Raw genomic sequence first — 142,878 nt, 5'->3', positions numbered from 1 at the left:
GTTCCACTGCTGAATAGCACTCAGTGTCCTTCCTTCCTTCCTTCCTTCCTTCCTTCCTTCCTTCCTTCCTTCCTTCCTTCCTTCCTTCCTTCCTTCCTTCCCCTTTTTATCACAGTAAGGACAACAAAAGCAACTCTATTAGCATGTTGGTCACCATTCTGCATCCTATAGCAATAAGCTGGTCCTAGTATCAGTCTGGGATGGAGGGTATAAAAATTATTTATTTATTTATTATTAAACTTGTATGCCGCCCATCTCCCCCAATGGGTGACTCTTATCCCCCAAAGTTGATTAACAAATCTTGAACATTATTCTGTTCAAAGTAAATTGTTTAATTCCAACTCTTGAAAAAAACTGTAGTGGAGGTTTGTTGGAGAAAAATCTGTTGGAAGGAACTTGTTGTTGTTTAGTCGTTAAGTCGTGTCCGACTCTTCGTGACCCCATGAACCATATTGCGCCAGGCCTTCCTGTCCTTCACTGCCTCCCTGAGTTTGCTCAGTTTCATGCTCATTGCTTCAGTGATGCTATCTAACCATCTCATCCTCTGCCGTCCTCTTCTCCTTTTGCCTTCAATCTTTCCCAGCATCAGGGTCTTCTCCAAAGAGATCTCTCTTTGCATTAGGTGACCAAAGTATCTGAGCTTGAGCTTCATTATCGATCCTTCCAATGAGCAATCAGGGTTGATTTCCTTTAAGATTGACTGGTTTGACCTCCTAGCAGTCCAGGGGACTCTCAAGAGTCTTCTCCAGCACCACAGTTCAAAGGCATCAATTCTTCGGCGCTCGGCCTTTTTATGGTCCAGCTCTCACAGCCATACATTACTACTGGAAAAACCATAGCTTTGACTATGCAGATCTTTGTCGGCAAGGTGACGTCTCTGCTTTTTAATATGCTATCTAGGCTTGCCATAGCTTTCCTCCCAAGGAGCAAGCGTCTTTTAATTTCATGGCTGCAGTCTCCATCTGCGGTGATCTTGGAGCCCAAATAAATGAAGTCTGTTACTGCTTCCATTTCTACCCCTTCTATTTGCCAGGAATTGATGGGTCCAGATGCCATGATCTTAGTTTTTTTAATGTTGAGTTTCAAGCCAGCTTTTGCACTCTCCTCTTTCACCCTCATCAAGAGGCTCTTTAGTTCTTCTTCACTTTCTGCCATTAGGGTGGTATCGTCCGCATATCTGAGGTTGTTGATGATTCTCCCTGCAATCTTAATTCCGGCTTGTGATTCTTCCAGCCTGGCATTTCTCATGATGTACTCTGCATATAGGTTAAATAAGCAGGGTGACAGTATACAGCCTTGTCGTACACCTTTCCCTATTTTGAACCAATGGAAGGAACTTCTCAACTTACAATTTTTCTATCCCTTCTCAAGATGAAGTTTGTTTGGTCTACCCAAGCAGGACAACAGAGTAATTCAGCCTCCAAACATTTTATGTTGGGTTTGCAAAGCCAGGCCAAGCACCCATGGACAGGTTCAGCAACATTCCATGGGCAAGACCCCAAAACAAAGGCATTAGGCTATATTTATAATTAAACAAGAAACTACAGGTGTGTAAGAAAATGATTGGTTACCCAGAAAACCTAAAGACAAAGGTAAGTGAATCATACTTCCATCGGGCAACAGCAAAACTTTCTACTAGCTGTAACAGCCAAACTCACCTCCTCTCGCATCTAATTCTAACAATCTAATGCAGTGTTTCTTAAAGTGTGGTCTGAGGACCTCTGGGAGTCCCCCAAGACCCTTTCATGGGTCTGCAGAATTAAATTTATTTGCCAGATATTGAAGATATTTGCAAAAATGTAAAACAATGTCACTCTTCTCATTATTATTTTTATTTGTTAAAAAATATAGGGTTTTTCATGAAAAATATTTATGTTAACATCTAATGGATTTAATATTGTTATTTTTATATGATTCAATAAATTAATATCCTACAAATGGGTCAATTTTAATTTTTAATATGGTAAATATCAATAAATATATCCCATACAACAAAAGCTCTTTTGGGGTCTTCCATAATTTTTAAAAGTGGGAAGGGGTCCTGAGAGCAAAAAGTTTAAGAAACGCTGGTCTAATACATTGAAGAGACGACTTCCTCTTGAAGTCTACCTGCTAGCTGAATATTTGGTACTATAGTTTATACTCTCGCCGTGCTCAGGAGCTCCATACTAAAACACATATTAATATTGAAATTGCTTACATTCTTTCACAGTTAAGGTCTAATTTTTGGCTACCTAATTTTTTGTTACTGCCTCTGAAGCTTCCCTCTCTCGTGGGGGGAGATTGGATGGATAATTTTCTCTTTTCCCTGCAGGAGTTCAGTAAAAGCACCACTGTTTGGTACAAGTTCATGTGCTATACAAGCTGTTTTGTTAACATGAACCGGCGTTCCATTTTAACCATCATTACACTGGAGTCTCCACGGTCAGTACCTATTCCTGGTATTCTTCTTCAAAGTATGGCAGTGCTCAGCTTGGGGAACATGGGAGCCAAAACCTCTAATTTCTCATGTGTGACAAATGGGGTGTTGAGGGTTGAAAAGAGCTGTGCTATGAACCAGGGCTTCTGGATTCTCTGAAAAATAAGTGGTACAGGAGTCCCCAGCAGCTGGGCCACAAGTTTTCAGCTATTAAAGCTTCTACTTATTTTCTGCCTACCCATTTTTTTTCTCCCACAGAGGACAGGTTCTTGGACGACGGTGCTTTGAAGTTGAAATATACCCTAAAGATGAGCTGCCTTGCCCAAAATTCGAGGAAACTTTCACAATTAATACTTCCAGCCAGGAAGAAAAGATCCATCACTTGAAGCAGGAAGAGTTTGAAGAATTGGGTAATTTTAGAATCATGCACTGTTAGGGAGAAGTAGTAGAAATGATCAGAGGGCTGGGGAGGCCACAAATGGGGAGATATGAAAAAAACTGGATGGGAAGGAAGTTCCTTATTTCAGCCTTGGGGCTGCTCTACTTTCCCTCTTTTTTGGAGGTGTGCCCACGTGTAAAGAAAAGGGGGACTTTGATCACGTGGTTGCAGCTGCCATCTTAACTCCCCACCACCACCGCCACAGATGACCCTGGCTATCAGGATCACTTTGGCACCAGCTCCTAACCCAGGTGCTCAGCAGACCTAATCAGGTGGGGCAATTTGCTAAGTCTGACCAAACATTCAGAAAGCCACTAAGTGACAACAAAAAGAGTTTTCCGTATCTCTTCTGCTGCCATGCCTAGAGGTCATCAGAATGTTTGTAGCTCAAGCCCAAATAGAAGCCTTAGCAAAAAAAAAAAAAAAAGAAAGCGGTGCAGAAAGAAGAAGAGAACCAGCGAGGGAAGAACCACTGAGGGTGCTGCTACCCCCACTGCCTCTTCCACTGCTCCTCCTAAATGAGTTGTTGCCTTTTATAGGCCTTGGAGGTCCTGTAGCTTCCCGGCAATCTCTGCTGGCCACTTTCCTCCAGTTCTTGCTGTTCTCCTCCTTCCTGCTCATGAAGGAATAGAGAGAGAGAAAATAAGCGTACACTGCCTTGTCGTGGTGAAGGGGCTTACGTAACTCAGTGAAGCCATGAGCTATACCGTGCAGGGCCACCCAAGACAGACAGGTCATGACAGAGAGTTCTGACAAAATGTGGTCCACTGGAGAAGGAAATGGCAACCCACTCCAGTATCCTTGCCAAGAAAACCCCATGGACAATGTTAAAAGGCTAAAAGATATGACGCTGGAAGATGAGCCCCTCAGGTCGGAAGGTGTCCAATATGCTACTGGGGAAGAGCAGAGGGCAATTCCAAGTAGCTCCAGAAAGGGTGAAGCGGCTGGGCCAAAGCCGAAAGGACGTTCTGCTGTGGATGTATCTGGAAGCGAAAAGAAGGTCCAATGCTGTAAAGAACAATATTGTATAGGTACCTGGAATGTAAGATCTATGAACCAAGGCAAGCTGGATGTGGTCAAACATGAGATGACAAGATTGAACATCGACATCTTGGGAATCAGCGAACTGAAATGGACGGGAATGGGTGAATTTAATTCGGGTGACCATTATATCTGCTACTGTGGGCAAGAAACCCTTAGAAGAAATGGAGTAGCACTCATAGTCAATAAGAGAGTGGGAAAGGCAGTAATGGGGTACAACCTCAAAAACGACAGAATGATCTCAGTGCGTATCCAAGGCAAACCATTCAATATCACAGTATCCAAGTCTATGCCCCAATCACTGATGCTGAAGAAGCTGAAGTTGACCGCTTCTATGAAGACCTACAACACCTTCTAGAACTAGCACCAAAAAGATGTCCTTTTCATCATAGGGGATTGGAATGCTAAAGTAGGAAGTCAAGGAGTAATCGGAATAACAGGCAAGTTTGGCCTTGGAGTACAAAATGAAGCAGGGCAAAGGCTAATAGAGTTCTGTCAAGAGAACAAGCTAGTCATAGCAAACACTCTTTTCCAACAACACAGGAGACGACTCTACACATGGAGATCACCAGATGGTCAATACCGAAACCAGATTGATTATATACTTTGCAGCCAAAGATGGAGAAGCTGTATACAGACAGCAAAAACAAGACCAGGAGCTGACTGTGGCTCAGATCATGAGCTTCTTACTGCAAAATTTAGGCTTAAATTGAAGAATGTAGGGAAAACCACTAGACCACTCAGGTATGACTTAGATCATATTCCTTGTGAGTACACAGTGAAGGTGATGAATAGATTTAGAGGATTAGATTTGGTAGACAGAGTGCCTGAAGAACTATGGACGGAGGTCCGTAACATTGTACAGGAGGCAGCAACTAAAACCATCCCAAAGAAAAAGAAATGCAAGAAAGCAAAATGGCTGTCTGATGAGGCTTTACAAATAGCTGTGGAAAGAAGGAATGTGAAAAGCAAGGGTGAAAGGGAAAGATATAAGCAACTGAATGCAGATTTCCAGAGAATAGCAAGGAGAGATAAGAAGGCCTTCTTAAATGAACAATGCAAAGAAATCGAGGAAAACAATAGAATGGGGAAGACTCGAGATCTCTACAAGAAAATTGGAGATATGAAAGGAACATTTAGTGCAAAGATGGGCATGATAAAGGACAAAAAAGGCAGGGACCTAACAGAAGCAGAAGAGATTAAGAAGAGGTGGTAAGAATACACAGAAGAACTATACAAGAAAGATCCTAATGTCCCTGATGTCCACGCTGGTGTGATCACTGACCTTGAGCCAGACATCCTAGAGAGTGAAGTCAAGTGGGCCTTAGGAAGCATTGCTAACAACAAAGCTAGTGGAGAAGACAGTATTCCAGCTGAGTTCTTTAAAATACTAAAAGTTGATGGTATTAAAGTGCTGCACTCAATATGCCAGCAAGTTTGGAAAACGCAACAGTGGCCACGGGATTGGAAAAGGTCAGTTTATGTTCCAATTCCAAAGAAGGGCAATGCCAAAGAATGCTCAAACTATCGCACAATTGCACTCATTTCACATGCTAGCAAGGTTATGCTCAAAATCCTACAAGCTAGGCTTCAGCAATACATGAACCGAGAACTACCGGATGTACAAGCTGGGTTTCGAAGAGGCAGAGGAAATAGAGATCAAATCGCCAACATTTGCTGGATCATGGAGAAAGCACGAGAGTTCCAGAAAAATATCTACTTCTGCTTCATTGACTATGCAAAAGCCTTTGATTGTGTGGATCACAACAAACTGTGGCAAATTCTTAAAGAGATGGGAGTACCAGACCACCTTACCTGTCTCCTGAGAAATCTGTATGCGGGCCAAGAAGCAACAGTTAGAACCGGTCATGGAACAACCGATTGGTTCAAAATAGGGAAAGGTGTACGACAAGGCTGTATACTGTCACCCTGCTTATTTAACCTATATGCAGAGTACATCATGAGAAATGCCAGGCTGGAAGAATCACAAGCCGGAATTAAGATTGCAGGGAGAATCATCAACAACCTCAGATATGCGGACGATACCACCCTAATGGCAGAAAGTGAAGAAGAACTAAAGAGCCTCTTGATGAGGGTGAAAGAGGAGAGTGCAAAAGCTGGCTTGAAACTCAACATTAAAAAAACTAAGATCATGGCATCTGGACCCATCAATTCCTGGCAAATAGAAGGGGTAGAAATGGAAGCAGTAACAGACTTCATTTATTTGGGCTCCAAGATCACCGCAGATGGAGACTGCAGCCATGAAATTAAAAGACGCTTGTTCCTTGGGAGGAAAGCTATGGCAAGCCTAGATAGCATATTAAAAAGCAGAGACATCACCTTGCCGACAAAGATCCGCATAGTCAAAGCTATGGTTTTTCCAGTAGTAATGTATGGCTGTAAGAGCTGGACCATAAAGAAGGCTGAGCGCCGAAGAATTGATGCCTTTGAACTGTGGTGCTGGAGAAGACTCTTGAGAATCCCCTGGACTGCTAGGAGGTCAAACCAGTCAATCTTAAAGGAAATCAACCCTGATTGCTCATTGGAAGGATCGATAATGAAGCTCAAGCTCAGATACTTTGGTCACCTAATGCGAAGAGAGATCTCTTTGGAGAAGACCCTGATGCTGGGAAAGATTGAAGGCAAAAGGAGAAGAGGACAGCAGAGGATGAGATGGTTAGATAGCATCACTGAAGCAATGAGCATGAAACTGAGCAAACTCAGGGAGGCAGTGAAGGACAGGAAGGCCTGGCACAATATGGTTCATGGGGTCACGAAGAGTCGGACACAACTTAACGACTAAACAACATTGGGTGCAGCAACTCGGATGACCATTAGATGGCAGGAAAGAGGCACAGAATATTCTTCACTCTTTGCTCTCACCTTGAGATCATGCAGGGGTGTGTGTGTGGGGGGGAGGCAAATATTGTGGGCCTATTCTTTCTGGCAACTGAATGGGAAGATCTTCTGGAGGGAGGGCGCATGAGTGCTGTGCGTATCCATGGCTAAATTCTAAATGGGAAGGGAAGTTGATTATTCCATGGTTGGTTTTTTTTTTCTGATTGACTCTGCTTATTGAGGGGGAGATTGATTCTCGAGGAGAGCCCAGGGTAAAAGTTGAAGGCATACACTCTGCACCCAATCGCCTCCCAATCTTTAATGTGAGCTGCTGAAGGTACTGTAGCTATCCAGTTATTCTAGGGCTGTCAGAAATAGTAACATAATATAATTAATAATATCCTATCCTTTAATACCTTCAGGACTGCCTACTCCAACCATATTTTACCGGTCTGACATGCTTTTCTCAGCTCCTAGTAGTATTGGCTTCTCAATGGTGACTAGTGATGGAGGCCAAGTTGAAAAGGGGTGGATTTCGCCACCTCTGTCCTGTTTTGGCCAGTTGGGTCCCTGGACAGGTAAGACTGGCTCTATCAATAACAGCCTTCTAATAACTCTGCACTCAATCGCCTCCCAATCTTTAATGTGAACTGCTGAAGGTACTGTAGCTATGCAGTTATTCTAGGACCGTCAGAAATAGTAACATAATATAATTAATAATATCCCATCATTTAATACCTCCAGAACTGTCTGCTCCAACCATATTTAAACTGTTTGACATGATTTTCCCAGCTCCTAGTTTGGTCCCAATACCATATATTTCAACGACAACGCAGATAAAACCTAGAAGGCAACGGATGATGCCATCTGAGTCCAGTTCTGCCCAGTTGGATCCCAGGAAAGGTGAGATTGGCTCTATCAATAACAGCCTTCTGGTTAAAACGGATTTATTCCAGAGGGTTTTGGAGTGAATTGTGACATCAACAGGGTTGTGTTCTATGATTTTAATTTTTAATATTAATTTATAGTGAATGCCTTATTCCCTGTAAGTCTTTTCACATTGCTGTGCCATTTAAATTGCCTTTTGAAATTGCTGTGAATTGCCAATAATTGCAAGAGGTGGAGGTATATAAATGGAATAAAACAATAAATTACAATACAATACAATATAAAGCTGAGCAAAGTACAGATATGATCTAAAAATTTGGCATTAGATAAAACAGTTTAACAAATAAAAGAAATGGATAAATATTACATAGAATATTTCAGACTTATTAATGTATTAGTAAAGACCTTGTTTTTATAGCCATAATTAAAATTACTTTCCAGATGTGGCACCAGCCAACCACCCAGGTTAAGGGCGGTGGAGGGAATCATCCGAGATACTTGGCAGGCATTCAGGGGCACTGCTCCTCAGATTGCCGGGTGTGAGACCCTATTTTTTAAGTTGGGCACTAAGAGGGATTAGTTGGGAGTGTTGCTATTGTATCAGCCTCCCTGCCGAATAGTAATCTCCCTGCCTGAGCATCTTGACTCCATGACCAGGTTGGCGGTAGAGTTCCCGAGGCTCATGATCTTCAGGGGTTTCAACTTGCTTTCTCTGGGCATGGGGTCTGAGGTAGGTTGGGAGTTCATGGCCACCATGACAGCCATGGGCCTGTCCCAAGTCATCCAGAGCCCGATGCATAATAGTGGTCATATGCCTGACCTGCTTTTTCTCTCGGAGCAGGGGCAAGGTGTTCTGGAATTGGGGGAAGTTACTGGTTTCTCCCCTGTCATGGACAGATGACTCCCTGGTGAGCCTCCAATTCTCTGGCGCCACCCCCCTCTGCAGGGAGGCTGGGCCTATTAGATCGGCCTGCCCCAAGCGATTAATGGACCTAGTGGGTTTCAGAGGGAGCTTGGGGTTGTTCTGGGAAGTCTGCTACATGGTCTGACTGAAGCCTTGGTGGCTGCATGGAATGGGAGAGTGGCTGCGGGCTTGGATTGGATCGGGCTTGGATTGGATCGCGCCTGAGCAACCTCCTCATGCCCATTGTTCCTGTAGCTCTCCATGGTATACAGAAGAATTGAGAGGGCTAAACAGGCCTAAGAGATGCCTAGAGTGCCACTGGCGGAAGACAGGGAGCAAAGATGATCAAACATGATCCAGAGCCGCTCTTAGAGCCTACCTCATGGCAGTAAGGATGGCAAAACATGATTATTTCTCTGCCCTTATTCCATCTGCAGATAGTCACCCAGCGGCCCTATTCTGGCTGACCCGATCCCTCCTCACAGGGAGTAATTCTGGGTTTCACCTACAGGATCACTGTGAGGACTATGCTGCGCATCTAACAAATAAAGTCACTCACATCCGCTCTACGTTGGACTCCAGCTTTAAGGCAGTGCCAATGGAGGCTACGGGGGCTAAGTCTGGCTTAGTTATCTGGGGGGGGGAGTTTGATCCTGTTGCACCTCAGGAGGTGGACAGGGGTCTTCCAGCTGCTAGCTCAGCACCTTTATGTTAAATCCATGTCCCTCCTGGCTGGTTAAGACTGTCCGGAAGGGGGCACATGATTGGGTCTGGGCGGTAGTTAATAATTCCTTGAGGGATGGGGTGGTCCTGTCAACTCTTAAGGAGGTGGTGGTGTAGCCTCTCCTCAAGAGGCCATTGCTCGACTTTAGTCTGGACAGCTTTCATCCAGTTTCCAACCTCTTCTTTTTAGGGAAGGTTGTTGAAAAGGTGGCTGCATGGCAGCTGCAGAAGGCCCTGGATAAAGTGGATTATTTGGACCCCTTTCAGTCAGAGTTCAGGACGGGTTAAAGGATTGAGATGGCATTGATCGTGCTCTTAGATTACCTCTGTCAGGAGCGGGATAGAGGCAGTGCGACCATCCTTTTTCTTCTTAACCTCTCAGCATCCTTCAATACCATTGATCTTGCTATCTTTCTGGACCAGCTTCAAGAGTTGTGGGTGGGTGGCACTGTGTTATGCAGGTTCTCCTCCTTCCTCTGGGGTCAGTTCCAGTTGGTGTTGATGGGGGGGAAGATCCGGCATGCACCCCCTACTTTGTGGGGTGCCTCAGGACTTGATTCTCTCTCCTATCCTATTTAAAATCTACATTAGGCCGCTGGGTGAGGTGATCTGACAGTTTGGGGTGAGGTATCATCAATATGCTGATGATACCCAGCTTTAAATGTCCACCCCAAGCCACCTGAGTGAAGCTGTGGATGTCCTGCCCTAGTGCCTGGAGGCCCTAAGGGTCTGGATTGGGTGCAATGTGCTTCAACTCAACCCAAGCAAGACTGAGTGGCTTTGGGTATTTGGACATCCAGTGACAAGATTCTTCCACCATTGGTCCTGGATGGGATGGTACTGCCCCAGACGGACCCAGTGCATAATTTGGGGGTCTTCTTGGATTCACGGCTCCTGCTAGAAGAGCAGGTGGCAGTTGTGGCTAGGAAAGCCTGTGCACACTTTGGGTTGTGCTCCAGTTGTGCCTGTTCCTGGACCGCAAGGCTTGCTCACAGTCACTCATGCCATTGTGACTTCTCGTATGGATTACTGCAATGGACTCTACATGGGGCTGCCCTTGAAGAGCATTTAGAAGCTTCAGCTGGTGCAAAATGAGGTGGATTGGTACTGATGCAGAATGATAAATGGTATTGGATATTCGACACGTGACACCACTGCTAGGTGAGTTGCATTGGCTGCCAGTATGCTTCCAGATGCAATTCAAGGTGGTGGTTGTCACCTTTAAAGCCCTTCATGACTTGGGACTGGGTTACCTAAGGGACTGTCTTTTCCCAGTTGTTTCTATCTGTCCAATTTGGTCCGGCAGGTTGGGCATGTTACAGGTTCTGTCAACCAAGAAATGTCAGCTGGCAGGGACTAGAAGACATGCCTTCTCTGCCGTAGCCCCTGCCCTCTGGAACATTCTCCCTTCAGAGATTAGGATGACCCTGACCCTTTTGGCCTTCTGTAAAGGCATGAAGACATGGTTATGTGACTGGGCCTGGTGCCCCAAGTGTGTTAAGGGCCTTGTTTCTTGGCTATATTAATATCTATGGCAATACAGGTAGTCCCTGCTTAATGATCACAATAGAGACTGGAAAATTGGTCATTAAGTGGGGAGTCATTAAGCAAGTCACCACATGACTGGACCTGATTTTATGACCATTTTTACGATGGTTGTAAAGCAAATCACTGCAGTTGTTAAACGAATCACATGTTCATTAAGCGAATTCCGGCAAAAAATTCCATTGGGGAAGCTGAATTTGTAATCACAATCACATAACTGCAGGGGTGGTGCGACAGTTTGCAATGGTCGTAAGTGCGAGTACAGGTTGTAGAGCACTTTTTCCGAGGCCGTTGTGACTTCAAACCATTGTTAAACAAATGGTTGTTAAGTGAGAACTATCTGTAGTTTTACTCTGCAACCATATATATTTACTTTGTATTGTTTTTTTTTTTTAATTTTTTTTTTATTTTTACAACAAACACAAAACATACATGAACAAACAAAAACATAGAAAGGCATAAAAAAAGCATCTTCCATTTTATAACGTGTGTCAACCAGTTACCAACTCGTTGGTGCCCCTTTCATAATCTTAAATTCTCATATCATCTATTCAAAATATACTTGTATACTTATCAATTAACAATTATTAATCATTCATAGCTAATCTATAGAATCATTTATTACAAGAAATTTTAACTTTCAATAGGATTAGTAATACATTTTCATCTATCAATTATATGTGTATATATATAATAATTAATATCAAATTTCTATTATAAAATTTCCTAATCCATTACATTACTATATTTTCTCAGTGTCATATAAAATTACTTATCTTCTTACTCTAATTTCAAATCTCAATTTAACTCATCTCTGCACATTCCATAATTTTCAATAACTTCCTCCTGCATAAGTACTTTTTAATTTTTCCAATTCTTAAAAGTTACAGTTCTAACCAGTATCAGTTACAATATTAGTTACAGTTCTAACCGGGTTACAGTTCTAACCAGATTCTTCACTACATGTTTCAACAAAAATGTCTCTAGTTTAAAGTCTATATGTTACTATATTCAACCATGTATAAATTTTAGTCTAATCTCTTGAAACATTTACAATCAAATACAATTTTTAACTATATATCTCAAATTTATACTTTATTCCAGCGCTTGCATAATTTTGAGTTCACCCTTTTCATTCAATATCCCAAAATATCTAGCTGTTTATTCCTTTTTCTATATTATTGGATAAGAGAAAGCAATAATAAATGTCCTTTCAAACATTCTGCTTTTTGAAGCTTCTGTCAGTTCCATCATTGTTGTATTCCCCTCGTTTTTTCTTTAAACATCTGAAGTAGTTTCTTTCAATATTATTTTACTTCTTCTTTTTGTGCATTCTCTTAATACGATTTTCCATTATAATCTTGTATAATCTTTTTCTCACCCTCAGTGCCAAGAACAAGTCTGTCCCTCTTCATTTATCAGTTGATTAACCCTTTTAATTCTCAGTTTATAAGCCTCGCAATAATTCTGTTTAATGTTTCTGATTTCTTGTACTATTTCTTCCTTTTCCATTGATCCCGTTTTATGTTTAATTAAGTCCATTTTAGCTTTAATATCTTTTTTTCTCTTTTTTTTGCGGGAATTTCTGCAGCTCTTCTTCCAGTTTTTTATAGTCATCCTCAATAGTTTAAAGATCTTTTTCTGCATTGTGTTTCTCGTATAGTTTATTATCTTGATAGACCTTCATTGAGTCAAAGGATTCTTTATCTTTATTCTTGCCAAAAATAAGAAAAAAAAAAGCAAGAGGAGAAAAAAAAGAAAAAAAGAAGAAGAAGAGGAGGGAAAAGACTAAGTCTCTTTAAAAAAAATCCAACTGAGGGGGGAATGGAGAGCAAAGCAGAGCTTCTAGCAGAAAGAAGAGCTACTGCCACTAATCAGGGCTCTTGTGACTAGCTCAAACTTTCCATCTTGATATTTTCAAAATCGCTTTCAACTCCACTTTCTTGTTCATAGTTACGGATGGCACCTGTATAAACATGCACATCCCACTATCTTTTTAGAAAGCACAGGGTCCGTGAGCATGCGTCACAATAGAAGAAAAAAAGCACTATGTCGAGCCTCTAGATGGCAGTGCAACTTTCTTTCATTTACTTTCTCTTAACTCCACTTTCCCCATTTCAAAATCAAAAAGTATAAATTTCTTATAACAATAAAGAAATCTTAGAAAAAAGGCTTAAGATAAAGAGTTATTGAGTATTAAAAAGAAAAAGCCAATCCAGTTAAAAATATATTTTTTTAAGAGAAAAACATCTTACCAATTCCACTAAAAAGGGAAAGTTGAAAAGAAAAAAAAATTTTCCCCCCTTTTTTTATAAGGCTCAATCTCGCCGCTTAATCCACTTTTCTTCACTTTTAAAAATCTCTTTAAGTTACTTAAGGTGTTCTCTAAGAATAGTTGGATAGTAAAAGTCCATCTCACCCAGTTGACACCCCTCTCTTCCTTCTTCCTTTGGAGCTGTCCCGGCTTTCGCAGCCATTTTGGCTGCCTCTCCTCCGCCGGCTTCAAGAGCTTCTCCCGGGATCAATCTGGGACTTGCGGCGTCCCTGAGATCCGCGGGACGCGCCCTTTGCGATCGCCATCTCTACGGGACGGCTTAGGTCCATCAGGACCGTCCAGGGGAGGAGATATCGACTGAGATCCTGGGAGCCCAGGATCGCCCGCCGTATCGCCGCGATGCCAGCTCCGCCCTCATACTTTGTATTGTTTTTATTGTTTTAATTGTTTGTGTTTTTATGATGGCACACCACCCAGAGTCACTTGTTGAGATGGGCAACTATAGAAATCAAATAAATAAATAAATATTTGGTTGTTGACACTGTAATTTCAGGATTTTTATCTGTAAAATTTTATCATATTCAGAAACATTACTTCCTGGCCTTGATTTTAATATAGGCACAAATCCTGCTCAAAACTCTTGTAAAACTAACAAGGCAATAAAAACATAATCCACAATTTCAAGGTCAATGCCATTACAGGGATAACATTTTTGAGAGATGGGAATCTTTTGAAATCTACCATATAGCATAGTTGATGGGAATACATTTAATCTGGCTTTTGAATAGGCAATTACTTAAATGTAAACTACTAAGGTATATAGCTAGCTGAAAATTATACTTGTAGTTCATTCCAAAAATCACATGGAACTTTGACTTTTGCCATTAATTTCTATACTGAGTTATTCCATAATCTTTGTTTAACAAAGAGGCCAGCACCCCCTCAGTCACCTGATTATGATCTGGGTGCTTGGCAAACAGTCACGTGATTGCAATTTGTGACCTTCCCTGTCAACTTCTCACAAAGCGTGGGAGCCGGCAGGGAAGGTTGCAAGTTGCTTGGGAAAGTCTCCCCCACCCACACACCCTCCCCCAGAGCCTCTGTGCTCATGCCATGCCTCACCAGCCATCTGCGCATCCTCAGGCACTCTCCCCGACCCTCACTGTGCTCGTGCCATGACTCCCCTGCCACTTGAGCACCCTTTCCTACCCAATAGCAGCTACAAGCCCTGCCACACTTGTACACCCTCCCCGAGCCTCGCATTCGCACCTCCCCCACCACTTGCGCAGCCTCACACACCCTCTCCGACCCAGCAGCAGCTATCCCAAGCCCCACCACACTTGCACTTCCCCCACCAGTGCACTCCCTCGCTCCCTATTCTACCCGGCAGCAGCCACTTACCTGCCCACGGGCCTGCTTGCGAGCCACCTGGGATGTGCAACTTCCTGCTGGCTTCTCCACTGACTTTGGTTGTTGGAAGCCGGCAGGAAGTTGCAAGGAGGTGCTCGCTTAACAATCCACAATCCTTGCTTAACGACGGCAACGGGGACTGCAAGGATTGCCATTGCCAAGTGATGTCATCACATGACATTGCGCTTTACAACTCCATCAGCAATGGAAATTCCAGTCCCAATTGCCGTCATAACTTGAGGACTACCTGTAATCAGGATCAATACCAATTTAAGCAGTCCTTTGGGTCACTTGTCTAAACCATGTATCTACATAAGAATCATTTGGAATTTCACATAGCAATCCTTCCTTGTTTTTGAAAACCTATATTTGAAACCAAAATTTAATAGTACTTATCCAAATGTTTGTTTTCAAAGGGCATTCCCCTGTTTCCAGGAGAACAACAAAGTTTTAAAACAACTTGGAACATTTAAGAGAGTTCTTAAAAATTTCACCTGCTGTTGGGTTATGTTATTGTTCTTTTTTAATGTATCATTTTTATTTTATTCAGTTAAAAAACAAACAAAACAAACAAAAAACCAAAAAAGGAGATAAACGAATACTATACATATATATAAATGCATACATAGCATTCTAACTGATCTGTATTGTGATTTATCTTGTTGTTGTTGTTAATATTATTTTTGCTTTGCCTAAGCTTTCCACTAAGGTGAAAGTTGAAGTGAAAATTCAAAAAATGAGATGTAATATAATGCTTTTTTAAAAATTAAGAAGAAAAAAGGGTGGGAAAACATTACAATCCCTCCCCCTGTTCTTTTTTCTCCTGATTGTTAGCTGCCACTTAAATATTTTTATACTAAATTTCTATGATTATTGCTTATTTCTGCTGAAATGGGTTTTAAAGCAATTTCTATTTTGCTTCAAAAACCATGTTGTAAGTGTCTTAACTTGCTTTCCTATGTGGTAAGTTGTATATAAGGAAGACATTTCTGCTTGAGTTTAGTTAGATTTCTGTTATGAATATATACAGTCAATGTTTCCATTGCTGCATATTCTCCGATTTTTGTCTTCCAATCTTGTATTGTTGGCAAAAAAAATTTTTAATGTGTTGTGCCACACTGATTCTTGCTGCTGTCAGCATATATCTTAATAAATTGTGATGCTTTTCATTTGTGTTCTGTGGGGTCATAGCTAATAAATGGTCCCGTCTGCTAAAGAGTTTCATCTGACAGGACTCAGATGGTGTGCCTTTTCTGCCGTGACTCCTGCCCTCTGGAACATCATTTCCCCCTCAAGGCCCCCATACCCCCAACCCCCTGCCCACTGCATCCCAAAACAGGGATCACCTCCCTACAATCATACATTGTATGAAGAAATGTACATGAAATCGTAGGAGAAGAATGATGTAAGAAATGAAGAGGGGAAATGAGTTCCCTGGACACTGTAGCTCATGCTGTCAGTGGCACAAGGAACTCAAGATCTACCTTCCTTCCACAGACTAGCATTCAGGGCCTCCTCCCAACAGCTATTCTCACCAAGCTGGCCACGGATTGCCTCCCATCTGCACACACCAATTCTTGTATTGTGGATATGTATGCTTTATGTTCCACAGTTGCTGTGAGTCTAATTGGATCTGGCAGCATATAAACCCCCTACATACCTATTGGACTTTGCAAGATGAAGTTGTCTCTCTGCCATTGCCTTTCAGAACATTTTCTTCAGGAACACAGGGAGGAGCTTACTCGACGTGTTTTCGGAGTGCATGTTATATTGGATGCTCTGAAGATAAATGGCATAATAACAGAAAAACAAATTTCTGAAATCAGAGGCACCAATCAACGGAAGATGAGGGAATTGTATAGATGGGTGCCAAGCTGGAGCACAGAAAGCAAGACTGAAATGCTGGACATCCTCAGGAAAACCAACAGGCGACTTCTCTTTCAGCTTCAAGGTAAGAGAATGTTGTGGGAATGTGCAGACTGTCACACAAACAGTCATTTGGAAAGGAAAACAGCCACTAGATCTACCAAAGTAGCAATTCACCCACTTCATTTATCATCTGTGTCTGTGAAGTTGGAATTAGTGGGGAATATTTCAACCACTTGCACAGTTCCAGCTATACATGGAAAATATACGGGATGCCCAACTGCAAGTGTCAGTATCAACTGACAGGAAGAAATGGGCAGAGTGGTAGTCCTGAAAGCCAGCAGTGGGCTGACTGTTAAATCTATCGACAATCTTCAGCTTAACTAATACACAGGGAAGCTACCCACTATGAGCATTAATATGTCCACAGCAATTCCTCTGAGCCTGTTATCTCCCTGTTGTCCTAATGTTTTAGATTTTCTTGATTAAAAAGAAAATAAGAAAAGCATGGGAAGGTGGTATGCCAGAAAGCAGAATACCAGCCTGCAACATCATTTATTTCCAAGTGTGTCTCTTAGGCCTGCTTGGAAAATAAAAAGTGCACGTGCTGCAGCCAAGTGCTCTTTTTGAAAGTCCAGAAAATTGGAGAAAAAATTGTATTCTTATCACATTCTCCGGAAGCCTTGCTAAAGTTCTGTGTGCAGTTCTTAAAAAATAATAAAATGAAATATACACTTAGACAAAAATGCAACATAAACCTGAGAACCCGCTTTCCACATCTCTTTCCAGGGGGCCATTTTGTGGACAGACATAAAGAAGAACTGATTGAACAAGTGACAGAGTTCCCTTTGAATAAGCTTCATCGCTACATACGAAATGAGAAGCAATATAAGTCTCTCCTTCATTGTGCCACAGTGAAGACGAAAATGAAAAGATTGTTCCAGATAGTTCAGCAGTGGGACGGGAGGCAGAAAGATTATCTGTACCGGGCACTGGCAAAAACCAATAGACCCATTATTGAAATGCTTGAAGGTAATTCGGGAAACTCCCTACATGTTCAGAGATCCTCTTATTGAAAAAATTACTGAAAAAATTAAAAGGACATCTTCTGAATAATATACTCTCTTCCTATTTTAATTATTGGAATCTATTTATTCATTTTTATTTGTTCAAATATCTACCTTGTCTTTTTACCATAGTGGTCAAGACAAATTTAGTTTTTTGTATTTTATACATAATGTTTTATTGTAAAGTAATCACATTGTTTTAGCAATGAGACCTCAATATTTTGCTCTTAATAATTTTTCTAATGTTCCATTAGAGCATTAATTCCTCATGGGATGTGACTAACTGAATAATTTATTAGAATTATAGGCATTTCTCTGGAAACATTGTTCACCTAATCTGTGTTCATGATGCTCCCTGTGCCTGGCCAGCCCTAACGAAAATCTGAGTGGGTTGGAGCCCACACCCCTTACTCTTGACCATGCTGGCTGGAACTGCTGGGACTTGTAGTTCAGCAACATCTGGAGGACTACATATGTATCCATATAATTAAGTTCCTTCTGACTAGGAGGGATAGTTGTGAGAAGAGTATTCTTAAGGTGGAAGAAACAGATTCTAACAAGCATGCTGTAATCATTGTATGAATTCCATATTATTCTAACACTTAAGAACACAGTTCCTGAAGTTCTAATTGTTTCTTGGCAGAGGAGCATTTTATTGAAAAGCACCAGGAGGAGCTGATTGACCAAGTCTCTGGGATTGATGAAGTGCTATGCCGCCTCCAGTATCAAGAGTCCCCTGTGTTCAAGGATTTATCAGATAGATGTAAAATGAGAGAGTTATACACGTTGGTATTGAAATGGAACAGGAAGCAAAAGGACCATCTCTACATAGTGCTGAAGGAAACAAATGGGCCCCTTGTTGCAGAACTTCATGGTAAGTTGCTGGCATTAACAAAAAAGATCAAAACAGAGCTTCGACCTCAGAACAAACTTCTGTCTAATTCAAAGGAACTAGGCCTGATCTTCCTGCCTGCTTGTACCCGGCTTTAATCTGCCTAATTTGAAAAGAAGTCAGAGTTGATCAACTTTAGAATGCATGTGATGGAGAAGAGCTGATCTTGAAAGAACTCCTTTCCATTCAGTTAGGATTATGAATTATTTGTAATAAAAGCTGAGTAACGCTGCTTGCTTTTTGTGCTACTTCTATCCAAGCATACAATCCTAAGAGCTATTCGGATTAACATCTCCTTATTCCTGCCCCAACTGCTTTTAGATTCTTTTAATTAAAGCATAAATAGGAAGCTTGTAACTGGCAGCTCCAAAGCAAAGCTCCAACCTCCAGCATCATCTTTATTTTCTAGTTGATCTCTGTGCAGCAAGTAGGCCCTCTGGGCAGAAAATGAAGGAGTGGGTGGCTGCGATCCAGTGCTTTGCTTGGAGTTCTGCCAATCTGCTCACTAAATGCATAAGTTCAAATATAACATAGAAACCCCCCCTGGAGTAGTAGAGCCCACCTAACTTGTTTCCGTTCCGCCAAGTGTTTTGAGTAACCATTCCCATCAAGGTAGCAATTCTGTGAACAGATAAATCTCAGCTCCCCTGACAGCTGCACTGTGAAAACTTCCACAAGGTGTTGCCTCAATTTCAAATACACCCACTGGCTCCAAATATATTGCCTTCCTATGTTCCATGTCCTTGGCTGTGTCTCTTCTCAACCCTGAATTACTATAGTAATCTACAAGTATCGTGATAAGTGTGGATTTCTGAGAAGAGTGCAAAGGATTTTAAGGTTGCAGTGGTTTAATCATGTGAATTTTAGCTGATCAATTAATCTAATTGAATCTGCACATAGCACACACAGGTAAAAATAATATTTCTGAAGCAAGAAGCTTATTAATTGTTTTATATGGTGCACCTATGTCATGGCAGGGAGCATCCTGAAAATAGCATTTCCTTATTATTTTGTGAAAAAATAAGAGTTGTGCTCTGCAATTCCTGTAAGCAATAGATATAGTGGACAGGTGTTATTTAGATTAAATATTCTCAGTGAAACTAAATGTTGCTTTTTATTAAATGTTGGGGCTACCATTCCCTTCTCTCCGATGTATGTACCACTTTCACTTTTCCCCCCTGCTCTCTTCCCTATTTCCACTATCTTATCATCTATCTTTTTTTCTACCCTTTTTTCCCCATGTCTGCTTTTTTGTTTCAAACAAAACCCTGCCAAAAAAGAAAGTGTTGTCCCTGTTGCAAAGCAATAAAAGAAGTCAATTTTAAATGTCTCGCCAATGTTGTTCACCTGAAAAGCAGAAAGAAGGAAAGAAGGGGAAAAAATGTAAAAAGAGTTCTGCAGGGTAAGGTGGGGAAGTGGTATAAGTGTCTGAAATACTAGCCTTGAAATGTTTTCCCATAATTATGCTTGCTGTGTTCTACATAAAATCATAGGTTGTCCCATACAAGCAGCCTTTCCATCTCCCAACTCTTCAATCCAGCTTAAAACTCATCAGAGATTAAGATTGTGATTTGGCTACTTATTTATAAGTTTGAAGTCAAGAGCTTGCCAAAAACTGTTAGCCAATCAGTGCTCACTTGTCAGCCAGTAACAAGTACCTTGTCCCTCTGCCATAGGTACATGACCAATGCATATTCTTTCCACCATTGCAGAAAAATAAAAAAAGAATAAATTGTTCTATTCTTTCTGTCCTCACCACAGTGACAAATCTCCATTGCCTTCCAAATTCCTAACCCTATGCAGTCACAACTGAACATTTTAATTACTTTTATGGAATTGCAGCACAGCGCTAGGAACTGGGAGGTGGGAGGAGTCAAGAACCCAGTTGAATGGGTGCAGCAGATTGCCCCTTCAAAACAAAACCGTGATATTTCTGAAGAGGTTGTTACGGACATATATCAACATTCTGACGAATGCAAGCCCCCAGCTACTGTAGGTCATAATTTGGTCATCTGAGGGGGCTTCTTTTGCTCCGTTACCAGAGCTGAACCTTCATCTCAAAGTCTCTGGTTTTGATAGAACATTATTATTCTGTGAACACATTCCTCACATTTCTCTTTTCTTAGAGGGCCATTTTGTTGAGAGATACAAGGAAGAGTTGATCCAAAGAGTCATTGGGGCAAAAGATGTTGCAACTTCACTGCTTCACTTTACAATCTGCACTCACCAACTTGATAATATTATTCGGAAAGAGACAGACAAGGAACAAATGGAGACCCTTTACAAGATGGTGCCTGGCTGGAACGGAGACTGGAAGGACCATCTCTATGAAGCTTTGAAGGAAACAAATAGGGACCTGATCAAAGAACTTATGGGTACAGTAATGCTATTGAATTTCCACTCTCTGCTATGTGTGAATTGTTTGTTCACTTGCACAAGAAGCGCAGAAAAAGTAACTTGAGGTACATCTACTTTCCTTAGAAACTTAGGGCAAAATCTGTTAGGAACAGAAATGCCAACATGTTTAGGTGTCATGCAAAATGTTATCCACTCCACAGAGAGGAGCAAAGTCTGCGCTAGAATAGCTCTAAGATCTGCCATCAGAACCAGTAGACATAATCACTTCTCTACTCTTTTACAATGTTTACTTGTATCCATACCGAACTCTGCCAGCTGCCCTACTGGATTTGCACCACGTTCCCATGTGCTTTATTGTTTCAGCATCCTTCCCCTGGTTTGTACTCACGTTGTATGCTTTTAGAGTTTTACCCCTGGGCTGTGAAAAAATAGCTGGGAGGCAGGAGATGGGGTCTAAATGTGAACTTCCGGTTTTCTTGGGGATAGGAAATGATTTATCAAGTAGGAAAAGATAATTCTAGTTTACTTTTCTTTGTGCAGAAAGAAAGAGAAGCAGCATACAGGGCCTGACCCCTTACCCTTTTGCAAAGGAGAAATGCTTGTGTGTAAGAGAAAAGGTACGAACCTTCACTTCCACATACAGGAAGTAGAGCCTGGAGCAAGAAAGCAAAGGAATTGACAAATGCTTGACAATATACAGTATAGTATTATCCTGATGTGGTGGTGACCAAAGAATTATTAATCCCACCATGGCCACCTGGATTAAGAATGCTGCATAGCTCTTCTGACCCTTCCAGTGAAATCTCTCAAAAAGTGAAATGGAAGAGCTTTGTTAAATGTGAACCTCAAGAGAAAGGGTCTAAATGTGTTCCATGCCACATAGGATTTTATCTCAGAAAGGAGGCTAAACTAACAATGGGCTGGGGAAATAGGTTTTCATTTCAAAATACTGGGGTGATTGATGTTTACATCTCAGAGAAGAAGCATCCATTCCTATCCTGAGAAGAATTTATAAACTAGGAAGCAACTATACCCAGATCCCTTTCTTTTTTTTCTTTGTAAAGCCAACAAATTAAGAGCCAGTTTTTTAGGGTGATAGTCTTCAGCTTTTAGAGCTATGGTCCAGAACATCCAAATGATATGTCTTCATTCCCACTCTTCCTTCCACAGATCTTTCTTATTTTACCACTCACTTTTATCCTCCTCACTGTTTACCATGCTGTGATGGACCCATTTTTAACACAATATTGTTTTCTAGGATTGTTCAGAAATACAACCAACTCTTGTTCTAGATGCTAACAGGACTCTGAAGACATACAGGTAAGGATTTGGAATAATCATTACAGATCAACTTTCCCTTTCTCTTGACCTCTGAACCATATTACAGCGAGCCTGGATTCCCATCCCACCTTCTCCCAATTACTTTTGTTTTAGATAATATCCATATTATTGTTCTTGGTATACGAGCAATATTTGTCAGCTTGAAAATGTAACTCTGTTTCAGCAGCCATCTTTTATGATGTCATTTTTAAAATCCCTGTATGCAGCATATTGCTTGAGAATGATTAACAGTATGTTTTACAATGAAATTAAGCATAAGAATAGAAGCGCCCTGCTGGATTCAGCCAATGACCTACTTAGCCCAGCATTCAGTGTCACAAAGTGGCTAACCAGATGCTTTTTCTCACAAATAGCGAGAGGCGATATTCTTCTTCCCTGATTGCTTCATAGCAGCTGGAATTCAAGTCATGCTGCCTACGTTTCTGAAGGTAGCAACAACCATTGACGTCATTAGCTACTGATAGCCTGATTCTCCATGAATATGTCCATTCCCCATTGGCAGCTGTCACCCCATTTGATGGCAGTAAATTTTACAATTTAACAATGTGTTGTTTAAAGCATTTTCTTTTATTTGTCCCAAATTCCTCTTAATTTAGTTTTAGCGAATGAACTAAGGAATGCAGTGAAAGATTAATTTGTAACAGTTATGTATGATTATCATTATGATCATGTCCTAATTAGTTATGTCCCATAAATCCTGTCAGTTGCATCCTGATATGTTTTTGCCTTATCACTGAGGAATATAAACAACAGCCCTCAAATTATATGTAGCGCCCTCCACCCCCCATCCCAGCCTTGGGTGCAGCCCTCACAACAGCTGCTAACGAACTGTGACATTTAATGTGACATAAGAGGAAAATTAAAAAATGAACAGTTATCATATTACTTCTATTTAATTATCTTTGTTTAAAAAATAAACTAGAGTTAGCCTCTGCCCTGGCTCTGCCACTTCTCTTAGTCCTAGCCACCTTTTAGACTATTGCTTCTGTTCTGTCATTCAAGTGTTTTTCAGCCCCCAAAACACTTATAAACCTTTGCCTTAGTAGAAGTGTTCTACTCACATGTTAGAACACACAATTTGCTTTGATCTTATGTATTTAAGCCTCCCATTCCCTGTAAAACCATTGGTCTGCAGGTTTGGGGTTCCTCTGGAACAAAATATTATAGCACAGGAAGTAGGGGTTTGGCAAAATGTTCATTTTCTGATCTATGAAAGTGGAAACCATAATGGAATCTATAGGAGATCTCTAGCATATAGAAGTAATGTTTATTTTGCTTCCTTAATTAATATGGAAAGTTTCTGCCTGAAATTCCCTATTAATTTCTCTTTAGATTTTGAGATTCTTGTTAATGCCTTAAAGGAGCTCTGCAGTCTTCCACTGCTCAGATGTTGAGCTCCAGACTTTGTCTGGGAAAACTGTGTTGCTGCGGTTTTGAGAAAGCATCTTTAAAACACACACACACACACACATCATCAATTCTGTCTGTGAATGCATATTTCACCTAGAAACTGATTGCATTTTCCCTCCTTTGTCTTTGTCATACAAAGAATCCACATCCCTGAGGCAGGCACTTTTCTGTGCTCTGTCACTGATCTCAAATTTGAGGTGAGAGCAGCTGTGACCGTTGAATACACTTACAGCTCCTGGAGCCAACACCTTTCTGAATTTGTGGAGCCGGACTGGATAGTGGCCGGTCCAGTGTTCGACATCCATGCCGATCCAGCTGAAGTTGCAGCTGTTCACCTCCCTCATTTTATATGCCTTCAAGGTAAGGCTACTTTGAACTGGTGGAGAAGTAGACACTTTCCTTCAATCCTTTCTTTTGAATGGATTAGTTCCTTGGTTCTGTAGTTGATGGTCATACGCATTTCTCTTCTCTGATTGTTTTCTATCCAGTCTTTCTTTCAGTCAAATAGTTCTTCTTTGTAGCTTTTTGTTCTAAACAAATTCCAGCCATTCATTTCCTTTATGCGTTTCTCTCTTTGCTACTTTCTTCGGTCACTTCTTCATCCATCTCCTATGTCTAGAGAATGATTTGAACAGAATGAAACTTTCTTATGCCTGAATGTCTTTCTTTGTAAATTATTTGAATAGGAAACAGCTTAGAACCCATCCGGAGCAATTCAGGAGGAATAATGACAAGGTCTGAGAGTAATAGCAGCTTGAACCACCGCTTCCTCTGCTCTGCATTCCCTTGCACCTGATTTATCTTCCTGTGGGATCTGAACAGATTAGCTAGAGGCGGCCAGAAAGCTACCAGCTTCCCACTCTTCTCTGGGGTACTAAGGCAGGTCCATCTATGCTGTAATTTCCTTTAGTCAGTGACTTGATACCACCAAATATCCTTTTATGCATCATGACAGAACAGTTCCCTAACTTAAGAATCTGTCTTTTGGAGTTAAAAATAATAAACTAAGTTAGGAAATCAGAAAATAGTGAAGGACTGAGGTAGTTAATTAAGAAAGAGAGTGAGCAATTTGCATCTTCTGTTGTCTCCAGTTTTCATTGAACCTGTCATACCATGACCTTGCTTGCAGAAGAAAACAGTCTGCCCGTAGTTCATCCTAATCTCACTTCTTCACCATTTCTTTCTTAAATATCAGAATAGACACAATGTAATCTTGCTTTGTGGGTATATACAGTACTTCTGATAATGACTTGCTTTTTTAAGTAGTAGTAAGTGATTATTCTATAAATTTTAGGTGGCAGTGCTGATACCTCTCGGATGAAAATAGGCCATATTGTTGATGCGGGAATAATGCTGGAGAAGCCATCTCATATCAGTCCATTTCATGCAGTGTTGAAGAATCCCAGTTTCTCTTTGCTGGGTGTGCTGATTAACCCTATCTACAATAAGTTTTTCCCCGTCCATTCTGTGGTGCAGCTTTATAAGATATGCAAGAAGACGACAACTCTCCATCTCTATCTCATTCCCAATGATGGGTCTTTGATACAGGTAAGTGAGAATTTACAAGAGTTGATGAGGAAAGACTAGGAAGGGTAATTCATTGCCGAGGAACAGAGGGAAGACAATAGGAATAGAAATGAGGACTTGAGGGTTTTACTATATGCCGGCATTCGCATATAGATCCCTTTGGAGAGTTCATATAAGTTTCTTCCTGACTCACAAAACTCCTGAGGGTGGGTAAGATTTGGGGCATTCGGAAAGATCAAGGTCCCCCAAACACTTTGTTCATCAGTGCTGCAACTCTTCTGAAAATCAGTTTTGGGAACTGAAATGAATTATGATTCAGTATAGCAACTCAGAAGTGACTCAGGGCTGATTTACAAACTTCGTTATAATGTTCGTGAAAACATTTGTGAGAGAGAAAACGTTTTGTTCTCTTTTAAATGGACCCATCTAGTACAGTTTCCAAACATAACGATGTCATGTTCACACATCAAATTCATTTTAAAAATATAGTTACTAAACTAAAGATGAAGAATATAAAGCAGAGTCCCCATCTTTCTGAGTTGGTGGACATTTGGAATTTACAAGTATGTTGTAGTGCTATTACACATCTGCCATGGCAGTGAGTGGCACCATTAATCACACCCATTTACAAGAAGACCAGTTGGCTGTTGCTCTACCCCACCAGGTTTTTCAAACAAAACTCTGGGTGGCAGCCAGCCACCCTTATTTTCTAATGATGCTTCAGGGATCTAGGTGGGGTTCAGAGGTGTTATTGAAAGTACAGATCATGCTGAAGGCTGGTACTTTGCAACATGCACATGTCTCATTTACTAACTGAAGGAATAAAAACATCTAGTGGTACAGGAAATATGGTGGGTAGCAAGAAAGGTGTGACTAGGCATTAGAGCTTCTAGTGCCATGTTTGGGATCCAGGGGAATAAAGTACATACAGTTGCTGCAAAAGCTGCTTATTTGCAAGCCTGTTGCCTGATGTCGCTATTTATCCCTGCCACCATTAGCTACTTGTCAATTCATGTGGCACCTGGCTAAGCACAAAAAACAACTTAACTCGAAGGATGGTTGTGAAGAAAAAAAGAGGAGATATCCCTGGTATAATACCTTAAGCTCCCAGAGAAAAATGGGATATAAATGCAGAAAATTAAAAAAATAAAATAAAAAAAAATTGCATCCGGGGCAATGAACATTCTCCTTCCAAATGGTAACAGCTTTCAGAGAGAAAGAAGAAACCAACAGGCTTTCAAGAGGGACATAAAACTGAGTTACTTTGAGGAAGGAATTAATTTTTGCTACAGCAATTTACTGTAATATACTTTCTGGCTCTTCTGAAGAAGATCCGCAAGATGTTACTTGCAGAGTAACCCTTCTGATAAAGCACTATGTGAAGCCTCATTCATGCACTACCTTTGTATGTAAAAGCATCATTTGAGGAGCACTGAGCAGCCACACCTTCTGTGACAACACAGCTGTGTTCAGTGACATCCCTGAAGAGTCTCCATGCTTATAGCCTGATTGCTTGCCACAGAGAGCCTCCACTGACACCAGCTCGTGTACGCGTGAAGTGGACCTTCCACTATCAGTCACACAGCGCTAGGCTTCTTGCTGCAGACAGTTCCACTCATGGAGACATCTCCTATATTTCTAGGGGAATAGGAAAGGACCGGGGCTGGCTGCTCACTTAACCGTAAGTGTGGATTTCAGCACAGGGGTGTAATACTAAAACAGGCTCCAGTCCAGCTATGTTACTGAATTTAAAAGGAGCCTTTTCTGTCTCCTTTTCGTAGTCCTCCTTATTTATTCCCATGCATGGTTGAGATCAAATCCCTTCATCCAAAGTTTGCCAGCTGAATAAAAGAGGTCCTGTTCAGGAATCTGAGAACATAATTATCCAGCCCTGGAATAAATAAAGCTAAAATCCACTAAAACAAATTTCCTTCCCCTTTTCATTCAGGCCCAAAATTTTATGGGCAAGGGCCCCATTCCCACTTGCCATTTACCATGGCAGCAGCATGCCCTGTCAAGCCCAATCTTCCTCTTTGTTCCACGTCATCCTCATCTTCTCCCACATCATGAGTGAAACAGCCTTAAGTCATTATTAAATGCACCAGAATAAAAGCAGAATTTTTCCCCTTCAACCAACATTATCCCACAACTTCAAGATTTAAAACTCTTAATATCCTTAGTTATCTATTAATTTAGATGTGAGTTCAAATGATATGACCAGATTTGTTGGGAGTGGGGACAACACTAACCAGTTTCTGCTACAGACATTTCTCTCTCAGCATTTACCTACCAATTGGCATTATGTTCCCTGAGTTCTTATCCTACCTGTCACCTTTGCTATTTTTTAAGCTACCGTCTCTCCGGATTTCCAACAAGGGAAGAGAAGAGACGAGATTTCACTATTTCAGCTAAGGAAGAAAAGAGATTCCTCCTTAAAGAAAAAAGAAAAAAAAAGGTCTGAATTAACCAGGCCTCTATTATTTTATTTGGGGAAGGAAATATATTTGTGCAATTCTGTACTACAGCATTCTGAAATGACAGCAGTGGGGATCTATGTGTTCAGATGCAGCAGCCTCTCTTTTCCTCTTTGCAGTATGTATCCAGAAAATGAGGGGTGTTGAACTGGTTTTGTTGTTGTTGATTTGTTAGTTTCAATCATTCTGTCCCCACACCTCAAGTAAGAGAAGTGGTTGTCTAGCAGTTCATTTTAGTTCCTCCACCCTGCAGAACCTAACCAGCTGCAGAATCATGGCAGACTCTGTTTTCTTCTTCTGAGGGGTTATTCCTCCTTTGGGGTCTTCCCATGAACTTCTTATTACTCATAATTTTAACTTGAGAGATGTTCAAATGGGACATGGAAGAAGAGCACACAAACCATCTTACTGGAAGACCAAGCAGAATCCTGAAGCTACAGCCTCCCGTTCCTGCTACTAGGCCCTGATGGGTGAATGTTTTCCTTGGTGGCTGGTGACGTGCTGAAAGGGTGTGGCACCAAAGCCAAAAAAGAAGGAAATCATCTTCCATATAACAGCTGGCACACTCACAAATCAGCAGATCATCACTACTCAGCAAATGCAACTAAGGCAAGATTAGGATTAGCAGTGGGGGCAGCATATTTTATACCAGCATTGTTTTCTGACAATTCAGGGAAGGGAATAGTGTTTTAACTTAGTCACTTTTGTTTTGTAGAGCGAGAAAAAAACTACGGATTCTAAACTATAGATTTTTCCCTTTGCATAGGCCATCAAAGAAGAAGAGGAGAAATACAATTCAATACTTGTACGGAAACACCCTCAGACAAATAAACCACTGTACTTTGGCTCTCACTATCATATATCCAGCTCAATAAACCTCACAGTGAATCCCAAGGTCAGAAGATGTGTAATTTTAGTTTTGTAGAAACGTTTCAGTCCTAACCTTCCTGACCCTACAGAGAAGTGGTATAGAGATGATGAGTAGACTGATTGGATAACCCATTATTAGATAGCATATTTTTTTCTCCCTCTTTTAAACATGGGCAAAATGTTCCATGCATGGATCAAGTAATATCAGGGGGTGCATACCTGCACTAACACACAGTTTCAAGATGTCAGTGAGACATAATCTTGTTATAAAGCCACTGCTGAAGCTGAGACCCTCCTTAGTGTTTGTATCTCAAAACTGCTGCCAGTTTATAGAAAGGGAAAGTGTGCAGGCTTTATGGCTGTTGTAAGACTTGCAGTGTTGGGTCCCCCCCACCCCAATGTGACAGTTTAATATAGCAACATCAAGAAGACATGCCTTGCTCTGTGATGATCATGAATCTGATTTTATATTAACACATTGTGTAAGGGTTCAGTTATTGACAGCCAATGTGTAGTAATTGTGATTAAAATCTTGGATTGAGATTGAGGATATCTAAATTTTAATTCCCATCTGATCCTGGGATCTACTTATTATCTCACCTTGTCCTTGTCCCTTACAGGGCACTGTGTGAGAATAAAATGAGGGAAGACCTCCATGTATGCTACTTTTAGAGGAAAGGAGGGATATTAGTATAATTAGAAATAACACAGATTCCAAAGGGTACTGCAGGAAATGGGGGAAACTGCTGCAGGATTATTTTTGATTTGATTTGATTTGATTTGATTTGTATGGCTGCCCATCTCATCTAAGTGACTCTGGGCAGCTGACAACAGGTAAAAACAATCCAATAAAAACAAGTTAAAAAGCAATATACAAACATATAAAAACTGCCCATTCCTCGCTCTATGTCCTTCCTTAAGAGCTCAATGTCTATGCTCTTCTCCTCTAAGCTCTAATGGAAATTCAGGGTTGAATTAAAGCATGCTGATGCTCTAATTGGGGTGTAGTGATGAAGGTATTGGACTAGGAGCAGGGAGAACCAAGTTTAAATCTATCCTTAGCCCTGGAAAGGAAGTGGATGACTTAGAGCCAGTTACACTTTCTCAGCCCAACCTATCTCAAAGGGTTGCTGTTCCAGGATAAGATGAAGGGAGGTTCCCTTTGAAGCAACCTTCAGTTCTTGGAGGAAAGGGGGGATGTTGGAATTCAGATTTTTGGCAGTTGGTTTGATCAGAAAGGTTATTTAAACCCACAGTTTCAACTGTAATAAATGTTAGTTATCCCCTATGTATTCATAACATGAAGCTCAAAACCATGGCCCACTTAACTTGTACCTAAATCTGACACTGTGGAAATTAGCAAATGTGGAGATATAGGGCTTATTGTCCTGTCTCATTAACCATAGCACAAAGATGCCCCTCTAACTTTTTTTTAGAGCACATGGCTGTGCTTGCTATTGTTTTATTATTTCAGTATGTGATGTCATTTTTTCTACTCCGACATCATTTTGCATCCTTCATGGGATATACCTGGTGCTACCAGTCACAACCTCTTGCTGGCGGCTTACCAGTTTAGGACATTTGGGAGCTGGAGTGAAGTTTACAAGGGTTCTGCCAGCTTCCCCTTCTAGCCCAAGTGACAGAAGACCAGTATACGTGTTTCCAAAGATAGCTTGGCTTGGCTGACTAGTTGCTGAGGTGGAGGACAGGCTTGGAAGAAAGCGGGATATGTTATGTCAGTTTCTTCATGCTTCGCCACACATCCTTCCTCCATGCCTTCCAACCTTGACAGCCTGGCTATTTCTGGACATAAGTCTACCAGTATTCTTTCTTGTTGAGCTTCTTTCTATGAGTGTAACAGAATCAGAGAAATCACAAGAACATTCCAACCTCATGCCAATAGCATAATCAAATCAAATCTTTATTACGGTCAAGGACCAGCATAGAAGGGTCAACTCAGTGTATTCCCTATAATGATATACGTATAGACAGAAGAGATGGACTTTGTGCAAGAGTGAAAGGAAGAAAATTAACTCCTTTGAGCTATGATGCTGGAGACATTTGCTTCACATTCCTTGAACAGCCAAGAGAACCAACTGTTCATAGAATCATAGAAACATAGGGTTGGAAGGGACCTTGGAGGTCTTCTAGACCATCCCCCTGCCCAAGGCAGGAATCCTCACACCATTTTGGACAAATGGTTGTTCAGACTTTTCTTGAAAACCTCCACCGATGGAGCACCCACAACTCTGGGAGGCAAGCTATTCCACTTCTTAATAGTTCTCACTGTCAGGAAATTCCTCCTTATTTCCAGGTTGGATCTCCCTCTGACAAGCTTCCACCCATTGCTTTTCATCCTACCCTCAGGTGCTATGGAGAATAAATCGACACCCTCTTCCCTGTGACAGCCCTTCAAGTACTAGAAGACTGCTATCATGACTCCCCTCAGTCTTCTCTTCATTAAGCTAAACATACCTAGTTCCTTTAGCCATTCTTCATAGGATTTAGCCTCCAGACCCCTTATCATCTTCAGCAAAGAGAAGAGGAACACTCTTTCTAGGGCCTCAGCATCTTTACTGTATTGTGGTGACCAGAAGTGAATGCAGTATTCCAAATGTGGCCTCACCAGTGCGGTGTAGTGTGGTACTATCACTTCCCTTAATCTTGATATTATCCATCTGTTGATGCAGCCCAGGATTGCATTGGCTTTTTTGGCAGCTGCAGCACACTGCTGATTCATCCTTAAGCAGTAGTCCACCAGGACACCTAGATCCCTCTCATAGCCACTACTGCTGAGTCAGGTATTGCCTATCCTGTACCTGCGCATCTGGTTTTTCCAGCCTAAGTGCGGGACCTTACTTTTCTCTCCACTGAACTGTATCTTGTTGGATCAGGCCCAGTGCTTAAGTCTGTCAAGATCCTTCTGAATCTTGAATCTATCTTCTGAAGTGTTAGCAATCCCCACCCCCTGCAAGCTTTGTGTCATCTGCAAATCTGATGAGGACCCTTTCAACCCCCTCATCTAAGTCATTTGTGAAGATGTTGAAGAGCACTGGGCCCAAGACAGAACCTTGAGGTACCCCACTGCATACTTCCCTCCATGTAGATGTAGTTCCATTAAGGACCACACGCTGAGTGCAGTTGGTCAGCCAACTGTTAAATACTGAAAGGAGTCAAGCCAGAATGTTCACTGGAAGCAAGGACCATGAAACAAAAAATATAATTTGGGTGCATCAGGAGGACTGATACATCTATGGAAAAGATGATAAGGTTTGGCAAGAGGGACAGAAGGAGAAAAAGGCTGACAGCAATGAGGTGGATACTTAGTGTACTGGAAGTCACAAAAATGCACTTGCAAGAGTTGCTTGATGCAATGAGACAGAACAGTTTGGATAGCTTTTATCCATACTACCAGTATATCAAAAGACTAGTAGACCTGTGTTCAGAAACAGCTGAAGTGATAGGATATCGTTATGGAGCATCTCTGCACCACCACCCTGTCATTTGGCAACTTGAAGGTGACTAAGGCCTCTGTCCCAGGCACTCACTCATACTTGCCCGTGCTTTTAAGAAGAGCAGCTGGTGGCATTTTTTCCTGTCAGGTGGTGGTGCTGGGTGGATGGGAAAATCCACCATTTCCTGCTTTTAAACTGTCCCACAATAATGCTCTAAGGATAGGGCCACCTGAAATCTCCTTACTGAGACAGATTAGAACTGAGCTGCCAGGGAGCACAAATGATGCTGGTATATGTTTCTTCCAGTTTAAGGATTGGAGGAATGCATATTAACCGGGTCATCAGGAAGAACCCAGAAATAGCACATTGACAATGATAACCAAAACCTTACCCAATACTGAACGTCTATCCTGAAAAGGATACTCTATGGATTGCTCTCACATAATTTTTATAATTACTAGCAAGATGGAGAAAAATAAGGGAGAGTCCAGATTAAGAAGGAAAGGGTGTAACTAAAACTGTAGCGCATATATGTGTTTTTGTTTGTGTGTGTATGTGTGTTCATTCAGTTGTGTATGTTGCAGAATCAAATCTTTCTGGATGTGTAATTTGGTCAATTGTTTTTCAAAGCAAAGACAAATATACTGCTTTTTATAAATCTCTTCACTGAATCAAGATTATATCCCCTAGAGTTCATAATGTTTTTCATTTCTGGTCTAATAGCTGGAAGTATCCTTTTTCTAACATGATCTTGTACCTACTCACCTTTTTCCAGGAACTGGAGTTTTCCTATAAGAGGCCAGAACAGCTACAATCGTTTTTGGAAATCTACATAAAAAATTGCAGGAGAATGCATCTTAGTTTAAAAAATAAAGACAACCGTGTTTGGGATGCTTGGTTGGAACAAGGTACATACTACTAATAGTGTATGTTTATGGATATGCAATAAATAATAAGAATTTTAAAAAGCATTTTATCAACTATTTATTCTTTATTAAAAGGAATATTTTTTTCATCAAGATATATACCTAGGTTTTGTTATGTTGAATTGGAAAGACAGATCTAGTGGTTGGTCCAGGTTACTGGTTTGCATTGTGGTGGTCTGGAATTTCATAGCCTTTCCCTCAATTGTTGTAGCATGCTGGTTGGAATAATACTGGCCAAAGATTTGGTGGCTGGATATCTGGATTTTTCCCCATGCCATATCAAACTGTGAACTGTATAACCTATAAAGTTCTTGGAGATGTTCATGACATGCTACATCAAACAGCCTGATTATAGGAATGTGCATGCTGCCATCTTACATCACACATGGCCGTTTAACAAAGTTGGAATTTTATCTAAGCAAATCACTGCAAAGCTGGAGGAACAAATTCATTTCTATTTAGTGCTAACCTGAAATTGGAACACAGATCAGGAAGTTCTTATTTGTTATTGACTAACATATGAAAACGTTTTAGCTAAATTATTGGGGTTGAAAAACTTCTATTAAATAAATCTATCATGGGAGAAAATTCTCAAAATTACTTCATCGGTATTGATGAACATTTAGCCATCTGACTTTCACATGCTTTCACGTGTCTTTTGTTTAAGTTAAGGTTAAGGTAAGGTAATAAATATGAACCAAAGATACTTAGACTGTATAGGCAGTCCTCACTAAAAATGCAATGTGTGACCGTCCACTTAGTGCCGGCAGTTCCAGCAGTCCCTGGTTGCCATTGTTAAGTGAATTACCACGGGTCATTAAGCGAGGACTTCATATGACCACGACTTCCAACTTCCTGCTGGCTTCCCAACTGACTTTGCTTGTGGGAAGCCAGCAGGGAAGGTTGCAAATCACCATCACATGAACATGGGATGCTACAACATTTGGAAATGCGGGCTGATTACCGAGTGTCCAAATCACAATCAGGTGACCACGGGGTTGCTGCAACGGACAGAACTTCGAAGACCAGTCATAAATTCCCCTTGTTCAGCGCTGTCATAACTTTGAACGGTTGCTGAATGAGTGGTCATTAAGCGAGGACTACCTCTAGAATTTTTAAGGAAACTGAAAATACCTGATCATCTTCATGTGGCTATTCTTTGCTACAGTTGATTAGGGAATTTATTGTAATTTATTGCTTAGCAGTTACTTTTCTTAATAGTAATTTTATTTAAAAATTACACTTACAAAAATAAAAACTAATACAAACTAAAAGAAAAAAGAAAAAGAAAAAAGAAATAGAAAGAAAAGAAATAGAAAGAAAAATAGAAAAGAAGGAAAAAATAAGAATATAGTAAAGAAAAAGAAAAGAAATATATATAAGAAATGACTTCTCCCTTCATCACAACAAATATAAACAATTTTAATAACTTATCACCTTCTCTTAAAATGCAGCAAATGATCTCATCTTCCCATATTCCATTTCTTATCTATAAGCAAATCCTTAAAGCCTCATTGTTTCAGTCCTGATCAGCAAAAGTCCATTAAGGGTTACCAGAGATAACAACATATCTATTTTAACCTTGAACAAATAAACCAACTTTATATTCCTTCCTTTTATTTTTACCAAACCTGATTTTTAGTCCGTCCAAAAAATGTCCTAGAACTTGATTTTCTTTTCATTTTTTCTTTGCCTCTTCTCACAAAATTCTTCAAAGCTTTAACAAGCTTCTTTTGTAAATCCAATATAGGAAAATTATCCAGGTCATTCTCTTGGCTTGTATATCCCTTTTAATTATTAAGATATCAGCCGGTTTCTTTTGTATGTCCAGAGTAGCATCGTTTTCCATATCATTCTTGTAGCCTGTCATGTTTAAATTCACTTTCAGATCAATCTCAATCTTGTCAGGTAAAACTTGTTTCTGTTTCATAACATCTTTTAAACACAGTCTATCAATAGAGGCAGACACTCTTAAAATTAATTTCTGGATCCATTGTTCAAAAACATCCTTCAATATGTCCAATGTTAAACTATTTTGCTTCATTCCGTACTAGTAAATCAAATTGAATGTTCGTCTCCTTTAATTGTAATCCTTAGGTCCTTCTGGTTCCCACTAATGTCCAACATTTAAAGTCTCATCCTAATCATGTTTTTTTAAGAGAATTTTCCCATGGAAAGGATTCTTATAATTAATTCCAAAATCTTATTTCAAATCTATCTGGACCCTTAGTCCACTTGTAACTTTCCAAAATCAAAGTTCTAATCACCCTTTTGTTGTTTATTCCAAAAAAAATGTTTTAAGTCCTTAAACTTTAAATAAGTATTTAAAACTTATTTTGCTAAGGATTGAAGGAAACTCACCCAGTGTTTTCAGACTTGTCGATCCAAAGGTTCCTAATACTAAAAAGCAGTTAGCAAGCAATTTCCAAAAGCCATTAGAAAAGGTGAACCCACTGTCCTCAAAGGCGCCGACTGTGGTTTGAGCAAGATGGCTATTCCCTCATCTCCCAGAGCTTTAAACCTGATGGAGACCACTGTCTTGAAGTCTCCTCATGAGGAGCAACTGTATGGAGCACTTGAGGGTGATCTCAAGTCCTCTCCTTATCCAGAGAGGATTTACAAAGAGCTGGTCTACTCACCGGCTCTTCATTCCGCTGTGGTCATCAGCTCTGCTTTTAGCAGAGCCATCTTCAGTCCACCATTTCTTCCTCATAAGTCCACTTAGCAGTTATAGGTAGTCCTCATATAACAACTGGAAAATTTATTGTTAAGTGGGGGAGTTGTTAAGTGAATCAGACCCTATTTTACAACCTTTTTTGCAGCGGTTGTTAAGTGAACAACTGTAGTCATTAAGCAAATCACCATGGTCATTAAGTGAATCATGCGGTTCCCCATTGATTTTGCTTGCCAGAACCTGGCTGGGAATATCACAATTAGCAATCACGTGACCCCTGGACACTGCAACCATCATAAGTGCAAGCTGGTTGCCAAGCGCCCGGATCACGATCACATGACCACAGGGGTGATGGGACGGTCGTAACTTTGGGCACTGGTCGTAAGTCACTTTTTTAGCACTGTTGTAACTTTTTGGTCACTAAACGCATGGTTGTTAAGCGAGGACTACCTGTACAGATTATATAATATGAGATGCACATTTATTGCCACCCAAGTCAAAGTGCACACAACCACAAAAACAAAGTAAGACTAAAACCATCTTGACCTTAATTGGTCAAACAAGCAAACCATGGTATACTAAAGCTTTGCCTGACCAGGAAATTCATAGCATTCAGTAGAAATGTAGAACTCATGGAGATATATTCATACCTTAGAACAAAGTAGTCAGTATCAACTCCCAAGAGTTAATGGGACTATCCAAGGGGTTGATAAATGTCTAGGGGTCAAAAGGGAGTCAGTAAATGTCTAGGTGTCAATAGGTGGTCGATAAATGATGGAAAGTCAATTGGGGTTAATTAATCTTTTGGGGTCTCTATACAGCTCCACACCAATCCCTAGTCCTAAAGGTGAGGTGGCTAGAGGTGAGACAGTGTTACGCAGGGTTGGATGATCAGCTGCCAGTGAGAGTGACCTAAGAGTTATCTATTATTATTATTATTCATAGTACTTTTAGTTAAAATAGTTTTTATTGTATTATTTTCATATAATAAATGTTTGGGGGTCGATGAACAATCTGAAACTTCATGAAGGGGTTGATGAACTGAAGAGTTTGGGGACCCCTGCCTTAGAATGTAGAATGTATCCTTTTAAAGAGGGGAGAGCAACTTCATAGCAAGGTTCATGTAACTTTTATTGGGTATATTCAGGATTATGCATTGTTGTATTTTTTTTATACCTCTTAATAACCAGATACTCATTTGTTCCTGGGAAATAATATGTAATCTATGTCTGTGTCACATATAGAGTACACTCAGTGAAACCCATGGTACTAAATTGGTTGTGACAACCATCTGTGGGACTTACTGTTTTGACTTATACATTGCCTTCCCCTAAAAGGAGAAAATACCGTATTAAACAGAAAAGTGTTGATTCATGTTTTCATTTTTCTTTCCTTTTGTTTTAGAGGATTTGCAGAATCTAACAGAAACCACAGCCAAAAAACAAAGGACTCAGCAGGCATCTCGTGCTTCTGGCACACAACATCAAGAAAAAGGTACTGTGATTAGTGTCTTCCCACTGTGTACAAATCTGCCAAACTATGCAAACCATGGATCCTCCACTGTTGTATCATCTTGCCCATCATCCTTAAGGAGCTTGGCTGCTATAGCCTGACATACTATATCTGGGCAGATGGGCACTAGGCTTAGAAGGCTACATTAGATATACACACTCAATATCAGATAATAGGTTTATTAGGATCACAGCATGGTAAGGCTAACTTCCATCCTCCTGCACCATGATTTCAAATCTGGTCAAATCTACCCATGAAAAGCTACTATTTATCTCCAGAAGCACAAAGCGGAGCTGATAATTGTGGCTAAGAACAAAGAGCCGACAAGTACATTGGCTCCTTTGACCCTCTCTGGACAAAGAGAGGACACAAAATTGCCCAAGCAGGGCTCCATATGATTGCTCCTTATGAGGAGACTGCAAGGTTTTGGCTATAGAAAGTTTTAAATGGATTAAGGGCTCAGAAAATGTTGGAATATTTGATTTGGAATATTAAGACCCTTAAATAAATTTTAAAGAATAAATGTATTTTCGTGAGAAAGAAAATTTATTTTCGACATTGGAGACCTAGCAAGATAAGCAACTTATAATTGCATGTAAAGATATTGTGGAGTGGGTCTTTGAATCAATAGTGTCAAATATGTTGTGTGTTTTTATGAACATCCTGTTCCCAGAAGAAGCTATTCTACCAGAAGAAACTGTTACAGAAAAAGATTTGGATTTAAACTTATCTGAAGCAATTATGGAGAATAACATAAGCAAAAATCTATCACTGGATATATGTAAAAAAATTGGATAAGGCTCTAAAAATTAAGAAGGAAATAAAAATGCCAATTCGAGAGAGTAAATGGAATAATTTCTTCTTGCTGGACTTACAAAAAGGCTTGTTAAAGTTTTGAAGAAATTTGAGACATGGGATAATCATCATCAGAATGGATTAAAGAGCAAGATTGTTTTATGTAAAGGAAAGGACTATAAAGTTGGCTTATTTGATCAGGGTTAAAATGGGATATGTTGCTACTCTGGGGGGTGTTCTTTCTGGACTTGTTGGCATCTGGACTGGAAAACATACAGTGTGTATTGGATTTGCTTAGAGTGAACTGAGGTATGGAAAGATGAGTTTTCTATTTGCTAACTAATGTTATTATTTTAGGGCTTTATTTGGATTTTTTGCAGACACTTGGATTAGAAAAGACACCGTTTATTGGATTTGCCTATAGTTAATAGTTGAGTTATGGGATGAAGAGTTTTCTATCTGTTAATTGTTAATTAAGAGAAGGTGACGAGATAGTGAAATTGCTTATACTTGTCTTGATGAGGGTGGGAAGTCACTTTCTTAGGTTTTTTTTCTCTCTCTTTTTTCTCTCTCTTTTTTCTCTTTTGCACTTTTTATTCTTTCTATTTTCCTTCTTTTTAGATTGTACTATCTTTTATTATTGTACTTAAAACTTTTAATAACATTTTATATATAAAAAAGAAAAGCTGCTATTTACAACGGATGAAATAGTAATTCAAAATAAATGGTGTACATAACTCCACATATGAAGAATATATCTGTATCTTAAGGAATGCAGCACAACAAGAAAGAGTACTTTCTGTATCCATACCAGCTGTATGGATATCTACTGTATCCATACCAGCTGCTGCCTTAACCGTTTCTTGGTCCTGCAAGTCATCAGAGATGAGTCTTTCCATTCTGGCTCTCCTGGACTTGGACAGCAATCAAGGCCTAATCATCCTAATCATCAAATTTCATCCTTAAAGTGACAGAGTCATTGTTTCTGACCCTGTGGTGAGGTTTTGCTAGTGAGCTTGGCCTACCACCTTGAGGCTTGGGAAACCATTATCTTTGATCCTTAGGTCCCAACTATGATATGCATAAGCCATGCAATAGAGTTTGATCTCTCTGTGTTGCTAAGACTTCTGTGTCACTCCCTGCACTTTGTCTTCTCCTCTGCGCTTTGTTTCAAGGTTCCGTAGCTCCTAAAGAAATGCATGATTGAAGTACAGTACCTTCTGCAATTTGGCAGCCATTCTACTCACTGTATCACCTTGGCTTTGCATCAAACTCATGTAGTCCAAACTGCACTTAACAGCATCCTTCCCATTTAGAGAGGCCCCTTGGATTCCCTGTTTCACAGCATTCTTCATTCAAGACAAGGCTCAAGCCCTGTTGTGACTTGCAGCAGGTATTAGGACTATCCCTCTGTCTTGGTATTTCATACTCAGAAATTTTTAGTGCTCATGGCTGTGATCAAGATAAAAACACCATTAGTCAGATTCTACATGAAGATTTAGTATAGTGTCTCTTTTCATCTGCACATATTCCATATTCATGCCTACTCCTCATCCAGGCAGTGAGGCAATGTCTTCAGTGATACACAGTCCTAAGAAGGCCTCCTTCTGTACTTCTCACTATCAGTGCATCAACAACCAGTGGGGCACACACACAATCATCTCCTTTCTCTCTCCATTTTTACCATATGAATCAACTAGAACTTCTTACAATTTACTATATCGTAATGGCCTTTGATCCTGTTCTTTGCAACAGAATATTTCGGATTGCCTTCAGTGCTATCCCTGATCTTTTTTTTATCTCAAGAAACAGGAATGGGGCACATTCTATCTCCTAGAATTCACCATCCGATTCTGAGATTTGTACATTCACCTATCAGCATTCATGTTTGGATGTGAACAACAAGGTGGGTAATCTCAGCCATTCAGTAAGTGCAACAGATAAATGGAAGCTGAATCATAGTTCCACAGTGGAATCTGCTTGCAGCTGATCTCTTCACAGCAGGAGAGAATACTCAACGTCATTTGTTCTGAAGCAGGTCAGGCATTTAAGAAGCATTCCTCCTTCCTGCCGGTTCTCTTTCTCACTGGAGTTCATCACAAAGTATCTCAGGGTGCATCTCCCCACATTCTGCATTGGACTTTACGGAACTTAATTTTCCATAGCAGGCAAATCTCCTGAGTTGGAATTAAGGTAGTACCTACCATCCTCTTTGTCTTATTCATTACCATTTCTTTGTCTTACTTTCTTTCTGCAGGAAAGCCTGAAAAGAATCGATGCATCACTCTTGCTCAGCTAATTGTTTACTCCATGTTTCTTCCATCTTTGAATTAGCTTGCTTCCCCACCCACCCCCTATTTTATTTTATTTTATTTTATTTTATTTATTTTTGCTGTAGCTTTATTCCAAAGGCTCTCTCAGCTCTGTGCTTCCTTCGCTGGCATTTCAAATTCTCACATTCAGATGGAACATTACCCTGTTTTCTCATATCCTTGAGCTAAGACTTTTCTTAATAGTGTCTTCAGTTTGGTCCCCTGGTTAAACTTCCTGTTCCAACTTGGGGTCTTTTGTTTACTTTCAGAAACAAATCTTTTATTATTTTATTTTGCAAATCTTTTGAACATATAGCTATAGTAGCCGTAAACCTCCTGATTTTTAAACTCAATGTCCTGATAATGGTCTCTTCTGCTCACAGAGCTGGTAAACTATGCATCTTCAGAGCAAATTCTCTACACCTATCCATAGCAACAAGGTTGCTTTGAGATCAGATAGCACCTTTCTTCTTCCTAAGGTAGTTTCTATTTTCCATATGAACTTACTGTGTTGCTGTTCACCCAGCCTTTTCTACTGAATTAGAGCATTCTGTAGATGCTCACAGGGCTCTGGCATTCTACTTGGACCACACTGCACAATTCTGTTGCACCAAAGATCTCTTCCTTTGCTAACGGAATAAGAAAAAAGGTGTGCCAGTTTCACCATGTTGTGTGTGTGTGAGCCTCTGAGTCAGTTTTTGACTCTGCGATTGCCTGGACAAGTCCCTGCAGTTTTCTTGGCAAGCTTTTTGGAAGTGGCTTCCCATTTCTTCCTGCCTAGGGCTGAGAGAGAATGACTGGCCCAAAGTCACCCAGCTGGCTTTGTGCCTAAGGCAGGACAAGAACTCACAGTCCCTCAGTTTCTAGCCTGATGCCTTAAGCACTACATCAAACTGGCTCCATAGTTTCACCACAGCACTATGCTAAGTGGATCACTGCTACCATTTCACTGGTACCCCTTAGCAAAAGAAAAATTTTCCTCTTACAGCAAATCCCACTTCACTACACCTGCTACTACCTCAGCCACCTTATATGTCAACATTCCTTTTGCAATGTCATATAGGAAGGTTGTAACCTGAGTGCAGCCCTCAGTGTTCCTATGCCATTACTATTTCGATTTCAGATTAGCACAGAATGCCTCATTTAGCCTGTTCTTGGCTAAATGGCCTGTTCTTAAATGATTAGGCATGTAACCCACCTCCTTCCAGGTAAGCATGCTACTCATATGTGTGATGCACAGAGTCCATAGAGGAGAAAAACTTGCTGTTTGCACAGATGAACAGTTGGAAAACCACAGTTACAAGTAAGGAAGCTGCTATTCTGGCTTCGTTTGTATATTCCTGCCTTTCACAAGTGCAAAAAGCAGCTCATCTAAGGATCCTCTTCATCCAATGCAGATAATTAATGTTTTGTACAGTAGCAAATAAGCTTCCTCAAAACATTTCAATCTTTTCTCTTTCACTTCCGGTTAGAGTTACATTTCATTGAGGTCCATCGGGAAGCACTGATCCAGCGGACTGTCAATGTGGAAGGAATTATGGATATGCTATATGGAGCTCGTATTCTTGATTTAGAACAATACCAAAAAGTCTTATCAAGGGGAACCAACCAGGAAAAGATGAGAGAACTCTACCAGTTTGTGCCCAGCTGGAACTATTCTTGCAAGGATCAGTGTTATGAAGCCCTGAAGATGAAGAACAGGTTTCTCATTGAAGACCTTGAAGAGAAAGACTAGAGGACATCAAGTTGGAGTTGTTTACTATAAACCAGGGGTAGCAATTTTGGGGTAGCAATTTTGACCATACTTAACTCTTGGTGGGGACTGAGGAGATAAATTAAGTATAGTCACATATTGCACTGGGTGGAATTGGGAGGGACGTTTTGAAGGGTTGCTTTGCTTTATAACTGTGATGTGCCTATTTTAAGGTGAACACTTCCCCCACATAGTAGGAAACCTATGTACCATAGGTTTTCAGCAACCATGGTCAGAGGAGTGTTTGAGGTCTGCAAAAGGGACCTTGATATGTGTCCCTCAGATAGAGTTGCCCACCCCTGCTGTAGATTCCTTATCTTTTAAAAATTCAGTTTACTTTTAAAATGTGCATGTAACTTCCACTTGGCTTGGACTGGCTCAATAGAATATCCACACCAGGGCTGCCTTTGTGAGTCTCTTACAGCAAAGCCATAAAAGAATGATTTGGTATTTTAAAAAACAGAACCAGCCCCATCAATTTTTCTGTCTGACTGGGACAAGATGGTGCCCAACTGCAAGTTGTCCCTTGTAGAAAACCCCAAATGGCAGCCAACTGAACTTTCTATGCTGATGGTAAGGTGGGATTTTCCACTTCACCTAACAACTGCATAGCTTCAAGGGCACAGGACAAGTTGCAGGGCACAACCAGTTCCACCTCAACACTTCACTGCCATTCCTAGTGGGTAGCCTCATTCCATCCAGTTATACAGCTGCTTTTGGCAAGGGCCACATAATAAAGTGTGGCATAAGTATTCATGGTCTCTTCGCTGCTTCTCCCATGAATGTGTTTTGACATCATCTAGGGCTAAGATGCGTAGGGCCTCTGAGTCCCTCAGCATCACCTGTGCTTCCTGGTGGTGTCTCCCAAACATTCAGTCCCAGCTTGTAATTACCAAGACATTGACAGAAATAATAAATTTCCAATAAATCTGGCGGTGGGCATCAGTCATAGCTCTTAAAGCAGAGTAGGGCACCGTTACGTGCCCCAAACTGGCAGTATATGAACAGGAGACCTTTCATGCCACCAAACTACTGTATGTATCATCACACAGTAGCATTTCACTTTAGCCCTCTTCAGTGTCTTGCCCTCTGCAAAATTGGAGGGAAGATACAATAATACCCTTTTCGCAGAATGACTTTGCCCCTCTGCATTGGAAGAACTGGATTTCCTAGCCAAGGTGTTCCTTCAGTGCCCTTTCTGCAGTAACCTAAGCTTTATGCTTTTACGCATATGGCCATCAATAGACATCCCTTTGCCAGAGGACATCTGTTCCTAATACTACCAGGAGAGTCACAACATTTCTTTCAGCTGCTATTTCCCTACATAGGAAATTATTTTCTTAATCCTCTGATTCTATTAATGTATAATTTCATTATGTTCATTTAACTCTCTTACACTGCATCTAGGTTTTATTTTTCCTGTTATATTTCTCATTGGCCAATATATGATTTTACTTATACAGCATACATTATATTCACATACTGTAAGTTTGAGAATTAAGCATAAGAGAAGTTATATTGAGTTAAGAGAATTACATTGAGAGACTGGAAAGGTACTACTAATACAAACATCAAGGACTGGATTTAAAAAAAGTGTAATTGATTGATTTTTGAAAAAGCAAAAAAGACCTTTTTTCAACCAAAAAGTGACCAAATATTTTCCCTTTTGACATAGTTTTATAATATTTTACAGGGATACACCATTTTATGGGTAATTTGATGTTTTGATATGTGGAGTATATTTAGTTGATTTATATCATTTTAATATGTTAATTCTTAGGGGGTTTTGTACTTTTTAAAATTTGTTTTGGTAGTAGAATTTAAAAATTAAATCTGGTAAAATGTTTTTTACTAATTAAAAATTACCATTTTAAAAAAGTTATGTTTATTGTTTTTTCTGGGTTTTTGTTGTTTTCTATATACAATAAAAAAAAATTAATCATTCCCAACTTGTACATTTGTAAAATAAAAATTATTTTTAGAGGAGCTACATAAGTCTCTAGTTCTTTCTTTTCCTCCTCCAAAGCAAACTGGTCTTGTAAAGGCTGCCCTGAACTATGTGGATTCATAGTAACTGCTCTGATCAATAAGACATTGTGAGAACTGCAATACTACATGGACATCATTGGCCTTTTCTGTTGGACATCTCCAGATGTGCCAAGACATTAAGATAGCTCTCCTTCCATGAGAATGGGCAGCAATTTTTTTCCTTCGCAGGGATGCACTTCATTTTAGAAAAAAGGCCTTTAAAAAAAGGCAGTGATGTTAGCTGGGGCACAACTTTCAGCCTTTTTTTGGAGAGAGGTTGAGTATTCTACAAGACAACACACTCATCTTGCCTCTTATTTCAGCCAAAAGAAAGCGAGTTTTCAGGGGGGCACTCTAAGATGCTCTGGGCCCACAAAATGGGGGTTGGATGGAATTCACATGTGCTACAGGTTGTCCATTCCTGCCTAATGTGGGAAATGTTTACCTTAATTATTAAGGACAAGCCAGGTAAGGAGTAAAAAAATATAAGTTGCAAGCTCATTATGTTATTTCTAAAACTAGGTCACTTATTGTGGATTTGTCTCTAACAGCAATGCTGGGTCTTACTTTAGGACTGGGGAAAAAAAGGAGTTTAAGAATTCTGTTCAACAGTAACAGAAGTGGAAATGAAATGGAAGAGTTCTGTGTTGAGTGAGAGAGAATAATCATGATGGCAAGCGTGCTTCTAGAATTCAGTTCCAGCGGCAGCAAGTCTTGGGAACGACAAAAGTAAGTTAATAGATGGGTAGCATCTAGATGGATGGTTATCTTTCTCAGTGTAGCATAGGGATTTCCTGGAAGACTTTGTCCTGTGTAAATCAGCTGAACTTCACTGTGTTATTTAGAATTAAAAGTTCCATTTAAATCTCTATTTGGGGGAGGGGGAAAGGACTAATTCCGGATTGAGTGGAAGTGGGAAATTCAAATAATTTCAGCACAAGTAATAAATGGCCTGAACATGTATAAGCTGGGTGATAATGAACTGTAAATAGTGATGGTAAGATCCCATTGTCTTGTATCAAATTTATAAAAACCATGGCTTGTTGCGTTGATAAGACTCCAAGGAGTGCCCAGCCAACACAGCCCCTTTTGCAGAGGGACCTGGATCTCTTCTTGCATTGAATGGTAAAGGTGTTTAATAAAATCTACTTTTTCCTCTTATTTAGGTGTGTCTGAGGTCTTGGAATTGTTAGCTTACCAGGTTCGTCTCCGAGCCGGGAATAAACACGCAGGCGGTTGCTTGAAGGAGAGAGAAGACTTTATTTCCGAGAGCCAGATACACAAAAGGATCAGCTGTCGGCCTGCGCTCGGGGTTTCCCCAGGAGTTCCTTTTATAGGGAAGATCCTATTGCTCTTTGAAAGGTGCAGGAATGCCCGCCCTCTAGGAATTCTTAGAAAAGGTAATTAACCAGAATTCCAAGAAAGCGGCTCTCCGGTGAAATTGACTAGAGCTTTAGAAGGGAGTGACCTAAGGTCAGGCACCCTATTGAGCGGGGGTTTCCTGTGTTTGCCTTATCTGGTATTGTCTAAGTGGAATGTAGATCCCTTCAGGGAACAAATCGTTTTATGATTCGATTACGGCTTCAAGGAATGTTGGCCCTTCCTGCTAGGTCTTTAGTTGTTTAATTTTGCGCTGGGCTGGAGGACTCTGGATTCTTCCTGCTCCGTTTGTAACCTTTTTAGGTGAGCCCCTTCTTACTCTAATTTAGTCATATACCTGGATTGCTGTTAAGATAAACAATGGTAGAGTGAGACAAATGGGAAGCTTTGATTTCCTGCTGAGGTGGGGGGGGGGATTTTATTTCCTTCTCACAGAATCTTCCAACGTAGCTAAGAATTCCATTGTGTTACAGCATCTTCTAGCCCTGTATTTTTGTAGCTTTCCCTTCAAGGGCTTGTTACACTCACAAAGGGAAAATCTACTCTATTTCTACATGGACTTTTTTATAATAATATAATAATTTAATATATTGTTCCAACCTATGTTATAATATACAGTTAATCACAGATGCAATAAACAATAATAAAATTTAAAATTATATAAGATCAGCTTGCTCTCCCACAAAGTCTTAGGTGAAGATTTCATTCCTGGGGACTTAAAGATAATCCAGGATGGTGAAAACTACTTTAGCCAAAATATGTATCTATGTCAATTCTATGGGCCATCTCCCAAAAGGCTGGAATTTAAGCATTATTATTCCAATTTTTAAGAAGAGCATTCTAAATTCTCCAGCTAATTATTTATCTGACTTCTGCCAAGTTCACCCCAGCTTCAGATAATGTTAAAGCATTTTTTATCTCTTTCCACTGTTGTAACTATCATCTGTTGTGAAACTTGCATGTTTATAACTACTTAAGGGCAGGATCACACGCATACCCAAATGGAAACCACAAAACAGACAATAAGAAAGTTCTCACCCTGTCCAACGGGTCAACAAAATTGAGGCAGGCTGAAGCTTGTTTCACAGTGCTGTCCCTCACCATTGAATAATGGAAATAAATGGCAAATTCAGATTTCACTTCTGCTTTTCTTTCTTGCCATTCTGACTTAGTGCCCTTTTGGGGCTAGAGTTAGTGGGTACTTTCACTGAAGGAGAGTGATGGCACCAGTGACCGTTTGCTGGATGCATTAGAGGACTTGGGGGACCATGAATTTAAGAATTTCAAGGGCAAACTCAATGAGTTCACTGTCAAGAAGGCAACATTGCCAAAGGGGTGAGGCGACAGACAGGAGATAAGCAACCTTTTGCTTGACTACTACAAAGAAAATAGGTTCTGAAAGCGACAGCTGCAGTTCTATAACCTGTCAACTGCAAGTATAAGAGAAGCTTCTCAAGGCCATCAGGAATAGTAAGAAACAGGGAATTGGAACAATAGAAGAGAATATATGTAGCTCTGGGTTGAACTGTGAAGTTCTTGGTGCTCTCTGAGCTCCGTTATTTGCTTGCAGATGTTGTTAGGACTTTCTCATGGGAAGAAATGGATCTCGCTGTCTTCAAAATATTGTTTAGGCTAGAAAAGCAAGACATGTGCAAATTATTATTATTAGTGTGCACTTATACTGCTATTTACTGCCACCTATTGGTGTCTGTATGCTAGTTACTCAAGGGGTGGCAATAAAACGGGAGGATTCCATGCCCAGCTGCTCAGTAGAATTTTAACCATCATGTAATCAGTTTTATGGGTTATGTAATAGTAACTAATAACTAAGTAGTGTATCTCTTCTCTGAGAGTTTTTGACTAGAGACTTTGTTAAACTTGTGTAGTGGATAAGTCTTGGATGCCACATATATGAGAAGTGATTTTTTTCTATGTTTTTGCATGAAAACTTGTATTTTATGTAGTTTTGCATTTTTCTCAATAAACAACCAGATATTTTATATTTTCTGGCTGGATTTCTTTGGAGAACAAGATAAGGACATTGCATTCTTTAAATCTCTCTAACGCTGGTGTGTATTTTTGGCATGACCTGTGATTATAGCTGCACTCTGCATAACAGATGTTTCATTCCCCAACTAGGTAATATCATCAGTGTGAGTATGGAGTTTTCTGCCTGTTTATATATAGTTGCTTGCCCTGCCAGTTTTGGTTAGCTGGTGGTTTCCTTCTTGGTAGTTCCCTAATTAGAGGATTGTTTTCTGCCTGATTGTCTGATTGTGTTGATCCCTGCTTATCTGAGTGTTGGCTGCTGGAGGGAATGTGATCTAGTCTTTTTCTTTGCTTCCTAAGTTTTTTACTGTGTCTTTTGAATGGTGTGCAAATGTGGTTTGTGGTTTAATTAAATGTGTCTACTGATGGCTGATTTGTCTGAATGCCAAGCTTCCAGGAATTCCCTAGCATTTTTGGATTTGGCTTTATCTAAGATGCTAACAGGATCCCAGTTGAAACTGCGTTGGGTCATAATTTCTGGGAAGGGACAGCTAGCTCTTTCCAGAGCCCTGAATGAATAACTTGCAAAGGGTTTTGGAACTAAGGGAAGAGTTGCACAAGATTAAGCAAGGACCATCTGGAGCTCTAAGAATGAAGATTGCCCTCCCATGCTATATGTTAACCATGTTACTGTCTCTCTGTGGACTCATCATCTTCCTGCTCTTTGTTTTCTGCCTTTGCCTTCCTTCACATTTCCTTCTATACATGGAAGGTGGCATGGCTTTTATGAGATGAGGAGGCAGAACTAGTGCTTTCCAGATCATCTCCTTGTTATCCGCAAACAGGATGGAGGAGCTAGAAAGGTTTTCTCATGTTAGAAAGCTTCCTGAATATTAAGAATTAAATTAAATTAAAAATTTTGTAATGAATTGCCCAAAGTACCTTGATGTTCCAAGCTGTTGGTGCTTTTAAGTTTCACATAAAGAATGAGGGTCCATTAAAGCTTCTTTATCCAGTTGGGTATCCCACAGATGTATCAAACTACATCTCTTATCCCCTCCTATATGGCCAGGAAGGAAGAGTATTTGTTTGTTTGTTTATTAACATTTACAGACAGACCCAGTTTGCACTTCTCTGTTGCAGCCCCACACATCTGAAGATGCAATGCGATGCCAAACAAGTGCTAATGTTAACTACTTGCTCACTTGCCTCTCAGTCCCTGAAGAATTCAGGTGTTGCCAAAAGTGCACGTCTGAATCCGTAACTCTACGAGACCCTCCGGAAACCTCCAGAGTCCTGGCAGCTGTAGACAAAGCTACTTAGCCACCTGAAGGTGTCTTTCGCGGGAGCAAGAAGCGAAAAGCGAAAGTAACGCCGAACCCACGTTGGGCAAGCAATCGACTCCCAAGTCCTCCCACTTGCAAACGTTTTCCGCTTTGCGCCTTTTTGTCTTCTCCATCTTTTTCTGTCGAAGTTCAGCCTTCCGTTTCTGCGGAAGAAGCGCGATGGCGAAGAATGTCCGCTGCTACCTCCGAGAAGCCTTGGAGGACTTGACGGAGGACGAGCTCCGAAAGTTCAAGGCGAACCTCAACGAATTCCAGGTCAGGCCGGGCTACAACAATGTCCCCAAAGGGCGGCTGCAGAAGGCGGACGCGTTGGATCTGAGCGACCTCCTGATCAGTTACTACGGCGAGGATTACGCCCTGGAGGTGACGGCCGCCGTGCTGTCAGACAGCAACTGCAAGCCGCAAGCGCGGAAGCTTCTCAAAGCCACTGAGAAAGGTAGCTCATGGGATGGGCGATTTCTGCAGCGGAAAAGGGAACAGGGCTGACCCAGGTTCTTCTCTAACCTAGTAATCCCCAGATGTGTTGGATCTTAGTTCCCAGCCCAAGCTCTTTTGGGGAGATGAAGTTCGGTGCACCTGGAGAACCACAGCTGTGGGGAGGTTGAGCCAGTTCATGTCCTTACCTGACCAGCCAATGAGGAGAAAAACCTTTCAAGTTGCACAGAAATTCTTCATTAGAATTTTGATTTATCTTTCCAAAAGTTGGTTATGAAATAGGTCTACTCCCTTTCTCATATTTTATAACATCCGTATGGAAACCAAACCCAATTTTATACATGGTTATCTACTGATTATTAAATCAGTACAACTATTTATATTTATTTACTTAGTTATTTAAAGCATGTTTATAATGCTTCTGATTTAAAAAAAAAAACTTGCACAGCCATAAATTTCAAACAATGAAAGCAGTAGGTTAAAACAACTCATAAAATAATACATTAAAAGGCCATATATAATATACAAAATGCAATAAATAGTAACAAAGAGTAAAAACAGCACTAAAAAGCTAAAAATATCAGAGCACCATTAACTTATTATTAAGAGGCCTGGAAGAAAAAAGTCTTTCTCTGATGCTACAAAAACAATAAAGACCACTTCAGGTGTTTCTTGCTGGCAGGAAGCTATATTAAAGGGAACTGCTTTCAGGTAGCCATTTACAATATCTCAGCATAGGAGGGTGTCCCATAGGGGGATGGGGTGCCCAGAGCTTTGAAGATTGTTATGACAGAGGTAGGAACAGAAAGGAAGATTAATTTTCTTCAGATACTGTAATCTCAAGCCATGAAGGGTTTTATAGTTTGATAGTACAAATTGAATTGTGTCTGAAAATAAATGGAGACCTAATGAAGATCATAATGAATTGGTGTGATGTGTTCATATAATCCAGCTCTAGTGACTATTTTTGCCCCAGAAATTGTGCTAACTGAAGTTTGCAAGCCAGCTTTGGGGCAGAGCCAGGTATAAATTACATTGCAGTGATTTAAACTATAAATTATCAGGACATAATTTAACAGAGCAAGATTATTCTTATCCAGGTAGGGCTGTAGCTGGTGTCTCAGTGCACCATCCTGAGCTGATGAAAGGTGCTTTGTGCCACAAAGGCCACCTGTGCATCTAATGTCAGACATGGTCCAGAAGCAATCCCAAGTTACAAATCTGTTATTTAAGGGGGAGTGCAACCCCATCCAGAACAGGTTGTACACCACTCATCTGGATACATAAATCATCCTGTAATAGCATCTGTCTTGTATAGTTTGAGATTAGTTTGTTGACCCTCCTCCAGCCCATTACAGCCCTGTACTGATTCAGCATTTCCAATGCCTCTTCTGGATCTGATGAAAAGAAGAGATAACACTTTATTCTAAAGTCCAGATCATCAATGGTTTCATGAGTGACAAAACTGAGACTTGTGAAACCCTCCAGCCATGAAATCAAACAGAAGTCTCTCAGCGCTGCTTGCTGGAGACAGACATCAAAAAATGGGCAGAACGACATCAAGGCTGTTTCACCCACACCTAACTTGGACAACCTTTCCAAAATACCCTGGTCAACAGTATTAAAAGGCACTGAGAGGTCCAGTAAATTCAACAGAGTTACATTCCTTTTGTCTCTCCCATCAAAGATCATTAAAGAGGATGACTAAGGCAGTTTCAGTGCCAAAACTAGAGCTAACCCTAAACCTAGATGTTGACCACTAATAATTGTTTGAATCGCCTACGTCCAATATTTTGTTTTCAGGGGTAGTCTCCTGGATCCATCTGAACTCCCCCTTCTACTAGTGATAAGCCATGAGAGGCAAGAATCAAGTAAATATCTGACTGGTCAAATTTGACTAAGCATCTTGTCCACATAATCCGGCCTTAAAAAGTAATCCCAAAAAAATCTGACCAGGCAGATCCCCTGAATACTTTACAGATTGAACTGCTGGAACTATAATATAAATAATGAAAAATTTAATTGATTCTGTTCTCAAAATGTTCTATATGCTCTCTAGAAGGTCCAGATCATCAAAGGGCTCAGACAACCCAGAAAAAAAACTCTGAAAATGTAAATCCCTCACTTTCAAACCACTGTCCTTTTGCCAAGCAGAAAAAAAAAACCTAAATCCAAAGTGTGATTTGATATGTGATGGGCCAGAAACAAGTTCAGACAGACTCATGGTTGTGATGACAGCCATGAAGTCCTAAGCAACCATAACCAAAGCAGTTCCAGGGATATTCGAGTCCCCCAGAATTAACTTCTAAGAGCCCTCAGTTCTGAGTCCAAAACCACTGTCAGTTCTGGTAGCAAGACTGTTGGACAGAATAGTGGTGGTACATCAGCAAAATCCCAAGTGTCTAATCCCAAGAGTACCCAATACAAGTTATAAATGGAAATTCCTGTCTTGAATGGACAAGAAGCCTAGAGAGAGACAGAGAGAGAGAAGAAAGAGAGAAGATAATTCCTGAAGACTATAGTAACTTCACCTGCACAACCTCTCTGATGTTGTACTGAATATTGGGGGTGGGAGTAGAGCTTCCCAGCTCATTTTCCTTTTTAGTTGTGCTGTTGATTAAATATTTTAACCTGTACAAGTTACATACAAAAAGCAATCTTATCCATACATTCTCTGTTCCATATCTAAAAGCTGCTGTTTCATTCCATCTTAATGCTTTAAATAATTTAGTAATATTATTTTGTAATAATTGTTTTTAATAATATATAAATTTTACATTATAAAACAATGTATGGTAATTTTGTTTCTTCTACATAATGTTATTTTTCTTTAGTTACATTTTCTTCCTTTGTTCTCTTCCATTTTCTTAAGGAATCTAAAAAAACATGAGATAGGCCAGGCTGAGAAATAACTATCTGAAAATCACCCAGTAACTATCTAAAAATCACCCAGAAACAGTAGACTTGGGTTTCCATGATGCTAGACCAAAACTTTAATTACTGTGCCATAGAAGAATGTTAAAATCTTTCCACCTATCCCATTCAACTTGGTCAGGTTAGGAGAAACTTTGTGCTTATTTTATTTTATTTATTTATTTGTCTAAAACATTTGTATCGCTGTCCAGCTCAACCAAGGTGATTCTGGGTGGCTTACAGCAAATTCAACAAAATCTGATGAACAGAATACAAAACCACAGTGCAGAAACTGATAAACAATAATGAAACAATAAAGCAAAAATGTCGATCCAAACAGAAATAATGCCATCATCCAATCAGGATTCCAACACATCATGACCCAAAAGCCCAGGGGAAGAGCCAGGCCCCATGATGATCTCTCCCAGCTGCTTCATGTATATGTTAAAGGGGAGAGGGGAGAGCCCTGAGCACCCTACAATGCAGGGGCTAGACCATCTACGGTTAAACCTTTCCACCACACCAACACCTATTGGAACGAATATGAGGAAGGAGAACCACTGCAAAACGGTGCCCCTCCTCTCCCAATTGCTTAAGTCCACAAGAATACCATGGTCAATGGTATCAAAGGCAGCTGAGAGATTAAGGAGGGCCAGAATGAATGCACTACCCCCATCCCAAGCCCATCAAAGGTCATCCAATAATGTGACCAAAGCTATCTTAGTACTACAAGCCAGCCTAAAGCCTCAATGAAAGGGGTATAGATAATCCACTTCCTCAAGGATCCCCTGGAACTGTAGGGTGATCATCTTCTCAATAACCTTCCCTAAAAAGGAAAGATTGGAAACTGGTTGAAAGCTGACCAGATCAGTAGGATCCAGCAAGGGTTTCTTGCAGAAGGGATGGACCACTGCCTCTTTAAGAGCTGGTGAAACAACCCCCTCTCTCAAGGAAGCAGAAACCACTGCATGGATCCATCTACATGCCCCCTCCCTGGAGACTTTAACCAACCAGGAGCAGCATGGATGTAAAATACAAGTAGATGCACCCACAGCACCAGGGACCTGTCTACTTCCTATGGACTAACAGGCTCAAACTCCTCCCAGATAACATTGGAAAACTGTGTCATCATCTCCAATGAACTTGCCCAGCTGGAGTCAAAGTCAGAGTGAATCTGAACAATTTTTATCCACCAGGTCTCAAGAACTATCCTCACACCAACCCTTCAGATGCTCCCAGGTCCCTCCTGACATAGAAGAGATCAGATTGCCTTGAACAGAGCCACTGGCCGACACCCCGAGGACATAATAAGAGCAGAGAAATAAGCATGTTTTGCTGCCCTTAACACTGCAACAATAAAGGCTGTTACTGTACCTGTATTTGGTCAGATTCACTCATTTTCATCCAGCAACACCCTAGGCATTGCTTCATCCTCTGGAGGCCCTCCAAAAACCAGGGAGCACAGCAGAGATCCAATCTAAAGCTGTCACCACAGCTTCATTCTAGGTGGAGACCAAGGACTGAATCAAACTGTGTACCAGAGCCTCAGGTATAATCTCAAGCTAAAACCCAATAGGGTCCATCAGGCTGATCAAATAGCTCCAGCCTCCTTGTGGAATTCACTTGCTGCCACCTTCTTCCATAACTTTTCCAGCTTCTCTTCTTGAGCTGATCTATGCACATGTAATCTTTTAGAGAATATCAGATAAAATTCTGTGTATTGTCCATTTATTGCTGATTTTGCATGGTAACCTCTTTTTTTTTCTTCCAGGTGCTTGCAGTTTTGTTCAGAGTCCCATGCCCCATTTCAGCACCCACTCAAGAAAAGCTGGTGAGTTCCTTAACATCTCCATCAGTAGTCAGGAATCAGCCTGCATGATTGTTTACTTGCCACATGTATCTTAGAACAAATTTAAGTGAAACTTCAGTTTCATGCCAATCTGATCTTCCTAAAACTCCAAGAAATTGTAGGTAGATGACACAGAACCCTAGTAAAGACAGCCTATTTGCATATATAGACAATATCCAACAAAGTGCTCAGCTATTTTCTCTTCAGGAGCCAATCTGGGAAATCCATCTCTTCATGTTTGTTGAAGTAGAAGCCAGATGTGAAAAGTGCTGACTGTGTGGCTCATTTTATTTCATAAGGACTTTTTTTCACCTTTCAGCTTTCACTTCATACCTTGGATTCAATTTTTTCAAAGTTCTTTGTATAGAATGGTATAAGCTTGACTTGGCAACATTGAGCCTACTCAGCCAAGGTATTTGTTGTCCCCCAAAGCAGTATTATTAGAACCCCACAATTAAATAAAAGTTATTTTTATTTGAAAATAACGTTTTTATTTGAAACTTCTTTCAAAGTTCTTTGTATAGAATGGTATAAGCTTGGCTTGGCAATATTGAGCCTACTACAACCAAGGTGTTTGTTGTTCCCAAAGCAGTATTATTAGAACCCCACAATTAAATAAAAGTTATTTTTATTTGAAAAATTAAATGGTTGTAACCTGATGATTTATGCAAGCCTTTGTATAATCTCCCCTAGAGACTGAGAAGACTATTGGCTCCTAATGTAGCATGCATTCATTTTTAACAAATGTTCTCCTGATTGTCAAGCTGTGCCTTGAATTGTGGAAAAAAAGGAAGCCATCAGAATATTGCAGAGAGGAACAATATATTTCACAGCATTCTTATCATTATCATCTACAGCATATGTGGATTTTACTCCAAGATAAAGGAAATTATACAAAGAATCTTGATTTCAGTTAAGAATATATATCCTTAAAGAATCTTCTATCACACAACTACAATTCCAAGGCTTCCAGCGAAGAGAGGGTTCGTGCTGAACTAGTGTAAGTCTCTAGTATAAATTTATCCCTATTTCTTTCTTCTTTTTTTTTTTACAGAGGTGCAGCCCTCAGAAGTGCATTTTATTGAACGCCATCGGGAGGCACTCATTCAGAGAACAGCCACAGTGGAAGGAATTCTGGATCGGCTGCATGGAGTTGTCCTGAATGATGAGCAATATCAAAAAATCATCACAAAGAGAACAAACCAGGATAAAATGAGGGAGCTGTACAAGCTGCTGCCTAGCTGGAATCGTTATTGCAAGGATTTGCTCTATGAAGTTCTGAAGGAGAAAAACAAGTTCCTCATTGATGACCTTGAGGGACAGTGAGGCAATAGAAGTGAAATGCCATCTCAGGCCATGGAAAATCCAGCTCCATATATCACAGGAATCCCACAGAACTATATAGTATCTTCACATATATAGGCTATATTTACAGTTGACCTGGTTACTGAATTGTTCCATTTTTCTGAGTTCACATGGTATGTCCATAAACTATAAACTAACCAAACAGGCTAGGTACACTCAATATGCTATGTTACAGAAACATCTAAACAAATTTAGCATGATATGGGAATGTAGCTGCTAGATCTTTAAATGACCCAGTTAAGAATATTGTGTGAACAAAGCCAATGATAACCGTCACACATAATAACTTCACTCATTTTGCTCCATGCAAAGAAATGTGAAAATATTCCTTTGAGATTAAAAACCCAATAAGGGTAATTGCATTTGAGTGAAAGACCCTAGGACAAGATAGAACACAAATAATCATTACCCCCTTTAATAAAGATCATTATCCTTTTCCTCTCTATGGGCAGCACCTCCACAGCCTGAGCAGATAAGCTGTAGTGAGAGCCCCACTCAGCCTCCAATACTTTTTCAGAAAGTACTTTAAATTAATCTTGATGATTTTAAAAGTGGACAGGATAGATGGAGGAAGGAACCAACTTATGAATAAAAAGAATGAATGAGATTTTTTTAAATGTATGTTTTACTCTGAGCACTTCCACTTTACATAGATCACATTCACATTCCTCTTTGCCTTGCCTACACATAGCCCTTGATTACATTCCAAATCATAAACTGCCCTTTATCCAAATGTGTACATTTATGCAAAAATAACAAGTGTTGTCTAGATATTATGGACTGTAATTCCCACAATCCCTTGTAATTGGCCATGCTAGCTGGGGTAATGGGAGCCCACATCTGGAGCCCACCAAGCTACCTATCTCTTATAAAACAATTGGTTCTAGTCTGCACTGTGAGTCCAGAGGTAGGGAAGCTGTAGAGCAGTGTTTCTCAACTGAAGGAGACCTTAAGCTGTGTGGACTTCAACTCCCAGAATTCCCCAGCCAGCTTGGGGTTGAAGTCCACACATCTTAAAGCTGCTGAGGTTGAGAAACACTGCTGCAGAGAGTAAACAAGATGACCTTGATAGAGATATGCAGAAGCTGTTGCCTAGGCAAAGGGGCTAAAGTGCTTTTTAAGTCCAGAAATGTCCAGATAACATTCAGAAGCAGCTCAGACAGACACCTCCCTAATTCACTGAACTATAAGAAGGAAGAGGAGGTATAGCATAATCTAACTTGCAAGATTCTGTTATTATAGCCAATCTCAATAAAAGTACTTTTAGCCTTCCTGTGAGGTTGATTTCCTGGTCTGGTCTACCTAGTGGGGCTGACAAAAGCTCATGAAATAATTCTCCAACTGCCAAGATTCCAAACATTCCTTTTACTGAACTAGCACAAAAGCTAGTCCATATTATTCCTGATGTTGTCTGAGTGTCATATATAATATATATATATATATTTTTAAATCGAGGTAGTCTCAGTGCAAGGTTTTCATTCTAAAAGATGCACCATGAAAAGAAGAAAGGATAGAAAAAGGAAAACAAGCAAATTCAAATACCAGTTCTTAAAGTTACCAGTTCTTATATTTCAGAGGGGGGAGAAAAAACAAGGCAGCTTGTCACAGCTAGCCAATGTAGGGAAAAGCTTAGCCAAATGGCTGTGAGTCTCAGTGGAATAGTGGCCTTTTGATCCTGGTCTCCATGTTAACATTCCCATAGTTGCCTTTTATTATCAGACAATCTTGTCAAAATTCCCCAGATTTACATATAGAGGTATATTTTGTTTAATTATGAAATAAAGTATTTTCTAGTTATGTGCTACTTTGTTATTTAAAAAAAAACAATGAGACTGAAATAAGATTGCAAGCAAATGAATGTATGCCTTCTGGAACTTTTTAGTTAATACATATTCTGTTTTAATTTCCGGGTTTGAAATACACTCATAGGTAAATGATGGAATGGAGTGAGTTGGCACATCATCAGAATGTTATTATGGCCAAAGGCCAGCAAGAAAACAGATTACTAACTGATATGGGAAGCAATCTTCAAGATATGTCATCTGCCACATTCTTGAGGCTGGATAACAAAACTTGGTGACATTGTAAGTAATCTGAAAGTTATACACAAATGTATAAATGAAAGCAATACAAGACAAAGAATGTTCTAAGTAAAGTGCAATGCAAATTTGCCAATATTCTCCCAATGCAAGTATTTAAAGGAATCAGTTACAGAGGGTTGTGTTTTCACAGCAGCTACAACTAGTAAAAATTTAACCTTGTCCAAAATGTATTGTGTAAATGTTCATTTTGATATGTATGGCACTTTTATTTCCCAAGTTTCAATAAAATGCCAATAAGAAGACTTGAGATGAGACTTCTGATGAATAGCAGATGTATTTTGATCAAGACACAGCTGGGTGACCCCAATCAACACATTAACAAAAGATGTTGATGAAATCACACCTCACAAAACAAACATCAGAGGCTTTATAGACATTTAAATCTGTAATCAGATAGTACATCCCCTCATACCCATACAAGGGATTTTTGGGACGGTCTGAGCAAGTGAAAGGTGGTTCTTAGGAAGGTAAACTTAACTGTAACTTTTTCTTCTGGTTACCAAGGGAATGGCATACAAGATTTTTCTTATCTTTCTCTAGAATGCAGGGCCCCACAACTGTTGCAAAAAGCTTGGTACAACAAACAGCTTGTACTCGGCTAATTGCTTATTCGAAGACAATCGGACATTCAGCAAAGAGATAAGGGGGGAAGAAACCAGTGCTCTTTACAAAACAAAAGCAAGTTAACCCTTTAGAAATAAAATAGAGTGCACTGTTACAGGTATGGTTATACATTATGTGAAGTGTGTGTGTGTGTGTGTATATATATATATATATATATATATATATATGTATATAAATATATATAAAATTGTGTATATATAGAATATAAAATTGTGTATCAAAAAAATGCCCTTCAGATAGAAGAAATACATTGTATATATTGTGGTTATAGACAGTTTTGTTGCAGTCGAAGTTCCTATTAGGTTTGAACTTCAGCATTACTTAGGATGTAAGTACTATAAAATTGGAGCAGCTAAGGATGATTGTAAACTGCCTCAAGACTCATCCTCAGATCTCCCCAGTTGTGAACCAATATCCTAGTAACTCTTTTATATGCCAAGTCCTCATAATGTTGCCTTGCTCTCATCCCCAGCTCACAGCCAAGGCAGCCTAAAATTGATCTGGTATGCTTCACTGATGATGTGATTGCTGACATTGTCAAAAGTGGGATCTGCCCAGCTTCTATTGGCCACTATAGGCTGCAGGGGATATGCCCTGCTCCCCTCACAATAGCACTAAAATAAAACATATTCTACTACACAATAATTTTAATACTCCATTTCCTGGGCTTTCTGTTAGGCGAATTTCAGTACTATGTCCCTCTTCCAAAACTGCCAATTTCCCCTGAAACACTTCAAGAAAAATTTTAAAATATTGAAGTATTTGTGCAAAATCTTATATATTAAAGTAGCACTTCAGTGCAAACCGGAAAAAAAAACAGATTAAAAATCTGCTGTTCAATTGTCTAGTACCTACTCCACCATAGCTACATAATGCCAACCAGAGAGATGTATCTATTTAGTGGAATTATATGGTCGCCCATCTCACATACATGACTTTGGGTGGCTCACAATGCTGAAAATAATAAAAACATACACAAAAATATGAGACCCATAGCAGCTGGGAAAAAAAATTGCAAAGCCACAATCCAACACCCAACCAAGCAATGGGCTCCATCCCGCTTCCAATGTCCCAGGCTTGAGCATAGGGCCACGTCTTCAGGGCTTTATGGAAGGCCAGCAGGGATGGGACCAATCTGATCTCTAGAGAGATGGCATTCCGGAGGGCAGATGCCATGATAGAAAAGACTCTCCTCCTGGGCCCTGCCAGATGACACTCCTTAGCTGACAGGACCAGGAACATGCCCCTCCTGGCAGACCGGATAGGATGGGTAGAAACAACTGGGGAGAGATGGAACATGAATGTTTATAAAAAAGCAATGAATGCTTCAGTAGCATAGAAGCTGTTAGCCTGGAGACATCTGCATGAAGATGTTCTAATGCACAGTTCATTTCCCCCATTTCTGCCACCCACAGACAGAGCTGTGAACTTCAGACTGCTTCCCACCTGTGCTCTTCATACACATAAAGCTTTTCCATAAAAAGCTCAAGATTACCCCAAGGGTTTTTTTAGTGTGGTGGTGGAGAGGACAAGATGAGGCCCTGCTCCTGATTAATTGATTATGTGCCATCAAGTTGTTTTTGATTCCTAGAGATCACATAGGTAAATTTTCTTCATGAGGATCTGCCCCCAACCTGGTCTTTCAGGTCTTCCAACAGTGCCCCCATCACCATTGTAACTGAGTCCAAGCCCCTTGCTGCTGGTTGTCCTCTTCTTCCCTTTCTTTCTTGGACTAGCAGTTGAATCTTACTGACAACAGGGGACAGTCCACTGCCATGCCTATGGATGGAAAGATAGTGCAGAAGGTGAAAGCCAAGTTGTGCAGCAGACCCAGGTGTATTGTCCAAAAGAGGGAACTACCTGGGAGCTACCATTGTTGCACCTTCAATGCCCCTTTTGAAGCAACCTTACCCAAAGGGCCAGTCTTCAAAAAGTGTTTTGCATATCTGTTGATATGCTTGCTTATTCTACTCTCTATAAATATGAGGCAAATGTTAACACACTGCAGTTTGCACATTTTCTTAAGCTCTTTTGGGTGAAACAGTGCTCAGTTCTGGCCTGCAACTCCGGATATGAATGTAACGCACAATTCTTCGGTCAGCAAAGGCGAGAGAAAAATTGAGAAGAGGCTAGCAGGTCTGTATTTCCAGAGCAGCGCTGGAACCTCCCTCTTCCGGAGGCCGCATCATGCTGAGTCGCTGCTAGGAGCGGGATCGAACTGATTCGTTCTCTAAGTTTGCATTTTCCCCCTTAAACGACTCGTGGTTTGGGGCTGATCCTGGAGGGGGGCGAATATGCCTAAGACCATTCGGCAACGCCTGGAAGAGACTTTGGAGGATCTGACGGAAGACCAGCTCCGAAAGTTCAAGGCGAACCTCCATGAATTCCCAGTCAAACCGGGCTACGATAATATCCCCAAAGGGCGGCTGCAGAAGGCGGACGCGTTGGATCTGAGCGAACTCCTGCTCAACTTTTACACCGAGGATTACGCCCTGGAGGTGGCAGCCGCGGTGCTGAGACACAGCAACTGCAAGCCCCAAGCTGAAAAACTTGTCGCTCTTCCTGGAATTGGTAAGGGGGGTGGGGGGTGGAATTTGGGGCCCGTCGAAGAGCCTAGCTTGATTCAGGTCAAGAAGGCGTGCCTGCAGAGATCATCTGCTGACCGACCCCCCCCCCCGCACCGTCCGGGTTGGGAATCGTAGTGGTAGAGGAGCCGTAATTTGCAGGCTACTGTTCTGTTGCAATGCTTGTTGCAGACTGAAGCGGCAGGTCTTCCAAATTACCTTTTGAAAACTTTTCTGGCAAAGCTTATTCAAAATAAAACAAGAAAACCTACTAACTTATCAGGCATATCTTTCCTATGGCACCTAAGTTAAAAAAAAAAAAAAAAGCGGCTGTCTTCCTTGTATTTCTATAGAAAACATTAAAATTATATATTTTCAACAAGTCATTTAAAAAAGAAACACACAGCAAGGCATGCATCTTTCTCCTTAAATAACTCTAAAACCATAATGTATTCCGTTCACTCTTCTTTCTGTTTCATGGGCTCCCTTATTCTCACATACTGTACTTTGTAATATTTTTCCTTTGATGTTTATGGTCATTGCTCTCTTCTGCAGTTCTTACACAGTATGGGTATTCATCACTAACTTGTTCAGTACTACCCAACCATTTTCTAACAAGTTTGTACCTTGAAAAATACATTCATTTTTTTTACCTTCTTGTAAATTACTCATGAGTTTACTTTCACTTACTACATCACTTCCTTTCCATTTATGAACTATGGAATTTTACCTAACTTCTTTTAATCTATTCTCCTGGAAAGCTTGCACACAAAATTTGTGAACAAAATTGCCTCTCCCATTTGACATTTTAAAGCATTCTTTTCCTTTCTTTTATGCTCTTTCTGACAACTGGACTACAATAGCACCAAAATAAACAAGGAACAAATACATGTAGTTAATATCTTTGAAAGATGCAATCTTGAAAAATACATTGGAATGGAACAGTACCCAAGTTAGGAAAAGCTGCTATGGTCTTATCCACATACAGTCCATGCACTACCTGTACAATATAGTCCCAATGAAAAATTACATATTCACTGCACTTGCTATTAGCAGTTCAAAAATAGCTGATACAACAGCACGTGCTATCCTTTATTTCAAATGTAATTTGAATTTCTAGAAACTAAGAAGTTTCATGCATAATTTTTTAAAAAAACAAAAAAAATGGAACTTCCTGTCCTTTTTAAAAAAGGTTTATTACTGTAACTGTCAGCTAAAGCAAGACAAGACCTGGCATCTGTTTATGTAGGAATACCTGGGTTTTTTTCCAAGTCATTTTCCATATGATTTATAAGTTGGCCAAGGCAGAGCAATTCAGATGTGTTTCCACAGGCAGGAAGTCAAACCCAAGCAATCAGCAAGCATGCACTAGCATGCTGTTCTTGCACACCCTGTTTCTCATCCCAGTGACATCTGACTATTTGCCACTTCCTCTGAGACACTTCCTCTGTGTTGGAACATATACCGAATATGCTGTTAGAAATCATTAACCTGCTCGTTCAATTCCCAAGGCCTAGAGCAGTGTTTCTCAATCTGCACAACTTCCAGATGTGTGGACTTCAACATCCAAAATGCCACAACCAGAGTGGCCATTGTCAGGAATTCTGGAGTGGATGACCACACATCTGAAAGCTGCCTAGGGTGGGAAACACTGGCTTTGAGGCGAAGGGAATGAGTTTGCAGTTAGTTTAAGTCTATCCTGTAAGCATATACAGAGATTCTTGTCTTCTCATTCTTTCTTGACAGAGAATCAGCCATCTAGTTCTTGTCATCAGCATTTCATTGACCAGTTCAGGGAGCAGCTGATCCAGCGAACTACTACGGTGGAACCAGTGCTAGATAGATTGTATGGTTCTCTCCTAAATGAAGAACAATACCAAACAATCTGCTCACAGGAAACTAATCCGGAGAAAATGCGACAGCTCTATAAGTTAGTGCCCGGCTGGAATCGCTTTTGCAAAGACCAGCTATACAATGCACTGAAGGCCATAAATCCATTCCTCGTCGAGGACCTGGAAGGGAGATGAGGCAACAAGGGAGATGGAAAATAGAATCATTCCAGGATACAGGAAATCCAGCTCTATGCTATGTAACACCAACAGACAAAACCTTAACGTGTCTTTCCCATGCATCCACTTTGGTCCAAGTTGGAGATAAAGAACTGGGATCCTCCATACATTCAAAACCTAACCAGCATGCTCAGTGGAAGAGGACTAAAAACTTCTCAAGGGTAGCAGATCATCTACTACTGGTCCAGATAGAAAGATACAGAAAGACTGGCAACCAAATATTAGATCTCATACTTAGGGTTATCTGGGAGAGAAGGGAAGGTGGCTGTTTTAAACTTACATCCTTATATTCCATTGGCAACTGCTCTTAATTATAGATCTAACTGATAAGTCCATACATTTTGTCCAACTTTTCATTCCTTTGGACTCTCTTATTTTATGAATATGAAAGTTCAGATGTCCTTCCTGAGATGTTTTACATTTTTTTAACAACTTTTTCTTTGAAATCATAAGCACAGACTAATTGGGAATCCATATATAGATTCTGATGTCTAAAAACAAAAATTTATTCCACTTTGCTTAAGTATTTTACTGTGTGTTTCTCTTAGAATAAAAAAGTATTACTCACCAGTACTGGTGCAAAGTCTGGACAAAGCAGCTGCAATTACATCTTCCCTGGATATGTTCAGTACTGAAATGGCTCTCCTGCAGGACCAACCATCTTACAACTGGACTTTAAAGCCTCTTAGTTGTGATAAAGGAAAATTCCTGATTACATACAGATATTATAGGATGGATTTAGCACTGACGTCGTATTGATTGCACTTGTTGATGACCTTTGGCAGAGCCAGAATGGAGATGACACTACCATCCTGGCCTCCATGATCTTTCAGTAGCTCTCCATACCATTGGTCATGGCATGGTCATTCTGGATCAGCTGCAGGGAGAGGGTTATGATGGTGTTATAATGGAGCTGGTTCCAGTCAGGTGGGAGAGGTTAAGCCGGACGTCCTTGACTTGCACAGTGCTTCAGGGCTTGATGCTCTCGCCCCTCTTATTTAACATCTATATGAGGCTGTTGGGGGAGATCCTTCATTGGTTCAGAGTCAGATATTATCAGTATGCTGATAATACTCAGTTGTACATCTCAACTCCTGATCAACCAAGTGATGCTGTCAAGTGCCTGAAGGCTATTGTGTTTTGGATGGGGAGGAACAGGGCCCAGGCTCAACCCTAGCAAGACTGAATGGCTGTGTTTAGTCCTTGGTTCTGGGGACTTTCCAGTCTTGGTCCTGAATGGGTTGCAATCCCCTGGTTGGGAGTGGTGCACAATCTGGGGGTCTTCCTGGACTCTTAGCTCATTCTTGAAGAGTAGGGGGCAGCTGTGAGCAGGAAGGCCTTTGCACAGGTTCATCTTGTGTGCCAGGTGCATCTATTCCTAGATCAAAGACCTTCCTCGTGGTCACTCATGCCTTGGTCACCTCACACATGAACAATTGCAATGCACTCTATATGGGCTGTCCTTGAAGTCTACTCAGAAGCTACAGCTGGTCCAGAATACAGTAGCATGAGTAGCGATGGGCAAGCCTCATTATGCCCATATAGCACCCATGGTACATGAGTTGCACTAGTTAACACTTCTGGAGGTAATTCAAGATGCTAGTTGTCATTTATAAAGCCCTACATGGCAAAGAGCCTAGCTATTTGAGGGAATGCCTGCCTCCTCTAGGGTCTGCCCATCCTGTGGCTTGCTTCAGGGCCCCGTCAATCAAACAATGTCATTTAGCAGGACCCAGGAAGACTTTGCTGTTGCGATACCTGCTTTTTGGAACAGCATCCCCTCAGAGGTCCAAACAGTCTCTAATTTGCCCAACTTCAAGCTATTTTAAAAATCTGGCTTTCCCCCAGACTTGGATTAGGATGTTTGAGTGGGCCTTTTTAAGTTGGAGGTGTGTGTGATGTGAAAGAATGGCATGTTGATCCCTTGGACGATTGTCTTTTTACTGTACATCATGCTGTTTTGTAACTTCGTGAAGCCAGCCAGAGCCATTTTGGATAGCCTAGAAATCCAGTAAATAAATAAATCATAAATACTAGATAACCAAGGGCCAAAGATACATTTCTGAATTTATTTCTTTTTGATAAATTCTTTTCTGGGCATACAACTTATGAAGTCTATTTTCCACTAAGTCCTTAGTGTAATTGTTCTTATGCACTTTCTCTTGTTTTCAAAGCTTTTTGTGCTTCTGACCATCTGTTCTTTTCTCCCCCAATGCTAATTTTTTTCTCATTATCTTTGACTGTTTTTCTTTCACAGCTCCTTCTCATTCAGCACCAGCATTTTCCTTTCTACTTGTATCAAAACTTTCATATTATTTCAGAAAGTTTTCCTTCAAAAACTCCTGTGTAGAGGATTAGTGGAAGAAAAGTGGAATACTAATAAGAAACAAATTGTCTAGTATCTGGCAGCCATTATTATTAAGCTTGACTGTATAAATGTCTTGTGGTAGACTGTGGCTATTATTTCCAGACCCCTCTGCTCTGTTTTCCAGCTGGTTTTACTTCAAAAGTTTCTTATATATTAACTGAGCAACTTCTCCCACTGGCTTGAAAAAATCAGATGAAAAATTACAACAAAATCCCCTCAGGGATTCACATCCCTCAGCTGCTACCACAGATGGGTCAGCTGCTCCATCCTGTAAAACATTTATATTTCCCCCATTCAAAATAGTGTATTAATGTATCCTGCTTGGTCTTTTCAGGAGAAAAATATTTTTTTCTTTCTTCACTTGTTACAGGCAGGCAGGTGTTATTCTGTTGTCACGATGGAGTTTTCTTGAACTGAGTTCCCTGTTTCTCCTCAGTAAACTTGAAAGAGAAATGTATTTTCAAGGTGAAAGGTAACACTTTGATTTCTGAGGTAATTTGCTTTTTGTATGAATCCATAAAGTATCTCAGAGTCCGCAGAAACAGGGCTAACACTCTTTGCAGCAATATTCTCTGCTCCTTCTGAGACATTATAGTATTTTTTAAAAATTGTGTCTCCTTATTTCACCAGTATACCGCTATCCCAGCCTTCTTACTCTGAGACTGGTTTGACTCAACTGACGGTTGTTTTAAGTAGGACACTTTGTTCCGTGCCCCCTGCAAGGGGTTTCCCAGTTTGGTGACAAGGGCTATGAAATACCAAACTGCACGGAAATCAGATTCTTCCTGCTGAAACATAATCAAATGAGTATCATCGCACTCCTGTCCTCCATGGACATTTTTAGCCCCTTCTTAACACTCTAAAATTGGTGATAATCACCATGGGGGCAACTAATTTCATATTTTGTCATTTAAAGAAGTATGTCTTTTTCTTGGTCAGAAACCTCCTTGAATTTAACTTCAGTGGGTGGTCTCAGATTCAAATACTATCAAGAATCTATGCTGGTCTGTGACCGAAATAAAATTGATTGGCTATCAAGAATAAATCAATGTTTTCTGCTCCATGATTCGTTTTCTTTCTTTTGAAGCCAGACAGGCCCAGTGCTGTAGTTTTCTCTCCTATAAGTTGCTAGTCCCTAATCTTTTAGTTGCCCTTTTATGCATCCTTTCCAATTGTACAATCTTCTTTTTTAAGGTCCAGTATCCAAAATTATAATTAGCATTACTATCTGTGACTCCCCAGATTTTTTCCTGGCCAATCATTGCCAGCTTAGACCTATCAGGATATGGGAGGTTTGGATTTTTTTTATTCTAATAACTATCACTTGTTGTCATTGAACTGATTTCAATTTTAATGCTCATTTGCCCAGCTTTGAGATTCTATTATAGTCCATTAGAATTTCTCTCTGTTTTCCAATGCAGTACTGAATATTTTAGGTGTTAAAAGGCATGCTGATGGGAAGTTCCAGAAGTTGACTACAGTACATTTCTGGGAATAGTGTGTCAAATGCCTCTATTCTCAACAGTGTACTATAGTCAAGTTCTAGAATATGAAGATTATTGAAGGACCCTAATTTTGGAGAAACCATATTTTCCAATTTTGGCTATGGGGTTTCCAAGTCTAAAATGTATATTTTTATGTAACTAGAAGAAAAAAGCCTATTTCAGCAAGTCTTTCTTATATAGAAAAGATAGATTTGGAAAAGAATGTCTGTGGATGTTTCATGGGGTATTTTTGGATTGTTTTAAAACAAATAAAAATGAAGTGCCTTAATTCCACCTCATGTTGTCTTCTTTGGGATTGTGGGTATTATGGTAGTGTGACTTTGCAAATTAAGAATTTCCTTGGGGACCAGACTACAGCAATCTTGGAAACATAGTCTTAGGTTTTCCTCAAAATCTATTACTCAGTGGCATCTAGAATAAAATCCTAATCCTGCAATTTTATTTAGAAGTCCATTAGAGCTCAGTGGAATTCATTCCTAGTGAATTAAGCACTGCAGACTGTAATTCTATCTGCTTGTGGGGAGAAAACAGTTTTTCTGCTCTGCTTTCCCTTAGGAATAATCTGCTTGTAGGCACTGCAGCAGGAGCTACAGAGTTAAAAGAAAGAGGGCCCAGCTGTTCATTGCCAGCTTTGCTCAAAAGGCTGGGAAGGACAGATTTATTTTGCCAGAGCTCTAAATTAATTCTCTGTGAATGTACTGTGAAATTAGGAATTTAAGAATTTAAAAGTATGCCCATCCTTGCTGCTTATATTTTCATTGGAGTACATTTCATACAGCTTGCTATTGTGGAAAAGTAAAACCTCCTTTAAAGCAAACTCATCCTGGGAATGTCAGAGAGATGTCCTTGTAGTTTTCTTGGTAGCTATATGGAAGTGATTTAACACTGTTTCTTCAGCTTCTCAGTCTAGTTTACAGCCCTGGTATTCTCTGGAGGTCTTTGATCCAAGTCTTAACCAGGCCTGACTGTGCTTAGCTTCCAAGTTCAGACAACTATTGTATGGATGTTATACAGTATATGGGTTCTATTTACATCCTGTTGCATATCAATGGGAAGGTTACTTATGACTTACAAACCCATTTGTACCATGGACCTAAGAGTCATTGGCTTCAAAAATCTAATAGGGACTATGTCCTTTTGCACACACCGGATCAGTATCTCAACTGTTTAAGACATGTGGACTTCAACTTCACAAGTTTAAGAGATGTGGACTTCAACTCCCCTACTGGCTGGGGAATTCTGGGAGTTGAATTCCACACATCTTAAACTTGCCAAAGTTGAAAAACACTAGTTTAGGCAATCTTCCTCCACTCAACATGCCTTAACTAATCTAGACAATTAGGAAGACTGCCAGATGATGGAAATGCCATTTAAATATTGAGCATTAATTCTTGAGAAGCAACCAGGGTCCAAGACCAATCTGTAAACATAATAAATACCATGACTGAAGACACCATGGTTTTTATGCAGTGGTCAAAACCCTTCAGTGCTGCTTCATTTAGTACTCCACCAGAACAGTTTCAGAACTGCTTGTGGCCAGAAGTGTTTGTCTATGTCTGAGTCAAATGAGTTCTCCACCTCCCTCCCACCCACCCCTTCCGCTCGGATGCCAAAGTCTGCTTTTGTGCTGAAAGAAAAAAATTAAGCACAATGGCGAGGTCGTCTTGGGCAATTAATAGGCGATATTGGGCCCTGTTGCTATTAGGGAGTTATGCAGCATGCCTGGCCCGGGAACAACTGGTCGAAGCCACGGCAGCCGGTTCCCCTCCCTCTCGTGCAATTCCACTTCCCCTCGGCTCCTTCTCCACAAAGAGGATAAAGGCGCTCCGCCTGCACTGGACCCTGCGGGGATATTTTTCCAGGAACAAGGCGGCTCTGATCCCCCCCCCCCCCGCTTCCCGGAAGAGAAGAAGACTCCTTGAAAGGCGTGGGGGCTCTTGGAAAACCAACTCTGATCTCGCCCGGGTGCTGAAGCCGCCTTGCAAGAAAGGCCTTGGCTCGCCACGCGCCTTGCAGCCCGGGACGCCCGCGCGGAGAACGCAGGGCGCGCACGCCTTCCGCCAGGATTGCCCCGCAGCGCGAGGGAAAGGGCTGGACGCCGGCACAGGGGGCACCCTGGGTGCCAGGCTGGGATTTCGCGGAGACCGCCTTTTGGGGGGCACGAGGCGTCTCCTGGGCTGCACAGGGAGGCTGGTGAGCGTTTGGTGTCTTTGAGGCGGGGGAGGCGGCTGTTTCGGGATGCGCAAAAAGAGACCGGGGCGGAGAGGGTCAGGGCCGGGCGGAATTGCGCCCTGCCAAAAGCATGGAGGAGTGCAGCCTAGGCCCCCCCCCCCCCAAAGGCTCATCCACCCCAGACTCACTGGGGACGGCCTGGGAGTACCGTGAATTCAGCAAGACAGCAGCGAGGCAGGTGGGGGCAAGCTAGAGGCCCATCCAGCCCAGCCTTCGGTGCCTGCGGTGGTTAGATTAAGGGAAGCGGTCGCCACTTCCAGTTCTTCCGTAAACGGACATTTAACTAGGACCCGGGGGTCGCCACAACCTGATCTTGTTGTCCTCTTCGCTGAGTTTGGCTAATCCTCCTTTTAAAACTGTGCAGATTAAGAGGCTGTGGCAAATCCCGCGGTTTGCCGATGTACTGCGTGGCAGCGAAGTATTTTACTGTGCCTGGATGAATGGTCCACCCTTCTGCCTCCAGGGGTGATCCCATTCGACCATTTTGGAGAGAAGATCTTCATCACTTTCTTCTCCCCGTGCATAACTTTGTACACTTCTACCATGTTTTCCATTATTTATTTTTGCAAATCCTAAGGTTTCAAGCGTTTTATTTTTCTTCCAAGATCATGATTTTGGGTTCCTCTTTTCCTCCTTTCTTTGTTACATGGTTTGAAGGAAAACAGGTGTGTTTTGCTCTCAGTCAACTTCACATCTTCCCCACTACTGGTTTTAGTTTTATTTACCTCTTCTGAATTACATCTTTGCTCAATATGTTGAGCTATCAGGAGTCTTTGCTTCTGGCTTAGCCTAACTAGGCCATTGGAGCTGGTTCAACAGACTGTGATTCAGAATTTCCTAGTTTACAATCATGCATGACCTCTGCCATTTATTTTACTTATTAATTAATTGTGCTTAATTGCACAAAGTACAGCATACGTGGCCAGAGCAATGAGCTGCAGTACCCTTTGAATTAATAAATGTTGGGGATTAAATTCGTGATGCATGATTCTGCAACACATTGATCATAAATATGCAAAACAAGGATTTGACAATGGGCATACTTCTGTGAATTAGTCTCATGTCTTAATCTTTTTCTACTGTATAATCTATGTTGTTCAGTCGTTAAGTCGTGTCCGACTTTTCATGACCCCATGAACCATATCACGCCAGGCCTTCCTGTCCTTCACTGCCTCCCGGAGTTTGCTCAATTTCACGTTCGTTGTTTCGGTGATCCTATCTAACCATCTCATCTTTTGGCATCCCCTTCTCCTTTTGCCTTCAATCTTTCCCAGCATCAGGGTCTTTTTCAAAAAGTTCTCTCTTCACATTAGATGGCCAAACTCTCTGAGCTTGAGCTTCATTATCAATCCTTCCAATGAGCAGTCAGGGTTGATTTACTTTAAGATTGACTGGTTTGACCTCCTAGCAGTCCAAGGGACTCTTAAGAGTCTTCTCCAGCACCACAGTTCAAAGGCATCCCTACTTTGGCACTCAGCCTTCCTTATGGTCCAGTTCTCACAGCCATACATTGCTACTGGAAAAACCATAGCTTTGATTATGTGGATCTTTGTCGACAAAGTGATGTCTCTGCTTTTTAATATGCTGTCTAGGTTTGCCATAGCTTTTCTCCCAAGGAGCAACCATCTTTTAATTTCATGGCTGCAGTCTCCGTCTACAGTGATCTTGGAACCCAAGTAAATAAAGTCTGTTACTGCTTCCATTTCTAACCCTTCTATTTGCCAGGAATTGATGGGTCCAGATGTCATGATCTTAGTTTTTTTAATGTTGAGTTTCAAGCCAGCTTTTGCACTCTCCTCTTTCACCCTCATCAAGAGGCTCTTTAGTTCTTCTTCACTCTCTGCTATTAGGGTGGTATCGTCTGCATATCTGAGATTGTTGATATTTCTCCCTACAATCTTAATTCCGGCTTGTGATTCTTCCAGCCTGGCATTTCTCATGATGTACTCTGCATATAAGTTAAATAAGCAGGGTGACAGTATACAGCCTTGTCGTACTCTTTTCCCTATTTTGAACCAATTGGTTGTTCCATGACTGGTTCTGTTGTTTCTTGGCCCGCGTACACATTTCTCAGAAGACAGGTAAGGTGATCTGGTACCCCCATCTCTTTAAGAATTTGCCACAGTTTGTTGTGATCCACACAATCAAAGGCTTTTGCATAGTCAATGAAGCAGAAGTAGATGTTTTTCTGGAGTTCTCGTGCTTTGTCCATGATCCAGCGAATGTTGGCAGTTTGATTTCTACTTCCTCTGCCTCTTCAAAACTCAGCTTGTACATCTGGTAGTTCTTGGTTCATGTACTGCTGAAGCCTAGCTTGTAGAATTTTGAGCATGACCTTGCTAGCATGTGAAATCAATTGTGGAGTAATTTGAGCATTCTTTGGCATTGCCCTTCTTCCCAATTCATTTTTCAACCACCTCTTCAGATTTAGTATCTTTTGATTCTGCGTTTGTTGTTTATGTAGCTGGAATATTAATATTATCCAAATGTATGTCTCTCCATTCTTGATTTGGTTCCTTTATGCCATTTTAAACTTTGACTCAGAGAATTATAAGCAAAGATGTATCAATTAGTGAAAAGAAATGGGGAGGTTCCTGTTAAAGTATTCCTCTAGTACAATTTATGTAATATGCCTATTTTTATTTAAAGAGCTGGATGTAAATTTCACCTATTTTGCCATGTTTCTCCTCCCCTCCTTTGAAGAATGCATGTGCAAAGCCACTCCTTAGTTCAGAAAAAATAACAATCCCAAATACACAAGAATTGGCTGGGATTGCTGACTCTCCACTCCCAAATACATACAATATTATTAACTTTATTACTTTTTATGGTCCAAGTTTGAATTGGAACCATGAATAGGCTGGGGATGAAATACATCTCAAATTATTATACATTATCATTTTGGTACTCTATATCATTCCTCCTTCCTTTTAATCTGACTGTCATGGCTCTATTCTAAAAAGAATAGAAAGGCAGCATAAAGCAATTAATTATCTCAAATTAACTTGAAGAAATCAGTCAGGTGCAGTTGTTATTTGCATGGTATGTTCAATAGAAAAAGCCCTGGTGCTGAAGAGTTTGATTATTAATGGTTCTCAAATTGTGGGAAAAGAACACTTATAAGTCCTTGCCTTTAAATTATTTCATAGGCACTGATTAATTTCTGGTTACTTTTTCATTCCTGTGTTAACATTCCTCACTGACTGTTATTTATATAATTATTTTAATGACTGGGATTATGTGCATAATAGCAATACACTGTACGTTGTGGGAAAATGTGCATTCGTTATAGAGGTAATGTTTTTGTAGCATTTTTTTTCACATTGAATCACATTCTAGATCCAGAGAGTGAGTATAAAACCTGCATCTCTTACAGGTGGGCTTTCAACTGAGAAAGTCTTGATGGCCCAAGATAATGGAAATGAATACATTCCAAGACATTCAATTACTGTATTGCAGAAGGCAAAATCCCGAGGGACAGTGGATGTCTAGGTGAGAAGTTGAGCAAAACTGTTAATTCAAAAAGTGGTATTTCCTTTTGCCTAGATTAATAGTCAACTTGCATTGGTATATGTATAGTCAGGGCTCCAAACCAGTTCTAAAAGGCATATTCCATGATGTCAGAAGCTATAATCTGCAGTCCAGATCAGTTTGCAAATTTGATATGCTAAGACAAATATACAACACTTTAAAACAATTCTGGGCCAACGATTTCTGTAGTTCTGACACTTTCTGTTCTTTATATAGGTAATGGGAGAACAAAGAAAGAAGTGATGTATCTTGCCAGTGTAACAGCTGCACACAGCGCTTCACACCAGGCCTGCCAACATGCTTGTAAGACTCAAGAGGAGTTGCAGGTAAACCGATCGCTCTTCAGACATCAACGTAGGAGAGCTAATGTAGCAGCCTTGGGAAATTACAACAATGTGCTGGGTATGTTAGAGGTAACCCCAGCTCCCAGATCAACCTACCACATGCCAGAGAAGCCATTCCATTGCACTGATTGTGGGAGGAGCTTCTCGCAGAGCTCCAACCTGATCGAACACCAGAGAATCCACACAGGGGAACGCCCCTTCACATGTAGCGAGTGCCAAAAGAGCTTCAGCCGCAGCAGCACCCTGGTTGAACACCAGCGGACACACACAGGCGAGAAGCCGTACACGTGCAAGGAGTGTGGGCGGGGCTTTAGTCGCAGCTCTACCCTCACAGAGCACCAACGCACCCACACAGGAGAGACCCCCTTCCCCTGCCAGGAGTGCGGAAAGGCCTTCAGCCGTACTTCCAACCTGGTGAAGCATTTGCGCACCCACTCGGGTGAGAAACCATACACCTGCACCCTCTGTGGGAAGCGCTTCTCCCTTAGTTCCAACCTTCTTAAGCACGAGCGCACCCACTCAGGGGAGAAGCCTTTCCTTTGCCCTCTCTGTGGGAAACGCTTCAAGAAGAAGACCCACCTCGTGTCCCACCACCGTGTGCACACTGGGGAGCGGCCCTACCGGTGTGAGGAATGTGGGAAATGTTTCTCGCAAAGCTCCATCCTGATCGAGCATCAGAGGATTCACACTGGGGAGAAGCCCTACAAATGTGCAGACTGTGGGAAGAGCTTCTGTGTGAGTTCAAACCTCATCAAGCACCAGAGGATCCACACAGGCGAAAAACCGTACACCTGCTTGGCCTGTGGGAAAGCCTTCCGTTACAAGCCTCAGTTCACCCGTCACCAGAAGCAGATGCACCCGGAAGGGGAGGAGCTGGAACCAGTTTCCACTCTTCTCTTGGGCAGAAACTCCTTCTGTGACACCAGTCTCTAAGAAAGCATAGAACAAGGGCACCTAGTGTTTTCTTTACTACTTGAGACTCTTTCATTCTCTTCCTGCCTCTGGATCCAGACTGAGTCAGATTCAGAGTCTTAAAAGTTTACTTTATTTCAAGAGGTCTCCTCTGACTAAATCTGGAGTCCACTTTATAGTTCTCATTACAGCTGTGCCCAAGTCCTTTGCATCTGCAGTTGGCTAATTTTAGTCTCGTGAAGGCAAAAATTACAGTAAAATCATCTTTGGAATCAAATCTCTTCTCCCTCAGCTTGGCAGATAGTGTACCTAGTCTGGGTTTTTTTCTTTTTCTTAAGACTGCAATGATCTTGTTCTTTACTTTCAGTCCTAACAGGGCAGGAGTAACCAGTCTTACGTCCCAGGACCCACATGCCCTCAGACCTTTTTTGTACACCATGGGATCTCTTTTAACTAATGGCTGAAAATCAGTGGTATGGTTTCCTTTCATTTTTGAGATGTGAAACACAAAACTAGTTTGTAAGCCTGAAAATTATAGTTTTTGAAACAGAATCCTCCCCCACTCCTTGAAATCCAGAAAAAAAGCTCGACCAATCTTGGCCTCATGCATAGCTGGGTCTCAACCTCTCCTGAAAAACCATGCTAGTGGATTAACCTGTCAACTCATCCAGTTTATTTCTGTTTACTCCTGTTTATTTATTTTATTTTTTAAAATATGATTTTTATTAAAGACATTTTAGAAGAATAAAAACAATACAAATGTTGAAAGGGAAAAGGAAAGGAAAGTAATAAGTAAGTGAAAAAGAAAGTGCAAAGAAAGAAACAGAGAAGAGAAAGAAAGAAAGGAAAGAGTCATAAAGAAGCAGCTTCCAGTCTTCTTAACAGCAGTTACAATCACTTTTATATTTTACCCTCTCCTGCATTCTCTTTCTCATATGACACAATTCTTACTCTCTTATTACTCCTTCCAAATTATGTTGAAAGTTGTTGCTAGTTTCACTTCCTGCCTTAGGCCATTCTCCAGGTTTCAAGAGAGCTTCCTGCAGAATCAGAATTTGTACATACTTTGCCTCTAGATTAGTCAGTTCTGAAGGCTAAGTATTAGTTGGTTCTGCCAGTTAGGGCACTGGAGCACATCATACCTCCGTTAAGGGGAAAACAGACAGTGCCTTGAGTTAGGACTTCAAAGATTATATTCTCTGGATAAGATACAAGCTCCCACTTCATAGTTTTAGCACATTGTGTAGTTTTGTCATTCACTATCAGTGATGTCAGGGACATTCTCAGAGGTGACACCAAATTAAACATCACACCGCACTTCGAATGAAAATGGCTCAGTTACATTTTTCCAGTGACAACAAAGGAGTGTTGAAAAAATGCAATATTCCCAAACAGGAGCCCTTGGAAGAAGGACATGGAAATTTCTTGCAGTCAAAGGAGCAAGAGCACAGGTTTATTGTGGTATTAATGTGACATTGACTCTGGAATGCCTTGTTCAAAGCTTTCCTTTAAATCTGTTTTCCTTGTCAGTGGAAAGTGCATGTGATTCTGAACAAGAAATAGATGCAGCTTTCCTAAAACAGTTCTGAAACAGTCACAGTGGAAGAAAAAAGAGAGCAAAAATCCTCATGTATTTTCATACCATAGTAAATCCCCATAATAAAGGTATGACTAATTTTATTGATTTCTTTTGCCTCTATTTCAGTTGTTTGGGATTGAAAATTGACATTTTATTTCATAACCCATAGCAGAGCAATACCTTTATAATGTACACATTTTGAGATGGGGGGGGATCTCAAGATCTCTTAATTAGGGAAGATAGTAAATAAAGAGGAAAGTGGCTGATGTTTAAACCACAAATCTGCATTTAATTACAAGTGTGAGGGAATATGGAAATAAGCAGATATGCAGATTAGATTATATCTGGTGCTGAGACGGTTTCAGGTTATACCAATATGAAGCAGCAAAAAAATTAATGCTCATTTAAAAACGATGCAGTTTTTGTAAATAAAAAATGCAGGTGTAAAGGTAGACAAAACTCTACTTTTGCTCTTAATTTCATGGGCAGCTGCCTTGAGGGGAAAAAAAGCTGCATCTGTGAAAATATATCATTCTAAAACTAGTTCATTCTCTCTTACAAAAATAAATGTCTTTCATCAATTTGCTTTTGTTTTTTCTAATATTGGTGCAGTTAAAACTTGGAACACTCTAAAACAGAACCAGAGAAATGGGACTGCTCTTTACATTAGATTATCCTGTGATGCAAATGAGTTTAAAGGAATTGAGCAGAGTTAGACATTTGAAATGGGGGAACTGCTATCTTGCTGGTTTTCATCAGCTCAACAAAGTTTATTTTCTGGCTTCACACATATGTGCACATACATGAATATATTTCTTTATTTAAGTATCACAGTCAGCCTGAATTGGTTTTAAGGCTGATTTTGGTAAAGGCAATAAAGAAAAAAATACTGTACAGTGTGCAGCACTACTGCGGATAGTGTAGGGCTACCATGGGCTACAAAAACCTGAATGGCTGCTAGAGGGCAGAGTTCTCTTTACTGCCATTACTGATTATATTTCTGCTACCAAGATTGGGGTCCAGGTAGTCCTTGCCTAACAATAGTAATTGGGACCAAAATTTCCATCGCTAAATAGTGTGGTCATAAAGTGAGACATCATGTGACCACATCACTTAGTGACAGCAATCCTGGCAGTCCCTGTTGCCATTGTTAAGTGAGGATTGCAGGTTGTTAAATGAGGGCCTCCTCACAACTTCCCGACGGCTTCCAACAACCAAAGTCAGTGGGGAAGCTGGCAGGAAGTTGCAAGTCCCAGGTGGCTCACAAGCAGGCCAGGGGCAGGTAAGTGGCTGCTGCCAAGTAAGGGAGAGTGTGCAGGTGGCCACAGCAGCACCACATGAGTGATTTTGGGCCGGGGGGTAGCTGCTGCCGGGCAGGGGAGGGTGTGCAGGCGGCTGCAGTGGCATGCATGAGTGATTTTGGGCTCAGGGGTTGTGGGGTTAGGCAGGGTGGGCAGGCAGCCAGTGAATGCGCCAGTGCTGGCGGTGGCTGCGGCCAGGTCAAAGAGACGAGAGCGACTTGGGACTTTCCCTGCTGGCTTCCCCGTTGACTTTGCTTGTGGGAAGCCAGCAGGGAAGGTCGCAAATGGCAATCCCATGACTCTGGGATGCTGCAACCATCACAAGTGTGAGCTGATTGCCAAGTGCCCAGATTGCAATCATGTGACCACGAGGGTGCTGGGACGGCCAAAACTTTGAGGACTGGTCATAACTATCACTTGTTTGTAGCCGTCGCAACTTCGAAGAGTCACTGAATAAATGGTCGCTAAGCAAGGACTATCTGTAATGTGCTACTTTTCTTGCAGTAACAATACCATGGGTGCAATGGGTTGTTTTTCCTTATACAGAGGTAGCTGACAACAAGCTACATGTGTGTTTATGCATACCATGTGACCAGGATTGGTTTTAATAGGGTTTGTTAAACTAGCATATTCACTTTGCAGAGAAATGAAGTAGCCATGCCTCATTTAACTAATTCCTAGTTAACCTTTCCTCCAGCTTTAGCTTCTTTCTCCTGGGAATGGTAGATTGGCAAGAGACTTGGATGAAGTACACATGCAAACCATAGAGAAGCCAGAGCTCCCACGTCAGATGTTAGTAATAACTACACATAGTTAAAACTAAACCCTTAAAACATCATTTCAAATGGTGTTGAGCTTCAAAAAGCTAAAAATAAACCAAGGTTTATTGCTCAGGGTAAGTTCAAACAAATTCACAATAGGTCAAATATATCCTGCCTCAGCATTATGTCCAAACCAGGGTTGTACATATTTTTGAAATCCTGTGGCTCAAAGGCCAGACTCAACAGTGTCTAACTCACCTTTAATTTTCAGGCATAGAAGTGGCAAAGAAGTGCTCATAGACAGGACAGTCCTCCAGTGGGAGACCTACTTTTGAGGTTGTCAACAGCTACACTAGGAGTACTAGGCAGAAGCCTAGGTGTCTAGTAGGGCACCCATCAAGGATATGAGCCACCATCACTGACAACCTCACATCATTTTCACCTGCATCTAAAGGGGGTTCCCTTCATAGGCAAAAGTATTCCCTCTGCACATGCTCAAAGGGAAGAGATCTCGGTGTCTAGATCTGCAAAAAAAAAAAAAAAAGATTCTCTGCCTTTCTATCAGTACTGACTTCCAAGACAATTTAGAAAACAGTTTGACACCTAAACAAATGAAGATGACAAACACAGTCAAAATAGTGAGGAAGTAAGTTTGCAGGATTATCAAGAGCAGGTAGAACAGCACAGAAATGAGTTCTTCATACCAAAGAAAGAGGCCCCTTCCTCAAATCAACTTGGCAGCTATCACAAAGAGATCATTTTCATTTGTGGGAAAACCACAAATGAGATCTTTGGGAAAGAAGGGCGTTTGCCCTTGTTCCACATCAAAACAGCATCTCCAACACCACCCTTTGAAGTCAGTCTGCTTGTGAATCCCATGGGAATGTAGCCATCTTCATGCTCAGGGATACTCTTTGGATCCGGCAATATTTAACTTAGCAGATAATGTTCTTTATTTTAATTTAAAATTGTATATGCCATCCTTAAAATTTTCAGTTTCCCCAAGGTGATCTAAAACATACCAAAACTATGGTTTTTAATGTTATGCTGGGAAAAAAAAAAACCCTAACAATTAGGACTTCCAGACTGGTGTTATGACACTTATGATCCCAAGTTCTCCACCAGCTGAAGGGGTTATATTCTCATCTTTTGACGACTTTATTACTTAATTGCTATTACTTTTCTTTAAGCTGTTGCTCTGTGGTGATAAATTTATAAGGTCCAAAGTCAAGTAGACAAAGAAAGCACAATCACCCCAATCTTCTCTCTCTCTGATGGGTAACTTCTCAGAATTGAAGCTGCTGAAAAACAGCAAAAATCTGAATTCATTCCTGACCCCAAGCAAACCTAATAACAGAAAGAAATGTAAGTGGAGATGCTGTTACTTTATAAGTGCCTGCTCAGGATTTGCAGTATTTTAGGATGAATTTTTGTAGAAGACAACTGCAGGCAATGGGGTGAAGCAATTATTTGGACTCAAATAAGAGATTTGATTCTATGGATTGGAAAATAGCAGAGTTAAAAATTTTAATTATTAATTCACATTAAAAATTGTTCAGCTTGAAAATTCTGATCAACAACTTGCTACAGATATTGAAACAGAGTTACAAGTAAATAAAAATGTTCAAGACTTGACTTGTGTATAAGGTCTGCTTCCTTGAAATACTGTAAATTTATTATTTTTAAACATTCCTTGGGTTTTTGCCCATCCTACCCTAAGAATTAGGGAGCAACTGCTGAGGGTCCCCACCTACCAGAAGGCACAAAGGGAGGGGGCCTGACAGTGAGCATTCTTTGTAGAAGGCCCCCTTCTTTGGAAAATTTTGGTCCCTGAAGCAAAGATGACCTCTACTCTCACGACCTGCTGGAAACAAGTGAAAACATGACTCTTCTGGAAGGCCTTCAGGGATTAGCCTCGGAGTGTATTACTCTTGGTATTAAGTTAAATTGAAGATTTAGATTTAGATTTACTATTTTAATTATTATATAGATTTTGTATTGTGTTTCATATGTAAGTTCTGTAAGCTGCCTTGAGTCCGTTCAATTCCAGGTGGTAGACAAATTCCATAAATAAATGTAGACTACAGAAGACGTTACTGTACTGTCAACTATGCAATCTGGTTTTATAAAAGGATGATAATATGACGTTAACTGACATTTTAGTTAAACATTCAGAAAAATCAGAATCAGCAATAGTTGCTATTGATATTATTATAATATAAACCAGTGTTTCTCAACCTCAGCATTCTGGGAGTAGAAGTCCATCCATCTTCAAGTTGCTGAGGTTGAGAAACACTGATGCAAACAATATTATTGTTGGAGGCACAGAAAGCCTTTCGGAGCAAACTTTTGCTAAATACAGATTTCCTTTTTTAATTAAGTGGATTACAATATATTATTATAATACATTGTAATATAATAACACTTTGTAACCAGCAGCATTGCAAGTGGAATTATTGCTTCATTTATTTACATGCTTTGTGGAACTTGTCAAGGATATCCTTTATCTCCTCTCATATTTGGCATTGGAACCACTGGCCTATATTATCACACCAATTCTGTATATAAAAATGGTGGATGCGATTATATACAAATTGTGATTATATGTTGATGATATATTACATCTTCTTGACCAGTATAGATGTTCTGTACCAAAACTCATTGATAAACAGTCTGATAAATTATCAGGTTTTTCAGTTAACTGGAGTAAGTCTCTTATATTTCCCATCAGCCCTAATATGAAGATGTGAATAGCTTGTTCTTCTTGGTATATAACTTCTTCTAAATATCTTGAAACAAATATTCCAAGAAGATTTCTTCTTTTGTAAATATAAATATCTGCAATGGCTTATCTCAAATTGATATTAACAGATGTTAACATGCCAGTGACTTATAGGGAAAGATAAACGTTGTGAAAATAATTATTATGTCAAGATCGATCTCTGTACTTACGGGAATTCCTATGTTAATACCTTTAAGATACCTCAAACAGATTGAGAAATCAAGAAAGTGCTTTAGGGGAGGGACAAAACCCCAGTTCTTTTTTATTTAAATAATAGCTTTCATACAAAGATGAATCTTTCGATTTTCCCAATTACTGGCTTTATCACTGGACATACATTTCGACTTCCATTTCGGTATAGAATGCAAGTAATCAAGAGTTACTTGAAAGATACTGGAGTGGAAATAAAATTATTCTCATGATCAATTTATAGTCTGGGCCAATCCCAAATAGAATTTTATTTTTTTTTATTTTGGAATTCATAGGCTAATAGGGTGTTTGATATTTTGAATCGGTATATTGCCACTCATATTTTTAAATCATTTGACATACTGCAAGAGGAAATAGGCTTTCTAAAACTCTGGAATAGCAACTGTTGGAGAAATACCCTGAGAAAGCCCCCCCTTTCTTCCTTCTTTGCAACCGGGTGGTGAGGTTCAGCTCCATTCCTCTATGCAAGCAAGACACGGATTAAAAGTCTCCAAAAACTTTATAAAGAGTCTGCAGACTCTTAGCAGTCCCCACATTCTAAAGGGACACATTTAGTTTTTGACAGCTGCAAAACAGGCAGGGCATCAAGGTGGGCAGATTTCCTCAACAGTGTTATGTCATGTAAATTCCCCTGTGAATTCTCCCGATTGCATGGCTATTAATAGCAAATTGGCCTGCCAGGAAGTAAAAAAAAGGCTGTTCTCATCCTTCCGAATATATCCAAATCAAAGTCCTCATTCCCACCCCCCACTTAGGTCCTTGTCTTGGGTATTTCCTTTGGTTTCCTAGCAACCACCTCCAGGATTCCTCTCCCGCCCCTCTATGGTTCCCCCTGCATCATGTGAACTTCGGTGAGGATATGACATCATCACTGGGTTCCCTCTATCATTCTGTAGGCATTACCGATTTGCAAGCCACAGGATTGTTACAGTGTAACTGTCTAGTGTTTTGCAACTGCTCTACTTCTGCCTTGGGAAAAGAGAAAAAAAAGCGTGAGGATTTTTTTTGCACAATCCATTTTCTAGGATACAGAGACGCTCCCGAGATGGAAGGGAAGCATTTAGAAGGGACGGAGGAAAGGGAGGAATCCAGAGACAAAGGTAAGAATAGAGAACAAATCTAACAAGGAGCCTGAAGCCGTAGGAAACAGAAAGAAGCTGCTGTTTTGTTTTATATGGGGCTACAGATTAAAACTTCTGAAAATAACGGATCCGGTTTAATAGCTCTGTTCTGTCAGGCAAGGCAAAAACACTGAGCCAGTTGGTGCCATTTATTAGAATCCAAGTTATGGAACTGCAAGATTTTTTAGTTATGCGGGACTCTTCTTCAGACTGGTTTTGTGCAGCTTGAAAACTTGAAGTCTTGAAAAAGCCAGGAAAGTGAAAATCAGAATAATATTCAGCTCTGTGGATCTGTGAGAATTAGGTTTTAAGCTCTGTAATTGTCAGGAAGGGATATTGGGGAATTGTGAAATGAGAAAATGAGACAGTGGAGGTGGATGGGATATTTTAAAATAGGAATGTTTTAAACAAAGATGACAGGCAGCACATTAATTTAATTTTTTTTCTCTCCATGTGGGATTAGAATTCTTTGTTTCTATCTGTACCACAGCAGAGGAGCAATTGGCTGGTTAGAGAAGCTCAGTACAGGGAAACATTTAAGTACATTCTGCTTCTTTTGCCCAAGGCTTTAGTATGCCAGGAATTGCAAATGTATAGCAGTTGTTTGGAACTTGCAAATGGTTTTTCTGTTTCCTCCTTTGAAATCTATCCCTGCTTTGCTTCACTGCTAAAATGGTCCAGGGCTGGGAATAGTTATTAGTGTCTGCTTGCTTAATTGCTATACTGAAGGCATTTTTTCAGGCCTTATGAACTAAATTCTTCAGCCTGAATGCTCATCTTGCAGATCCATCCTCTGCTTCACTTTCAACTGACACCATCAATACCTCAAGAGCAAGTGGCAGCTGCCTTCAGCCACAGATGTGTTAGATTTCGAAGCTCATGATTGCATGATGCACTGAGCCACAAAAGGGCCATCACATGTCAGCCTGGCATGCAATGCAATGGTTCGTTCTGTTGTGCAGACCCAGAAAATTAGATTGGCTAAACCATGGTTAAGGTAACTGTGGGTTTGTTGCAAAGTAATGCCACAGACTGCCTGCCAGCCAATTACTGTAGAAAAATCTGTCATGCTGGGATGCAACTTCTGTAATTCTACTTTCTGTTATTTGGATTCATGTTCCCAATGAAGGATTCCTAGTTACAGGATTCCCTTGTATGACATTCTGCAGCCTTGCGCTTTCTACAATTTAAAAGCAAGATATGGATGTGTCTGATAGAAAGATTATGGGAGCTAAAACAGCCATAATCCCCAGTCATCTGAGCCACTGGTCATGCTGGCTGGCATTATGGAAAGTGCAATCTATCGTATAGCTTTGAGAAGGCTGTTCTAGCATTCCTTACTCCTTAAATCGATAGGCCTCAGGTTGCCCCCTCCCCCCAAATATGCCCAACATTTAGGAAAATTATGTCACATCATTATTTGGGATTTTAGCCACTGAAAGCTGTGAGTGGAAGGTTACGTGCTTTGCGTAGAAAGCTCCCTGGGTGTCTAGGGAGCTATCACTAAAACTAGACACCTATTTTGGACAGATTATTTTCCACTCAAATAATGGCTCCAGTCATGAGAAAGTGATGTCTGTATACTCTTTTTCTACTTTCTGCCTGCAGGAGTTGGGGCTGGAAGTCAGGATGAGAGAGAAGACCTCAAGAATGAAGTACCAGAAAGAAGGCTAAAGATGCAGGACCTAGAAGCCACTCTGAGCCTGCAACAGAGAAGATTAGTGCCAGGGAGCAAGGAGAGGGAAGGAAGACAAAGGGGGATTCATAATAGAGGTGGGGAAAAACAAGCAGAGCTGCAGGTCCCAAATAGCTACCCAAGAGCTGAGAACTGCCAAGACCAAACCAAGGTGGAAGAACAGAGGTGGAGGAACCCGGTGAGAAGACGCCGGACAAAGGAGGCTTCCCAGGATCCTCCAGGTTTTATCAACCTTTTGGGTATCCTGGAACCGCCACCTCCTCTTCCACCCTCTGCCCCCCACAAGCCAGTGAACAAGCCTTTCCATTGTATGGAATGCGGAAAGAGCTTCTCACAGAGCTCTGTGCTCATTGAACACCAGAGAATCCATACTGGGGAGAGGCCCTTTGTCTGCAACGTTTGCGGAAAACGCTTCTCCCAAAGCTCCACCCTGATGGGCCACCAGAGGATCCACACGGGTGAGAAGCCTTTTGCCTGCCCTGAATGTGGACGGGGATTCAGCCGCAGCTCCGCTCTGACAGAACATCAGCGCACCCACACAGGAGAGACCCCCTTCCCCTGCCGGGAGTGCGGAAAGGCCTTCAGCCGCACCTCCAACCTGGTGAAGCATTTGCGCACCCACTCGGGTGAGAAACCATACACCTGCGCGCTCTGCGGGAAGCGCTTCTCCCTCAGTTCCAACCTCCTTAAGCACGAGCGCACCCACTCGGGAGAGAAGCCCTTCCCCTGCCCCCTCTGCGGGAAACGCTTCAAGAAGAAGACTCACCTTGTGTCTCACAATCGCGTCCATACTGGAGAACGGCCCTACCGATGTGAGGAGTGCGGGAAGTGCTTCTCCCAAAGCTCATCTCTGATTGAGCACCAGAGGATCCACACTGGGGAGAAGCCCTACAAGTGTCCCCAGTGTGGCCGAGGCTTCTATGTCAACTCCAAACTAGTCAAACATCAGAGAATCCATACGGGTGAGAAACCATATGCCTGCTCGGCCTGTGGGAAAACTTTCCGATACAAGCAACAGTTTCCCCGTCACCTGGCCCATGTGCATCCTGGGGAAGACCAAGTTTCTGTGCTTACCTTGGGTACCAGTGTTAATGTGCTATTCTCCTAGGGTGTACCCCAGTGCCTGGTGGCTGTCCCACGGGACTAGTTCCAGTCAGAGGCAGAATTGTTGTCAAATATGGTTGATCCCTAGAAGAGCATCTTTTGCTGAATGATTAAGCCAGTTTCCGAGATGGCTTAAACAAGTATTTCTACCTTAGTGACAGTCACATTTGGGTGGCCTACTTCATGATGCCACCTTTATCCTCATTTAGAGGAGCTACTTCCCCAAATTGTAGAATTTTCTTTTATGCAGTATGTCCCTGACAGAGGCCATGCCACTTCAGAGGGCTGTCATTGTAGTGAGTTTACAATAGTGCCAAGATCTACCAACCTGACATCTTGTTATATTAACTAACACAATATAAGGATTCTATTCTGTTATTGGATCAAGATTATTTTATGTGGTATATGAAACCCAAAGCTAATCACTTTGTTTAACTTTGCTTTTTGTTACCGTATAGCTCATGACACAGGATTTTAGTTTTCCATCTGCTCTGAGAAAAAGCAAAAGGATTTTCTAAGGACCTTATTTTTTGGTTCATATAGCCAGGATTTATTTTCTGGAGATTCTTTTTTCTGAATCTGAAGTAAAGGTAAAATTGTACTTTCAAGTTTTTTAATTGAGCTAATTACAGTATTATCTAGAAAACACGTCATTAACCTTCAAAGACATTTCTTTTCATTAATGTTGAGATTATTCAGATGGTGTGTTTATGATAACTACAGGAAAACCACAAAATGTCTCTGACTTAAAACTCCATACTGATGCTTCCACCAGTTTTTATTCAAGGTAATTCCTTTCACAGTCAGATTGTAAAATTCTGTCTGAGAACAGACATTTTGACTACTGATGGGATTTTAGAATAATTGTAAAAACTTCTAAATGGCCTCTTATCATTGTGGAGTCTACTATGGTAGACCAATCTTCTAGAGGTGTAATTGTTCAGTACTTTATAGGATTGCTCACTTTTTCTGCTGACAACTCATACCAGATCCATTTCAAGCTCTGTGCTCCATTCAGTACAAAACCAGAACAGTCATGTGCAGGAGGAACCACCATTAGTGGTGAGCACATGACATCTCACGGACTCATCTCAAGAAGTGAGCAATAGGCAAGATAGTGGCCTCCAAAAGTCACACATGAGCTTCTCATTAATTTAGTCGTCAGATCATTGAGGACTTTGTCTTTTTTTAGTAAATGTCCTTGAATTAGCTTCAGAACTTAATTCACAAGAGCTAGAATGAAAACAAAGTGAAAACAAATGCTATTCTATAGTTAAATAATTAAGAATCCTACCTAACACACATACCTGTAACTTAGTCATTTCCACAGAAACTAGTGTTTCAAGCAGTGAGACTGGACTTCCCATATCAGGTAATACGTTTGAAATAGGGTGTGATCTAGTCCTAGTATTGTGTGATAACACTGGAATAGACAAGTTTTTAACTTGATTGCTTCATTGTGGCAGTTGTGTATTTGGACAGGGGAGTCATACAGTGGTGAAGTCACTCTCATTTCTGAAACAAAACCAGCTGGAGGAACAATCACAAGGAAGTATGAACTGAAGGTTTCCACTTTATTGTGGCAGAAAGAATAGTAGCAGAACAAAAGCCCTGGAAGTGCTAGTGTTCTTGAGATAGGATCGCAAGAACATCCTGGCATGTTCAGTCTTGCACCCACTTCTGTCCCCAAATGTTTTGCTAGCCCAAGTACCTGTGCTCCAGTCCCTACAATAATTTCTACCTATTGTCCCAGTGCTGTGTTATGTCTCCATTTTTCTCTCAGACATTGCAAGGAATCACTTTGTCTACTGACTTTCCAATCAGTTGCTGAAATAATTTACCCATAGACATAATGCACAAGCCTATCGAATTTCACTTCCAGATAATTAAGAGGGTGCACACACATATACACCACATAAAATCTTATATTAGTTACATAGTGGGTCTGTTTATACTGGAGTAACTATAAATTTATCAACTCACTTTCTCACGCTAAAGTTATGGTGACAAAGAAATAGACATCTTTGGCTTGATTTCAAGGCCAATTCCTACTGCATTCCACTGATTCATGAATTATGTCACTTATTGCACAATTCTGAGATGTCATTCATCTGATTTTTCTATGTCAATTCATCCTCCCCCAATTTTTAAGTAAATGTTATTGCCAGCAGGGTTGAAACGGTAAGTACAGGTAGTCCTCAACTTACGACCACAACTGAGACCAGAACTTCTGTTGCTAAGCAATGCGGTCATTAAGTAAGTCGTACCCAATTTTATGATCTTTCTGCCATGGTTGTTAAGCGAATCACCATAATTATTAAGCGAATCACATGGTCATTGAGCAAATCCAGCTTCCCCCATTGACTATGCTTGTTGGAAGCCCCCTGGGAAGATTGCAAATGGCAATCATGTGACCCTGGGATGCTACAACCATTGTAAATGCATGCTGGTTGCCAGACACCCGAATTTTGATCATGTGGCCCTGGGGACACTGCAACAGTCGTAAGTGCAAGGACCCGTCTAAGTCACCTTTTTCAGTGCTGTCATAACTTCAAACTGTCTTTAAACAAATGGTCATAAATCAAGGACTACCTGTGCGTGTAACCCAGTTATCCAAAAACTGTAATACTAAGGAAGTATAAGACAAAAAATTTTCAACAACAAACTTGAGGAACTTTGTTAAATTTAAAATGTTTACTTGCCATAATAGCATTTGACCTAAAACTCACAAAATAGGACATCAAAAAAATTGCCTCAAATCAAGGATTATGTTTAACAACAAGGATTCCAGCCTTGTTTTCATTTCTGCTGGCTCTTTTCATAGGGAGCAATAGAATCGTCCCTGTCCTATGTATGTTAAGTAAGTTCCTTAGTGTTATTCTTGAATAAAAAGTGAGTAAAAGGCTGTGTATAGAATATTTGCCCTAGTGCATTTTATTAATTTTGTACTGATGGTGTTTCAGATTTATTGTAATCATTTGCTTTCATCAATGTTTCTCAATAATGACTCATTAAAAATGTAATTTCATACAACCTCCAGCTTTGTCTGCAGTGTATCAAGTTTATAAGATAAAAAGTTATTCTTCCTCTTCCCTTTCATCAGATAAAACGGTGTGATGGAAAAATAATAAAATAAGGCTGCAAACTCTCCCCCATCTTCCCCTTGCTTCTCTTTCTGCCCCCTCCCCCTTGTGTCTCCTCTTTCCTCCATTTCCCTCTGCCATTTCCTACCCCCCCACACACATTTGCACATGTAAAACAGGACCAGTCCCAGGCTGTTGCATGACCCCATGTTTCTGCTGCCAAAATAGCCCTCTGAAAACTATCACGCTAAAACAATGAGTTTTATCTATCACATTAAAACAACATGCTGGCTGGGGAATTCTGGGAATTGAAGTCCACACATCTTCAAGTTGCCAAGGCTGAGAAACCGTGGCTTAAAGATTTGTCTAGGGGCAGCTTCAGTGAGGATTCCTTTGTTGACAAGGTGAGAAACCGCTGGAATTCCATCTATCTAGTACTAAAACTCTTGTCTCTGTAACCTTCAACTGGGTGAAATGGTGCACCACAGGGCAACAATTTTTGAACCAAGGTAACTCAAATGGGTTAATTTACAGAATACGTCTAAAATCTGGGACCCATTACTCGCATGGGATTGAAATTTGGGAAATTTGTGGCTGCTTCAGCATTGCTGTGCTGCTGTGCCACCTTAGTCAGCCCAGGTCACATGATCATGATGGGCATATTCCCGACCTTTTCCCCACCTCCCTCCATCCCCTGCGCCCAATCAGCTGGCAGCAAGGAAACAAGGCAGAAATTTGAAATTTCTTAACAGTTGTGGGCATTGAGGGAAGGATGAGGGAAGGACTGGAATGCCTTCTGCCAAGGTAGGGCTGCCTGGGGGGGTGCAGGTAGTTGATGGGTGAGCCCTCCTTCGCCCTCAAGGGGGCCCTTGGAGACATACCAGAATGGGGAGTGGGGGTGCAGTTTTCCTCATGGTCCATGGCTTCCTTTGTTCCACCTCCCCCCAGCAAAGTGGCAGGCAGTTCCGCAGGTCAGTTGAAGAAGAGGAGGAGGCTTCATGGGGGCTCTCCTAAGGATTGTGAGGGGAAAGCAAATGGTGCAAGCTTATATTATATGTGGAAAGGAAAGGAGGGAGGGAGATTTCTGACATCTCCCTCTCCTGACAAATAAAGTCAATGGGGAAGCCAGTTGCAAGTTGCTCACACTGCTTTTTTGCCCTTGGTCATTCTGTTTCTCTGTTTAGGTAAGGAAATATCTCTGAAGTGATGACCCAACAGATCACAGGTTGTCTAGTTATTAAACTCGTGCACCTGCTTTTCTTAATCTGTTCTCCTTGGTAATGGATTCCTTGACTTGGGTGCCTTTTACAAAAGCATGGTTTTTGTATCATGATAGAAAAACAGTTTCCCTGTTTAACACTTATCCAAAACTTGCCTGTGAATCAGATCTCTCAGATTTCCTGCCTCTTAACCCCAAAGTGTATAAGAATCTCTGCCTTTCTATTGTTTGGGGTCCCTCTTTCTTGGAAAGCAGGCACCCAACAATTGTTGAATTAAGTTTGGGGTTTTTCTCCTCAGTGTTGTGCTCCTTTCCTCGGCAAAAATTCCATGACAACAGTTTACAAAAAAAGTGTCAATGAAAAACACTGCACTAGATAATCAATACATTGCATTTTTTAATAGCACCTCTGATGTAGTATTATTTATGTAATTTACATCCCATCTTTCTGTAAGAAGCCCCACAGCAGAAATTCTCAAAAGACGCATGAGAAATTATTTTTAAAATTAAGTCCTTTGGAACTCCAAATATTCATATTCAGAGGATCTTGGATGATGTGGCTCTACATGAGTTATCATGAGCTCTACCTCCTTCTAATCAACCTTTGCATGAACATAGATCATGTACATCTTGGCATGTGATGTAATTTGATCATTCAGTCACTTCATTTTAATTATCTGAAATACTTGCAACAACTTTTCTAGTGCAAATTAAATCACTCAAGGAAAGTATTACAATGTTAAAACATAGAAAGCATATAATTACTTCTAGCCCATCAAGTTTTTGAAGAGGCCTAGCATACCGACCCACCTGAACAAACAGTTGTCCATTGCATATGCATTAATTGCTCTTCCAGACAGCTTCAGAGCAGGTAACCTGCCTCAAGTCAGATATAACTGGTGCAATGGTGCCAAATGCAGAGGCATAAACGAGTCATTGCTTTATATGTGACTCCATCCATATAGCATGCTTTTAGGAATACATTAGTAACTTGAGGTAAGCTCTACTGAACGCAGCATGCTGCCTGGGAAAATTCTGGGAACTGAAGTCCACACATCTTTTTTTTTTTTAATAAAATTTTTTATTCTTTACAACAAACACAAAACATACATAAACAAACAAGAACATACAAAGGCATAAAAAAAAACATCTTCCATTTTATACCGTGTGTCAACCAGTTACCAAATCATTGGTGCCCCTTTCATAATCTTCACTCATTTATATAAATTCTCATATCATCTATTCAAAATATACTTGTATACTTATCAATTATCAATTATTAATCATTTGTAGCTAGTCTATACAATCATTTATTACAAGAAATTTTAGCTTTCATTATAGTAATACATTTCATATAGTAATACATTTTTATCCATCGATGCGAAAGCCGGGACAGCTCCAAAGGAAGAAGAAGGAGAGGGGTGTCAACCAGGTGAGATGGACCTTTACTATTCAACTATTCTTAGAGAACACCTTAAGTAATTTAAAGTGATTTTTAAAAGTGAAGAAAAGTGGATTAAGTGGCGAGATTGAGCCTTATAAAAAAAAAGGGGGAAAAAAATCTTTGTTTTTTAACTTTCCCTTTTTAGTGGAATTGGCAAGATGTTTTTCTTTTAAAAAAAATTTTTTTTAACTGGATTGGCTTTTTCTTTTCAATACTTAATAATCTTTTATTTCAAGCTTCTTTTTTGATTAAGATTTTTTTTTATTGTTATAAGAAACTTATATTTTTTGTTTTGGAAATGGGGAAAGTGGAGTTAAGAGAAAGTAAATGAAAGAAAGTTGCACTGCCATCTAGAGGCTTGATATGGTGTTTTTTTTTTTCTCATTGTGACGTATTCTCAAGGACTTTGGGTTTTCTAAAAAGATAGTGGGATGTGCATGTTTATACAGGTGCCATCCGAATAACTAAGAAAGCGGAGTTGAAAGCGATTTTGAAAATATTCAAGATGGAAAGTTTGAGTTAGTCACAAGAGCCTTGTTTAGTGGCAGTAGCTCTTCTTTCTGCTAGAAGCTCTGCTTTGCTCTCTATTCCCCCCCCCAGTTGGACTTTTAAAGAGACCTAGCCTTTCCCCTCCTCTTCTTTTTTTTTTCTTTCTCTTGGCAAGAACAAAGATAAAGAATCCTTTGACTTAATGAAGGTCTATACAAGGGGTTTGATAATAGACTATACGAGAAACACAATGCAGAAAAAGATTTTTAAACTATCGAGGATGACTATAAAAAACTGGAAGAAGAGCTGCAGAAATTCCCGCAAGAAAAAAAAAAAGACATCAAAGCTAAAATGGACTTAATTAAACATAAAACGGGATCAATGGAAAAGGAAGAAATAGCACAAGAAATCAGAAACACTAAACAGAACTATTTTGAGGCTTATAAACTGAGAATCAAAAAGGGTTAATCAATTGATAAATGAAAAGGGACAGACTTGTTCTTGGTGTTGAGGGTGAGAAAAAGATTATACAAGATTATAATGGAAAATTGTACTAAGAGAATATTTAAGAAGAAGAAGTAAAACAATATTGAAAGAAACTACTCCAGATGCCTAAAGAAAAAACGAGGGGAATACAACAATGATGGAACTGACAGAAGCTTCAAAAAGCAGAATGTTTGAAAGGACATTTATTATTGCTTTCTCTTATCCAATAATATAGAAAAAGGAATAAACAGCTAGATATTTTGGGATATTGAATGAAAAGGGTGAACTTAAAACTATGCAAGTGTTTGAATAAGGTATAAAACTGAGATATATAGTAAAGAATTGTATTTGATTGTAAATGTTTTAAGATATTAGATTAAAATTCATACATGGTTGGACATAGTAACATATAGACTTTAAATTAGAGATATTCTTGTTGAAACATGTAGTGAAGAATGAAATATGTTTTGATAGTGGTTAGAACTGTAACTTTTAAGAATTGGAAGAATGAAAAAGTACCTATGCAGGAGGAAGTTATTGAAAATTATGGAATGTGCAGAGATGAGTTAAATTGATATTTGAAATTAGAGTAAGAAGATAAGCAATTTTATATGACACGGGATTTGTTTTATTAATGGTTGGATGAGAAAATATAGTAATGTAATGGATTAGGAAATTTTATAATAGAAATTTGATATTAATTACTATATATATATACATATATAATCGATGAAGTCCACACATCTTAAAGCTGCTGAGGTTGAGAAATACTGATATACCCAATTGTGGCCTGATAAACACAAGCGGGGAGAGGGAGAGTTTCTGCAATATAGAAAATAATGATGCAGGGTAAAATGATTTATACTTGATTTGTTCTTTATCCTGCAGTTTTCACCAAAAATGGTTCCCATGGGGAATAAAAGGGCGTCCACCTTAATTCGGGCTACAGCTGTAAAGCACAACTCCCATCATGCTAAACACTGCTATAGAGAACAGACTCTCCAGATGTTCCTGAACTACAACTCCCAGCATTCCTCGTCATCGGCTACAGTGGCTGGAATTTCTGGAATTTGTAAATTAATATCTGAAGGACCGTAAGGTGTCTGGCGCGGTGCGTTTAGAAAAGAAAGCACAGGCTTCTCCGAGGGAACGTTACTGTTTGCCATGACGAACGTGAATCAAATCTGTCAGGGAACTCGGTTTCCCAGCAACGCTGCGCTGGGTGAGTGGCAAGAGTTACATCACGTGATCCGGACTCGATGGCGTCACACTTGCGCGCCATCGCCAGGAAGTTATATCTCTATGATGACAAAGTTTCCGATTAAAGAAATCACTTCCGGCTTGGGCCTGGAGGGTGGGGGGAGCTGTTGGTTGCGAACAGGGAGTGTGCTGCGCGTGAGTTGTCGCGGTGGCGGTTGTCATGGCAGCGGCGGCGGCCGGGCCCGGAGGAGGCGAAACGGCCTCCGCTGCAGACGAAGGCGGCGGGGGAGGGGACCGGGGGAGCCCCCCCGGCTCGGACCCACGACGCCTGGGGCCGGGGGGGCGAGAGGAAGAGGAGGCGCCGAGGCAAGGCAGCGCGGGGGGCCCGGGCAGCCAGAGCCGCCCGTCTTCGTCGCCGCCCTCTCGCGAGGCTGAAGTCACCGTGGAGATTGGAGAGACCTACCTGTGTCGGCGAGGGGACGGGACGTGGCGTAAGTGCGTCTCCGAAGGCGACGGGAACGGGCCGTCTGCCCGCCCGCCCGGCCGCCCCCATTTTTCAGCGCTATGAATATATTTCCCGCTGGAAAGGGCTGTCGTCGTCGTCATAAAACTTGCGAAATACACCTCGATCAGCTATCAGGAGAGTCAGTGGCTTATAGTGGTTAAGGTATTGGACTTCGGCCGGGGAAAGCCAGGTTCAAGTCCACCCTTATCCATGGAAGTTTATTGGGTGTCTTTGAGCCAGTCATTTTGTTTGAGCCCGACATATCTAACAGGGTTGTGGGGAAAAGCGCAAGAGGGGAGTGCTGTGTATGCTGCCTTTCCTTGTAGGCAAGACAGGAAGTAAATCAAATAAATAAATAAAGCAGGTGGTTTTATCTACTACCTTCCTCACAATGAATGCAGGATGTCCTTTCACCTCTATCTTTTATTGATTTAATTGTAATTCCTTTGTGTGTTGTGAGCCACCCAGAGTCATTGAGAGTCAGACACCATACATGTTTAATTATTCTTATTATTATTTATAAAGATGATTATTGATTTAGCACTTTTAATCTCAAATTATTTCAAAGATTCCTAAAGTGCCATAAAACATCTAAAGCCAAATCCATCCTGCGTAGCTTAATACACAGCATTAACATGAGCCACACATAGTTGTGAAATACTCAGGTCTCGTCCTCTTTCTCTTTTGAAAAGGATGGTTAATCCATTTCCCCAAAGAGAAGAAGGAAGCTATCACATTAGGTTCTGAAGGAGGTAACACAATTTTTGGGCCACTGGAAGGATCTATTTCATATAAATTATTATATGATACCAGAAGCTAGACTGATAGCCTGATGGCTTCAAGTCTCAGTACAGTTATTTAAGACTGATCCTTGGCACATTGATTAACAGTACTCCACTGAACGTTCTATAATTTAATTGCAACTAAACATGCATGGGGTATGCATTCTCCTTCTTCTTCTGTTACATTTCTCTAAAGTATCCTTGTACATATTACAGAAATATGTGGAGACTTCTCTGTGTTCGCACTCCTATAATATTGTGGGTCCTTGGTTACACAATGCCCACATCAGTGCCTCTAGCTTAGCTGGTAAGAATGAACTTAAGTTTTATAGGCTACTTCCATGCTGGCTTGCTATCTTTTGGGGAAAAAATGTGTTTTATGGTCTTTTTTGTTATATGTTATTTTTCTGTTATACTGGGCCACTATCTTCCTAATCCTAATTAGAGATAAACTGCTCCTAGTGCCCCACTTTTGGGAGATAACAGGAGCTGAAGCCTGGAGGTGCTGTTTCTTATAGTTTCTAGCAATACTGATTCAATGGAACAATCTCTTCGTAGAAATCAAGCTGGCCCCCTCCCTGAGTACATTGCAAAAAATTCTGAAAATTGAACTCTTACACTGAACTCTTCCACAGACCACTTTTGTTTTATTTATGAGTTGTTATTTTATTGTTTATTGTTTTGATTTTATGGTGATTTCCTGCTGTTTATTCCAAAACATCATTTTCCTACATTGTGTTAATGCTGCTGAGAGTTGTTTGATTGCAGTGGGCTATAAGTACAATAAAAATAATACATCTTGCAGAAATACAGCCTTGATAAACTATCAAAATCTTTTCTGCTCTTTTCTTTCAACTATTTTCAGCAAGATGCTTCAAGATAAAATATTTGTAACTTGCAGCAGTCTTTTCCAGTTTAGGGCCCTCTGGATGTTCTGGGATTACAACTGCCCAAATTCCCAGCCAGCACATCTGGAGGGCAACGTATAGGCGAAGGCTGATTTAAACTTCTCACCTTTCATCACTGAAATGTCCTTTAACCGAATTGGTGGTTGCTTCCCCTTCAGATTCTGCAGAGGTGATTCAGTCTCGGCTCAACGAGCAAGAAGCCAGAGAGGAATTTTATGTTCACTATGTAGGATGTAAGTGCCATTTTGAGATTCCGTATCTGTATAATGAAGAGAAAGTTTGAGGTGTCTTACCTAGTTCAGTCTTCCCTAATCTCATGCCCTGCAGATAAACTGGGATGATAATTCCTAGAATTCCTAACCAACTGACCACTGATCTAATCAAATCAAATATAACAAGACTTTTATTATTTTTTCCTGCAATCTTCCATAAATTATATTGTTTGGTCAAGTCATTTTGAGATCAGATGAGCATAGGGAGATCTATAGTTTTAGGTAGGTTTCCTAAGTTTGTGTTTCTGTCTGCACCCTAATGATAAGTTGTTAGATAAAGAAGCATTGTAGTGTGGCCTTAGCACAGTGTGATGAGACCCAAGCTGTGCCAGTTATCCCACTTTGTAGGAAAAAAGGCTTGTCAAGAGTAAGAAGTAGAGGAAGAAATTGTATGTCTTGAGTTCAATGTTGAGCTCTGGGAAGACACTGAAGGAGTGTTTATTGGTGGAAATCAGGAAGATTTTGCTTAATGTCAATTCAGGGTTTTATTTTTCTAGTACTAGAATTAAAGCTGTCACACACAGTCTTTGGACACACACACATTCAAAGCTCTGTTTAGGGTGGGGATTTTTGTTTACTGTTGATAAATCACTGGCAGTCAGAAGTCCTTGCTGATCTATGGCAAATCGTCTAAAAGTCCATCAGTAGGTTCCAACCTATATTCACTCCAGATTCGAGCAAGGCAGGATGGGTTGACATTCTTGTTCCCATATTTCATTTCTAGGTAGAGAACATTTAGAATATTTTGTGTGGGATGGAATATTTTGTGTGGGTTGGTTGCGGGGAATGGGGAGATTTCCGTGATCTCCTAACTCTCCTCCGGCTCTCACAGTCAACCGACGTCTGGATGAGTGGGTGGATAAGAACCGCCTGGCCCTCACCAAGACAGTCAAAGATGCTGTGCAGAAGAACACTGATCAATACATGAATGAACTTTCTGAGCAGCCAGAGCGCAAGATCACTCGCAATCAGAAGCGCAAACATGACGAAATCAACCATGTCCAAAAGGTGATGCAGGGGAGAGGTGGCTAGGAAGGTTGAACTGTGCTATGCTACGGAATATCCATTCCAGAGGTGGAAAAAAAAAAACCAGAGTACCTGAATGCACTTTTGGTGCTATTGCTACCCTTATGCTGGCAATAGAAGGTGACTTTTCCAGGGAATGTTTGCTTATACCCACCAGAGTGTTTTCTCCCACTGCAGACTTACGCTGAGATGGATCCTACTACAGCAGCTTTGGAGAAGGAACATGAAGCAGTGAGTGTTTATCGGTGCCTAGTCTAGCCTTGTCTGGCTTTAAACCCAAAGAGTATTGGAAAAGGAAGCATAATTTTGTTCCTAGGCCACCGCTTATCTTTTTCTCTCCTCAGATCACCAAAGTGAAATATGTGGACAAAATCCATATTGGGAACTATGAGATTGATGCATGGTATTTCTCACCATTCCCAGAAGACTATGGGAAGCAGCCCAAGCTGTGGATCTGTGAATACTGCCTCAAGTACATGAAGTTTGAGAAGACTTACCGCTATCACCTTGTACGCAAGGGGGAGGATGGTTGCCAGGGGCACAGGGCTGGGGAAGGTTGGGGTGGGAGAGAATTGAGCACCATAGAACCTGTAACTGGAATGAAACTATCAGAAAGGCAGAGAAAACAATGTTTGGGGATCAGTGTATACCACTACATCTGAACTGGCGTATTTAGTTTCAGTATTTTCACTGTTATCAACCAGAAAAATCTAAAAGAGTAATACTAAAACGAAGCTGGAGAATAGTAACCTGGTCAAAAGCCAAATAAATGTAGAAGCTGCACTGAACAAGTCAATGGGTGGAATTACTCAGAAAAATTGTGGATACCTGGCATTTTTGGTACTCATAGATCTTGTTGTTGTTGTTCAGGGGCAATGTCAGTGGCGACAACCACCAGGGAAAGAAATCTACCGCAAAAACAACATCTCAGTATATGAGGTGGATGGCAAAGATCACAAGGTAAGAGCTCACTTCAGCTCCAGGGTTTCCACTAGCTGTTACTGTTTTCATTTTCTGTGGTCCAAGTGGCAGGTTTGCTACTTTGGGAACTTGGAGTTTGCCATGTTCACTCTCTTGAAAACTGGCTCTTCAGATACAAAGTCACTCCGGATAGTCATGAACAGTCATTAACTAGGTATATAATATACTTCTCCCCACATTTACAAGTCATTTTTAACTGAATGCTTGTGGCTGAGAATGTTTATTTCATTGATAGGCAAAGCCCTAGAAAGGTGGGTTTAAGGAAACTAAGCTTGGAAGGAATCTCTTGGGATTTCCAATGCTGGCTGTTCATCAGTAGTGGCCTTAATATCTTTTATACAAGCCAAACTATATGCAGATAAGAAACTTTGTGTGGGCCAGTAGCCTCTAACCTTCAGCCTTTTGATATAGAAACAGCTATATCAAAGATGGCAAATAACTTGGAAAGCTGTGCTGACAAAAACATTTTGAGAGTTGTAGTCCAGTATATTTAAAAGATATATCTAAAAACAAACAGATGGCTCATTGAATAAATCAACCCAGAGTTCTCACCCAAGACACAAATGACCAGGCTCAAGTTATCCTACTTCGGACGCATTATGCATTATCCAAAGATCCAACTCTCTGGAGAAGGCCTTAATGCTGGGAAGGGTGTAAGGAAAGAGAAGAAGAGGACGACCACCAGCAAGATGGGGGAACTCTATTACAGCGGTGATATCTGCACCTTTGGAAGTCCTGAAGGACCAGTTAGGAACAAATCGTCATGGAGAAGGTCTATATAGTCACTAAGAGTCGATACCAACTTGGTGGCACCTATTGAATCAATATCTAAAGGGTGCCAGGTTGGGAAAGGGTAATCTTGGGCATGGATAGTAATATGGAGGCTGTTTTATTGAACCCTAACAGTGGATAAAATCATAGGTAAGAACTGGTTGCATCTGTATTTTGGGAAGACCAATCAGGAAGTTATGGAATGTATCAGATAATGCAGAATATGAAATGCAACCAGAAGATTCACTTTCTTTTCAAAGAATCACTTAGAAACTGTAGGCTGATTGTAAGTTGGGATATGCAAAACTATAATTTCAGGACATGGGCCAGCCCCTGGAACAAGTCTGTGTCGTCTGGAATTGCTTTGGAGGTTAAATTCTGGAAGACTGCCAGACTACCCACAGAATGGCCCAGATAGGCCTGGTTCAAAGAAGGAGCAGTTGGGTTTGCAGATAGCTATTTGTGAGGCTCAAAAGCTTCCAGAAGAGGAACTTTACACAAAGTTTATTTTTCTGATATGCATTCTTGGCTTTTTGAACAACTTGGATATACTGTCTTTCACTCTAGAAAACCAGATTTTGGTTTTAGACAACAAGTTGTGAATGAAGTGCTATTGTTTTAGAAAGAATATTTCAGAGACGCCTTTTCTTTTTTTGGTAAGGAAAGGGCCAACGCTTGTCTTTCTCCTCTTTGCTCCTGGGTTTCACACTTTTTGTCTGAAGCCTATGTCCTTATTGATGCTTGATTTTTTCCCCCAGATTTATTGCCAGAATTTGTGTCTTTTGGCCAAACTGTTCCTGGATCATAAGACCCTCTACTTTGATGTGGAGCCCTTTGTCTTCTACATCCTTACTGAGGTTGACAGGCAAGGAGCCCATATTGTTGGCTACTTTTCCAAGGTACTGGCTGCCTGTGTTCAGGGAGTGGAGAGTGAACTGTAACTAAATTTGTGATATAAAGGGGAGGACAGACATTACAGATGTGCAAAGTATTCTGTGCAGTACTAGTTTTAGGTGCTGTGTATGTAAATCCAAACTTAGGGTCTTTTGATCTGTTCATGCTGTTTTCATCCATGCATGGATCAAAACACTGTAGCAGCGGTTCGGGATAGAAGGGAACAGGGAAATATCAGGGAGAGTGGTGGGGATGGCTGAGGGAAGGCCCTAGGAAGATTGGGAGGGGCAGGAAGGCCATTGGGACATCAGCAGTGGTTATGGGGAGGGAGAGGAGGGAAGGCTCTGGAAAGATCAAGGGCATGTGCTGCACTGGGAGTTATGCAGGACAGAATTGGGGCCTAGTGCACTAGCCCTATTCACTCCATCTCTGTCTTATTTTGCATAGAACCATCCAAGCATCCTGGGTTTCATTTCTAGCAAACCATGGCTGACCCAAATGATTCAGCAGAACTTTCAAACTAAGAGTTCTCATTTCTTTCTTCTATTTTGTGCACACCCCAAATGAGCACTTAGAATCTTATTTCTATGTGTTTAAAATGTGTGTGTGGTAAGAAAAGCTCAAAGTAGAAAATGCACTTTAAGAAACGTGTTCATGTTTGTTCAGTTGTTATAATTTGACTTCTGACAGGGAGGGGGAGAAGAAATTGCTGTGTGTGTATGTAGGTGTGTGCATGTGTGTGTGTGTCTGGGAATCTCTGGTTTCCTCTGAAGTCTGTGATACCATCGTTCATTGTCTATGTGCTTGGAAGCCTTTATTCACAGACAGAAGGACAAAGTTTTATTGCATTTGTATAAATCTGATTCCGCAAGTAATATAACAAACTGCAGTGGAGTAGGCTCCATAACAGAAGCCTGTGTAATATAAGGGTTGAAGTGCTGGACTAAATTCAAGTCTACACGCACCCTGGAATCATAATGGGTCAATCATTATGATTCAGAAAAGCCTTATGGCCACAAGGTTGCTCTTGGAATTAAATTGGGAAAGAGCATTGTGTGCAGGCTGCCTTCAGCTCTGGATGATCAATAGAATACAAATTTAGTAAATAATTTTATAATTTAAAAAAAATATATAAAGAGAAAAGAAGATAAATAAATTAGTACCAAGGTTAGTTTAGCAGAGAGTTTCCAGCAGAAGAGGAAGCATGGATTTTATTATCCGTGACAGTGGAGCAAGCTTCTGTAGGGCTTCCAGATATCATGGCTACAAATGATGACTATTTTTTAAAGAAACAACACTATGATTTTCTGGATGTTGATTTCTCCAGTTAGTGCTAGGTTTCATACCATCATTTATTTGACTCCTGTGATTTTTTTTTTCCCCAGGAGAAGGAATCCCCCGATGGAAATAATGTGGCTTGCATCCTTACCTTGCCCCCCTACCAGAGGCGGGGTTATGGGAAATTCCTCATTGCATTCAGTAAGCTTGTTTTCCTAGCCATGAATGATAACAAGAATGAACTGCAACATAGATTATCAGTCCCTTAATTGCTTCCTGTTGTTGGATTTGAAGATAATCCCATTTTGCCCGATTCATTAAAAGGGTGACAGGTTACCTCTGCTGCATCTGCTCTGCCTACCACTCTTTGTAACACCCCTCCCATCCTGATCACTTTAGGGGTACCTAATCTGAGTTATGGTCCTAAATATTTAGTACTTCTTGTATTTTGAAGTTACTAATTTACTTCCCCCACCCCAGGAAACTGTGAGTTTGTGTACTAGTTCCTGGTTTCTGCAAGAGTTTTTCATCATGATAGCACACCCTTGATCCAGTCTGAGCTTTTCATTCAGCTCCCAGTCCTTGAAATGCCTGGATTCTGACTGAGATGCTTTTGAGGCTTTGACTTCTGATCTCTTGTTCCATAGGCTATGAGCTCTCCAAACTTGAAAGCACAGTGGGATCCCCCGAGAAGCCCCTTTCGGACCTCGGCAAGCTGAGCTACCGTAGCTATTGGTCTTGGGTGTTACTAGAGATCCTTCGGGATTTCCGAGGCACTCTTTCCATCAAGGATCTCAGGTGAGAGGAGATCTGACTACAAGTGATAGTAAGAAATGCCTCTTGGTGTTGAGGGAGGAAGGGCCCCATTTCCTGCCTATACTGACATTTATGGTGATAATTTTACTTGGTGATCATATATATTTATTTTGTATTGGCTGTAATTGTTTTTAATTGCTTTATGGTTTTATGTTTGTTTTCCGCCCAGAGTCACTTGCTGAGATGGGCAGCTACAGAAATCAAATAAATACATAAATAAACAAGCATGGGCCCTTTCGTAGCATTTTACTGTGGCGCAGCCTTGACTGAACTTAATGTGACCTATTTAAAAGAACTCCTGACCTCCCCTTATCTTGTACTTGTTCAGCTGCTGCTCATGTTGTTGTTTCCCTTGGCACAGCCAGATGACCAGCATCACGCAGAATGACATCATCAGTACCTTGCAGTCATTGAACATGGTCAAGTATTGGAAGGGGCAGCATGTCATCTGTGTCACTCCAAAGTTGGTTGAGGAGCATCTCAAAAGTGCTCAGTATAAGAAGCCTCCTATCACAGGTACTGAAGAACGGGAAAATGGTGGACAGGGCAAAATAGTGCTCGGCATGCTTTTGACTCCAAGTCTGGTTTGCTAGTTCAGATCTATATGTGGCATTTAACTCAGCACTCCTCCTTCTCTTTCTCTTTCTCTCTTTGCCTGTATACAGTTTCCAGATCTGCAGTGACAGTAGAACTGTCAAGATCTCCTGCCAGATTCTTAAAGTTGCTAGATTTAGCTTCTTGGCCTGCAGCCCCCAACCTTTTTTCTCTGTGCAGTTCTTATAATATTGCATTGTCTGCATCTTACTTCCTTCTTAATTCCACATTTCACCACCTGTTGCTTCTTTGGATTCCCAGTTTTAACCATTCTCATGTGGGTCATTTTCTTTCTTTTAGCTTTCCTGTGTGGGTGTGGATATGAGTATGTCTGTTTTTCTTTCTCCCTATGGCAGACAGTGTGTCCTGATCTTCGGTGCTGTAAAGTTTTTGAGAGCCTTCTCTTCCGTTTCCCAGTTTTTCTATAAGCACCATTCTTCACCTGTTTGTCCTTGGGGATTCTCCTCAGGCCATTGCCTGTGCTGCAGGCTGCTTGCTTCTAAACTTATCCTTTTAGTTTCCCAGTTCCTTAGAACCTCTTTCCAGTCTTTACTGTGCTCTCTAATCCCAGCTAAACTGACATTCTTTATTCCCTCTGAGGAATGGACTTCAAACTATTAGTCTCCTAAGCAACTGATTCCATGCCACTGCACCAGCTCAGGCAGTTAATAGTTAACTCCCATAAGATAGCTGGGAAGGATTATTTATTTGCTTCTGTGTGCACGTTTACCATACCGGAATGCAGAAGAGGTGGTGAGAGAATACTAGCCTTTCATTTGAAGCATGTTTCAAGCTTGGTGAAAGTTCATAGGGTGAGATTGTTTTAGGTAGAAAGAATTGCCTGTCTCTATTGTCCCTTTCAATTCATACTGAATGAAAAGTTTATTACAGTCAAAGGACCCAAGAACAAACACAGAAAGAAAGAAAGAAAGACATTCTGTCATTTCATTGGAAACAAAGCATTCAGCAAATAGTAAATATTTATTGTATGTAGTTCTTATTAGTGTTTCCAGACAAAACTGGATGCTTAATCTTTGCTAGCTTATACCACTGCAGTTTGTGCACACAAGATCTTCCCTGTTTTGCAGCACAAGCAGTAATACAACATAAATACAGAGAAACTTAAATACTTTGTACATTGTGAGTACAAACATTTAAATGACCTCTCACCACAGTACTCTATAAAGCTGTTTCCACAACTAAGCCAAATAACTTGCTTTTGGCTTATTGGTGATCATGCAGTAGGCCCAGTATCTGCTAAGTGTAAATGCAGAGGCATCTAGGAAGAAGTCAGGCGTTCCAGATTTTTGCTGAAAGAGGCATTGTTTTTTTTCCAGGGAGCTGATGACATTCAAGGATATGTCATTTATGTAACAGGAGCTGCAGGGAGATTACTTGTACCCCCTCCCAGGTCTCTTTCCTTTTCAACAAGCTGCTCAGTCAGGAGCTACTGGTTGGGTGGGGCTGAAAAGCTTGAATCTGGTACAAACAAGGCATAACTCTGCTTGTAAAATGCATGGTGGTCTGAATGGCAAGCAGAGCCTCTTAAAAGCTAAAAGGAATTTGCCATGGCACTTATTTGTGTTTGCTGTTAGTAGCCCAAGTCATAATTTTATTCATTTTGCTATCTGTTGCAAAAGTTGTTTCTCTAGTACTCAAGTTGGTTAATCTGTCGAACTTCCATGGGCATTCTCAGTTGAGGCAAGGACATTCCTGCCCATTAGAGATAGTGATGGAACTTATTTGGCTGCTCTGCTTTTTCCACTTACCTGCACAGATCTTCTCACTTGCCTTATTCCCTTTTCTTCCCTTTTTCCTTTCTCCAGTGGATTCTCTCTGCCTGAGATGGGCACCTCCCAAGCACAAGCAAGCCAAGATTTCCAAGAAGTGAAGGAAAAACTGACATGAAAAACTGAAGGGGCTTGGCCTCAGTATACATCCACTTTTTATTTTAGAAGATGTTCAGTAATTTAGCATTGATGTCAGTTTTGTACTGAATGGGTATACATGGAACAGGTGGGTCAGGGTTATGAGAAGGACAGATGTTATCGAGTGTTGCAGGAACTCTGTCCAAGTGGGTTCATTTGAATGAAGACTACTTATCCCTTTTTTTCTTCTGTTGCTTGACATTGAGCTCCATTTCTTTCCTTCTTGCCAAACCTGGTGTCTTACTCTAAGATAGAACTGGTATCCACACTCTTATAATAAGAGGAACAGATAGAGTCCTATTATTTCTTATTGACCTACAACGATTGACAGTTCTAACCTACTCTAGCTAGAGACTTTAGGATACTGCCACTCCCAGAATCAAGCAGGTTATTAAATATAGCAGAATCTTGGTAGTACAAGATCTGAGCAGTAAATAAACACATGGGTGGGATATTTGAGGAGCATGTGGTCAGTGAAAGTTGGAGGCACTGATTACCATCAGCAGTATTGAAAAATAGAGATTACAGACTATCCTAGGAAGGAAGATCAGCTTCCCCAAAAGAGGTGCTGGAGAACCTGTCAGCCTTGTTCAAAATATTGAAAAATCTGTGTCTTCTGTAATTCTTGAGAAAAAAGTCTCTCTGGGTAGATCTGTTGTCACTCTCCGTGTCTTCAAAAGGAGGGAAGTTTGAAAGTTCCATCAAAGGTCTTACTAGATCTAGTTATACTAGATAAGTAGTTTGAATCCTTTCACTGTCCCACACTATTAACAATGTGGGAAAAGAGAGAAACAGCAACAACGTTTTGAAGTAGTATCTCTTGCCCCACAGTCAACTTTGCTGACAAAAATAACAGAAGCGATAGAGTTGAATGCTTGGTAGCCAGTAGCAGGAGAGTCAAGATTTGGGTGCTATGACTCAGGAAAAAAAAAGTGGAAATAGGCACATATAACAGTTAAAAGTCCTATGTCACTTCTAGCTGTAAGGTGTTCCATAGTGCAGTGGGGCTTATATGATGTAACCAAAAGGAAATTAACCAATTTCTTTTGCAGAGCTTCAAAGTAAATGGTTCTCTATAGCAGGGTTCCTCAACCTTGGCAACTTTAAGACGGGTGGACTTCCCCTTGCTGGCTGGCGAATTCTGGGAGTTGAAGTCCACCCGTCCAAGGATGAGGAACCCTGCTTTATAGAAACAAAGTATTGAAAGAAGTCGGAAGAACCGTGCTTTTGCCTTAGGTGCACTTCTCAATGACAGCCTTTACCCAGATGAATGGACGAACTCCAGATAGGAGAGAACTATTATTACTTGGCATTTCCCCTTCCATTGTATGAACTGCATTTGGTGGTGATCAAATGAGAAGGGACTTTTCAAAAAGATCAGAAGTGTCTTGAACCGATCAAGTGGGCCGAAGAGAAAAACTTGCGACTATTTATGCAACCAGTTTCCACGAGGGTCCTTGCATGCTTTTAATGCTGGGGCCAGTGATTTTGGAAGGGGCCCTGGAGCTTGTGGTAGATGTATTGGGTAGAAACATCTATTCATATAGTCGCCCTGCTGTAGTTTTTATGTGTACACCATATATATAGTGTGTTCTGTTTAAGAAATATTTTAATAAAAAACTTATAAAACAAGTACTGTGCCATTTTTGACTAATTTACAAGAATTAGAAGGTAATCATTAATGGTGGCATAGTGAAAAACTCTAAATGGCAAGAAACAGCCCTTGGAAGTGAAAACTAGAGAAAAACTGTTGAGGAGGAACAGACCTGTAGCAGGATATGAAGATTGATTTGTATCAATATGCTTAGGTCATGGAAAGTATGTCCTTTTTATAACAAGAGCAGTAGTTAACAAACTTGTTACACTGCTGTGAAGGGGTTTACTAATACATCTCTCTCTCATTTCCACAAGGTTTGACTAACAACAACATTCCAAGGTGTCAGTTGTTTAACACTCAACCTTAGTGTTCCTCATCTGCAAAATATGACTTGGTTGTTTTTCTTGATTAGCTTGGGTCTGGTGACAGTTTTGTATGAGAACTGCACATCTACAGTAATCTCAGGTTCTTGACCAACTCATACCAACTATTCAGTGTGCAGCTCATGTGACGAGATCAATTCCATGAGTCACACACTCAGCTGTAGGAAATACAGATCCTGTTAGTGTGACATGTACTTCCTGCATGCCTCCTGAAGAACTCTACCAGTATATCTTAATGCTTTTAAGCAGCTGCTTCGCTATCTTTGAATTTTCTCTAGTTCCACCTTGACATTTCTTGTGAGAAAAAGTCCACAAAGCTTCCCTTTAGTAATAAATAAAAGCCTTATTAGTGTAGAATTACCATTCACTTTATTAAAACCCTTCATCTTGAAAGCAGCATCTGATTTTCATCCTTCCTCAAAAGATGATGCATACATTACTTTCTAAAAAAAGTTGTGCAAATATAAATCATCTAAATACAACTGTAACCACCCAAAGAGGGCAATTTCAATCATCACTGCTGTTCCCACAAGGGAGTACCATTCCTTTTAATTCTGTGTCCATGCCGGCAATATTTCTGTCCAAGCATACTTGAAAAAGCATTCCATTTCATCTCCTTCACATCTGAGTCACGCTACTCCATAAATCTGTCATGCTGACAACTGGTGACACTTCATGCAGAACGAAAACTGCCCGATGATATTTCTCACAACTCCTGCCATGCTCACACACAAGAACGGCCCAGAATCTCTGCCCCATCCCCCACTTTGGAGGGATTCATAAACTACACAGCAGAAACATCCAGAGGCTGCATTTCTACCACTTCACAATTCCAGCTTAATCAGGCAAAACTGCAAGGGAAGCAGCACACAGAAGTGGGCCTAATCACGCAACCAAGGATCAAAAGGTAACAGGTTGGTTTCAAAGTCCCAGCACCTCTGCTGAGTCTCCTTTTAATCAGTCTTTGAGCCAGGAGAAGGGATGAGCAAACATGAAGTCAGTCATAGGCAGCCCAGAAGAAAGACTACGGCCGAGCAAACCAAAAGTTAGTGGAAGTGGTTCCATAGAATATACAGTATACCCTTTTCAGAGCCTGGTGGTTCTAGAATTGCATCATAATTTTCCAACAAGTTTCTTGAACTGTTCCTCATAAGTGGATACCATAACAGAGGCCACGCCAGTAGGATTGCTAACCTATGAAAATCCCCCATCACCCAAGTTACTAATGGAATTATCTACTTGACAAGATAGTGACCTTTAGGGAGAAGAACTTACTTTAGGGCATGTTATGCTGCTCTCTGAATTATCAGAGTTGGGCAAGACATCAGCCCATGATCTGAACTAGATCCTAAGAAAGAGATAAAGGATTCAGCTGACTGATTCTCTTCAAAGGGCCTAGCTCTGATCTTTGAATAAGTCAAACTATTGTGGAGGACCTTGTCTTGACAAACACTGTTGGGAAGCACAGAAGAATGCCACAGAAAATTCACCTTATAAGCTGGAAAGGAGGAACTGGACAGAGAGGAACCTGTCATGAAACCGATCATGTTTCAAAATGTATGCGAGGAATGCAACTGAAGAAGAGAGCCAAATATTGAACAGAGAGATTAGTCATACCCAAAAGCAGTTCAGGAATTTGCATAAAAAGGTGAGTAGACTCCCACTGAGTTATGAAATTGTGTCCGTATTAACAAAGGTGGCTTACAGATTTGTATGTAACTATGATTTAAAAAAAGATCAAACAAGTCACTGGCGATGGGGAAGGGGCAAAAAGGAGATGTTCCTGGGAATTATGAATTAGACACTCAGAATAAAGGCCAGGAATAGGAGTGAAGTGTGAACTTTTAAAAATGCTATACGCTAGACCAAGGCTGCAGGTGGATTTACAAGATATATACTAGATTAAGACCTAAGACTTAGAGGCAACTTGTGCTTTGGAGGAACAGTACCATTTCATAATTGGAGTCACACTGCATTATATGCATCCAGAGTGCAAAGAGAAAACGTGAAGCACAGCAGGCTATGAAATAGTGGGACCATCCCCATGAGTACAAAAACAGGAAGACACCACTCTCCCTACACAACTTGGGGTGGGAGAGGAAAGTTACCACAGGAAGTTCTGAAGGAGAAGGAAAAGAAGTGGTAGACTAGCCATACAGACTGCGGAACCAGAATTGTTGGAGGTATTGTTTGGGTCAAGAGGCTTGCTCCAGCCTGGTGGGGCTTGGATGTCATCATAGGGTCCACCCTGGCTTGTAGTATTGGAGCACAAGCCCTCTTCAGAGACAGGTTCTATACGGGCTGTCACTTCACTGAGCTGCACTTCTGGAACATTTTCCTTAATCCAGTTGGCATAGACAGAAGTGCGGATATAAACACCAGGCCTATTGGCAGCCCCACAGCTGTCTCCCCAGCTCACGACACCAGCCAGGAACCAGGCGTTGTCAATGCGACAGGAAAGGGGGCCTCCAGAATCACCCTAGGAAAAACAAAAGGAATTAAGTTGGAGGGGGTTGGGGTTTTTTTTTGTAAAGAAGCAAAGTAGAGAGTCTTCAAGTATATAGGATAACAACTGCCTGATAATATTAAGAGAGGTCAGAAATGGAGAGAGGTTACAGCAGCGCTTTTCAAACTTAACAACTTTAAGATGTGTGGACTTCAACTCCCAGAATTTCCCAGCAAGCCCACACATCTTAAAGTTGCAAAGGTTGAGAAACAATGGTCTATCCTATAGCGCCGGAATACCCTCATTAGCACAGGACCTCATTGCGCACGTTTTCCTGCGCAACCCTCATAAAGTGACTGAGAACACATGGTTTTCGGGATCTCATGTTCTACCACCACCACCCTTTGCCAATTAATGGCACCCCCAACCTCCTCTCCTCTAGGTGGTCTCACCTGACAGGCATCTTTCTTGCCTCCTGCAAAGCCGGCACACATCATGTCACTGTGGAGCATGTGGGGATCCTCGGGATCCGGGTTCTTTCCATACAGGCACTTACAGGTCTCCAGACCAATGATGGGCACTTCAAGCTGTTGTAGCGTCATGGGCGAGGGGAGGGTTGCTACAGGGAAGGAGATGGTACAAAGTCAGTGTGGAGGCAACACATCCTAGAGGATGTGTGTCTTGTGTGTAAATGGGAGGAGCAGTCTTTCTTCAGGTGTGGCATTCCAAAGGAGTGCTAGATTTCAGGACTTCCTGGAAGCCAGGCGGTCTCCTCTGCAACTGCTGACCAACCTCAGATAATCATTAGAATACCTCCTCCTGGATCAGTCCAACATGTATCTTAGCCCAGCATTTTCTCTCCTCCACAGATGTCTCTGGAATGCTCACAAGAAGATGGAGCCATGCCCCCCACTCCTCCTGTTTTTCCCTTGCTACTACCATTTGAAGACCCCCCCATCCCCAACCCAAAAGTAACATCCAATCTCCAAGACGAATAGCTCTTGATACAGCTATTTTTCATGAATGAATCCAAGCTAGCAGCCATCACCATTTTCGTGGTAATGAATTTCATTTATACCCCTTGATCAGTCAACTTTTTTTCCAAGCTAAAGCATCCCAAACCTTTTCTTTTTCTAAAGCTTTTTCTTGTAAAGAAAGTGTTGAAGCTTCTTGAACATTGGCTTCCTTTCTTTTTCGTTTTCCCATTAACAGCTTCAAAGCTATCGTCTAGGAGATGGCACTGTTTGCAGCCCCCCAAGGCCTCGACTGCACCCTCTTGAAGTTTTCCAACTGCTGCTCTGTTTTTATTATTACTATTATTATTTTATACACATCAACATGAAATCACAGCTGCCAAGTCCTTAGCTGGTGTTGGACGTCATTTGCATCGAGTTCCTCCCCAAAACCTAGGATGTCATAATGTATCGGCATAGTTTACGTGCGGATCCAAGCCGTGTGGGATCCTTTTGTAACTGACAGATGGAAATCTTGTCAGTTATTATTTATTTATTATTATTAAGGAACGTTTTTTGTTTTATTTTACATGTCTATATCCTTGCAAACTCCTTTAGTTTTGATAAAAAGAAAAACGGTGCCGTGCAAATGAAATGTGGGATACCCAAAATTGATTGCCTAATGCTGAATTGGACAAACAGGTCTGGAATGAGATGGGCGGAAAACTAAACCCTGGCTGCGCTGGGAAGGATCTGCAGCAAAAGAACCTGCATGATACACAAATGGTTCACCATTTCAGATATATTGGCATCCTTGAACACATTATATCAGAAAATTAAAAAACCAGCGTCTTTTGGGTACACTGGAGCTACAAGTGCCAAATGTATCCAGTTAGCTGATGAGAAATTCTGGGATTTATAGTATCACTGCCATCCAAGGGCACTAGATTTGGGAAAGAATAGGGATTACAGCCTGTAGATGAAATCTTTCATCCTTACTAGTGGCAAGGATATTCCCCCAGCCGGTGACAGTGCATTTCATGCCATTCGGGAAGGTGACTGACGAGGCAGGCAGGCAGATCGGCCGTACAGTCCGAGTATAAGAAACGTTTTCGTTGAGTTTCACCAGGGCAATGTCCCCTTGAGAGCCTTCATCTTCAATGAAGCTGGGGTGCTTAATCACTTCCTGCACTAGCTTCACTTGGATGTCTGGTGAGGGATTGTTCAGCTGGAAGGCCCCCAGTGTTACTTCATACATATCAAGCGGATTCACCCTGTAGAGAGGAAGGTGGTTTGCATCAGAGGACATTTCTGAGATTCTAAGATTGTAAGATCATCCCTGCTGCATCAAGACCCACTCTTCTGTTTCCAACAGGGGCCAGACAGATTTCCCAAGGAAGCACCCAAGCGTGGCAAGAAGGCAATAATCATGCACTTGGGTTTTTTTTCCTGATGTTTAAATATATACTACTTCTTAACTGTAAGGCTGTATGAAGCTAGTGTGATGAATAGCCATGAACTGAATTGCATTATATTAGTTCATCATTAAATGTATAGAAGCCACTGAGATCATTACTATCTCTTACGCTCGTGATCCCACAAACTAGTGGGAAGTATGAAAATAACCTCCTTTTCTGCCTTGAATTTACAGCCAATGAGTTTCACCAAACAGAAGGCGGCACAGTGTGGCATCTAGCGGCCTGAGCTATGCTTTGAAGCCCCTCCCTCCAGCTTAATCTCACAATGGACAGAGGTGCTTTTAAAGTAATACATCCAAAGCATTTTGAACTCTTAGTGGTTAACAACAGCAGTGGCAATGACCACGTTGTCACACAGTGTTAAGAGAGAGTTAAAATCTTCTACTGATTGCATTCTACGAACTCCACAATGTCTCACCAGTTTGTCACCTAGGTCTGGGATACTGAATCCAGCACCCTGAAACCCTCTCTCTAAGCGTCCCATCTGTTTCCTAACACCCACATCTTTCAGGGATACCTTAACTTACCTGGGGAAGCAATGTGCAGCTGTAACCAACCACTGGGGGGCAATGAGAGTTGCTCCACAGACATGATGACTATCAAAGTTCAGGTTGACCTGCCACGGCCACTGTCCGTTTTGAGCATTGAAACCGCCCACGATCCGTCCCAGGGCAGGTACCCCACACAACGCTGCAGACAAGTAAGACATTTTCATGAGTGAAAAAACAATCCATTCTAGAATTCAGCGTATTACTTTATTTATTGTTGGCCACCAAATATAGACATGGGATAAATTAGCCAGGGCTGTGTGTGAGTATGCTTCTGCTCCAGAATAAGAATTTCTTATAATAAGAAATATAATCAGCAACCAGAAAAATCTCTGATTTTTACTTTAACGTTGCTTTCCAGTTTTTATTCTAACACGCGGAAGCATATCCACATTGTTACTGCAATCTCAAAGGCCAAGAATGGATCATGAGAGCCCCATTTTGAAAAAGTCACAGAATTGAGGATTTCCATAGAAAGATGTATAACTAAACCATGATTGTTAGGAACAAATCCAAAACAGGAGGTGAAGAGGGGAGGGCAGAGTTAAATTAGCCAGCAAGGAAACAGGAAAGGTAAGAAGACAGGTAGAATGTGCAATATTCACAAATCTCTTACTTTCTTGTGTGCTGGTCTCTTTCATGACTGCAGAATAGGAACAGGAGAAAAACATGAAGGGAAAAAAAAACCAAGATATTAGAAGGACATAAAGACACCTTGCAATGTATCAGTTATACTCTTGTATATGAAAAGTGATTCCACCTTAGGGCACTCCTTTTCCCACCCCCAGCATGTTGCTTTAACGTCCACAGGAAGCCAATTATCCCTTGATTCTACTGAATGTATGGCCTTAGCTCTTTGATCACAGACTGGCCTTAATTTGGGCCCAAGGCTAAGCCACAACTTTTTTCTAAGAGCATCTTGGAAGAAGTGAATCGAGTGTACCTAAGAACTTGCTCAGGGTTCCTTCCCAAGCCACTCTGTCAATGGGTAGAAATCAGACAGAAACATAATTGAAGGAAGCTGCCCCAATTCAATGCGTTCCGCCTCTTGTGAAAGGCACAGGAAATAGGCCATATAAAATATAAAGCAACAGCCCTTTCTAGAGCAAAAGTCTCAGTACCAGACTCTACCAAAACCCATGTACTTTTCATTTTAAAAATTACATACTGGGTGATATCATCATACTGACAAAGAGAGAAAGGTGATTTCTTGTGGGCTTTTCCAATGTTCCCTCCTTAAGTTGCATTAAAGAATCTGAGTCAGCCTCTCTCTTCTCCTGCACAGATTTTTCTCGCGGCAGCTTTGCTTTCCGAGAATTTATTTCCCACCCTGCCAGGCTACATCAAACTCCTTTGAAATCAATTCCAGCTACAGAGTCATCAGGACATAGGAAACATGACCAAATCTTGTTCTTCGTTTCACCACTAAACGTACCATGCCCCACCTGCTGAAGGCTGCACTGTGGTAAGCAAAACCAGAAGCAAAGGAGCAGATGAAAGAACCAAGCGAGAAGGTACATCAGCACAATAAGGGCACTTCTGAACCCTTGTTTTCACTATTCAATCCCTCAAAAGCAGTTTGAAGATGATCTCTGATCACCGAATCACTGCCCTGTCCCAGTCCTGCAGTGTCAAAATATCCCATCAGCTCCACTCCACACAAAAGGGAAAAATAAAATATTGCTTACACACCCCATCCACATCCTTATTTCATATCATGTGTATCTGAGCAGTTTATGGAGGTGCAAAACTAGGAACATTACATTCCAGAGGATTCCAGAACATTCTGTTTTTCCTCAAGGGGATCCATCCAATTATTCTGAGGGTGGTTCGGTACTTTTCCAAAAATTAATTCTCTACCTGGAAGTGGTTTGTGGAGACCTGGATGGGGGATAGGTTTTGCATTAACTAGTCCAAAATATATCTAAGCAATTCCTATGAAGGGGTGCTGCAAAGTCGTCAAGTCACCTTTCCCCTTGAAAGACCTGCAAAGGTGGCTGAAGCTCAGAAGATGGGAGGTCGTGAGGCTAGAGTACTTACAGATGGGGAATGAACCATGCACACACTCCATAGAGCCATGGTGTTTCAAAGAAAGAATGAAAAGAAAATTTTAATTTTTCTATCGTTCAACTATCCCATTGCTGAACCACAAATAAGTCTGTTCAACTCATGAACACTGCTGATATCATGAGACTTCAGAGGTCTGGAGCTGGTTTTGAACTGGACCAGAATCCTTGTGCAGAAGTGCTCTAAGTTCAACAAGCATCTAAAAATAGAGGTGAAGAGACTGGGCAGATCCCAAGGGTAAACTATTCCATAATCTCAGTGCCTCTGTTGAAAAGATTGAGACATGAGAACCCTATAGGGGTAGATTAGCCTTCCTTAATCATATGCTGGCTGGAGATAATGGACATCATAGACCAACACATCTGCAGGCCGCTAAACTGGGAGAAGCTGAGCTAGATAATCAAAATATGCTTAAATAAACCCTCCCATCTTGCATTTTTCACACAAAATTGCCAAAGTCTGAGCCATGCCATCCATGCTGGAAATCCCCTTCCCACTACCCCTGGTTGTACTGTCTTGGTGGGAGTCTGGGAATATGCCCTTACACCGAGGTCGGGTTCAAATTAACCTTTTTGTCCAACTATTATTCATCCTTTTCTATCCAGGAGGATCCCTGTACAGTCCATGTGATGTCAGTGCTCATCCACCAATACCACACGGCATTTGGGGACCCCTAATTCATTGCACATAAAAATACTGGGCCCAACAATCCTGATCTCCTATGGTAGGATTTTTAAACAAGGACCAGCAACATCCTTTGGGGGATACTGTATTTACTGGCATGTAAATCTGCTCTCAAGTAGGGCAGAGTCCTCAGGCATAACTTAACATCTGAAAAGACCCTTGAGATGTCACAGGTGAAATCCAACAGCTAATTCCAGGCCTCCAAGCCAATCCTGCTGATGGTTCATTACAAAACTGTGGCTGAATGAGCAACAAGGATGTTTAAAAATAGATCCAGGTTGACTTGTTAGATTACTGTTCATGACGTTCAGAGCTGCCACTCCCTTGGGAAGAAAATGTCACTGAGAGAAACCAGTCTGACCTATCCGTGCCCTCTTACACCAACCCACCTCCCAGTGCTCAGCCCTAGCAAGAACTGAATACCTGCAGGTCACACTGCTGAGCAAACAGCTGACACTGCAGAGGCACTTCTTGATTCATTCTGAGAGCCAATTGGTGCCATCAGCTTCAGTTGTGAGCAAAGGACACACAACTTTACTTCCCAAGGTGTTAACATTTTGACGTGGCTAGTTTCAATTAAACCATTTTTTCCAGTCAAGAAATAAAAAGGCCAAGAGACATCCATATTTTCCTGCTTTCGCTGTTACGTGAAAGGCAGAATTTCAACATATGCACCTTTTCTCAACAAGAACAGGCAAAGCTTGTTTCTGCATCTCTGTTAGTAACAAGAACACAAATACAATAAAAATCTAAACTGAAGAGAATATATGTAGCCCAGGGTTGAACTGTGGAGTCTTTGGGGTTCTCTGAGCTTGGTTGTTTTCTTGCAAACGTTTCATTACCTGGCTAGGTAACATCTTCAGTGCCAGCATCCATTCTAGCAACAACCAAGCTCAGAGAACCCCAAGGACTCCACAAAAATCTAAATTCTCTGAGTGCTGGTCCTGACATATTCCGAATACTGTCATCCATATATAAGATGAAGGCCTCTTCACACCCAAAATTTGCAAAATTAACTACAGTACTTTTCTGGGGTGGGGGTGGGGGGTAGGAATCTGAACCTTGGAAGAAAAGAGCCCAAAGAGGGCCAGGCTTATTCAGGGCCAGCAATCACAGACTGCTAAAAGATGAAGGGGAAAAAATTAAAAAACAACAACGCATGCAAAATGACTTAAATGACCTGGAAAGGAACCCAGGAGAGCCCCTATCAATCTAGCTTTAACATTGTGCTGAAGTCACTATTTGTTTTAACCATGGTTTTTACCAAACCATGATACCCTTGTTTCTACTTAACAATAAGCTATAAACCTTGATTTCCATACCACAATGGCCGGGTTCATACATCTCACTAAGCTGAAACTAAGCAAGTCATGTCATGTCTCAATGCAATATCTGAACCAACCTGATATAACTTGACTTCTTACTGAGTAAACAAATTCTGGCAAATCTGAATTGCTGGAAGCAACTTAAATTTGTGTTTAACGCTTTGCAAAATCACTCTCCCTCTTTGCCAACCCAAAAAAACAAGGAAGCATCAAAGCCTGGCAAATTGCATCCGTTATTCTTGAGTGCAGAGTTTGGTTGTAGTGGCTCGGGGCGAAGAAAAGGATGCTGTTCACTTTATTCTCATGTTCCAGGACCAAGCACGGCTACTGCTACCTGGCTGAGCCCTGAGGGCCAAAGCATCTTATATCTTATTTCCTTAATCTGTTTGATTACAGACATAATCTGACCAACTGCAGGCTGGAGAGAACACACACCAATGTGAACACTCACACATAAAAAACACTCCAGGACCCACCGTTCCCAAGTGCTTGGATTTTAATGCCTCTTCCGTGAAGTGTATTTGACTAGTAGGAGTTTCGGGTTTGATGCAAGAAGATAATGGAAGTTTCAGAAGCCAGGCCATTGGCTGTATCATTTGTAAAACAGTGGGTGTAGCAACCAAAAAAGAGATAATGCTTTTTTTTTTTTTTTTGGCTCCAAGGACAGATTTCCTCCCAGAAGAGAAGGAAGAACTCCAACTGCTCACCTCAGACAGGTACCACTATATTTCTACATCTGTCAGGAAGGACGATGCAGGCCTGGAGGCTGCGCACAGACGAATAGTTAAACCTCCTTCAAAGAGTAACTAAAAACCATCTTACACATCAAGCGACAGGTTCCTATTCGGACGAGCCCTTCCTTTTAAATACTTAGCGCAAACTAGTGTTGCAGTTTTCTTTCTTAAATTCTGGCAGGAAGACGTACAGTAAGCGCAGCTCTTCCAAGCCTAGAGATACAACCACAGCTAGGCAACTTTTCTTGTGGAATATCTGCTGAGTTGTGCTAAAAGCAGGAAAGCTCCAGTGGAAAAACAGTAGGAAAAAAATAAGACGGCAACTCTTCTTCCTTGAGATATCCCAAGAAATATTTCCACCCCTTTCTCTTGCTGTGTTTTTTCCCCAATACAGACCTTTGCCCTCTTGCAATCTAACAAGCAATCCACCCTCTCCTAGTCTTGCTCATACTGCTGGTTTCAGGAAGAAGGATGGGAAACCAAGAAGTGTTGATTCTACGATAAAACTGAGAAGACACTACAGCTCTCCAGCCAAGCATTCAGAAATAAGAAGAGCTGTCATCCCACCCCCACCCCCACAGCACTGGTGTGCAGTAAAGCACAACTCCGTAAGACTCAGGAACAGAGCATACAGTGGTAAGTTTGGGGTTCTCCTTTCATAATCAGATTAGCTTAGCTCAGTGTTGTCCAAACTTGGCCACTTTAAGATGAGTGGACTTCAACTCCCAGAATTCCCCAGCCAGCTGGCTGGGGAATTCTGGGAGTTGAAGTCCACTCATCTTAAAGTGGCTAAGTTTGGACAACACTGGCTTAGCTCTAGACTTCAGCCTGAAACTCTGGGTATGCACACTGTGAAGACCTTTCAAAAGAAAAATCAAAATTAAACCTGGAACAGCGAGAAACAGAATTAAGAAAATGATTTCTTAGAGCAGGAAGTCCTTCCTTGGAGACGAACAACCAGCCGCAGCCTCAGGCACAAGGACGATCAAGCTTCAAAGCTGAAACCCCTGGTGAGCCGCAGCCGCTGTATTTTAAGAAGTATATTTCTGGATACAATGGCCAGGGGTGAATCACCACAGTTATTCTGCAGGGCTGCCCTGAGCAATCGCTGCATTCAGCTGTCCCCAGCAGAACAGCTGATGGAGCCCAGCTTGGGGGCTGCCTCCAGGCCCTCCGATCAAAGCCACCAATTTCTTCATTGACCCAGGCAAGGAGCTCCTGTTTTAATTCCCCCTCTGCAAAACTCGGTTCCTAAAGCCCATCCCGTGAGGACTGGAAACTTTAAAGGCCCGTCCCACTAAGGGAGGTTAGCGGCGGTCCTTACCGCTCAGCCTCAGCGCTTGCTGCCAAGCGAGACTCAGCTCCGAACCGGGGCGGGAACGCCAAAAACGGCCCGCGCCCAAACTGCAAGGTGCGCGGGACGCAACAGGACGGCGCCCTGCGAGGAGCTGCCCGCTGCCTTTCAACGCGCCCCGAACGGCTCTCGCCTACTACTACTGTACTCACCGCAGCCGACGAGGAGCAACAGCAGGCGCAAGGCGAGGTTCAGGCCACCCCGCAGCCCCTCCATGGCGTGTCCAGGTGGATCGGCGGCGACGACGACGCTGCCGCTGAAGAGAAGCAGTGACGGGAGCCCAAGCGCACGATCTTCCAGGTAGCCCAGCAGGCAGGTGCACTGAGGCGGGAGGCGGTGTTCGTGGCTCTACCTTCGCGAGTGACGGACAAGTGGCCTAACCTGTTGGGGACGGGCTGGGCGCCGGGCCAGAGCCAGTCAGAGGCGGCAAGACAGGCTGCTATTTACATACGGCGGCCTCGCTCACCTGGCCGACTCTTGGCTCGCGCTGGCTTCTCGCCGCTCTGGTGCAACGGGGCTTCTGGCCTGACCTTTGGGCCCAACGCGGAGCCCACCACCCCGCCACCCCGGCTTTTCAGTCAGTGGGGGTTCAGTGGGGGCTTTCCGTTCAGGCCAGGCCTATTGGGAGGGGCATTTGAAGGGGCAGGATGGAGGGGGGTGAGGGCCACCTTGCCAGCTGGCTTTCGAGTCTGCCCTAAGGCCTGCCGACAAGTTGCAGGAATTGTTCAAGCTGATGGAGAGGCAAATAGGCTCTAAAGCAGTGGTTTTCAACCTTGGCCCCTTTAAGATGTGTGGACTTCAACTCCCAGAATTCCCCAGCCAGCATCCCCCTTCCAGATACTCTTACAACCCTTGCCCCTCTATGCTGGCTGGGGAATTCTGGGAATTGAAGTCCACACATCTGATTAAAGTGGCCAAGGTTGAAAAACACTATTCTAAAGACTCAAAAGTCAGATAGATGAACTGTGTAGGAGCGGCCCCCAAAGATACCTTTTAGAACCATGTTTCTCAAACTTGGCCACTTTGAGATGTGTGGACTTCAACTCCCAGAATTCCCCAGCCAGCCATGCTGGCTGGGGAATTCTGGGAGTTGAAGTCCACACATCTCAAAGTCCACACATCTCAAAGTGGCCAAGTTTGAGAAACACTGTTTTAGAAGGCTACATGAGGAAAGAGATTAACATTTTAAAGGAGGGTGAGCTTGCAGGTTTTGTTATATCATTCAAATATGGGGTCTCTGATATTTCATCATTCAGATGCAAAGCAGAGAAACCTGACCAGCGGAGAGTCATGCCATAAGGATGCCGTTTATCCTTTCTTATCAGCTTAACTGACAAAGAGGTAATTGGTGTCCCCTAAAGCCATATGTCTGCTAAATAGCAAATGGGATTTTTCAAACTGCAGTGTGAGAAAAAACTTTTCTGGTAACAGTGAGAACCCACTTTAAGGGGAAATTGGTTCAGACAACTTTGTCCGTTGTTTGATGTGAACTCCATTATTGCCTGAAATTTTACAAAACTCAGATCCGTCAGATTTTATCCAATTAATCTGAAGGCCACCAAAGCAAGGTTTGTTAAATTGAGGCTTAACTGTATTTTTTTCCCCCCTAATCTCACCCTTTTGTCCCAAGGAATTCAGCGTACAAGTACATTTGTTGCCCCCCAATTATCTTTGCCTCGGCAGGCTTGTGAAAGAGCTAAAGCAGAAAGATAGCAACATATCTAAAATATCTAAGGATTTTTTTTTTCTATCTGTTCAATCATATCTGATTCTCAGAGACTGCCCGGACAAGTTCCTGCAGTTTTTTTGGCAAGATTTTTCAGAAGTGGCTTGCCATTGCTTCCTTCCAAGGGCTGAGAGAAAGTGACTGGCCCAGCTGGCTTCGTGCCTAAGACAGGATTAGAACTCACAGTCTCCCAGTTGCTAGCCTGGTGCCTTAACCACTACACCAAACTGGCTGCCTTATCTAAGGATAACCTTCCCCAAATTGTTAGGAATCTGGTAGCACTTTTTCTGAATAGCAAATTTTTATTAAAAGCATAAGCTTTCATGAGCTGGCTTTGAATAAAATTTGTTAGCCAGAAAAGGTGCTACCAGATTCCTGATTTTTTGCCACTATAGACTAGCACAGCTCTCCTCTTACAAGATCTTCTCATACTGGTATCCTTGAGTAGCTGGGACTATAGCTCCCATAATCCCTTGGTACAACCATGCTGTCTTGTGCTGATAAATTTGAAGTTCAACATATCTGGAATGTACCAGCCGAAGAGCTTCAGAAGTTAACGTGAAATAAGATTTGCCTGACACATAGTTGTCCAACTTAGTACCTTCTACATATGTTGGATAACAATTCCCAGGTAGGTTTTCTATAGTTCGATAAAGTTAAGGTTAATGTAGATTTTTTAAATCATTATATTAGAAGTGCCATATTGAGAATATGGAACAAATATAAACCCAAACTGTGCCCGAAAATGCCTTTATCGGTCTCAGCACAAGAAGCATTTTATAGGAAAGAAACAGTAGGTAAAGAAAAATGGTTAACTTATCAAGAGTTGTTAGAACAGGAACACAGAGAATATAAGATGAAATCAACAGATACTGGCTCCAGAGGGATTTAGTTTTCAGTGGTTTTCATATGCACAGTTGAGAGAAAGATTTAAGGTAGATAAGGCATTTGGAATTGAGCAGCGAGAGACAGAATTTGAAGTTGAACTATGTACAAATGACAAACATGTACTTGCTAAAATGTATAAACTTTTATTGAAATTTGAAATGGAAGAAGAATAAGTGAAAGACTGTATGATAAAGTGACTTGCAACATACTGATGGAACAGTGGGAAAATATCGGTTAAAAGGATTGAAATTTACATTATGTTATAAATTAAAAGAGAATTTTTATAAAATGATGTAAAGTTGGTATGTGACTCCAGAAAAAATTGTCTAGAATGTATAAAAGTACTTTAGATTTATGCTGGAAATGTGGACAATATGAAGGGTCATTTTATTATGCCTGGTGGACTTGTAAAAAAGTCAGAAATTCTGGGTTCAAATACATATAATGATACAAAGAATTTTAAAGATCAACATTCAACTGAAACCAGAATTTTTGTTACTGGGATTAATGAAGAGTCAATTAGAAAAGAGCCATGGAAGATTATTTTTATATATGCAAGATTATTATATGCACAAAAATGGAGAGACTCTGAAATACCTGCAATAGAGGAACAGTTGTGAAGATGACAGAATTAGTGGAGATGGCAAATGAACCTGTTTAATTAGAGAAAAATCAACAGCTCCATTTATTAGTGACTGGAAACCTCTTATGGACTTTTTGCTGAAAAAAGAGAAAAATGAATTTGGGATCTATGGGTCTGAAGATTAGAAAGGGTAGCTTAGGAAAGGAAATTATGATGTAACCTCAGAGAGAGGGGGTAAAATATAAATGTATCTATTACTACTGTCAGGAAGATTGGAAGCTGCTTCTTTATAACCTTTCTTTTCCTTTTCCGTTTCCATTTTCTTTTTTCACTGTTTACTATTCGTCTTTATTTTCTCTTATGGTTTTTACTTTGTTAAAAATTTATTTAATAAAAATTATAGATAACAATTCCCAGGTAGGCTGGAAACAATGGGGATTGTAGACTATAAGAATTGGAGAATGCCATGCTGGAGAAGGCTGAAGTTGAATGCTGAATATCAAATTTCCTACTTTATTTAAATTTAAAAAATTTAATTGTCACAGTAGTCTTCTGAGATCAATTTTGGGACCCATGCTTACAGTATGGAAACTGAAGCAGAAATCTGATGTGTTGAAAGTTCCATTGCTCACATTAAGAATAGAGCTGAATTCAAAAAGTTTTGGACTCCATCTTTCAACTTGTTCCATCAGCCTGGCTCTCAGGAGTTATTTTTGATATGATGTTCTTCTAACAAGCAGGAAAACTCTGGAAAATATAAACATTTATCACAATGGATGATAGGTACATATAGTGTTTGGCAAGACAGAGAATACTCCAAAATGATATTTTGTTGGATTTGGTGGGGGGGGCTATATTATTGTGTGTTCCTTTCATCACATTAGTTCCCATGATTATATTTTATATACCTGTACAATGGAAACCTTCACCAATCTCTCTCCGTGGTATTACATTGACTGGGTCCATATGTACATTGTCATGATTACTTCTAACCAAGGTTTGATGGAAGGATTGACAATGAAGCTCAAGCTCAGAAACTTTGGCCACCTAATGCGAAGAGAGGACTCTTTGGAAAAGACCCTGATGCTGGGAAAGATAGAAGGCAAAAGGAGAAGAGGACGGCAGAGGATGAGATGGTTAGATAGCATCACTGAAGCAATGAGCATGAAACTGAGCAAACTCAGGGAGGCAGTGAAGGACAGGAAGGCCTGGCGCGATATGGTTCATGGGGTCATGAAGAGTCAGACACAACGACTGAACAACAACAACGTTTGATGAATAAGCCACAAGAGCTGGCCTCACACAATGCCAGACAAATCACATTGGGACTCTGCATGATAGATAAACTTAGTCTGTGAAACCATACTGTTTTTAGTGGTCTTTGATGCACCAATTACAACTCAAAGATCTTTTTATTCATCCATGTGTTTTTAGAACCACATCATATCCATGTAAATAAGATAATTCCTTCACATGGCACAATTAATACGCAATGTTTATCAGTGGCAGCTAAATAAATGACTAAGAGTCATGATGGTTTATACTACCTCCACAAAAGAATTCCAGCCTCTGAATACCAGCCCTTTGGAAACAAGAGATGGGGGACACTATTGTCCTTGTGAATCCTTTCTTTTGGCTTCCAAAAGACACCTGCTTACCTGGTGTGGGAAACAGGAACCTAGAGGAGGTAGACTTTTGGTCTAGTACAACTGCGAAATTTTCTACCATCAGCTCCTTTTCTACCTGTTCTGATGCAATGAAATGTTTGCAAATTCTATAATTTATAAAGTCAAAAAAACCACAATATAAATGTTGACAAAATGGGCAGTTCCCAAGGAGGAAGCGGAAAACTCAGCTGAAATAAAAATTCCCTGCAAAGTCTAAGGATCAAATGGCATGCTTGGACAGGAAGGGGCAATACAAAGTGGTGTTGACATAAAGGGCTAGGCATAGGTTGCTTTAACCTTGGTTGGTTGTTTTTGGTAATTTGGTGGGCCAATCAAGCCTTCATGGCTAGTTTATGGATCTGTCTTTCATGCAAACCCTGAAAATTGAAAAAAACCAACCGGTAAATTTACCTTTGAGTGCGCATTGCAAATTGTATCAAAGGTTGACAGTAAAAAAGTAAGGGATGAAAGATTATTGTTGGGTTCAGGGACGGTAATAGGCATTTGGGTGGAGAGTCAAGAGTCTGAGGAAGAAATGGGTGCAAGAGATAAAATCCTGGAGAGGGATGGAGGAAGCCAAGGGTCCAAAAGGCTTTGGTAAAAGGGAGGGCCAGAGTAGTGGCATCCTCATTGAGAGTCTGTGGTTGAAAAGGAACAATACTTTGCAGGCTGAGTGACCACTGATGAAAGCAACAAGGGGTAAAACGAGGCAAACAAGAAGACAGACTGGGACACAGACTGAGTTGAATGAAGTAGGTATTTTTGGACCTCAGATCCCATTTCTCCTAATTTAATCCTCTCTCCTCTTCTGTGTCTTGGCCCAAAGAGCTGCTGGTGTCACCTGCTCCCATCCCAGGGAGGCTGCTTCAGTTCTTGAACATTCCTGGAGTTCCCAAGCTTTGTGTTGCCTGTCAAATGACACACATGAAGGACTGACTCAATGTCTGTCAGGAAGCAAGAGGAAAATTAAAGTTTTCCTGTCCTGCCACACGTGAGTCAGGTTTGTTGGTGGCGGCAGCAGGTAACCCTCAGGGGACAAGAAGCGAAGGGTGTCTCCTCCAGCTTTCCTAGCCACTAACATTTCCAGGCAAGTTTACTAGCCCATCTGATGAGGCTGTAGCCTTCAGAAAGTGTGTGCTGTCTTTTGCTAGATGGGTACAAAGGAGATTTGTGTTTAAGAGCTGGGTGATGTGTGTGGCTCAGGTGTTGGCTTGTGGAGAAAGCCCATAATCAGCTCAGAAAGCAGATCTTGGACAATCCACTGTCAGCCTAACCTTCCCTACAAGGTTGTTGGGATTGGCATTCCTGTGGTGGCAAGCCCACTTCTCTGCTTCTGATGCCATTTCTCAACATCTACTATCATTTGGGAGGAGACCTTCCCCCTTGAAGGCTATTCTGTGGTCTATATCAGTTTCTTTGAAGGGGAGACAGTAAGAGTGCTTGCCCCAAATTATTTTAAAGTCCATTCTCCATGAATGGATAGTGTGTGTAAGTTCTGTTTTTTGCTTCGACCCATATTTGGGGCTACAGTTTGCAGATTCATAATGCTGTCTGAATTTTCTAACCAGCAACAGTGAGGATTCAGTTCCCTGCTCAGCTGTGAAAATATTGGGGTGATCTTTGGCTGTCAGTCTATTGCACCAAATCTTTCTCATAACATTACTGGGGAGATAAAGTAGGCGGGCAGGTTCTGTGTATACCATTCTGAGCTCTTGCTAGGACGAGTGTGATAGAATATAATAAAATTGGAGAGATTTAGATCAATGTTTCTCAATGTTTTTTCCCGTGACCCCCTTCCAACCTTTTCTCCTATGAACCCCGTGTAGGTCCCATTACCGGATACGGGCATGGGTCAGTAACTGGTGCATGTTTTTGGTATCAACAAGACAGTATTTGCAATATAATAGAGTTTGCTTTTCTTTGGCCCTCTCAGCACATGCCATGGCTTCCTGTTACATGGTTTAATATGTCCTAAATAGAAATATCCTAGGGCTCCCAGGGGCCCATATGGCCCCCAGTTGAGAACCACTGATTTAGATGATGTCCTATTGGAAGCAAAGATTTATCTTTTAGATGTTGGAGGTCATGCATTTCTGGAATATCCTCATCATTGTGGGGACCTTGCTATGAAAAGTGAATGAGATGGGCTATTTACAGAAGCCTTCTCTTTATGGACAAACATCTTAATGCTTAAGAGTTGTTCAACATTATAGTAGGTTTTCTTTTTTTTTTTTGCTGGAGGCATTTAAGCAGAGGGCATCAATCTGTCTGTCATCAGTTAAGCTGCTATTAAACCATGGCTTATTGCACAAGCCACAATTGGATAGATCTACATATTGGATTAAGCCACAGATTGTAGTTTACAAACCATAATAGTTGAGCTCACAAATCACAACAAACTAAAACCAGCCAGCCAGCCAGTCCCTTTATAGTTTAAGGTTTTGTGTGAATCCAACATACGAGGTTTTGGCTCTTGCCATATTTTAAGACTAAAACTGACTTTCAAAAAAAGCCATTGATAAGTTCTGATTTCTGTTGAAATCTGATCTCTTCATTTGGAGCTAAAAAGCAGGGATTCAGAAATGTGAATTACTTAATTTGGGTTGAGTTAGCTGCTATTTTATGTGAGCCTTGTCATTTTTGCCCTGAGTGAGAACTCTGGGTTGCTTTGTTCGATGAGCCATTTGTTTTTCTTGGCTGTCCAGTGTTCTGTCTTCTCCAACACCAAAGTTCAAGAGTATCAATACTCTTCCTATCTTGCTTCTTTAAAGTCCTATTTTCATTTCCAGAGTGTCAGAGGGAAGACCATGGCTGCCACGATCCTGATCTTGTGGGAATAGTCATATCACATTTAAGTATCTTTTCCAAGGCCTTCATGGCTGCTCTAGTATGCAGCCTATTTCTCAACTGCTTGTACTGTTACTGTTGATAGTTGATCCTAAAAGGCAGAAGCTATCCATCACTTTGATATCTTTGTTGTCAGTAGACAAACACAAGCTGAGAACAGAAAGCAAAATGAAAAATTTTGCTATAAAATTCCACCAGCCCTTCAGAACCTGCCCTTGATACATGATGGAGCTCCATGAGGGAGGGCTGACATTTCAGACATGCCTATCTGGGAGGAAAAGGCCAAAGAACATAAACTTCTATTGCCAAGATAGCTTATCTTCTTAGTTGGACAGTGTGATTGGATCATTTGACAGACTGAAGCTTCAAAGGAATCTGTTTTAAATGAGGTGTGAATAAATTTATCTTTCTACTTCTTGGGCAAATCCAGTATTTATCTACTGACTCTTGCAGAAAACTGCTTGTCCACTCTCCACTTTTTGACATAAAGGGGTCACTGCCATACAACCCTTTCCAGATCAAAGCCAAAGCCCATGCAAAGGGCAGCTGGCAAATCCAGTTTTCTAATGCAAACTTACTTCTTTTGACTTGACATCAGTGTATTTATCTCAGGTCTTCATCTTGACCAAGAATAACCTTTTTTTTTTCCCTAGGGGGTCACCAAAAACTGGTTTTGCAAAACCAGAAGCAGAACTGATTTTTTTGTACAAGGAATATACCTTTGAGGGAGAATAATCTGGGGTAGTAATTACTAGAGTTGGTAGTTTCTCTGGCTGCTTTGCTTGCTAAATGTTATATACCTGCCTAAGGCATATAAAAGGTCAAGCAGAAAATACAAAACAGTGGAATTTCTGTTTCAGTGGCTTGCAAAAAAAAGGGGGGGGGGTTGCAGAGAGCTGATTTGTACCTAGTAGGGAATTCAATTTAAGGATATGTGCATTGTTTCTCCCCCTTATTTTTACCCCCCCCAATTCTTTGGCTATCTTGTAATCAGTCACCCTTTTCCAAGCAGTATAATTTTCCAAGCTGGGTTAAGGCTGAAAGATCCAACCTGGATCCCCCTAGATGAACTTTAATATTCAGACAACTTCCTTATAAGAGATGGATAAATTAAGAAATCTGGGTTATTATATTTATATCCTGGGTTTCCTTCAAGCTGCTCAGGGTATGTATTTTTTTCTTTACAGCAGGTTTATGGAGCATTCTAGGCAGAGATAAATGTCTAATATGATCATGGTGAAGAATTTAAATCTGGATTGCTGGGCTTAGCTGACTTTTTTCTGCTGTCACACTTCTGCTTGTCTTTTGAACTTCCACCTCACCCTTGTGTAACCCAAGAGCACCTGCTTTGCCATGATCCCCCTTACTCAGCCTTTAGTCACAAAGGGAATTGATGGAATGCACAGGGTTAATGTGGCGACATCATTGGTGTTGTTACATAACCCTAACTAGTTGAATTCCCCGACAGCTGGCCGGAAATCCACCATTACAGAACATCATGGCCTCTAGTAATTGAATAATTGACAAATTATATGGCATCTTATTAAACTTGAAGGACGGAAACCAGTACTTATGAAAGGATCTGTTCTCAGCCCTGACATGCAGCTATCTCCAGGGCAAGAACAGGTGGACTTACAAAAGGGTCTGCGTGTGTGTGCCAGAGAATAGGATGTTGCCTCAAGCAAGAATTGGACCTTGGGGAGGCTGAAGTCCAGCCCCAAGTAAATTACCTGATCTTTTCTGTGCCATCTATGCCACATTTTACAACATCCTCTCATGTTTTTCCTATCCCATTTGTATGGCCCAGTCTTATCTCCAACTCCTAACAAACGTATGCAGTAAGGAAGGGGTAACACAGATGTCCGGTAATTTGGAAATGAGCCACAATCTAAAGTCCTTGCTAGATTAGACTATGCCTGAAAGGGCCCCACTAGTTTATCTAACACAGACCCAAATAACTTGGAATAAAGCCTTTTTTTTAGCTTACTTTTTCTGATACTCTAAGTAACAGGGCAATGGAACACTGACTTGGCCCAGTAGGATAGAAGCTGGCTCTTGATCTAGTGTAAGAATGATTAAGAGGGATCCTTGGGAAGGGTTTTTACATGGGGTTACTTGATCCAAAAGGATTACTGAAGGTGGTCTTAAAAGCGATCAGTAACAGGATGAAACCAAATTCTCAGATGATTACAAGCAAGTGTTCTCTCAAGCCAACATCTGCATACAGAAATCTAGTATCAGAGATAAAGATAAAAGAAAACTAGCACTGCAAGGGCAAGAACTAAGTGGAAGGATCATTTGGTCTAGAATATTCAGTTGCACCACCTATAATTATACCAGCAATCTAAAGCCATAACCCTTCTTCCACAGGCACAGGTGTACAATGAGCATCACTGATTCATGCCACTGTACAACTCAAAAGTTATTCATTGCAGAATAATTATGAAAAACGAGAGGGCTTCAAGAAGCTACCTTCAGATATCAACAACTACTTTGTGTTGGTTCATTGCTGTTGTTTTGTCTCAAAGGGACACAAATTCAGGTTGCTCAGTCAAAAAATGACATAGAAATCTTAAGACTATGGATTAAGTGGCAGCTGGAATTAACAGAGAATCACTCTCTCATTGCATTTGTTGTTGCTGCTCCATATTACAGAAAATGTAAGAGGCCCTGGCCTTTGCATTAATGAAATTAGTGACAGTGATGCTCAGTACAGTTAACATAAGGAGTATTTCCTTATAAAATCAGGCAGTGCTAGAAAATGATTTCATTATTCCTTTTATGTATTTTTTGGCGTCTTCTTTTTTATCAATTGTTTAAATCTCACAATGAGATTGTTATCCACCTACAGCCTTCTAGCATTGAGCAGCAAACAAATAAAGCAAATAAATACATATGTACATAGTAATCCTGCTGAGGTTAAAATCCCAGCCACCTTGACTCTTACTGAGAATTCTGGGAATTGAAATTGATACATCTGGAAGTTGGGAAACTACCAGCAATACCTATTCTCTTTTCTCACTGATAACTTGTCTTAAAAGAAAAACAAAATCTGGATTGTTTTTCCCTCTTAGTTTTTAGAACCCACTAGGGCCTTTCCCTCCAGACTTATTGTAAAATGCTTTCATCCTTGTGCAGGCTTTTGTTTATATACAAGTACAGATGTACATACAGGCCTCATTCTCTAGCTGCGTGTGTTTTTACACAATCAGCACAAAGATCTCTTAGTTCAGACCTGACTTGAATGACAAATTGAATTTAAAACAATCTCATTGATGTATTTCCTGTATGAGTTAAGATCAATACAATTATTTTTAGAATTGACTGAAAACATCTTTATTATTCAACTCTATGCCCGCCCCCACCTTGCAATTACAATCACACAACTAAAATATATTTTTGTAATCTGGGATTACTCCAAGTACAGCCAACAAAAAATAGACAGGCATACAAAGTCTGTACACAAACTCAACATGGGGTACACAATTTGCGATGAAGTTAGACATCATACAAAATAAAAAAAGTTTAAAAATTCACATGGTCTGGGATCTTATATAGGCTCAATAAGGTCTCTCGCGACGGTCTTGTCTGTGGTCCCCTCTGGAGAAAGAAAAGAAAAGTTTAAATTTAAAAGTTACAGATTAAAGTAGTGATTACTAGCAATAGTTAACAATACTCCAAAGGTAAGCTACCACGGGTGAAACTGGTAGGAGTTTAGGAGTGAAAAGCACAAGATACAAATTCTAACAGCCTCTGGGAGACTTTTATTCAGGTGCAGACATATGGTTGGTATCATCTACCCATCCGTTGTAGAAATAAACTTTACCTAGAGTCCATTTTTCCTGGTCCGAAGCTGCCTCTGTCTCCGCCTCTTCCACCCCGGAAGCCACCTCGGTCTCCACCCCTACCTCCACGGAAACCACCTCTGTCAAAGCCTCCCCGTCCTCCACGGCGTTCTTCACCAAATCCACCTCCTGGGAAAAGAGAATAGATTACTAATCTAAGAACAAAACTAGTGTTTCCCTCCTACATTCAGACCTTTACATAAAAAAGGCAAAGCTATGTGTTTCACGCTGAAAACAAAATGACTGCGGCAGAAGATCGCCGTATATTTCTGTCCTCCTTCAGTCTCACTCCCATAGATGATGCTTCTCAAGTGTAGTTAAATTCTCTAATACTCACCCATATGTGGTCCCCCAGGCCCATCTGGTTTGGGTGCTTTGCACTGATTGCATTCATTGCGCCATGAAAAATTCATGTTCTCACACGTCCTACAGTAGACATAATGGGAAGAAAGAAAGCCGTTACAAATCAAAAAAATTCACAACTCATCACCTTGTATTTCTTCCCTGCCACCCAAATAGTTACAAATGCTACTTACGGGTTGGGACACTTCCAATCTCCAGCACGTTGCTGGCCACCTCCGCCACTAGGGAAACCACCCCGGTTGCCTCCACTGGAACCACTATTGCTGCCGCCTCCACCACCGCCACCAAATCCACCACGGCCCATTGGTCCTGAAGAAAATTCAAGGCAGCAACTAAGAACAAATGTTTTCTTGCCAATATTTACCATCTCACCCCCTATAAGTGTTTTTCAAGCTCAGCAACTTGAAGATGTGTGGTGTCCACATCTTCAACTTGCTGAGGTTGAGAAACACTGCCCTATAAGATTTCTCCATCTGTTTTATCTCCATATTCTACAGCAGAACTTGGCCCTTTTCTTTCATTTTCAGTCACTGTGCTGTGCTGAAGAACTGCTAAAATAGGACGATAACACATAGCATGACAAGACGACGGATAAGCAGATGCTCCGTTACTTTCCAATGACAGCAAAGATGATGTCTCACCTCCTCTACCACCACGTCCTCTTCCTCCACGGCCATTCCCCCCTCCTCGGTTGAAGTCTGCTCTCCGGGTGGCAAAAGAAACCTTGATTGGATTGCCAGAGAACTCTTTCCCTACAGAATTGGAAAAAAATTGCTTTTGTCCATTACTGTTTTCATTATTAACACCACTTTTTATTCCATTTAAATTCCAAAGGCACAGAGATAGTTCCTACTCCACCCAAATTCCCAGCAATAAAAATGCTGTTCCAAACTAGCGACCTACCATCAAACCAATCAATGGCAGCCTTTGCAGATGGGGGATCATCAAAAGAAACTGTGGCTTCTCCTTTCAGTTTTCCTGTCTCACGGTCTGTGTACAGGTTAATCATAGGCTGTCCTGTTTTCTTGTTCATCTAAAAAGAAACATATGACCAAATCAAGTTTACATACTTACATGTTACCTACTAAATACAGCTATTTAGGAATGCTATTTGTTTGCTGCTCATTTCCAGAGAATCTGCTACCCATCTCAAATATATGATTCTGGGCAGCTTACAACATTAAAATAATAAAAATATAAAACCCATAGCAGCTGACAATTACTGTATAAATAGCAAACAGCAATCAACAAAACCAGGAGATGGGCTCCCTTACACAACTGGGGCCCCAGGCTTGAGCACTGAACCACATCTTTAGGGCCTTTTTTGTCTGTTTGCTGCTATGTGAACTCTACCTCTGAAGTATAAAAACATTAACTAGCTTTTAGGTGGAAGATACATGGCAGTGCAATTAAAAGCATCTGAAAGATGTGGGAGTCTACCCATTTCTTGCTTCAAGGGCAACACAAATTTTGTCTTTATATGCAATTCATAAACTAGGTGATCCTCTAGATTGCCCACCACCGCATTGCTAAATGGATCCTCAATAATGTAGAGTATCTGTTTACCTTGATGAGGCCAATCTGCTTGAAGTATTCTGAAACCGACTCAATGGTTACATTTTCACCAAGTCCTTGGACAAAGATGGTGTTATTGTCAGAATTATCCTGCTCACCAGCTGTAAGACAACAATTAAGACTTTTAAACAAAAAGCCTCAAACAATACTCTAGTACTGAACAATTCTGGACTGTACAAGTTTTAGACTCTGTATTCCATTTTGTCAATGTGAACAGACGCTTCCTTCAATTAAATACAAGTCTGCAATACTGCATTATCATCTTAAAAAGTTCATTTCTTGTACAACTCAGTCTGTTTTTAACACAACTGAAATTAGCTAGTTTAATAGTTGTTTCCTGTTGACAAGAATCCCAGAGAAGTCAAAAGGCAGATTTGAGGATGCCATCAGTGTCTCAAGTTATCCCTGAGCATTGGTTCACTGATCTTGAGGTACACTGTTCCTTAAGACAGAACACTTGTGCTGAATTCAAAGCTTTGTTTTGATTATGAAGTGGAATGGATATAAAACCAGTCAAGCAACCACTTACCAGAATCATGACGTGAGCCTTGGTCCCGTGGTCCTTTTCACATGAAAACAAGGAAGGAAAGATTCAGTTAAAGAGAGGGTGGACTACCACTTTTTTTCACATCACCATCATGACCACATTAGAAACAGGCCAGTGTTGAACATATGCAGCCTCGCAATTAGAATATAAGAAAACATGCCCGCCCAGTCAGCAGCACTCCATGTCTTAATGACAAGATTACTTATTGCATAACCAGTTCAAACACTCTGCCAGGTCATACTGAACCTAATTTTTGCAGCTTGGAGGGAGGAGCATGGCCTCCAGACACACACTCAAAACAGCATAGGACAACCACCCTGAGGAATCTATTTTTCCACTCCTTTCATAGCATACATTAGTCACTGCTACCCAGAGTCTTTTATTGGATCCGTTTTTTAAAATCTCCAGCACCATGAGGCCTGTAGCAGAATAGTGCAACCTATTCCATTTCATTTTCTTGAACACAAGAACTATGCATTAAGTATACACCACCTTATACCACAGAACACATTTTGAATAAGCCCTTTTACAAGATTAGATCTTTAGTTTTGATAAACCATCAGGTTTTTTACTTGCATCAACCATTCTATTAACATTCTATACACAGATTTAAAAAAACATTTTGACACCTTTCAGCACATCCAATCTTAATTATTTTTGAAAGCGTATGCCCAACACTGGTCTCAAATGCATTAAACAATCCTATGCAGACCATTTAAAAATTTTTGTGCCAAGCCTTTTTCAGCAAACCCTATGGGAACGTTCCTTAAAACCAATTATTTTAGTTTGGTACATTCAAGTTTGAAAAAAAAAAAGACCACCTTTTATGAAACTTCATGATATTGAAACCAAACTCTCTTAAAATAGAAGCCCATGAAAACATTTATTTGTCAAAGAGCTCTTAAGAGTTTCATACAGACAAAATTATACATTCCAGTTTGAAGGGAGCGGTCCCTCGCATATTCTTTCCTGTACCAGTAGTTTTTAAAACAAGGTAACATAAACCTTCATTTTTCCGTGTTTCTCCAGGACTGCATGCACTTCCATTAACACTTTTTAACCCAACATTTGCATGTGTGTTTTTAACAAGGGACAACACACAAGCCCAACATTTATGAAGTGAATTTTTCCATGTGTTCTCCCACAAAACATAAGTCTAGGTTTCATTTTTTCCAGTCTTGTTGCATAACATACAACCAAAATGTACTGTATTGGCCCGAAGAACTTGGCCGAGTAGAAAACCCAGAACGTGGAAATCAACACCACAGATACAACCAACCATTTTGGCATATGTGCCACAACAGGGAGTGCTCCCATAGGTTTTTATCTGATAAACGGTGGCTTTTCATTTCTTTGGCATACAAACAGAGTCTCCGAAAAATAATATAATAGAAATACACTTTTGTGGTTCAAGTTTTTGAACTCTTTGGACTTACCACCAAATTTATTGAAGCCACCACCTCGCTCACCACCGCTGAGGAGATAAGTTAGAAGATAATGATGCTTTTTCCATGGCTAAAAAGGTTTGTTGCTAGAAACTACACCATATCCATTAAGATGCTGGCCAACACTTATGTTTGATTCTTCCTGAAGATCTAAAGACAACCTGCTCCACCTTTTCCTTGCTCTCAGCATTTTTTTAAAATAAAGCATGATACCCTTGAGAAGGTTTGCAATTGCTAACGTTTAGTCAATCTTGCTTCCGATCTTGAACCGTTACATGTGGCGTCGTGATGCAGCTTTTGAGACAAAGTTGTTTTCCTTGTAGCTGTTCTAGTCTTGGCACGACTGGTGAACCAAGCTTGTTTTTAAAATATTGTATACCGTGCACACTGTATTTCTAGTTCACTTTTCTCAAATTATTGTGTTTTTGCAAAGCTTTTGTTGTGTACAATCCTACATGCAGATATCTGCTTTGAAAGCATGTAAAACCCATTCTCTCATCAAAATACTCATACTGTAATATTAAATTACTCAGCTCTAAAAACTGCATTATCTGCCTGCCATTAAGATCTCTCTCCCTTCCTCAGACCCTTAACTAACATGTGGAAGGTGGAGATTTGATTAAAGTTCATTGACTTTCACACCTGTGGCACACAAAATGCAGAATTTGTTAACAGAGCAGGTATTGTTAAAAGAGCAACAACTTTTTATAAGCAAACAACCCTTCAGCTACCCACATCTATACTCACCTCTCTATCTTGTCTCCCCCAATCAGAAGCCCACATGGTCAATGCTGCTTAGCAATCATTGTTTTTCAAATACCAACTTTGGACATCCCTCCATAAAAAAGGAGGTAGTACATGTACTCAAGAGCAGTTTGAGGATACTGCATGGTCGCACGTAAACCACAAGTACAAGAAATTCGGCAGTTATGTGAGTAAACATGAACACATCCATTTAAACCTAATTTGACATCCATTATATGGCTAAACCATGGCATTAACCCCAAGGAAAGCTGGCTTACAATTTGCATAGAAGCATGTTGCTTAAGACAATCATAGAAGCCTCAATTTGCTATCAGCATATAAACCATGCCCCCTCCGTGTCCCTCATTAGGTTTACACTGGGGTGGAGTTGAAACATAATCCTATTATCAATCTCCTTTCTGCAAAAATTGTAGTATTGCATTTTGTAGTATGAAAATCTTCTACATACTTGTACACAACTGTAACATGGGTCAGAGGACCATAATTCACCTTTGAGGAACAGTACTGATATTCATATCAAGTGCACCTTTGAGGTTGTAAACAAATCCAAGTAGGATTACAAGATGAAAATACCATATTTCACCCCATGCACAAACTTGTTTCTGCAATGACTGATTTGTCAGAAAGTTTTAACTCCTTCACATGCAGATAACAGAATACCTTTTGACATCCATTAAAAATTCACCCCATACAGAAAACATATCAATTGTATACAGGGTGGTTTTCCCAGCCTTATTCACCAAAACCTGAGTTTTAATTTTTCACACTTTGCACCCTCCCAGAAATGGTTAGCTTTTTCAAGTACTAAGAAAAATAAAAAAATAAAAAAAACCCACTCCCTCTCCCACAACAACCGATTAGACACCTACCCCATGCCGCCTCCACGGCCACCTCTGTTGCCACCTCTACCACCACTCCGATCAAAGCCACCTCTACCATATCCACCGCCGCCACCACCTCCGCTGCCTCTGCCACGGTTGCGGTCCTGTTGACCCCCATATCCACCTTGATCCTGGCTGCCATAGCCTCCTCCACTACCACTTCCACTCATGGAGGACTGATCCTGGCCGTAGCCACCAGCTGGAGAATTTAAAAAAAAGTAAATCTTAGTTTATAAAACATGATCTTTGACTCCTGGCAATAATAAAACATGGATAGGAAGGGTAAAAATCTTGCAGTGCTCCTACTTCCCCGCCTCCGGAATCGGACATTATATTCTTTAGACTTTCCTTTTCCCAAATTTAGACCAAGATGAAGCCACACGTGTGGGTCCAAGGACAATGGGCTGGAAAGGACAACATATACTCACAACCGCCGCCACCACCTCCTCCTCCGCTGCTGCTGCCGCTGCCATACTGACTCTGCTGACCATAGCTCTGAGGTGGGTTGTAAGAAGGTTGCTGCCCATAAGAGCTTTGCTGCTGGCTGCCATAGCTTGACTGCTGGCCATAACCTCCACTTTGGGGTTGCCCATAACTGGAAGTTTGGGAACTGGTGCCATAACTGCAGATTTCACAAAAAAACAAGCATGAATAATACTGTTCTAGCCTCATTCAAAAGTGTTCCCATTAAAATGGTCTTATTCTCTTAGGATTCTTCAGGATTCACATCTCCAAGCCCATCCCGTGACTCTGAACAGAAGAGATCAGGAGCCAGCCCCCACATCAGCATTTACCTTCCAGTGCTGGAGCTGGCTGGCTGCTGAGAATAGCTGGGATAAGATGACTGCTGTCCATAGGATGACTGTGAAGTTTGACTGCTGCCATATCCTGTGGATGAGCCATAAGCTTGTGGTGTTGACTGAGTGCCATACCCAGCTATTATGTTAAAAAAAAAAGGGGGGGGGAAACAGCAATAAATCAGCATCAACTCTAACAGATTTCACACCAATGACTGCAAGTGATCAGATTTCCCACCATTACTTATAACTTTGAATTAAAGCTCTGCAATATTTTGCATTTGGTTCAGAAGGTGTGTCTGGAATACTCAGAAGCATGTAATGCAACACCTGCCTGCGACCCATTAAAGCAAATGTAGGTTTCCAAGACCACACAGCTGCATTAGCCCCCCAACTATAGCCATATTATCCTGGGAAATGATGTGGCTGCTTTAACAAGTCAGATGGGTGCTGCATTTGCCTCTAAAGCACTGCAGAGCCTTAACACTGACGTTTTTATGAACAGATACTACTGGCAAGTTAGGGAATACAAAAGGTTTCACAACCTTAGAAACAGTCATTTTTCTAATCCCAAACCATCAAGTTCCATAATTTTAGTTAATAATCAAAGAAATTCTAATAGTATCATCAAACTCTTATCAGGATGGAATGCAAGAGCATAATTTTCATACTTTTGCCTCTAAAAAAGCAAGTCTGTATCTTGCCATGTACCAATGTCACAGAACTGACTTGGAAAAGGCAAGCCAGAATCACTCATTCCCCAGCTCAGACGATCTCTCATGTTTTCCTATGTCGTTATGAAGTTCAGAAATAAGATATGCTACAGTACTCACAGCTCTGTGTCTGGCCATAAGACGAGCTGTAACTACTTTGACCATATCCAGAAGTATCCGCTGATTGCCCGTAGCCACCATAACTCTGCTGCCCGTATGGCTGGCTAGTTTGTTGAGAATAACCCTGCGTGGGTGGAGTTGGGTAGGCCCCATAACTAATGGAAAAGAAGAGTGAATAAAAATCAGCCAAGAAAGGACCTTATTTCCACAGTGAACTCATAGACTCTATTTTTGCCTTTTACTGTACATCTAGTGTGCTCCAAATAAACTACAGGAGTTGCAGGTGTCTGTTTCCAAGATGGTTGATAACCCCAAAATGTGTGAATAGTGTGTAACTCTGAAAACTTCCTGGAAACACTCAGAAATAAGCAATATTTTAAACTTCTTCTATTTTAAAAGACAGCTTTAATATTACGTACTCTATTGTAGGAACAAATTAAAGTTCAAGGAATAGTTTTATAACTTTCCAACAGCCCTTGGAAGTTTGAGCTTTATAGGGGTCATCCTGCTGTCAGTTTGCATTGGAAAATTTAATGAACATTCCAGAATAAATGAAATTCTAAGCAATATTCTCTGGGGATAAATAAGAATTTCTTACATTGATAATGCACTTGATACATACTGAATTGTATTGCTGTTTACAATTAAGCTTGTTAATTTAAGCAACTTTCTGTACTTTAATGCATAACAAGAAAGACAACAGTTCTAAGCATATTATTTCTATGAAATTATAGTTATTAGTACAATTTAAGCGTAAGTCAAGGCACAAGTCTGATTTTGTAGATCAGTTCTCTGGACAAATTAGTGCCTCAACATCTTCACATTTTTATAGAAAAAACTAACATTGCCTATTTCAACATTACAAAACAATGAACACATGATATATGCAAACATGCCACTCATGCATAGAAAATGAATTCCAGTGTCATTTACCTCTGTGTTGCTGACTGGCTATAATCTGCAAGAGAATTGGAAAAAAATAGCCATTTTAAAAAGCATCCACTGAATAAGTTTTGAGAATCTAACACAGGAGAAGGCAACGTATGGCTTCCCAGATTTTGCTTGACTACAACTCCCAGCATCCCCAAGAAGCAGGGCCAATAGATGCTAGGAGTTTTATTACAATTTCTGGGATCCCCCAAGTTGTCCAGCCTTGGCCATACCTCTGCTCAAAGAACTGGATACATTTGCCCAAAAGCTGTATCCCAGTGCTGACACACAGATGTCACCCAGTATGGTATGAAGAACATCTGTGTGCCAACTTGGGATGAGATCTGCAGAATGTGTCGATAAAGTATGTGTCACACTTCAAATGCTATCCCTTACGTACAACACAAATGTGAAAGCGCAGAGCTTGCACGGTAACATCACAACATTTCACTTTGATGTGGCTTGGGATGCTTCTGGCACAGGTCAAGAATCCTTTCAGCCCGGGAAGAAGCAGTTGGGGGTTAAGAGGTTTTAAGGGAAGGAACTAGCCTGGGACAGCAGGCAATTCTGAAGCCCTCCAATTCTCCTTGTGCAAAGGCCCATTTTTAAAACCATCCAACAGCCAATAATAATAAGCAAATAGTAAAAAAAGCGAAAAAAAAAAAGGCTGTGCTGCCAGAATGAGTGACAGCTCCACAGGGATGGAAGTACAATCCACCTACCCATGGAGTGGAGTAACAGTTAAAGCGCAAATTACGAGTTTAAATACACTTAAATTTGCCTGGAGGGAAGAATGTGGAATTAGGACCGAGCCCAGCTGCTCCTTTAAGGCCCACCAGCGAAGATGGGCGGGGAGGAGCGCGCGCTGTCAGCGAACAAGCAGCCGTTGGGCGCGCGTGGGCGACCAGTCATTTATACGAAGAGGCGGGGGAGGAAACGCAGCCGCAGAGGAAGAACCCGGATGTAACACTGCGACAAAAATTGCCTCTAACGCGCACGCGCCGACGCCACACGTAGCCTCACGGCCCGTACGGATGCAGCAGCGCATGCGTATTCGCGATCTCTGGGTTCAGAAGATCGCTTCCCCTCCGCCGATTTTTCAACGCGCCGTCTTGCGCATGCGTGGTTGTCCCTGTCCCTCAGTGGCTCCTCGGAAACCCCGTCTCTCTCGCTCTCTCCGCCCCCCGCTTTCCTGGGTCCCATGCTTTCTTAAAATGGCCGCAATGAATTGCGCAGTTAAGACTGATGATGAAGCGCAAGCCCTCCCTACGCTGTCAGGGAGAAGCGATTCACCCAACTTCCCCTCCCCGGCAGGAGCATCCGCACCTTCTCTCTTGCTCCATTAACCCCCATGATTTAGGAACAAACCCAAAGCCTCCGATCAAAAGCTCTGACCGCCCCATCCATTTGTAAAGGGGGCGGCTTATCCCTCTTCCTCAGCGCCCGCTCCCCAAATTCAACAGGACCGAGACGCGACTCCGACTCCCCGCCTGGCCGATGCCTCCCACTCGGCCACCCTGTGCGCTCTCCAAGCCCCGCCTCAACAGAAGCCCTGAACTCTCGCCCGCAGATTTCTCTGGCAGCCCCCCAAAACAGCGGGGATGAAAAGGCAAAGCGCCCTCTCTCCTCCCGGATGCCCGTCGAAGCACGTCCGCCTCCCTCTTTCCCGATCCCTCCAGCCTAGACTTTCTCCCTCCCGCAATGGATTCCCCTGATTTGGCAGCCTGCGGTAAACCCCATCCACGGAAACCAATCTGGCCCAATCGCCTCATCGCTCACTCCCCACGACCACGAGTTGGTCCTGCTGAAATCAAGCTAAGCCCCCGCGCCCCCTTTGCAATGGTTCGAGGGCCCGGCGTCCCCTTCGCGGTCTCTCCGGGAAGCTGACCGAGTCTTCCCAGCGGCCCTGCCCTTCTCACCGTTGGATGCCATGGCTGCAGCTTCCCGGGAATCCGCTTCACGTTGCCTGCACCGCCTGTCCGGCCCGCTCCCTTCGCGGCAAATATACCTCCCCCTCCCCTTTCTTTTGGGCTACACCATCTCAGATGGCAGGGGTGACCAGAGGAGTCTTTTGAGTAAAGCCGATTGCCTTTCCTTCCAGAAAAAGATTCTCTTGGTCACTGACGACGTGTGCACTCCTTCATCCGAAGTTGCTTTATGGAAATAAGCCTTACTCCGCACTCCGTGGGAAGGGGTTTAGAAAGCCAGACTGCTGCCCCCCCACAAGCGAAATGGTGTCAGTCCAACCTGCTGGGTGGGATGAGATCACGGCGGCAACTTGGGCGCAACCAAAGGAGGAAGCGGGGGGGGGTTGTTTAGGAGAAATCAGGGAAAGAAGCCCTCTTTGTGGCCTCCGTTGCGGGGCCGGGGGTGGCGTCTCTTTCGCGAGGCGCAGCAAGAGGTTTCTCTGGATTAAATGTCAGAGGAATCTGGAGTGATTTAAAACCTAGCGGATTTACTGGGCTGCAGGGTAGCATACTTGGGGGCGAGTCCTGAGCTGTTCCGGGAATTCGGCACCGGTCGCTTCGAGGCGGGCAGGGGCGCCGGTGAAAGGCGTTGCTGCGTTTCAGCCTCTTCTTCCAAGGGAAAGAAGATCTGGCCGAGCGGGCCGCCCCCGCTCGCCTCCTGGCTGGGGCACTTCTGCACGCTCTGCTTCCGAGAAGGGCTCCGAAACTGTGGCAAAACCTGGCAGCCCAGTCCCCGATCTTGCTAAGCCTGCCCTTGGGAGACCCGGATACACCGCTTCAGGGGCTCCCCGTTGGTCCCCCCGCAGCCCCGTCGCTTGACAGTGGCTGCTTTGACCCAGAAAGCCACTAACCCGCTTGAGATCAGATCGTCTCCCGCATAAGCATGTCCATAACGTGTGACCAGCGTTGGAGGTTTGAGAGTCCTTGGAGCAGGCAGGCCCTTTTGGTGGTGGCGCCTGGTTGCGCAGCTCCTCAAGGAAGGTAAGGTGGGCTCCCTCCTTCCCGTGTTTCCCGTGGGCAGCAAATGCTGTGTTAGGCCATTCGGCCTTTCACCCTCTTGCTCTGGATCTGTAACTACGCGCAGTGTTGTCCAAAGTTGGCCACTTTAAGATGAGTGGACTTCAACTCCCAGAATTCCCCAGCCAGCATGGCTGGCTGGGGAATTCTGGGAGTTGAAGTCCACTCATCTTAAAGTGGCCAACTTTGGACAACACTGAACTACGGTATACTCCTCAGAGTTGATTGCACTTCATTTCATCGATAACACGACATTTAAGCGGCATTTGTACTGCCTATGAACGTAGCGGCCTGCTTTACGGAGAGCGTGATTCAGAAATAGATGCGTTATTATTTTTTTCTTTAGATCCCGCATTTGAACCGAGGAAGTGGGTGGACTTCCACAAACGTCAGCGCTGCTGTAAAAATAAGCTAATATAAAACAGGCCCTTTTCTTAACGGATTTTACATCCGTATCCTGCCTTGTGTTCAAAATCCCCAATTGACTCGCAACCTTCGCCAGGCTTGGGCGGGTGTTTAACACAACACAACGAAAGCGGGGGGGTCGGAGGGTTAAAGGAAATTTATCTATTTTCATTTTGGGCCGCTGGTCTTACTGGATACTTGAAGACTTGACTTATCCTCCTAAAGAAAACCTGCTTGTTTTCATTGCATCAATAATGCTAGTGTGGGTGTTTAATATTCTCATTTATTGCGACCATCCTCCTCCATTAAAAACGAGTAGATGTAAGTTCCTATGGCAGTCGCAACTCTCCAGCTTTGCTCCCTCTTCAGACGTTATTTCCCGTGTGATTTGCCACAGATTCGGAATTAGGAACTGCAGGCTTCCCTCCCCGCTTCACTGGAATGGTTTCTCCCAGGAACAAGGCTTTTCCTGTCTCTGTCCCTAAAACCAGCTCAAGCCAGTTTTGAGGCCCGCCCTGGCAATTTATGAATGGCCTGGAGCGTTGGCATGGTAACCCTGGAAATTAGGCCAACAGCCCGGGAAAAAAGGACTTCGCCTTACAGGGAGGCGAGTCAAGCGAAATGCCTGCAACGGCCGGGCAGGATCGCCCTCGTTGACTCTGTCACCCCACGTGGACGTTCTCCCTACGGCGGAAACCCACGGGCCAAGAGTCTCCCCGCATGGAAAAGCAGCCTGGGAGAAAGCTTTACCTGTGAATAGCCGCCGGCTGTCCAACTGATCTAGATCTGGAGCTTCTGATCCTTATTTTTGAATTGTTACTGCACATCTAAGCTGTGGATGTCAGGGGTAAAAGAGGCAGATGTGGCTGTTTCTCTGTGAGAAAAACGAAGAGTCCGATTAAGCTTCAGGCCGCTTCCTGATGGACACAGATAGAGCCACAAACAAGCTGATGTGCCAGGCAGGTAATAGTGAATGCACTGGAGTGACAATCGGTTTTTTAAAAAGTTTTTGTTTTTTTTAATTTACCACAACAATACAGAAGTGCTTTGCCACTGCCTTCTTCCAGGACAGTTTTTTGTCGTCCCACTCTAGTCTTCAGCCCAGGGATTTCCTGGTGGTCTCCCATCCAGGTACTAATTAGATCCAACGCTGGTTAATGTCCCCACCCATACAGCATCTCTAAGAAGTGCAGCAATGTATAAACAGAACCTCCTTTGTGTAAAAAAAAAAAAAAATCGGAATTCTTCATTGCATCTAGATGAAAGGCAAGTACTCATTCCCCATTCCAAGAGAAATGCTGCATGAGAAATCTGAATCGAGCAATTCCCTAAAATCAATGAATATAAGAAATACGAAAAACAATTGAATTATTGTGGATTATCTGTGCAATCTGCAAAGTTTCTGAAGTGATGTTTATAATCTAGCATACTAATTCTTCACTGCTTTTCCTCCTTCATGTTCATCCCCCAGTACGTTGCAATGCATCAAATGTTGCAGGGAGAGGTTTCTGATTGGCCATGCAAAATATCTTGTCTCCACTTTAAACGTAGTCCTGCATTTCTGCAAGGTTGCGACAACTTCTGGTTCTGAGCTGGAAGACATGATTATCCAGCATTCTTCTTTCCATATTCCTCTCTCACCATTTGCATTTTCCAGCGCTGATTTCCTGGGCAGGCCCACAGCTCCAGCCTCAAAGACAGTTTCGTAGAGCCAACAAAGTAGTTTTTCCAGCTCATGCTGTGTTGAAGATTAGATCCCGCTCTTGATTTTGTGGGGCTCTAGGCCAATGTTTTTCAAACTTGGAAACTTTAATATGAGTGGACTTCAACTCCCAGAATTCCCCAGCCATCTTTGCCAAGTTGGAAAAACACTGTGCTAGATTCAGTGTGCAATTTCTGTTAGCTTAAATTTCTGCCAGCTTTTTCTCATCAGAGAAAAAAGGTAGGCTTTTGAATGATGGATTTGGAGACCGTGACTGAGGGTCAACACTGACACCATGGCACGTAATCAGTTGAGTTTCTTTAATTGCAATCAATTAGCGCTGGAGTTAATACAGGCTGGCGATTCCCTTGAGGCCATGATCAGCAAGCGGAAACTCACATAAGTTGGTTATTTGGTGCAAGTGGATGATGGACTAGAACAGTGTTTCTAAGCCTTAGCAACTTTAAGATGTATGGACTTCTACTCCCAGAATTCCCCAGCCAGCCTTGCTGGCTAGGGAATACTGGGAGTTGGTGTCCACACATCTTAAAGTTGTCAAGGTTGAGGAACACTGGACTAGAAAAAAAAGATTGTGCTTGGCAAGATTAAGAGGATGAAGGGGAAGAAAACAGATCAGACAGATAAATGGCATTAAATTTGTTTCAGGAATGCCCTTGGAAGTTTTACAAATAGCTACCAGGGACACATTGAGACTGGGGGCATTTATCTTTTCAGATTTTGAACTAAACTCAATGGAACCTAATCATTAACTATGTTTAACAATTAATATCATATTTCAAAGCTCATATAAAAGTTTTCTGCATTTTGTAAACCTTGCCAATCATTTTCCAATGAGCTTTTTTTATTCCAGTGGTGTTGATTTATATAGTGTAGTTCTTGTTATTTTCTCCTCATATAATCTCACTGAGAGGAAGGAAATTGAAACCGAGGGATCCATCCTTTTGTTAAATGATCAAATTAAAAAAAATCAAGGTGCTGCTGCAATTGGAGCTCTGCCTCTTCTCACATATATAAAACAAAGCTTGGATCATAATGTTGTGGCCACCATCTTGCCATTTTTTTTTTAACGTACCCCGCAAGATACCCTTGATTTCATCCATCTCACTAAAGCTAAAAAAGTGATTTCTTCATTTTAAGAGCAACCAGGTCTCCCTCATTTTTCTTTCCTAATTTAATAAGACTCAGGCAGTCATCCAGTTTGCCTTAGGCAATGTACAGTATAGAAATATAGCATTAAAAGATTTCAAACAAGAATCTAAGATAACATGGAACAGCCAATATATGGATATATACTACTTGAAACAAAAAAAAAGTAGGTAGCCATAGAATAAAATATGAGAATGTGCTCATGATCTGAAAATTCTTAGGCAAGGGCTTTGCTTTTCTTTAAACAAAGAAATCTGGATTGAACTGAGTGTGAAACCTTCATCCCCAGGTGAATTCTAGTTGCCTAGGCAACAGGTGGGGGGACTTCTAGTTGTCTTGACGACAAAGTATTCCACCCACTCACCTTCCCCCAAGGCTTTTAAAAAACCTGCACTGTTTTCTGGCTCTGGAGGTAAATGGATGGCTTTTGGAGTGCTAGAAATGGCTCTTGCAAATCACTGAATGTAGGTATGTCTCTTTGGTTAAGAACCAAATATAAATAAGCCAACTTAGAATGAAAGCAGTGAACCAAAGGCAGGGAGATTAAGCGGGAAATTATTGGGCATTCCCTGTTGTGGAAGGGAGGACATAGCAAAGGAGTCAACCACTGTTTATGTGTCCCATGGATCTGACATGAGTTATGTGCTAGCTTATAAATTATATTGCTTTCCATTACACAGACACAGTGGCCAGCTTCACTTGGAATATTAAAACCTGATGTCCTGGGAATGTTTTGGTTTTGTTTCTTTATATATTTGTTTTGCTTTGCCTAGTTTGCAAATCTATCCAGGTTGGCTTTGTGACTGCGAACAAGCAAATCTGGTTCCTTCAACAAAATTGGTGTCTGTCTGTCTGTCTA

General features: G+C 41.3%; 8 protein-coding genes across 13 annotated transcripts in view; 6 read left to right on the top strand and 2 right to left on the bottom strand.

Annotated features, from left to right (window-relative positions):
* The window catches only part of LOC103066013 (uncharacterized), a 50,879-nt gene extending 7,172 nt beyond the window's left edge, over positions 1 to 43,707 (top strand). For 2 of the 5 annotated variants that reach the window (XM_088142585.1, XM_088142589.1), the window contains 16 exons: positions 2,315 to 2,424; positions 2,678 to 2,829; positions 7,160 to 7,315; positions 7,530 to 7,640; positions 16,191 to 16,433; positions 17,138 to 17,380; positions 18,059 to 18,289; positions 20,434 to 20,682; positions 21,206 to 21,282; positions 21,924 to 21,985; positions 23,556 to 23,776; positions 24,711 to 24,964; positions 28,184 to 28,312; positions 32,518 to 32,650; positions 36,747 to 36,836; positions 41,434 to 43,706. In XM_088142585.1, coding sequence (XP_087998711.1) covers positions 2,315 to 2,424; positions 2,678 to 2,829; positions 7,160 to 7,315; positions 7,530 to 7,640; positions 16,191 to 16,433; positions 17,138 to 17,380; positions 18,059 to 18,289; positions 20,434 to 20,682; positions 21,206 to 21,282; positions 21,924 to 21,985; positions 23,556 to 23,776; positions 24,711 to 24,964; positions 28,184 to 28,312; positions 32,518 to 32,650; positions 36,747 to 36,836; positions 41,434 to 41,696 — 2,724 coding nt within the window. In that variant the 3' untranslated portion in view covers positions 41,697 to 43,706. The other 3 variants (XM_088142586.1, XM_088142587.1, XM_088142590.1) reach the window with 3 other exon arrangements.
* Positions 43,708 to 48,501: 4,794 nt separating this feature from the next.
* Positions 48,502 to 56,816, top strand: LOC103066252 (apoptosis-associated speck-like protein containing a CARD). The gene is made up of 3 exons (XM_007440840.4): positions 48,502 to 48,893; positions 53,577 to 53,636; positions 54,709 to 56,816. The coding sequence occupies exons 1-3, from the start codon at positions 48,617 to 48,619 to the stop codon at positions 54,978 to 54,980; spliced, it is 609 nt and encodes a 202-aa protein (XP_007440902.1). The 5' UTR covers positions 48,502 to 48,616; the 3' UTR covers positions 54,981 to 56,816.
* Positions 56,817 to 59,719: 2,903 nt separating this feature from the next.
* LOC103066718 (apoptosis-associated speck-like protein containing a CARD) lies at positions 59,720 to 66,511 on the top strand. Its single transcript, XM_088142600.1, has 2 exons — positions 59,720 to 60,316; positions 62,056 to 66,511. Exons 1-2 carry the CDS (start codon positions 60,040 to 60,042, stop codon positions 62,334 to 62,336), a joined length of 558 nt encoding a protein of 185 aa, XP_087998726.1. The 5' UTR covers positions 59,720 to 60,039; the 3' UTR covers positions 62,337 to 66,511.
* A 1,345-nt stretch (positions 66,512 to 67,856) lies between these two features.
* Positions 67,857 to 73,961, top strand: LOC103066497 (uncharacterized). Of its 2 annotated transcripts, XM_025174800.2 has the most exons (3): positions 67,857 to 68,444; positions 71,860 to 71,975; positions 72,231 to 73,961. In XM_025174800.2, the coding sequence occupies exon 3, from the start codon at positions 72,257 to 72,259 to the stop codon at positions 73,289 to 73,291; it is 1,035 nt and encodes a 344-aa protein (XP_025030568.2). In that variant the 5' UTR covers positions 67,857 to 68,444; positions 71,860 to 71,975; positions 72,231 to 72,256; the 3' UTR covers positions 73,292 to 73,961. The 2 variants fall into 2 exon arrangements, with proteins under 2 accessions (XP_025030568.2, XP_087998724.1); XM_088142598.1 differs by lacking the exon at positions 71,860 to 71,975.
* Positions 73,962 to 80,791: 6,830 nt separating this feature from the next.
* Positions 80,792 to 86,863, top strand: LOC148215696 (uncharacterized). The gene is made up of 2 exons (XM_088142596.1): positions 80,792 to 81,003; positions 82,633 to 86,863. Exons 1-2 carry the CDS (start codon positions 80,949 to 80,951, stop codon positions 83,826 to 83,828), a joined length of 1,251 nt encoding a protein of 416 aa, XP_087998722.1. The 5' UTR covers positions 80,792 to 80,948; the 3' UTR covers positions 83,829 to 86,863.
* Positions 86,864 to 91,891: 5,028 nt separating this feature from the next.
* KAT8 (lysine acetyltransferase 8) lies at positions 91,892 to 104,132 on the top strand. The gene is made up of 11 exons (XM_007437542.3): positions 91,892 to 92,236; positions 94,099 to 94,173; positions 95,045 to 95,220; positions 95,416 to 95,469; positions 95,583 to 95,747; positions 96,109 to 96,198; positions 97,749 to 97,889; positions 99,270 to 99,363; positions 99,810 to 99,960; positions 100,340 to 100,494; positions 102,399 to 104,132. The coding sequence occupies exons 1-11, from the start codon at positions 91,966 to 91,968 to the stop codon at positions 102,461 to 102,463; spliced, it is 1,437 nt and encodes a 478-aa protein (XP_007437604.2). The 5' UTR covers positions 91,892 to 91,965; the 3' UTR covers positions 102,464 to 104,132.
* Positions 104,133 to 105,395: 1,263 nt separating this feature from the next.
* On the bottom strand, positions 105,396 to 116,785 carry PRSS8 (serine protease 8). The gene is made up of 6 exons (XM_007437543.3): positions 116,222 to 116,785; positions 110,522 to 110,548; positions 109,885 to 110,047; positions 108,879 to 109,153; positions 107,379 to 107,545; positions 105,396 to 106,959 (listed from the first exon to the last, which is right to left on the bottom strand). The coding sequence occupies exons 1-6, from the start codon at positions 116,283 to 116,285 to the stop codon at positions 106,585 to 106,587; spliced, it is 1,071 nt and encodes a 356-aa protein (XP_007437605.2). The 5' UTR covers positions 116,286 to 116,785; the 3' UTR covers positions 105,396 to 106,584.
* A 10,497-nt stretch (positions 116,786 to 127,282) lies between these two features.
* On the bottom strand, positions 127,283 to 137,809 carry FUS (FUS RNA binding protein). Its single transcript, XM_007437544.4, has 15 exons — positions 137,681 to 137,809; positions 135,765 to 135,789; positions 134,832 to 134,986; positions 133,996 to 134,137; positions 133,630 to 133,823; positions 133,190 to 133,400; positions 131,547 to 131,584; positions 130,093 to 130,125; positions 129,555 to 129,664; positions 128,892 to 129,021; positions 128,630 to 128,740; positions 128,162 to 128,297; positions 127,963 to 128,051; positions 127,607 to 127,754; positions 127,283 to 127,380 (listed from the first exon to the last, which is right to left on the bottom strand). Exons 1-15 carry the CDS (start codon positions 137,691 to 137,693, stop codon positions 127,341 to 127,343), a joined length of 1,575 nt encoding a protein of 524 aa, XP_007437606.1. The 5' UTR covers positions 137,694 to 137,809; the 3' UTR covers positions 127,283 to 127,340.
* Positions 137,810 to 142,878: the final 5,069 nt, after the last annotated feature.

Source organism: Python bivittatus, unplaced genomic scaffold (genome assembly GCF_059951505.1).
Source record: "Python bivittatus isolate LINGU-HERP-01145 unplaced genomic scaffold, Pbiv_v1 ctg000440_np1212, whole genome shotgun sequence".
NCBI lineage: Eukaryota > Metazoa > Chordata > Lepidosauria > Squamata > Pythonidae > Python > Python bivittatus.
Note: the sequence above shows the minus strand (reverse complement) of the source record. Positions and strands in the feature narration are given on the sequence as shown.

Excerpts from the sequence above, each read along its gene's own strand:
- LOC103066252 (XM_007440840.4), top strand. The coding sequence starts at position 48,617 with ATGGCGAAGAATGTCCGCTGCTACCTCCGAGAAGCCTTGGAGGACTTG. Across the intron at positions 48,894-53,576 it reads TCTCAAAGCCACTGAGAAAG|GTGCTTGCAGTTTTGTTCAG; the intron begins GTAGCTCATGGG and ends TTTTTCTTCCAG. Across the intron at positions 53,637-54,708 it reads CACCCACTCAAGAAAAGCTG|AGGTGCAGCCCTCAGAAGTG; the intron begins GTGAGTTCCTTA and ends TTTTTTTTACAG.
- LOC103066718 (XM_088142600.1), top strand. The coding sequence starts at position 60,040 with ATGCCTAAGACCATTCGGCAACGCCTGGAAGAGACTTTGGAGGATCTG. Across the intron at positions 60,317-62,055 it reads TGTCGCTCTTCCTGGAATTG|AGAATCAGCCATCTAGTTCT; the intron begins GTAAGGGGGGTG and ends CTTTCTTGACAG.
- LOC103066497 (XM_088142598.1), top strand. The coding sequence starts at position 72,257 with ATGTATCTTGCCAGTGTAACAGCTGCACACAGCGCTTCACACCAGGCC.
- LOC148215696 (XM_088142596.1), top strand. The coding sequence starts at position 80,949 with ATGGAAGGGAAGCATTTAGAAGGGACGGAGGAAAGGGAGGAATCCAGA. Across the intron at positions 81,004-82,632 it reads GGAGGAATCCAGAGACAAAG|GAGTTGGGGCTGGAAGTCAG; the intron begins GTAAGAATAGAG and ends TTCTGCCTGCAG.
- KAT8 (XM_007437542.3), top strand. The coding sequence starts at position 91,966 with ATGGCAGCGGCGGCGGCCGGGCCCGGAGGAGGCGAAACGGCCTCCGCT. Across the intron at positions 94,174-95,044 it reads TTATGTTCACTATGTAGGAT|TCAACCGACGTCTGGATGAG; the intron begins GTAAGTGCCATT and ends CGGCTCTCACAG. Across the intron at positions 95,470-95,582 it reads TGGAGAAGGAACATGAAGCA|ATCACCAAAGTGAAATATGT; the intron begins GTGAGTGTTTAT and ends TTCTCTCCTCAG.
- PRSS8 (XM_007437543.3), bottom strand. The coding sequence starts at position 116,285 with ATGGAGGGGCTGCGGGGTGGCCTGAACCTCGCCTTGCGCCTGCTGTTG. Across the intron at positions 109,154-109,884 it reads GCTGCACATTGCTTCCCCAG|GGTGAATCCGCTTGATATGT; the intron begins GTAAGTTAAGGT and ends TCCTCTCTACAG. Across the intron at positions 107,546-108,878 it reads GGGGAATATCCTTGCCACTA|CAACCCTCCCCTCGCCCATG; the intron begins GTAAGGATGAAA and ends CCTTCCCTGTAG.
- FUS (XM_007437544.4), bottom strand. Across the intron at positions 134,987-135,764 it reads AGCCAGTCAGCAACACAGAG|TTATGGGGCCTACCCAACTC; the intron begins GTAAATGACACT and ends CTTTTCCATTAG. Across the intron at positions 130,126-131,546 it reads TGGCTTCAATAAATTTGGTG|GACCACGGGACCAAGGCTCA; the intron begins GTAAGTCCAAAG and ends TCATGTGAAAAG.